At 45.9% G+C, this 140,829-nt stretch overlaps 6 protein-coding genes across 15 annotated transcripts; 1 reads left to right on the top strand and 5 right to left on the bottom strand.

The window, feature by feature from the left end:
- Positions 1-31,467: 31,467 nt before the first annotated feature.
- Mrm1 (mitochondrial rRNA methyltransferase 1) lies at positions 31,468-38,251 on the bottom strand. Its single transcript, XM_021177043.2, has 5 exons — positions 37,575-38,251; positions 37,338-37,431; positions 33,314-33,446; positions 33,085-33,204; positions 31,468-32,942 (listed from the first exon to the last, which is right to left on the bottom strand). Exons 1-5 carry the CDS (start codon positions 38,108-38,110, stop codon positions 32,863-32,865), a joined length of 963 nt encoding a protein of 320 aa, XP_021032702.1. The 5' UTR covers positions 38,111-38,251; the 3' UTR covers positions 31,468-32,862.
- Positions 38,252-39,436: 1,185 nt separating this feature from the next.
- On the bottom strand, positions 39,437-47,858 carry Dhrs11 (dehydrogenase/reductase 11). Its single transcript, XM_021176732.3, has 7 exons — positions 47,496-47,858; positions 44,044-44,253; positions 41,765-41,859; positions 41,019-41,148; positions 40,371-40,463; positions 40,110-40,175; positions 39,437-39,997 (listed from the first exon to the last, which is right to left on the bottom strand). The coding sequence occupies exons 1-7, from the start codon at positions 47,841-47,843 to the stop codon at positions 39,956-39,958; spliced, it is 984 nt and encodes a 327-aa protein (XP_021032391.1). The 5' UTR covers positions 47,844-47,858; the 3' UTR covers positions 39,437-39,955.
- A 3,731-nt stretch (positions 47,859-51,589) lies between these two features.
- On the bottom strand, positions 51,590-90,497 carry Ggnbp2 (gametogenetin binding protein 2). 6 transcript variants are annotated; one of them, XM_029483913.2, is made up of 15 exons: positions 90,392-90,497; positions 89,603-89,798; positions 81,796-81,876; positions 80,122-80,375; positions 77,949-78,047; positions 73,720-73,845; positions 73,519-73,632; positions 60,733-60,942; positions 59,585-59,759; positions 59,308-59,502; positions 56,779-56,926; positions 55,120-55,245; positions 54,883-55,031; positions 53,499-53,747; positions 51,590-52,221 (listed from the first exon to the last, which is right to left on the bottom strand). In XM_029483913.2, the coding sequence occupies exons 2-15, from the start codon at positions 89,693-89,695 to the stop codon at positions 52,018-52,020; spliced, it is 2,223 nt and encodes a 740-aa protein (XP_029339773.1). In that variant the 5' UTR covers positions 89,696-89,798; positions 90,392-90,497; the 3' UTR covers positions 51,590-52,017. The 6 variants fall into 6 exon arrangements, with proteins under 6 accessions (XP_029339773.1, XP_021031404.1, XP_021031405.1 ...); XM_021175745.3 differs by having other exon boundaries at positions 90,323-90,489; XM_021175746.3 differs by having other exon boundaries at positions 90,356-90,484.
- Positions 90,498-90,544: 47 nt separating this feature from the next.
- Pigw (phosphatidylinositol glycan anchor biosynthesis class W) lies at positions 90,545-99,891 on the bottom strand. Of its 4 annotated transcripts, XM_029483917.2 has the most exons (4): positions 99,329-99,831; positions 97,281-98,222; positions 95,871-95,973; positions 90,545-91,058 (listed from the first exon to the last, which is right to left on the bottom strand). In XM_029483917.2, the coding sequence occupies exons 2-3, from the start codon at positions 98,207-98,209 to the stop codon at positions 95,904-95,906; spliced, it is 999 nt and encodes a 332-aa protein (XP_029339777.1). In that variant the 5' UTR covers positions 98,210-98,222; positions 99,329-99,831; the 3' UTR covers positions 90,545-91,058; positions 95,871-95,903. The 4 variants fall into 4 exon arrangements, 1 of the variants encoding a protein (XP_029339777.1); XR_003838083.2 differs by lacking the exon at positions 99,329-99,831 and adding an exon at positions 99,838-99,891 and having other exon boundaries at positions 95,871-98,222; XR_003838082.2 differs by having other exon boundaries at positions 95,871-98,222.
- Positions 99,892-99,944: 53 nt separating this feature from the next.
- On the top strand, positions 99,945-129,981 carry Myo19 (myosin XIX). 2 transcript variants are annotated; one of them, XM_021176605.3, is made up of 25 exons: positions 99,945-100,119; positions 102,134-102,277; positions 104,818-104,956; positions 105,287-105,435; positions 107,657-107,770; positions 111,416-111,548; positions 112,615-112,684; positions 113,261-113,363; positions 113,957-114,053; positions 114,167-114,243; positions 115,809-115,899; positions 116,233-116,404; positions 118,246-118,319; positions 119,053-119,174; positions 119,501-119,614; positions 119,869-120,045; positions 120,373-120,525; positions 121,088-121,195; positions 122,188-122,258; positions 124,477-124,580; positions 126,361-126,527; positions 126,631-126,760; positions 127,363-127,448; positions 128,232-128,531; positions 129,414-129,981. In XM_021176605.3, exons 2-25 carry the CDS (start codon positions 102,266-102,268, stop codon positions 129,540-129,542), a joined length of 2,892 nt encoding a protein of 963 aa, XP_021032264.1. In that variant the 5' UTR covers positions 99,945-100,119; positions 102,134-102,265; the 3' UTR covers positions 129,543-129,981. The 2 variants fall into 2 exon arrangements, with proteins under 2 accessions (XP_021032264.1, XP_085685834.1); XM_085829708.1 differs by lacking the exons at positions 99,945-100,119; positions 102,134-102,277; positions 104,818-104,956; ... (1 more) ...; positions 107,657-107,770; positions 114,167-114,243 and having other exon boundaries at positions 111,488-111,548.
- A 56-nt stretch (positions 129,982-130,037) lies between these two features.
- On the bottom strand, positions 130,038-137,479 carry Znhit3 (zinc finger HIT-type containing 3). Its single transcript, XM_021176609.3, has 5 exons — positions 137,342-137,479; positions 137,185-137,216; positions 135,671-135,745; positions 134,676-134,753; positions 130,038-130,662 (listed from the first exon to the last, which is right to left on the bottom strand). Exons 1-5 carry the CDS (start codon positions 137,425-137,427, stop codon positions 130,481-130,483), a joined length of 453 nt encoding a protein of 150 aa, XP_021032268.1. The 5' UTR covers positions 137,428-137,479; the 3' UTR covers positions 130,038-130,480.
- Positions 137,480-140,829: the final 3,350 nt, after the last annotated feature.

Here is a 140,829-nt window from a genome sequence, read left to right as displayed (position 1 = left end):
GTTTGGGTTTTGTTGTTGTTGTTGTTGTTGTTCATTTGTTCGTTTGTTTGTTTGTTTGTTTGTTTTTTAAATGGTTTACCAGGCAATCAGTGCAGAGGTTTAATCCCACCACTTGGGAGGCTGAGGCAGGAGAATCATGAGATCTGGGCTCAAACAAACAACCACAGATTGATTGATGTGCCTTATCCTCAGATTTCCTGATTTTGTAGGTAGCTGGAGAATCTGAATTTTCTAACAATTCCCTTGTGGAAGCTGCTGCTGCTAGAATGGTTCTTAACCTGTGGGTCGTGACCCCTTTGGGGGAATCAAAGGATTGTCTATCAGATGTACCGCATATCGCATATTCATCTAATGGCTCATAACAGTAGCAAAATCACAGTTATAAGGTTGTAACAAAAATAAGTTTATGATTGGGGGTCGCCACAACATGAGGAACTGCACCAAAGAGCCGCAGCATTAGGAAGGCTACGGGCCACTGCTCTATAAGATAGAAGGCCAAAGTCATGAAGAAAACTGGGGCCTGAACCAGCTCTCTCTGTCCAGGCTCCACCCATTCCTCCAGGGAGACCCAGGTAGATGGCCTAGGCCATGGAGGGCAGGAACCACCTACTCTCCATTCCAAGGCTTTCCTCAGCCTCAGAGAGCAGCATAGCTAATTTCCCAGCAGCCTCTCCACCAGTGACTGAAATTGGCAGCGTAAATAGGAAACGCTGTTTATTTACCACTAACCTCTGTCTTGCTCTGCTTAAATACTGAGGGGAAACCGTAGCCATTAGGGTCAGGAGAAAATTACCAACATGCCGTGTCGCTGTGGGTGGGTGAAAATGATATTAAGAGATGGGGGGAGTGGCAAAAAAAAGCAAATAGAGGAGGGGAGGAGGGAGGGTGGGGAGGAGGAAGAATGCCTCCTACTCACAGAGCATGGAACACAATAAAATTAAATAAAGATCTAAGGGAGAGGTGGGAAACCTCAGACCCTGGAAGCAAGGGTGGAGGTGGGGAGGGGAACGTTCTATAGTGTTTTTTTCTCTTAATGTTTATTACATTATTTATTTACGTGGGCGCGGGAGTGCACACAATCCTTGATGTGTGCAGAGGCCAGAGGACAATTTATGGACGTTGGTTCTCTCCTTCCACCACGTGGGTTCTGGGTACTGAACAACTCAGGTTGTCAAGCTAGGTGGCAATCACCTTCACCCCACTGAGCCATCTTGCCAACCCCAGGGAGTCGGTTTTAATTCTGGATCACGTAGAAGTTCCATTCTTGTCCCAGCTTTCTGGGCTGCAGGACCCGTGAAACTGCTTTGCTTTCTTCCTTTTACCCGGAACCTGGTTCCGAGAAAGTCTCAAGGGTAAAAACCCACCATCACCCCCACCTTGGGGGTATCATTCACAGCTCTGTGGTCTTGGAGCCTTGGACTGCCCCTTCTCCTGGGGTTCACCCCAGAGCATCCCACTTCTCCGCCAGTACCCACCCGGGCAGGATTAATTGGAGGCAAGAGAAACACATTTACTGCCTCCCTCCTGTTCCACACTAAATCTTGCGACGGAGCTTCTAAAAGTCAATAAAATGAGAGGGGAGACGCGATAAAATTAAGGTGGAAGTGTGATGAGGAGAGGAAATGGGAATCTTCTTTTTAATTTAGCTTTAATTTTAATTTTTTTGTCACCTCTCCAAGCAGCCTGCATGCCGTAGTGGTGGAGGGGGTGACCGGAGCAAGGCTGTTAGCCTGGCTTTCTTTTTTTTTTTTTTTTGGGGTTTTTTTTTTTTTTTTTTTTTTGGTTTTTTTTTCGAGACAGGGTTTCTCTGTATAGCCCTGGCTGTCCTGGAACTCACTTTGTAGACCAGGCTGGCCTCAAACTCAGAAATCCACCTGCCTCTGCCTCCCGAGTGCTGGGATCAAAGGCGTGCGCCACCACGCCCGGCTTTAGCCTGGCTTTCTAAGGACTAAAAGAAAACTGCATGCTGGCCTGGTCTTGGGGAAGAAGACATCAGTGGGAACAGGCATGGGGTAGGGAGCACGCCTGCCAAAACGCTGCCCATCATGGGCCTGAGAGATGCGAGGGAATCTCAGTCTCTGTGCTCCCAGCCTTGTGGTCAGCCCCGAGGACTGACTGGGTCTGGTGGGACACTGGGCAGAAACTTTGTCTTAGTGTCTCTTTGTCCACAGAGCCTGGCTAGTGACTCCGTGGCAGTGGTGATAACTGAGTTTGAGGCCAACCTGGTCTACAGAGTGAGTTCCAGGACAGCCAGGGCTACACAGAGAAACCCTGTCTCGCAAAACCTAAAAACAAAAAACAAAAAAAACAAACAAACAAACAAAACAGCTAATGTTCCTGAACGCACACCGTGTACTCTCCAGCTGCTCTCACTCTGTTCCTCACATCAACGCTAGGGGTAGACACCACTGCAGAGGATAGGGGGCGGTAGACACCACTGCAGAGGGTAGGGGGCGGTAGACGCCACTGCAGTGGGTAGGGGGAGGTAGACGCCACTGCAGAGGGTAGGGGGCGGTAGACGCCATTGCAGAGGGTAGGGGGCGGTAGACGCCACTGCAGAGGGTAGGGGGAGGTAGACGCCACTGCAGAGGGTAGGGGGCGGTAGACGCCACTGCAGAGGGTAGGGGGCGGTAGACGCCACTGCAGAGGGTAGGGGGAGGTAGACGCCACTGCAGAGGGTAGGGGGAGGTAGACGCCACTGCAGAGGGTAGGGGGAGGTAGACGCCACTGCAGAGGGTAGGGGGCGGTAGACGCCACTGCAGAGGGTAGGGGGAGGTAGACGCCACTGCAGAGGGTAGGGGGAGGTAGACGCCACTGCAGAGGGTAGGGGGCGGTAGACGCCACTGCAGAGGGTAGGGGGCGGTAGACGCCACTGCAGAGGGTAGGGGGCGGTAGACGCCACTGCAGTGGGTAGGGGGAGGTAGACGCCACTGCAGAGGGTAGGGGGAGGTAGACACCACTGCAGAGGGTAGGGGGCGGTAGACACCACTGCAGAAGGTAGGGGAAATGCCAGCAGTCACTGAGCAGGTGGGTGGGTCTGCTAACCATGAAGTCGACAATGGAGGTGTAAGGTTTGGTTGCTGGGTTTGAGTTTGGGTTTGGGTTTGTTTTGTTTTGTTTTGTTTTGTTTTGTTCTAAGTCTTGGTGTCCAAGACAGAATAAATGTATATGTATATGTATATGTATATGTATATGTATATGTATATGTATATGTATATGTATATGTATATGTATATGTATATGTATATGTATATGTATATGTATATGTATATGTATATGTATATGTATATAATTTTTTAAAATAATGTGTCTTTGTCTTTCTGTGGTTATATGCATGTGAATACAGGTGTCTGAGGAGCCTGGAAGCACCACCAGATACCCCTGGATATGGGGTTCTAGGTAATTGTGAGCCACCATGTAGGTGTTAGCAACCAAACCCAGGGCCTCTGCAAGAACAGTGCTCTCAACTGCGAGCCATCTCTCCAGTCCCCAACCTCAAACTCTTGCTCCTCCTGAGTGCTGGCATTAGAGTGTGCACCATCATGCCCTGCTTTGACAATGGATAATTCTTATTTAGTGAATGGCCGAATAAATGAATGAATGAAACTTAAATACAAAATCCTAATAAAGTAAAGTGGGCATGGAGGTAGGTGCTATAGGCACTATAGGTCCCAGCCCTGAGGAAGCTGAAGCAGGAGGAATTTATGTTTGAAAACAGCCTAGACTATAAGTCAAGACTACCTCAAAAAACTCAAATAAAAACTAAATAAAATAACAAGATGACAAAGGCTGGGAGGGGAATGTAGCTCAGTAGTGGAATACACACGTGGCAAAGAGGCCCTCCAGTCTGTGTGTGTGTATGTGTGAGTGTGTGTGTGTGTATACGTATATATGTATATGTGTGTACACATACATATGCATATATTTGTATGTGTATATATGTGTATGCATTCTTATACACATATATATAATGCACACACATATATACATATATACACACATGTATATACATATAATGCACACATTTGTGTATATATACATACATATATGTGTATGTTTATATATGTGTGTACATATATATGTATATATGTACATATGTGTATATGTGTGTATACATGCATATATATATATAAAATCTATTCCAAAATCATTCACTATCAGTATATGTCCTTCTGTACATGTGTAAGAGATGACACACAGACTTTTAGATTCTGCTTTATTGGCCTGAAACTATTAGAGGAAGGAAAACAGTGAAACTTCAAGACATCTGTATAGGCAAGGGCCTTCTGAATGGGATACAAGTGGCTCAGGAAATGGAGCCAACAATCAACACATTTAAAAGGATTCTGGACAAGAAAGGAAATGGTCACTGAGAGCAGAGATCACTTATGGAATGGGAGAAAAAAAAACAGTTATATTTGACAGGAGGATTGGTATATAGAATACACAAAGAATTAAAAACACACACACACACAAATTAAACCCAATCAATAAATGAGTTAATGAAATGAACAGAAAAGAAGAAACACGAGAAGCAAGACAGTTTAACAGGTAAAGGTGTTTTTCACCAACCATGACTAGCTGAACTCAATCCCCAGGGCCCACACGATTAAAAGAGCTGTCCTTTGACCTCTACATGCAAGCTAGGACTCATGTGCATGTGTGTACATGCATGCATGCACATGTGTGCACACACACACAACCAGATCAATAAAACTAAAAGTAAATAAATAACTTACACTTAACAAGATGAAATTCAATGACCAAAAATATATGGAAAAAAAAGTTCCATTTCATCAGAGAATTTTACCCAAGTCATATGTCAGTCCAACCAGGGGCCAGGCATGGTGGCACACGCCTTTAATCCCAGCACTTGGGAGGCAGAGGCAGGCAGAATTCTGAATTTGAGGCCAGCCTGGTCTACAAAGTGAGTTCCAGGACAGCCAGGGCTACACAGAGAAACCCTGTCTTGAAAAACCAAACAAAAAACAAAACAAAACAAAAAAACCCAAACAAACAAAAAAACCAACCTGGGGAGCTGGAGGGATGGCCCAGCAGGTAGCACTGGCTTCTCTCTCTTGCAGATGACCAGGGCTCACTCACATGACAAACTGTAACCATCTATAACTCCACTTCTCCTTTTTCTCTCCTCTAAGGATATGGTATGTGCACGGCTCACAAATATTCAAGCCAGCAAAACAGCTACACACATAAAAAAAATAATAAAACAAAATTGAAAACAACAACAAAAAACTGGACAGACAGAAGGAACCCCTTCTAAACTGCAGTTGAAATGTAAGCTAGGTCAGCCACTATGGGTTCTCATAAGACCTGCAAATGGATCCTGCAGCTGACCCACTCACTCCGACCAGCACGTCACAGAGATACTTGCATATCAATGTCCACTGTCATACTGTTCACAGTAAGTTATGGAACCCACCTAAATGCCCATAAACAAAGGAATGGGAAAGAAACTGTGACACACACACACACACACACACACACACACACGCACACAATGGAATTTCTCAGGCATAGAGAAGAATGAAATTATGTCTTATGCAGGAAAATGGGAACAACAGAGATGATCATATTGTGAAGTAAGCCAGGCTCAGACAAATAGATGGGTTTTTTTCCTCATTCTTGTTTCTCAGATTTTACACAGCTACATAAAATAAGCATGTAAATATAAAACGAAATTATGAGTAGAGAGGTCTGTGGGAAATGAAGGAGACAATAAGAAGGGAAGAGAGAGGAAAGAGGAGTGGGGTGGAGGGGATATGCTCAATATATAAAATATGCTTGTGGATTTTTTTTAATTCTGCCTTTTTAAAAAGAAGGGAAAAGAAAGGAAGAGATTCTGTTTTATTAGGTTTTCATTTCTAAAATCCCAATCCTTCAGTCAGACACGCCCATAATCTCAACAGTCAAGAGGCGGATGCAGGGGCATAACCACAAGTTTGAGGTCAACCTGGTCTACATAACAAATTCCAGGCTAGCCACAGCTACATAGTAAGACATTGTCTTGAAAAGAAAACAAAAAGAGGGAAAAAATTTTTCATGGTGTGCTTGCTTTGCCAAGAACAATTCATCTGAGAGAGAGAGAGAGAGAGAGAGAGAGAGAGAGAGAGAGAGAGAGTGTGCACGTGTGTGTGAACATGTTTGTTCACATATGTGGTGTGTGTGTGTTTGGGCTTCCAGTTCCCCCACCCTCTCACAGTGACTGCTGTTCATCATAACCAGGACAATTAACCATCCCCTTATTATTCACACGTCATGATTACTAATCACCCTTATTAATATCCATGCTTTGCAGAACCAAGCAGCAGTTTGGCTCAGATGCTCTGAGCTCCACAGGAATCCAATCCCGACCTCAGGCGCGTTCTTTCCACTTTGGTGCCTCCCACTCTCCTGGATGGGGGAAATCTGCCCTTTCCTACCCCTCCACGGTGGCCCACTGGCCATGGCTGCCGGGCTTTGTTTATTCATAGTCGCCTCACAGCCCTGGAGGGCCATCTCAGATCCCAGCTCCATCGAGCACCTGAATCACAAACCTGTCTTTGCCTGAGACAAAGGCTTCTGCCTGCAACCAATTCCTTTTCTCAAACCACCCGCCGTGCTAAGTAAGCTTTCCACCAGACAGAGCCACAAACCCGGAACAACACAACATCATGGCTACGCCATTCAGCCACACTTCGTTTCCAATCATGTTATTTTAGGGTGTGGATCACACTAACAGGTCCATGTTACATCAATGAAAGACAACACTGGCTGTTTGGCTGTGTGTGATCCCCTGGCTGATGGTGCTTAGTGCAGGTGTGTATGGTGGCTCACTTTGCCCCTTGGTTTTGTGGGTGTAGCTCTAGGAAATGTTGAAAGGAGCAATGTGTCAGGCAAGCAAAACCACATTGCCAAATATGTGTACCCCAAATTTATAGTGCATCAGCATGCCAGCTAAAGGGGGCACTATAACCTCTTCTGGCTGCAGGAGAATCCAAATCTGTCACCAGAGGTGGTCCCATCCATCTCTGCTTTGCGTCTGGAGAACAGGTACAGACCATTGCCTGGCCCTCCTCAGGAGCAGAGACTCTGTCCCATCCTGGACCTGATCATGAGACACATAGGGTAAGACGCTAAAAGATATTTGAAGAAAACACACAAGGCATGTACTATAGAAAGAAAGTAGACACGTTTCATGTGCCTGACAACAAAGGAGTGACCAAACAAACACTAATCCATCACAACGATGGAATGCCTTGTGGCCATTAAAAGGACAAGAGAGTGGGCTCTACCACCTGAGGATGTCCGCATGAGTCTGAATCGGCCTAAAGTCAGACAAAGGAAGGAAGGAGGCACAGCTGGGGGTACAGCCCAGAGAAAGCTGAGTTCCTACTAAGCCCAGCCATAAACCAGCCGTGACTATCCCATTTGTAAAAGGTGACCCTGGTGTCAGAACTGACCACAGTGTGTTTAGAAATAAATTTCTTTGGATTTTTTGGGGGGTGGGGAGAATAAGTCTATATGAGAAAAAAGGCTTCCACTATGAACATTTCCATTTTAAAAAGAAAGAGAAATCCAGACATGGACCACACTCCTTCATCCCAGTGCTCAGGAGGCAGAGGCAGTGGATCTCTGTGAATATGAAAAGAGGAAAGGAGGGAGAGAGGGAGGAGGCAGTGTCACTGTGTGTGTTTTTGAGAGAGGGAGAGAAAGACTATTATTGAAATGAAAGGTCTGTCTGGCAGCAGGTAGTGCCCCCCATTCTATGTCCAGTGTCCAGAGCCTGTGATTTCATTGTGTTACATGCGGGGGAGGGGGGGAGTAAAGGCTATATCCAGAAGGCTGCTCCCAGCTGGCTGTAAAGTAGGGATGACGCAGGGCCAGGTGAGTGTCCGATGAGGGCAGAGTGGTCCCTCAAAGATGAAGAGGGAGGCAGAAGAGCCAGAGTGACTTGCTGGGATACCAGAAGGGCTGGGCTTGGTGCTGTGGCTGGCCTTGAAGCAGAGGAAGGAAGCCAGAGTCTCAGGACCACAGATGGCCTTGAAAAAGCAAGGAACCAATATGGAGTCTATGCCACATGCCTGTACCCCAGCATTTGAGAGCGGAGGCAGGAGAGTTTCCATCCAATTCAAGGGTGGCCTGATCAGGACAGCCAGGACAGTGAGACCTTGTCTCACACAGAAACAAGCAAGGTGCCCAGACCCACAATCCCAGCACTAGGGAAGGGAAGGTGGGGCGGGAAGCCAGAAGCTGCAGGACATGGGACTAGAGGGATGTCGCTGTGGTTAAGAGCAAGCATCCTGTGCTCTGACAGAGACCCCAGGGTCAGCTCGCAACATCTACGTGGTGGCTCACAACCATCTATAACTCCGGCTGCCGGGGAACTGGGGATCTGATGTGCTCTTCTGGCCTCTTCAGGCAGCAGGCATGCATGTGATGCACAGACACACATGCAGGCAAAGCTCCCACACTGAAGAGAATGATTCCTCCCTCGACTGCCAACACGGCCACTGTAACCCAGAGAGACCCACCCAGGCAAAGAAAGGCATCTCATGTAAGCCGTGGAATCGGTACTGATGTGTGGCCAAGATGTTAGGAAATGAGTTTAGCGCTACCAGAAATTGTTAGGGGGGTATTCAGTCCAGGAAGTTGGCTCAGGAGAAGTCCAGATGGGGGTCAGGGGAGGAATTCTTGGAACTCAGTAAGACTCCTGTCCTTTGGCATGGACTGATTTTTTTTCTTTTTCAAGACAATGTCTCACCATGCAGTCTGGCAGATGCCACCACACCCAGATTTTTTTTTTAACTATTTTTATGTGAATTCTTATAATAAAGGTTTAAAAATAAAACATAAGATGGACTGGAGATGTAACTGGTAGAATGTTTGCTTACCATGAGTGGAGCCCTTGGTTTGGTTCACAGCACTGCATAAACTGGGCATAGTGGCACATGGAGGCAGGACAATCAGAGTTCAAACCGTGTGCTACACAGTGAGTTTGGATCCTGGGGGGTGGGGCGAGGGAGGGAGACAGAAACAGAAACAGATGGACAGACAGACAGACAGACAGGGAATATGAATTTATCCTCCTCCTTGCTATTTAGCCTCTGTTCCCAGGAACAACCTGGAAATCTGGCTAGTGAGCCTCCTCTCCTTCAGTTTCCTTGCCCCACCCCCAAGATGGAAAACCTTCCGTTCTCCTGGGAAAGAGACACATCTAGACAGCTAATATAAACATGAGCGATACATGAGCGATGTTCTGTGTGTGTGTGTGTGTGTGTTTGTGTGGTGTGTGCTTGAGTGCACGCTCGCATGCAGGCTGGCCTCAAATTTGAGCTCCCCCTGCCTTGATATCCCCATGCCCAGCTAAAACTGTACCATTAGGAAGACTGTTCCTAGCTGCTCTTTCCATCTCTACCAAGGGTGAGGGTGAGCTATGCAGAGGCAGAGCTGCTCCTCTGTCTGCCCTGCAGAACCGCTTTCTTGATGATGTTCTAGCATCAGGTTGTACACCTAAAGGTTCCACAAAGTTTTCTGCCTCCTCATGGGACAAAACCCAGCTGCACAATTGTTCCCTAGGTTTTTCCATGGCTAACCAGCAGGGAGTAGGATTGGCAAGGAGGAGTGGGTGGGGGAAGAATGCACCCCAAAGGAGAAGAATCCCCCTAAGCCTGTTAACAGTCCCAGCCAGGTCCAGCACTGAGTCGAGTCTGGCAGGAGAGGGTGGATTCTACCTTCATCTGGAGATTTATTTCTTGACTTCCCTCATGCCTGTGGGGAACAATGATAACTCTCAGCTGAACCCAGCAGTCATCTCCAGAGCTCTACCAGCATCTCATCCCAAGGCTTTGACCTCCCAGGGCACCACATGCCACCAGATGGTTCACCAGAGCCCAGGAGGCTTGCAGGAAATACGGAGCATAAGTCTACGAGATGGCTCAGTGGGTAAAGGCACTTGCCACCAAGACTGAAGATCCGAGTTCGATCTCAGGGACCTACAGGGTGGAAGCAGAGAACCAGTTCCTGCAGGTTGTCTTCCGGCTTCCACAAGCACCTCATGTCATGAATGTGTGTCAGTAAAATGTAATTTAATAAAAAGATGGGGCACAGATGTGGAGCCTTGATGCCAACCTGCGCCAATCTAAATTGGCTCATTCCCTCTGTGTACTTTGCAAAGGCCTCTCTGTGATCTGGTAGAGAGGGCAGCACAGATGTTCTGAATCCATCTGTCAAGAGGAGAAACACTAGGTTCAAGAAAGGTGAAGGATCTGCTCCAGGTCACGCCCTCCAGAATTAGTAGCCACAAGAATGCTGACGAAGCCGGAAGCAGTTTCTGTTAACTGAATGCCTGGCCCTGAGCCTAATGCCTTCTGGGAATCTACCGTCCATGATGGTCCTATCCCAGAGACAGTATTATCCCCATTTTACAGATGAACTTGGAACCTGAAGATGGTAGAGGTTGGGCTAGTCACTTCCCCCACAGAGCCTGACGCCATGAGACGCCTGCAGCTGGTGGGGAGACCTTGTCTATCTGGGTTCTTTCATCCCCAGCTCTCATAACTACATTTGCTAAGTGTGAAGGATGCTCACTAGCTGAGTCTGCCTCCATAGAGACCTTGTGCTACCCCTCTAGACCCTTCTTGCTTGTCTCTCTCCTAACTGCTGGCACCTCTCCAGCCAGCCTACGTGAGCATCTTTCCTGGGAGTTCGGGGTAACAGTCCCTGCAGCATCTGAGAGGCTGGGGAGGTTAATCCACTACTTCATTTATTCCACGTTCCCAATCCCTAGGGTTTGTATTTTGTCCCTGTGTACGTGACCCTGTGTCACCATAAACAATACCCAGGAGAGCTGACACATAAAAAGCAAAGGTTGGCTTTGGCTTGGGGATTTAGAGGTTCCAGTGCATAAAGCCATTGTTTTAGGTCACTCCTGGAGGTGACAATGGCCAGGAGCATGTGGCAGAGTAAAACTGTTCACCTCAAGGCCAGGTAAGGAAGATGAGGGGCCAGTGTCCCTTCAAGGGAATACATCCAAAGACTGTCCCAGGCCCACCTCCCAAAGGTTTCACCACTTCCTGATAGTGCCAGTCAGAGGGCCAAGGCCTTAACACATGGGCCTCTGTAAGACATTTGAGGTCTAGACTACAGCAGTCCCCAGGGGCTCCCCTGCCTCCGTTTTCTTAATTGTACCAGACATGGTCTTCTGGAAAGAGGGCCTTGGCAGGCTTGCCTTCTGCTTCCTCTCCCAAGTTGTTGCTGGGGTTCAGGTTCTCTCTCTGGATCCACTGAGCCCTGACAGTCACAGAGAGACCTACAAGAGTGAAGGGCAGACACTGTATGGCCAGACATGGCTGCAGGCCCTTCATTTCTGTCCTCCCTTGCTGCTCGGATGAACCATTCTGACCAAAAGCCACTTGGGGAGGGAGGGGTTTATTTGGTTTACACACCAGGTCAGGAACACAGGGCAGGAACCTGAAGGCAGGAACTGAAGCAGAGGCCATGGAGGAACACTGCTTACTGGCTAGCTCATCTTGCTTTCTTCTACAACCCAGGACTATCTGCCAGGGTTGACACCACACATGGGCTGGAACCTCCCCCATCAATCATTAACCCTCCAAGAAAATGTCCCCAAAGACTTGTCTGTGGGCAATTCTTTATGTGAAGTTCCCTCTTTTCAGGTGACTATAGTTTGTGTCGAGTTGACAAAAAAAAAAAAAAAAAAAAAGCCAGCACAATTTCCAAGGCGGGAAATGCTAAATTCTAATGCAAGATACTCAGAAGGTTGGACCCCACAGTGTGAGCAGGCTTTGGAGATTGCTGAGAGCCATGGAAGCTTCCACACCCTTCCATCCCCCACTCCACCCCTCGGAGTTACAACAGTGTTTTGGGGGACCTGCAGGCAGGAAGGGATGCAAAATAGAGAACAGGGTCACAGGCTCCTGAGGGTAGCTTTGTGTGAATAATCCTATTTAAGTCTCCTCCAAACTCTGAAGCCGACTGTTAAGATCCCCAAAGACCAAAAAAAAAAAAAAAAACCACGTCTCAGTGGATCACACAAGGACACATGGCTAAGACAGCTAAATAGGACAAAACCTCCCAGACCTCTGGGGCCCATGTCTGTGTCTTGCCCCTGGAGCAAGGTTGGGCCTTCCCCCCATTCCCTCAGACTTCCTCAGGCACACACAGCCCAAGTCTCTCAGGACAAGACCAACAAGACACCCTGGGTTCACAGCGATCAGGAAGAGGATAGCGTCTCCACACCAGATGAGCTGCTTAGCCTAGCGCCCCTCTTCATTCCCCCCACCCACCCTCTTCTCCCTCCTTCCCTTTCTCCTCCATCCTTTTCCCTCTCCCCTCCCCTCCCGCTGATTTCTGTGTTCTTCCCACTGCTGCTGTTTAAGACCTAAAAACACTGGGCTTCACAAGTTGTGAATCAGTGATGCCCAGCCCCCGGTCCCCAGCTTGGCATCTATGTCCAGGTAACCTTGGCGTAGTTCTAGCCCTGGGTTTCAGGCCCAGTGAGACCCGCCTTCCTCCTAAGCCGTGCCCACTCTGCCCGCTGACCGCGGCGCAATCTGAGCATTGGCCAGTATCAGAGCGCCACCTAGTGCACCTGGCAGGCAGCTCCAGCTCAGAACCCAGCCTGCACATTGTCTCCGCGAGTGGAATGCTACTCAGGGCGGAAGGGCGGAAGAGGAAGGACTACTAGCCTGGGACACATCTTTACAAAGGACCCTAATGTAGACTTCTCGCGTGACATTAAGATGACAGTGCTCCTTCAGTCACGGAGCCCCCAAGATGCAGTGAGCAACCCTTTCCACTGAAAAGCTCTGTTCTGGAGTGGGTGAAACGGCTCAATGTGGAAAGGCACTTGTCACCAAGCCTGGTGATCTGAGTCTCGTTCCCGGAACTGAGATGGTGAAAGGAGAGAACCGACTTGCAGGAGTTGACCTCTGACCTCCACACAGAAATAAATAAATAAATAAATAAATAAAGGCAATTAGTGTGTTGTATGTATGTGTCCCACCCTCCCATATACACAAATAAATAAATGTACTTTTTTTAAATAAATAAATTTCTTTTCTCCATTTTCTCAGTCACAATGTATCCCTAACAAAAGCCCTAACTTTATCACTGACTGAGGCTTAAGATGAATTTTCTGATTTCTGATCAACAGGGTGTTGTTTTGTTTATTGGTGGGAAAATAAATTTCCAAGTGGCCCAAATTTTGACAACCCCCTTTGGCAAGCCTTTATCTTAACAAGAGACTCAAATAACGAACATGGGTGTTGTTTCTCAGTCATTCTGACAATGTCTACTGAGCGATGAGACCAGACAGTAAGGCCAAGCAGATCTGAGTTTGAAGCCTGACTCCATGTCCAGGGTGTGACTTTGACAAACTCACTCAGTGCTTCTGAGCCTCATGGTTCTCATCTGTAAAATGGGGCTGTAATGAGAGTCTTGGAAGATAAGGGATGTGATGTTGTATACTCCACCACTGAGCTGGGGAACATGTCAGCCACTGGTCAGAACACCAGTAATTGCCAGCCTGATCCTTCTTTGTCCCTAGGGGCCTCTTTGCCCAGTCTCCCGCGCCCTCCGCCCTTACATGGGTGGCCATCACTGTCTAGCTGTCAGGGTTCCTATGGCAGTATGTCCTCCATCTCTATCTTCTGCAGGTATTTCATTCCCTCACCCCACCCCTGACCTCTGTAGCTCCACTTTTCCTCTCTGGAAACCCTGACCAGCACTGAGCCCACAGCAGGATTTGTTTTTCTTAGGACAGCCGATACAAAGGGCCCAGGTTTCAAGCTCCATCAAGCTCCACCTTTTCACTTGGCTTGGAGTGCTGTGTGCCTGTAATCTCAGCATTGGGGAAGCCACGGAAAGAGAATCTCGAGTTTGAGGCCATAACCAGCCTCACAGCAAGACCCAGTCTCTAAAGGAAAAAAGCCATGGCTGGAAACATAGTTCATTTGGTAGATGGCTGGCCTAGTGCACGTAACATCCTGGGCTCTATCCCCAGCACCACATAAAACAGATGCCCTGCAGATTGGGCTTCCAGGTTCCTGGGCCTAGCACATCTTTACTAGTCATGATGGTATTTCCTGTTATCCAGCTCTCCAAAGGCAGACGTGGGAAGGTCAGAAGTTCAAGGCTATCCTCGGCTATGTGACATGTTCAAAGCTAGCCTCAGCTACATAAGACCCTGTCTCAAGGGGGAGAGATAAAGCTGTAAGGACATATAATTGCCATATTTAACTTAGTCCACACGATGTGTCCTATTTATTGTTTGGGGCTGAGGATATAGCTCAGTTAATAGAGTGTTTACTTAGCCATGGGGAAAGTTTGGGGCTATCCTGGGCTATATGAAACCCTGTCTCAAAAAAAGGGGAGGACCGGTAAGATGATTGAGCAGGTGTCAGAGTCTGCCACTAAAGCCCAGCCACCTGAGTTGCATCTCCAGGACCCACATCATGGAAGAGACAAGTGACTGCCAAAAGTTGTTCCTTCCACATGCACACCATAGCATGTTGTCATGTACATACACACAAAAACTCTGTGTGTGTGTGTGTGTGTGTGTGTAGCCTCTGCATTTTGTCTGTTGTCATCTTAGTCTTCTCATTTGGGAAACAGTATTGAAGTCCCAACTCACACAGTTGGCACAAGGAATAGAGAGACGCAGGAGCATTTGCAAAGAACATGGCAGCTTTTGAGGGAGGCCTGGCTGGTGTTGTGCAGCGCACCCGAGGCACACGGGATGGGAGGTAACATCTCACCTTGGCAACTTCCACACAGATGTTGGCTAGGAGGCAAAGGTAAGACAGGCGCTGCTGAAAATTAAAGCCCAGGCAGGATCCCGGTCCACATCCCACAAAAGGATGCAGGATGCCCTCCCCCCCCCCCGCCCCCCGCCTCCGCTGGAGGTAAGAAGGCAGAAGGAACTGCTTTTGCCCCAGGTGGGGATGGGAAGCGGGCCAAGCAGGGTAGGGGGTGGCGGTGAAGGACGAACAGCCTCTTTATTAACATAATTATTTTATTTGCAGAAAAGTAACCATCCTAAGTGAGGTCAATGTGACTGGCACAGGACCGGCCCTGCAGGCGGCCGGTCCTTGTTACCATGCCAACAGGGCCGGACCACTTCCAGCAGCTGTGAAGGTTTGAAACTCCAGAGGAAGGAAACCCCTAGATCCTTCAGATCCCAAGAGAAGGCTAGAGGAGACATTGGGAGTTCAGAACCCTCTTCTAGCCTTCAAGATGTAGAACAAGAGTCCGGGGGTGGGGGTGGGGGTGGGGGATGGTCTAACCCCAAGTCACGGGGGTTCTGCAGAAGAGGGGTCTCAGTAGCTTTCATCTCATTCCATCCCACGGAGCCCTGGGAGGAAGGGGTTACGCACCTGCTTACAGAAAGCTGCCGCTCAGAGGGGCCAGGGACCCTGCCACATAGGCAGGGTACCAGAAGGTTTGGGAAATGGAGTCTGAGGCCCGAGGCATCATTTTCAGTTGCCTTCAGTGTGGTAATGACAAGGATTAGACCAGGATCTTGAATGACTAGAAAGGTTGTGATGGAAGAATAGACACATGGAAGTCAGAAAGATCTAGATTCAAATTTCAGCTCTCTGCCTTCAGGCCACGTCTCCTTCAGCAATTTGTGCGGCGTCCTCTCTGCATATCTGACATACCGTCAGCCAGCCTCTGTGAGGTGCGGCTTTGACTAAGACATTTCCCCATCCGCAAGGTGGGCCAAATCAACCCTGTCCTGGGGACACCTCAATATGACCGAACCATCAAAAACTCCTTCTGTCATTTCCACGCACATCTCACAGAGGATATGCTCTGGGGAAATATGCCTTGTCGCCAAATCCTCTAGCTTTGAAATCCAATAGTGAGGGCCTCAGGCTGGAGGTCCAGGGTACAGCCCAGCAAAGGCAGGCTAAGGATGACTGCAGCGCATCTGGGCTCAAACTTTGTGTCTACGGAGTCTACTGCCCTCTAGCGGCGAAGTCTGACATCACACGAGGCCGCTACAAAACCCCTGAAAGGTCAGGCATCACCGGGAGTTGACAATCAGGGTCAGGAGGTGCTGAGTGGAGCTAAGACTTCCCGATGTGGATGTGGGAGTAGGCATGGGAGGGAAATGCATTGTATGGGTGGAAAACCCACGTGACTTCCCAGGAGACAGGGAGACAGGAGGATCAGGAGCTACATGAGATCTTATCTCAAGGGGGGCGGGGCGGGGGGAACCTATGCAGGGCAGAAGAGATGACTCAGCGGTTAGGAGCACAGGTTCTTAACCAGGTTTAGCTGGCTGGGGTTCAGTTCCCACGTTAAGCAGTTTAAAACCATCTGTAACCCCAACATCAGGCCCATACGCTACATACAGACATATGTTCAGGCAAGACACTTAGACATCTTTAATTTTTTTAAAAAAATTAAAGATATATAAGTCATCTTGGAAAGTGGAGGGCGGGAGGGCACCGAGGTGGAAGAAGGAGCTGAGCGCCCTACCCCCACCCCCATGACCTCTCAGCCCTTCTCCTGAGGTTCTGGTGACCCTGGATGAGATACAATGGCTTCGTTTGTTAAAAATCAAAACCAAGCCGGGCGTGGTGGCACCACGCCTTTAATCCCAGCACTTGGGAGGCAGAGGCAGGCGGATTTCTGAGTTCGAGGCCAGCCTGGTCTACAAAGTGAGTTCCAAGACAGCCAGGGCTATACAGAGAAACCCTGTCTCGAAAAAAAAAAAAAAATCAAAACCAGATCTTGACTCAATTAAGACCAGCTCCCAGAAGGCTGGAGAGGTAGCTCAGTGGTTAAGAGTGCTTGCTGTTCTTGTCCAGAGTACCGTGGTTTGATTCTCACCATCCACATGATGGCTCACAAGCCTCTGTAACTCCGGTTCTGGGGGATTCAAACCCCTCTTCTGGCATAGCCTCACATAGTGTACATTCAAAAATGGGGCAAAACACTCACACATGGAAAAATAAAGTAAGTAAAATCTTGAAAAACCTAAATAGCTCCAGGCCTGATGAGACATTTCGGGAGGCAAAGGCACATGTTGCCAGGTGTACTGGCTAGTTTTGTGTCAACTTGACACAGCTGGAGTTATCACAGAGAAAGGAGCTTCAGTTGAGGAAATGCCTCCATGAGATCCAACTGTAAGGCATTTTTCTCAATTAGTGATCAAGGGGGAAGGCCCCTTGTGGGTGGGACCATGTCTGGGCTGGTAGTCTTGGGTTCTATAAGAGAGCAGGCTGAGCAAGCCAGGGGAAGCAAGCCAGTAAGGAACATCCCTCCATGACCTCTGCACCAGCTCCTGCTTCCTGACCTGTTTGAGTTCCAGTCCTGACTTCCTTTGATGATGAACATCAATGTGGAAATATAAGCTGAATAAACCCTTTCCTCCCCAACTTGCTTCTTGGTCATGATGTTTGTGCAGGAATAGAAACCCTAAGGCAAAATTGGTACCAGGAGTGGGGTATTTATGTGACAACCTGACCGTGTTTTAGGGAGGACTGTGGAAGGACTTTGGAACTTTGGACTAGAAGATCCATTTGGTGTTAAGAGCTCTGTCAGATGTTGTGTAGGAGCTTGGAAGATAATGTTGAGAACAGTGCAGAAGATGGAGGCCTAGCTTGTGAAATTTCAGAGGGAAAATTAAAGACTAATTTCAGGGCCATTGCTATTTTGGAGTTTGATTATTCTGTGGTTCTGGTTAGCTGGGGCTGAAGAATCAGCTGTGATTAACAAGATACCAGAACTACTAAAGCAAAACCTTTGCATTACTGGGACTATTGATGCTGGTTAGCTGGAGCTAAGAAAGTAGTGGTGATTAAGAAGAGACCAACATCATTGAGGTGACATCTTCTGGGAAGTGTTTTCTGAAAGCACAAAGGCTGTGTTCCAGAGATAGCCAAGGTTGTACTCCTGCTGCAGCGGGACTTGGTAATGTGTAAGGGTCACTCAAGTGGTACTGGTTTTGAAGGCATGAAGCGGTCATGCAGAGCAGCTGAGGTTTGGCACTGTGAGAGGCCATGGAAGGCCATTGGTGAAGGTGCAGCCTCAGTTGCAATTGATGGCCCAGGACTGAAGGGGTCATGCAAAGGAGTTGAGGCTTGGCACCATGAAGAGAGCCTATGAGAGGCTATTGTTGAAGCCAAGTTACATTGGAAGACAGCAACATTTTGGAGATGCCAGTACCATGAGATGACTACCAAGAACAGCAGCAGCAATGGAGTGCAGGTGGTTGGAGCCTAAAAGACAACGTGTGTGCTACAAAGGGCATGGCTGGAGAAGTGACCCAAGCCCTTGGAGGAGCCCAGAAGATTGTGAGTTGGATCCCAGACATTGAACAGTTGGAGATTGATTTTTGCTTTTGATTGTGACTGTGCCCTGATATTTTTCCCTCTTGAAGGAAGTTTTTTAGTGAAGCCCACAGTTAAGAGACTGAATTTTAAAGTACTTTGAATTTTAAAAGATACTGGATATTTTAAAAGGATTGAACTTTTAATATGTAAAGACTGTGGGATTTTTAAATTTATTTAAGATCTTGGGGATGAATAAGAACTAAGGGTTGAGGCTTACTAGTGATGTATTTGTATGTCAAGCTGACAAGGGGTCAATTGTACTGGCTAGTTTTGTGTCAACATGACACAGCTGGAGTTATCACAGAGAAAGGAGCTTCAGTTCAGGAAATGCCTCCATGAGATCCAACTGTAAGGCATTTTCTCAATTAGTGATCAAGAGGGGAGGGCCCCTTGTGGGTGGTGCCATCTCTGGGCTGGTAGTCTTGGGTTCTATAAGAGAGCAGGCTGAGCAAGCCAGTAAGGAACATTCCTCCATGGCCGCTGCACCAGCTCCTGCTTCCTGACCTGTTTGAGTTCCAGTCCTGACTTCCTTTGGTAATGAACAGCAATGTGGAAGTGTAAGCTGAATAAACCCTTTCCTCCCCAGCTTGCTTCTTGGTCATGATGTTTGTGCAGGAATAGAATCCCTGACTAAGATACCAGGCCTAATAATCTAAGCTCAGTCTCCAGGACCCACGTGGTGGAAGGAGAGAACTCCTTCATTTGTCCTCAAACTTCCACTTGCACAGTGTGGTGCATGGGCCATCCCCCAAATAGTAGACATATAAATGTAATTAAAAAATAATCAACCTTGACCCCAAAGTTCTTCAGACCCAAAGCAGAAAGAGAAACTAAAGCTGTCAAGAAGCTGCCCTTCTCCTCTCAGGAGGCCCCTCTCCTCCTCCAACACCCCTCCTGGCAGGTACAGCAGCCTCTTGGCCTCCTGTGCTGTCCTCACACAGAAGTCCTGTTTCGAGGCATCTGGTATACAGAAAACACAAAGACCAACTTCTCCACGCTCACAAGTCTCAGCTATGCTGCCAGCTTCTCCTTGGCCTGTGCCAGGTGATATCACAGAGTCAAGAGGTAGCAGCAGGGACTGCTCAGGAGAGCACCCACTCACGGAGCTGACAGACACATCCCTCTTCCTCAGAGGATGCCTCAGGGACCCTGGCAGTCAAGAGCACACCTAAGAAAAGGGTAGGTGGTGGAAGAGAGGAGTCATGGGAATTAGTCACACAGAGACCCCTGAAAGGTGGGGAGGCTCTTGTAGGGAGACCAAAGCAGCAGGACCGAGAGAGCCACTAGGTCTGGGAAGAGATGGAGGGAGACAGAGCAAGGAAGAGGTAGTTTTGGCTCCACAGCTGGGCTCAACAGCAGCTCATCAGTTGGCAGCCATGCTTCAGCTAAGCAGGCAGCTCAGCTCCCGTCTAAACTTTAATCAACGGCTCACGGACCAGACTCCAGCCAGCCATGTCCTGAAGTGGGTAGGGAGAGAGGTTTTGGAACCAAGAAGCTGTGTGTGGATTCTATAGCAGGTCAGCTGGGAGCCATTGAGTGTCCCTTCCTGCACAGATAAGATGAGAGAACACGTGGGCTGAGCTGTGTCTGTACAAGGGGTAGACTTGACCTATCTGAACTCAGCGCACCCCTAAGACTTGGCTTTGCATCCCCTCTCCTTCAGTTCCAACAAACTGAAGTGAGACATTGAATTTGCCAACCATGCCAGGCATGGTGGTACATGCCTGAAATCCCAGCACATGAGAGGCAGAAATGGGAGGATCAGGAATTTGAGGCTAGCCTCAGCTACATGGGAGGTTTGAACTATGCGAGAGCCCATCTAAAAAAAAGGCAAAAAGAGGAGAAAGAGGAAAAAGAAAAGAGGAGGAGGAGGAGAAGAAGAAAGAGGAGGGAAAAGAGGAGGAGAAGAAAGAGGAGGAAGGAGGAGGAAGGAGAAAAGAAAAAGAAAATAATTCACTCATCGATTGAGGTGTGAGGAGAGGATAGCCCAAGGTGATCATTCACCAGATCCTTACCCGGAAAGGTGAGCCTCAGCAAAGAAACATCAGCACCCCGATTTTCCCCTTAGACCAGGCTGGCCTAAGGGATGAATGGTATGGATCACATTACCATACCGACTGGTCTAAATGAGAATGAAAGAAGTAAGCTGCAACCAGTACCATCTGCCCCATATAACTTATTAACATCCAGGCGAGATTAATCAAGCCCAGAAACCTCGAGCAGACCCCTAATTAGTTGCTGCTGATAACTATATTTGTCATGCTCTCCAATTATTCCACTGTAAATTTCAGAGTTTAATTGCACCTTCTTCTTCATTGAAGTGTCACTATTTGCACACGCTCCCCTAATTCTTTAGCAAATTTGACAAAATTCAGCATTAAATATAGATTATCTTTAGATTTCCATAATTAACACAACCAAACTGACTCAGGCCTAAATATTTCTCCCAGCACCATAAATCTGGCCTGTCCCTGGTACCCAGAGAGCCGCCTCCAGCTCCTGGGCAAAAGCTGTAGGGAGAACATACATGCACATCCATGAACTTGTATGACACCCCTGTGCAAGGATGGGACAGGAGGTGGGGCAGGCTACATTCAGAGCACACCACTGCAGACACACCCCTGAGCAGGAGGCCCTGTCAAGTTGCTAGAGTGGAGCCTGCTTACAAATGCCAAGAGATGCTGGAGCTAAGATGGGTGAGTTAAGGTGTAGTGAGCTGCCCATCACTGGGGGAGTGCAAGGACGCAGTTGAGTAAGAAGTTGCACAGGCTGCATATATGAAGGGTGGGCTTATCGCCTCTGGTCCCTTCTATCATTCTCTAAGGAAAATGGCTTTAAGAGTTCAGCCAGGCCGGGCGTGGTGGCACACGCCTTTAGTCCCAGCACTTGGGAGGCAGAGGCAGGCAGATTTCTGAGTTCAAGGCCAGCCTGGTCTACAAAGTGAGTTCCAGGACAGACAGAGATACCCTGTCTCGAAAGAAAAAAAAGAGTTCAGTGGGGTGAGTAGGATCATGGCTGCCTAGGGCAACCTGGGCTGGAAGAGGAGAGAGATGAGAATGCTGGCACCTTTAGGGCCTGCCAGGGGCAGCCTGTGGCAGAATGGAGGATGCTTGGGCATTAGAACCGGTGGACTGTAGTTCAGGGACTGCCTCCACCACTCACCCACCAGCTACATGGCTTTGGGCAAGTTTTTTAATGTCTCTGATTCTCGTTTTCTTCACTTGAACAAGGCGCTATAATGATTTAGAGGCTCAATCACTGAAGCTTGCAAAAGGCTGACCTTTCCAAGGGTTTCTGAAGAACTGTCCGGTCCTCAGTAAACTGTAGTGATCAGAATTAACCCAAGGAGCACCACCTCTCCCTCAAAGCCAGGGACCATAGTGGCTGCACACATCCTGATACTCTGTGACTGCTCCCTACGGCCCTCGTCTTTTTCTGAGGACCAGGAGTCCTCATTCTGAACCCATCTGAGCCGCTGCAGACACGCAAGCCAGCTCAGGTCTCTCCCTGGACATAGAAAGATGGCAGCTTGACACCCCGCCTGTCTGTTGGCCATCTGCCTCTCTGTCGCTATGATGTTGACTCTTAATCCCTAGGCCCTCCCAGCTCTGCCGTCAGAGATGGCCCTACCCGTCCAGGGAAAATCAGTAAGGCCACTGATTTTTTCCCCAGATTTGCTGAGTCTATTCTGAGGTCCCTTTGCCTTTGCTCCCCTTCCATCTCAGTCCTTCAACTACCAGCAGAGCATCTAAAGGGGGGCAGGTGACATGGGTGTGAGGGTGACCTAACTTGGCTCTTTAGGGCAGTAAGACTGTGGGCATGTCATGGATTTTGAGAGAGAGAGAGAGCAACTTATCTGGGGGGTCCCTGTCTTCCTACAGGGCTTAGGCAGAGAGGTTTATTCCTGTCTGCCTGCATGGCATGCCTATTTGCATGGGCCTCTGAGCATCCATATGTGCATATATGGAATATGGCTAAGTCTGCAGCAAACCCCAGTGATACATGGCCCTGGGCCCTTGGGTCCATCCCAAGTCAAGCCTGAGGGAAAAGCTTGACTTGGGATGGACCCAACCCTGTGGCTCTCTCTCAAGGCCAAGAGCTAGGTGAGGCTACCCCCATGCTCTTCTATGTCCCTATGTATCATCTTGAAATGGTACACAGGATAGACTTTGGGGGGGCGTTAGAGTTGGAATTTGGGGAGCTGAGGTGAGGAAGGCTTAAATACCTTCTCTGCTCCTATCATGCATTACATGGCCCAGGTAAGTGCGTTTAGCATTGGCCAGTGTATACTTAGCTGATAAGACTGCAGAAAATGGGATCTACGTTGGCAGTGAGCCAGCCGTCTGGCATGGGGTTTGCCTGGGTCGTGCCCAATATCAAGGTCAGTATCAATGGGACAGTGGGCCTTTGTAGGGTGGCTTATGGCTTGGCTATAAACTGAGTCTCTTGCCTCAGGCTTCCCTTCCACCCTAGACCGGTTATGGACTGGATTGGCCTTGTGAGCCCCAGAAGGATACCTGGATACCACACCCTGGTATTCCCCCCTCCTTTTCTTTTTTTGATTGGATGAAGTGAGATTGTGAAACGCAGTAGGTGCTCAGTAAGTACTTGTTAGCATGAGCTAAGCCTTGACCTTCTGTCCACAGAAGCGCTCTGCTTGCACTCTCACCTGGCAGAGCCTTTAAGAAGTCCCACTGCTAAGTCCCTGCAGGGGAGAAGGAGCCCCACTTCCATCCCCCATGGTCCCCAGCTCCTAACCACACTCTACCCCAGCCCCAATACCGATTCTTTCCATCAATACTGGCCTGGGGCAACCACACTTGGATGCCCACCCAGATCAATAACCGGCGGCTGCTATTGATCAGCCCCTGGGGTAATGAGAGCCAGGGGAGAAAATAAAAGAGACAAGGGATAGGCAGAGAGTGTAGCCATGGGCCCAGAGATAGGGCAGCCCCAGGGAGCTCTAGTAACAGGCCAGGGCAGGCAGACAGGATGAGATCACCAGAAACCAGAGGCAGGGTGAGAAGCTGGCCAATGAATAAAAGGCCTCTGGAAAAGACAAGAAGAGAAGGAGGAGGAGGAAGAGGAAGGAGGAGGAAGAAGAAAGAGAGAGGAGGAAAGAAAGAAAAAGAGGGAGGGGGAAGAGAACAGAAAAGGAAAGGAAAGGAAAGGAAAGAAAAGAAAAGAAAAGAAAAGAAAAGAAAAGAAAAGAAAAGAAAAGAAAAGAAAAGAAAGAAAAGAAAAGAAAAGAAAAGAAAAGAAAAGAAAAGAAAAGAAAAGAAAAGAAAAGAGAAAAAAGAAGCTGGGCGTGGTGGCGCACGCCTTTAATCCCAGCACTCGGGAGGCAGAGGCAGGCGGATTTCTGAGTTCAAGGCCAGCCTGGTCTACAAAGTGAGTTCCAGGACAGCCAGGGCTATACAGAGAAACCCTGTCTCGAAAAACCAAAAAAAAAAAAAGAGAGAGAGAGAGAGAGAAAAGAAGAGAAAAGGAAAGAAAAGGAAAGGAAAGGAAAGGAAAAATGGCAGTTTGGCCTTGGGAGAAAGTTCTAGTTCACAAGGAGACTCCAGGGAAGTAGAACCAGGAGTAAAGCCAGGATTCGCACACACATCTGGGTCCTCCAGGGGACTGAGACTCTTTACAATATCCCACAGTGGATCCAAGATGTCACTGCAGGCAGGTCTTATGGCCTGGTGCAATCCCATGCACAGTCCAGTGAGAAGTTTCAGGGGCGGGGAGGTGCACCACCTGGGCACTGAGATATCAGCTCGGAGCGCAGCAGGCCTCCTAAGTGGTGCTAGGCTAGAGGATTCTTTCTCTGTCCCTACCAATCTCTCGGTCCCTTCCAAACCCTTTGGATTGCATAGAATGACCATGGACAAGTGCAGTTTCCCATCTGCAAGCCAAATGGAATAACAGCCATCTTGTGAGTACTGGAGGACCTTAGTAAGGGTGTGAGCCTCATAACCACCAGCATCACAAACACCACTATCACCATAGGCTCCTGCTCTTGGTCTCAAAGCCACCAAGGTGAGAGTGCTTTGGATATAAGTAGGGCTCAGGGCTCAGATCAGACATGATGCAGCCCCTCACACACTGCCCAAGCCTGCTGGCACCTCATCTCCTGGAGGGGCTGTCTATGCCCTGGTGTGGATGATCTCAGCAGAGCCCCCAGGCCTTGGAGGTCTGTGGAGCTTTCCCTTAGCCCTTCATTGACCCCCCCTCCCAATCAAAAGCACCTGCAGCTGGGGACAACTGACCTACCTCCTCTGACTCAGTCTAAAAGTAGAAGGCCAAGGCCCACGGGAAAGGTGTGATGTCTTCCAACCTGCTACAGAGATAGGAAGAGAAGATGTTAGTGCCCAATCTCAGGACCCCTTCACTTGTTTGGTAATTTACACACCTAGGGTGTCCTGTGCTGGGGCCTGGGATACAGAATGACTAGACTGGGGTGTAGCTCTCTTGCCAAGCAGACACTAAGTCCCCAGCACTGTGTAAGCCAGGCATGATGGTGTGTTCCTGGAATCACAGCACAGTGGAGGCAGGAGGATCAGAAGTTTAAGGTCTTCCTCAGCTACATAGTGAACTTGAGGCTAGGCTAGCCCGAGCTACATTTGCTTGCAGCAAAAGCCTGACAGACCTGAGTCTAATCCTTGGGATCCACGTAAAAGTGGGAGAGAACTGACTCCACAGCATTCTCTCCTCATATGTGTTCACAGCCACCTACACACACAATCACTGTCATCGTCGTCGTCGTTGTCATCATCATCATCAAGATCAGTAATAATAAAGCCAGTAATCCCTGCCTGCCTATAGAGGCTGACAGAGGACCTAGAACCACTTGCAAGAAGAGCCCAGACCTATTGTTTCCATTTTCTCTTTTTAAGGAAAATTGCCCCATTTGTGGAATGTATCTGAGGGTGATAATAAACCAGAATCAACTGCTTTTCAAGGAATATCCCTTCTGACAGCTGCAGACCTCAGTAAACAAGGAGCCAGCAAAGAAGAAAGCAGGGCTGGCCTTTCCTGTCCCCAGCAGCCAGTGAGGGTGTCCTCCCAAGTGGGATTCTGTGGTGGAAAGAGCCAGTGTCCATGAAAATCCTTCTGGAGCTGCAGTTGAGGAGAACTTTGTTTAGAACAGACTGGTCTCCACTCAGTGATGCCCTCCGACCCTCATCCCACACCTTTCCAATCTAAAAAGAAGCTGATGGAGCTGGAAGCCCTGGGACTTCAGCCTGACCCTTCCTCCACCACCCTAGTCCACTAAACAAGCAAGAAGGTAATGCCAGGAGCTGTTCTGCCCAGAGTGAAATAATAGCCATTGCTAGTGATGACTAAGCTCATGATTTATAGAGCACTGGGCAGCCCTCTGCAACGTATGGCTTTCTCATTTTACAGAAAAAGCAAATGATAAGCAGTTTCCAGAGACTTGTCCACATAGGAGAAGGCAGGTGGGACGTGGACCTGAGGTCCAAGCCACATTCACACTGAGGATTCTGAAGGGAGGAACCAGGTTGCAGTCCTAGGTGGAGGGTGGGGGTGGGGTTAGGAGTGGTTTGACCGAAACCTTTGGATGAGAGGCTGACAGGAAGGGGAAGGAATGGGCTGCCCCAGGTGCTGTGTCTCCTGACCAGACCTCTGGGACCCTCGGGAGTGGGGGGCAGCGATAGAGTCCTGGTCAGCGGTCAGCCTGCCCTGGTGTAAGACCCTTCAGTGCACATCTGGAGCATAGGCCTTTAAGTGGGGACCACTGTGCTCAGGCTGGGTAGGAGGTGGTCAGAACTTTCTGGAGTGCTCCCCCCAGCAGGATGAGCCCAAAGACCCCCGGGAAGGTGTTAATGAAACAGGGAAGCTGTGAACAGACCCAGGAGTGATTCCAATCTGACACCTCCACCCCAGCCCCCACCAGTAATGAGCTAGGACCTGCCCTTCTCCCCAGGGAGAGGGTGAGGAGAAAGGGAGGGGTCCTTGGGTATCTTCTGGCTTCCCAAGCCCCATTTCATCATCGTTATTTTTACTGCAGGACAAAGCTCACACTTATTGGGCACCAACTATTTCCTGTGCACTGTGCTAAGTCTCTTTCTTATATCTGATTATGAATCCTCCCCCTAACCTATATAGTTTAAGCCTATATCATAAGCACTATCTTGCTTACCTAAGCTACAGACGAAGCAATGTAGCTAAAGCAAAGCCAACATGGAGACCTGGAACTGTCTAGGGTCTATGTTCACCAGGCAGTGCATGGTGGTACACTCCTACAATGCAAACACTTGAGAAGCTGTGGCAGGGAGACAGTAGCTCAAGGCTGGTGCTGAAGATACAGCTTAGATGGTAGTGTTTACCCAAGATGCACTAGGCCCTAGGCCTGAGCTCCAACATCACAGAAACCTATCATCCAAGCACTTCAAGAGATGGAGGCAGAAGAAGCCAAGGATTTAAGGCTAGCATTGCCTGCAGAGTGAACTTGAGGCTGCGTGAGATCTTGCCTACATAAAATTAGTTACATTTGAAGGTATTTGTCCTCTGTGCTTTTGGTACAGTGCGCCTGACATGTCCCCACCGAGGACTGCACACAGGGAGAAAGGCTGGGGTGGGAAGTAAAGATGATACGCCCACACGTGCCCTTGAAGTTCCAGAGGGAGGGAGAAGAACAGAAGGGTGGCAGGGTTCCAGCCCCACCATTAAGGCTTCCTGCCTGTTCTCTGTTTCCCAAGTGTGCAGTGAGCATTGAAGTAAGAGGCTTCACTGCCTGGGGAAGGAGGGAGAAGGTAAGAGGGGTCTGCAGAAGGGAGGGGGCATGCTGGGAAGACCCCCACCTCGCAGCTGGGGGAAGGAGGGGCTACGGGGCTGAGTAGAGTCCCTGTTTGTCAACATCATTAATCAGGGGTTAGCAGATGGGGATGCTAATTGCACCTGTGGAAGTGAGAGACCTTAAGGTTGATTACATTTACAAACTGTGGGGATCCCTGGTGCCTGGCCCTGCGGGGGGGGGGGGGCATCTAGTTTAGAGCCCCAGGCTTGGGGGAAGGTTTGACCAATGTAGCCTCCCGATTATATATATAAAATATTCCAGTCTGGGAGGCCAGGTGAGAGTAAAGAGGGGGTGTCAAGAGAGTGTGGGATCCAGATCCATTCAGCTACTGAGAAAATTCCAAATTAGTCCTCAAACCTCCTGAGACCTTTAACATCTTTTTTGTTGTTGTTGTTGTTGTTTTGTTTGTTTGTTTGTTTGTTTGTTTTGTTTTTTGTTTTTTTCAAGACAGGGTTTCTGTGTAGCCGTGGCTGTCCTGGAACTCACTCTGTAGACCAGGCTGGCCTCGAACTCAGAAATTTGCCTGCCTCTGCCTCCCAAGTGCTGGGATTAGACCTTCAACATCTTAACCAGGATGGAGAGGAATTGGGGAGGAAGCTAGCCGAAAGGAAATTGTGTAAATACTCTTTCAACCCTAGCCCTTGCCCAACTGCTCCCAGGATCCCACGGTAAATCATTGTTATTGCAGCTGAGTGGGGCCTTAGAGCCTCTAGGGAAACTGAGGTCAGGGTGAAAGAGAATCGTGACCCCCAGACTCGTCCTCAGGTGCACTAAGGGAACAGCAGTGTCATCCAGAGGTGGGCGTGGCCTTTCCTCGTCCACTCTGGCAATACATTCTACTGCATTCTCGGCTTACAGACCATGAAAACCAAGACCTGGGTTTTTGTTTTTTTTTTAAAGATTTATCTATTTATTTCATGTATGTGGGTATACTGTCACTGTCTTTAAACACAGCAAAACCTGGCATCAGATGCCCATTATAGATGGTTGTGAACCATCATGTAGTTGCTGGGAATTGAACTCAGGACCTCTGGAAGAGCAGTCAGTGAGCCATCTCTCGAGCCCGACCTGGATTTTAAAAAAGATTTATGTTTATTTGTATATGTATGAGTGTTTTGCCTACGTCTGTGTCTGCACAATGTGGGTGCCTGGTACCAGAAGAGGTTGTTAGATCCTCTAAGACTGGAGTTACAGATGGCTGTGAGCTGCCATTAACCTGGAAGTGCAGCCAGTGAGCTTAGCTGATGAACTATTTCTCCAGCCCAGTTTGCTGTCTTATACACCCTAGGAGCACAAGTGGGCGGGGCTCTCCCACAGCAACTATTCATCAAGAGAAGGCCCTCAGACTTGCCTCCAAGACAATCTGGTGGAGGGAGGCATTTTCTCAGTTGTGGTTCCCTCTTCCCAGAAGACTCTCGTTTGTATTGACAAAAAAAAAAAAAAACCCAAAACCCAGCCAGCACAGTTGTAGACAATCTCTTAAGGACTTTAGTTCACACCGAGGGAGTCCCTTGAAGTCTTCCTGGGAACACAGAACCTGAGGCTTGGGGTGCTTTCTCAACCTTCTTAATATAAACAACCCTAATACCAAGGGTGCAGGACAGCTTAATTTTATTACCGGCTGCACCGCAGGTAAGCCTACAATGGTATGCCCATCGCAAGACCATCCTGAGAGTCACTAAGCACCATCCAGGAAGATGGGGGTAACACACACACACCCTTTTTAAACAAAACCAAAACAGTATTGCTATAGTCTGATACTGGCTATGCAAAACATATTATCTCAAACTCATTAACACCCTGCTACCTCAGCCTCCTGAGTGTTGGGATTATAGGCATGCACCACCATGCCAAGCAAGCCAGTGATTCCTGAACTCAGAGGCACGACACCCATGAGGGACCTTTAAACAAAATACTGACCCGTTGTACATGGCACAGAGACACAAACACACACACACATAAAAAATTAAAACTGGGGCTGGAGAGATGGCTCAGCGGTTAAGAGCACTGACCACTCTTCCAGACGTCCTGAGTTCAATTCCCAGCAATTACATAGTGGTTCACAACCATCTGTAATGGGATCCAATGCCCTCTTCTGGTGTGTTTGAATAGAGGGACAATATACTTACATAGAGACAAATAAATACATCTTTTTTTTTTAAACAAATAGTCATTAACTTCATAGGTTGAAGTTTTTTTTTTTTTAATTTATTATATTTTAAGTACACTGTAGCTGTCCTCAGACACTCCAGAAGAGGGCGCCAGATCTCGTTACGGATGGTTGTGAGCCACCATGTGGTTGCTGGGATTTGAACTCTGGACCTCTGGAAGAGCAGTCGGGTGCTCTTACCCACTGAGCCATCTCACCAGCCCCACATCTTTTTTTTTTAAATTAAAACTTTGTTTATTTGTTTGTTTGAAACAAGTATAGCCCTGGCTGTCCTGGAACTTGATTTGGCCTTGAAAGAGATCCGCCCGCCTCTGCCTCTGGAGTGCTGGGATTAAAGGCAGGTGCATCATGCCTGGCAAAATTAAAACATTTACAAAAGGAAGGAAAAGGAGGGGCTTAAGAGCTGCTTCTGCATACTGTACGGTTTGCAGAGCACCTGAGTTGGTTCCTACCACCCATGGCCAGCATCTTACAACCACCTGTCGCTGGCTCACCCTCTTCTGGACTCTGAAGGCATAGACTCGCATAGCCACACAGACACACACATAATAAAAAGTAATCTTGAAAGAAAACAAGCGAGAAGAAACATGCATCGGGTCTGGTGGCTTAGGCTGGTAATCCTAGGTCTTCAGGGACCTGAGGCAGGGAGACTGCAAGTCCAAAGCCTGCTTGGGATAGAGGATAAATTCAAGACCAGCCAGGGAACCTGTTTCCAAAAAATAAAGAGGGTTGACAATATAGGTGAGTGGATGAGTTTACCTAGTAAAAGTGTGACCCTGGGTTCAATCCCCAGGACCTCCAAAAGAGAAAAAGTGGGGCAGGTCGGGTGGCTCAGTGGGTAAAAGCACTTGTCCTGAGGCCTGGTGACTTGAGTTCAGTCCCCTGAACCCACATGGTAGAAGAAAAGAACTGACCCCAGCAAGTTGTCCTTTGACCTCCACCTGTGTGGCGCATGCACACGTTCATGAACATGCACACACACTCTAGAGTGAGAAAGAACAAAGAAAGGCAAGAATCTTACCAGGCTCCTTCCCTGGAGACATCTATTTATTTTTAAAGGTTTACTTATTTGTGTGTATGGTGTTCTGCCTGCATGTACATTTGCACACCAGAAGGGGGCATCTGATCCCATTACAAGATGGTTGTGAGGCACCACGTGGGTGCTGGGAATGAACTCAGGACCTCGGGAAGAGCAGCCACTGCTCTAACCACTGAGCCATTTCTCCAGCCCCAGGAGACTTTTTTTTTTTTTTTTGGTTTTTCGAGACAGGGTTTCTCTGTGTAGCCCTGGCTGTTCTGGAACTCACTCTGTAGACCAGGCTGGCCTCGAACTCAGAAATCCGCCTGCCTCTGCCTCCCGAGTGCTGGGATTAAAGGCGTGTGCCACCACACCTGGCTCCCAGGAGACTATTTAATTGATCTGGTGACCCCGGGTATTAAGAGCCACTCTCTTCCCTACCCCATGGCTCCAAGGCCAGGCAATGTTAAAAACCTCTATATGAGTTAATAAAAATAACAATACAAAAGAAAAAAAAATCCCTGCCCTAGGCTCTTGAGTGAGGGAGCACATTGTTGGACTGGAGCTTGGTGGACCTTGGCGCATCTGTGGCAGTTGGGGACACACGGAGAAGGGCGCTGACAAAAGGGTTCCCTGTCTTTCTTGGGTTGAAAGCTTTAAGGCAATTGTGGGCCCTGTGATGGTCCATCTTTATTGTTTGCCTGGGTTTGGAATCACCTGGGAGACACACCTGGGGCCATGGCTGTGAGGGTGCTCCAGGGAGGATTCAAGGAGGACTCTCCCTGAGTGTGGGGAGCACTGTGCCACAGCTAGAGTCCCAGGCTAAATGAAAAGGGAAAAGGGAGCCGAGCACTAGCATCTTTCACCCCACTTCCTGCCGCGTGATGGGGTGCACTGCCTCACACCCATCCTGCTGCTGTGTCTTCCCTGGTATGATGAATTGACAGTATTTCCTCAAACTCAAACTCTTCCCTTAGATGTTTTTGTCAGGCATTTCCCAAACAGCAACAAGACACGGTACTACTATAGGTCCTTTGTAAACAGATTCAAATTCTGTAGTAAGTGTACATAGCTGTTAGGAACCTACAAATCAACTCCAGGGAGGTTACAGAGGAAAAGGGTGTTTGTTTGTTTATTGAGCACCTACTACATACATCTTCCAAGGATATAAAGGAGGCATGGAGGCAACTCATCCCAATTCTTACAACATCCAGGATTCCAATTCAAGGGTTGCTGTCCTCCCATCCCACCCTCAGGGCTGTCGGTCAGAGATACCCGGCCCTGTGTGGAGACAGTTTTGGTTTCATAATGAGAGATAGGGTGCAGACTTCCTGCCATCTGGAGGATACCTCTCACGATGCTCAGGACGGTTCCTACAACAGAGAATTATCCAGCCTAGGGCTCAGATGTAGCTCTGTTGGCAGAGTGAATGCCAGCTTGCACAAAGCTCTGGGATCTATCCCCAGCAACATATAAATTGGGCATAGTGGGCTAAGAGGATCAAAAGTTCAAGGTAATCCTCGGCTAAATAGCAAGTTTCAGGACACCATAGATACACAGAACATTAAACCCCTGTCTCAAAAACAAAAAGAAATGGTAATGCCCGGGGTGTTCCCGCCCTTCCCAGCAGCACACGGTAGCCGCTGTGTTGGCCTTGTTCCTTTAAAGCTTATTAGGTGTTTCAGCATGCAGCCCAGAGTGAAACCACTACTTGGCAATATCACTTCTGCTCCACTTGTGGGACTCTAGAGGACGGGGCAAGCCTAGTAGGGTTCCACAAAAGTAATCCTGATTTCACAGCCTCTCAGACTCAAAGAGGCAACAAGGGCCTGGGATCATAGGTTCCCTCCACGGGGCTGGATGGGCCAATGTCTAGAAGCTGTTGGCTATTTTCCCTATCTCTAAGCACTCCACTCCCACCTTCGCAAAGAGGGCTCTCCTTGCAAGGGGCCGCAAAACTATGGTGCAAAGAGCAAGACTGCCACCTAATGGAGAGACTGGGCATGACAGCTCGGCGGCTAAGGGCTCGATGGATGTGATCTGGTGTCCTATCCCCATCATCCCAAGAGATAGGAATATGCACCTGTCCAGTCAGCTTCCCTCTACAAACTCACCCTCACATTCCACACACCCTGTGCTGGACTGCCTTGTTCCTCCGCATGCCAAGAACAGCCCCCTGACTTCCACTGGGATCCAGGACAGATACTGTCTGTCCTAACCCGCCCTGGAAACTAGCAAACTACCATTTCCAACTGGATACAAAACTTCTTTTGGTCTCTAAAGTTCTCCTGACTGTAGCCAGTAAACAGGCTCTTACAAGTAGAGGGCCCATTACATCCAAGCCTGAGGATGGATGTGTGACTCATTGCGATTGCGATTCCTACACACGCACATCTCAGACAGTCAATGTCAGCCCACATTTGGCCGGTTTTTCTGACCACAATGGTAGTAGTCCTGGGTACTGGGCCTCTCTGAGTCCTTCAGACGTAGCTAAGGGTGCTCAGGAGTCTTGGAGAAGTTGTCCTCTCTCCTGCACAGGGAAAACCTTCTTCTGACTGCAAATGGAGTGTAGAAGAATTCCTAAAGGCAAGGAGAAGATAGGGTTACAGCACAGGCAGGGCACACTTGTTTTACACATACAAGGGAAGCACAGAGGGAGAAGCTTGTTCAGGTTAAATCAGTCAGAAAACGAGAGGGGAGGGGAGGGGAGGGGTAGACTCACCTGTGGCCACAGATACATTCAAGGACTCAAGACCAGGAGGCAGGTGGCGTCTGGGCAGAATAGTAAGGAGCAGCTGGCAGGAGGCAAAAACCTCCTGGGACAGACCAGAGCCCTCACTGCCTGCAGAACATGAGACAGTATTAGCGAGACCCAGCCAGATGTCCACATGCAAATGATGTGCACATGCAGATGACATCAGCAAATATAAAAGCAGGTGTAGCCTACCTACCCAGCACCAGGAGGGTAGGCCGGTCCCAGACGAACTCTAAGCAACTAGTGATGGGGACCTTGGAGGACTGGGAGATCTCGGGACCGGGGCAGCCCACTGTGCCCACCACGAGCCACCCCTGCTGGGCCTTGGCCTAAAAGAGGAAAGAAAATGCCATGTGCTGGTGCACCGAATCTTCATTAGAGCTACGGTCAAGGACAGGCCCAGCCTTGCACACGCACATTCACTGAGAGATGTCTTCAACTTAGGAAGTCAGCCAGGACCTCTACCTGGTCTGGATTTGCTCTGGGCTCTGGGGTCAAGAACAAACAGACAGCCGGGCGTGGTGGCGCACGCCTTTAATCCCAGCACTCGGGAGGCAGAGGCAGGCGGATTTCTGAGTTCGAGGCCAGCCTGGTCTACAAAGTGAGTTCCAGGACAGCCAGGGCTACACAGAGAAACCCTGTCTCGAAAAACCAAAAAAAAAAAAAAAAAAAAAAAGAACAAACAGACTAAAATCCCAGCTGTGCGGCACAGTGATGGTAGAAGTCCCCTTTGAAGTGATGGCAAAAAGACGGGTCTGAAGATAACTAATGAGTAAGTTCTCATAGACAGTGGAGAAGGTTCCAGACTTCCAGGAAGATCTGCAAGTATGGAGGCACGAAGGCCCCACCCACCTGTCATATCTAAAGACTTGAGTTGGCCAGTGGCAGGACAATGATCACATAGGGTTAGGTCTCAAGGGTCACTGGAAACATAGGGCTTTTATACTAATAAAAAAGCTTTGAACAGTTGTCTTGGTTTTTAAGATATGAGCTTATGAGCTGGAGAGATGGCTCAGCGGTTTAGAGCACTAACTGCTCTTTCAGAGGTCCTGAGTTCAAATCCAAGCAACCACACCGTGGCTCACAACCACCTGTAGTGGGATCTGATATTCCCTTCTGGGGTGTCTGAAGAAAGTGACAGTGTACTCATATACTATATATATATGTATATCCCAGGCTGGCCCTGAACCCATGGTGATCTTCCTGTCTTAAGTCTCTCAATCAAGGACTGGGATTAAAAGTGTGAACCACAGACCTAGTGCTTTGAAAGGTTATGAGCCAAGTGACGCAGTGTGACTCGGGCCTCAGCAGAATCAGTATGCCTGCCATGCTGAGGCCCAAGCCCCAGTCCAGGGAGCTGGGGACTCGGACAAGGGTAGCAGAAGAAACAGTGAGAAATGGGGATGGTGTGACAGTAACTCCAAGGACAAGGATCTAGGGATATAGCTGTGGGATCAAGAAGTCAGAGGTAATGTCTGGGCTGGACAACTGAGCTGGGCAGGTCCTATGGTCATGGTCAGACCTGGAAACGGGGAGTCTGAAATGCCCACTGTGGGAGCGGAGGGAGAGAGCTGTGTAGCAGAAGAGTGGAGTAATCTGGAACTGGGGAATGGAAAGTCAGGAGTACCCTTTTTCTTTTTCTCTCTGCCCCTTCTCCCCTCCCCTTTCCCCATGGCCACTTCCCTGGCCTTGGTCCTTGGGGCCAGTGAACTCAAAATAAACCTGCCTTTAGCCGGGCGTGGTGGCGCACGCCTTTAGTCCCAGCACTCGGGAGGCAGAGGCAGGCGGATTTCTGAGTTCGAGGCCAGCCTGGTCTACAAAGTGAGCTCCAGGACAGCCAGGGCTATACAGAGAAACCCTGTCTCGAAAAACCAAAAAAAAAAAAAAACAAAAAAACCTGCCTTTAATTAAAAAAGAAAGAAAGAAAGAAAGAAAGTCAGTAGTTTAAATGTGACAGTGATGGGGGAGGTGGTGGTGGTGGCACACAGCTTTAATCCTGGCACTTGGAAGGCAGGCAGATCCCTGTGAGTTCAAGGCCAGGTTGATCTACAGAGTGAGCTCCAGGACAGCCAAGGATACACAAAGAAACCCCATCTCTAAATAAATAAATAAATAAATAAAGGCAAGAAAGAACCAACTCCAGAGAATTGTTCTCTGACCTCTACATGCACACACACTGTAGCACACATATCCAACACACACACATGTGCGCGCGTGTGTGTGTGTGTGTGTGTGTATGAACTTGAGACGCTGAAACAGGAGGATAGTGAATCATGAATCTGAGGTTGGCTACATAGCCAATCCTTTTCTCAAAAAGCCAATACAAGGGAATAAATGAAGCTATGCAACTAGATTAGGGGGGGAAAAATTAAGCCAATTTACACAAAAGAGACCCAAGGCCTGAGACTTGGAACATGACAGTGTTTGGAGGTCATGGGATCAAAGAGAATTCACTGGAGACGCCTACAGGAGAGTGCAGAGGCAAAGGGACCGCCAGGGGGAGTAGGTGAGGCTATGACTCACGGACAACGTGTCTGCCTAGTGTAAGCTGAGTTTGATTGCTAGCACTGAAAAAAAAAGGTGATTAAAAACAAAACAAGACAAAATCAGAATGACCATCTGTGCTGGATGCTGTAGACCTGTCAGGTACCTGAGAACTAAGAATGGGCCTTTGAAGCAACATGAAGGATACTGTGACTGTCCGGGGCTTTGATGGGGTACGAGGGTAAGGCTCTGATTAACACGAGGTCAGATGATCACAGAAGACTGTTGGCATGCTGCAGTGGGGCTGGTATCGCTGGGGCAGGCTTTGGTAGGCAGTGGGTCGGGCACAGGGCTGGCTGCTGCCTCCATCCAGCTCTTCCCCAGTAACCGGGGGAAACAATTCTGTGGCCCAGTGCTGGCAGGGAGTGTGGGATGTGAGGGGAGAACTCCACTTCCCACCAGTCTCAGCCAGTTCCTCAGAAGGGGGGCTGCCTGAGAGACGAAGCCAGACATGCTTCTCGACATGTGCTGGTCAATATGAAAATCTCTGAGCACACCGAGCCACTTCCTACAGATTTTAACTTTGTTTTCTTGTTTGGTTTTGTTTTTTACATGAGAGTTAAACTGCATGTAAGTGTATGCACCAGATGGGATCGATGCCTAGGGAGGCCAGAAGAGGGCACCAGATCCCTTGGAACTGGAGTTATAGATGGCAGTGAGCCACCATGTGGGTGCTGGGAATAGAGTCTGGGTCTTCTGAGAGAGCAGTCAGTGCTCGTAACTGTTCTGCCATCTCTCCAGCCCTACTACACGTAACTATTAAGGATTGAAATATAGCTATTCCAAATTGAGATGTATTATGTATAAGCATTTTAAAATGGGATTTAAGCCGGGCATGATGGCACACAACTTAAGGAGGTTAACACAGGAGGATTTCTGAGGAATCTGAGGCCAGCCTGGGCCACACAATAACCTGTCTCAATTTTTTTTCACTAATATTTAAAATGTATGTTTTAATGATAATACTTCATGTTTCTTTTTAGTTTTCTAGATTTGTTGTTGTCTTGTTTTGTTTTGTTAAGACTGGGTAGCCCTGACTGGACTTGAAATAAACGATCTTCCTGTGTCCACCTCTTAAAAGCTGGAATTATAGATATGTGTCATCACGCCTGCATTGTTACTGGAAAATCTGAAATTAGACATATGGCTTGAATATAAGTTTATCAGGCAGCTTTCTTCAGCCTCTTTTCAAGGTTATTTTCTCACTGAGGGATGAGGGTGGGGACGGGAAGGATAGAAGTCTGAGGGACTGCCAAATGCGAGGCAATGCTGCCCCCTAGAGTCTAGCTAGGAAACACACAGCTAAAGAACACTAAAGCACGCCCCTTGCAAAGCCTTGTTTAAATCGCTTTGAAGTTGAGCTTCTATACCGGGTACCCACTCCAGTCCACCAGCTCCCTAGAGTACTGCTGAAGTCCCACGGGTGTCGACATTGACTTGCCGACACAGGTGGCCATGGCGTGTAGTAAATGAGACGAGGAAATCCCTAACTTCAGACGATGCTCTATTTAAAAGGCCCTGGGATCTTTCCTGGTGGGACTTAGAAGGTCGTAGGAATCAATGCCACCACGTCCCTTCTCTTCCTCCACCCCCAATCCACTGCGCTGGAGGTAGCTTTAACATCCTGAACTAGAGTCATCGCCTCCGCCTCTTCTTCCCCTCTCGCCCCATTTTACCTGCAAAAAACCGGGCAGGTCAGGAGTGGCGAACACGTCCATCACCTCCATAGCCCCAGCGCTGGCCTTGCTGACTACTGGAGTAAGCGGACAGCTGCAAAGGATCCCCACGATCCGTGTTAAAACCAGAAAATCTCAAGCCCCGCGCCCTACACACCCCGGGGCTCCCCGCCCAGTGCTTAGGAACTTGGCTCCGCCTCCAGGTTGGGCGCAAAGGGAATTAAGGGAGGTCCGTGCCTGTTTCTCCGGCTGGTGATGACTCTGTCTACTCCGAGGAAGTGAGCGGAGCGCATCACAGCCCCAAGATTGCGGGGATCCTGGAGCCCCTCAAGGACGAGCCACAGCTGCTGAGGGTCGTCGCCTGAGCTCGTGTCTGCCGCCTCATCGCAAGGCCGGGGTCGCAGCGGGCTCACCTCCATGCACACGCCCTGGTGCACCTGGTAGCCGCACAAGGCATCCAGTTTCTGACGCCTGGGCCTCAAGACAGGGATGCCCCGAGCCTCGGCCACCCGGAGCAGCTCGGCTCGCTCCCCCTGCAGCCCAGCCTTACCGGCCTGGAGCAGGAGCCGGGCCACGCGCCGACGGGCGGCCCGCAAGGCCAGGAGGCATGGGGACAGGCCAAATAGACGTTCCAGCCGCTGGGCCGGCGCCAGGTCATCCAGAAGCAAGCGACTCAGCTCCTCCCCGCCAGGCCGTTCCCCGCGCCGAGCCACCGAGGAGAAATGGCGGGCAATCAGGCGACTGAAGCACCCGATCGTCCAGAGTCGCCGCATTGCTCCAACAGCGTCCGAGACTCCACAGACAGACAGCTGGGGAGGACCCGTTGACCTCCTCCCACACTTCGTCCCCGCACAAGGACTGCCCACAACCTGACCCTCGAGCCAAGACAGTCACCTCCCAGCCTCCCACGTGGGTCCCCAGCTTCCGGGTTCTGGAGGCCCAGCCCCCTGTCCGATGACGCACACGTGTGCTTGGCGGCAACCACGTCTCCACAGCACCCCCTACAGGAGTGGGTCGCGCTGCCTCCGCTGACGCAGGCGAGCCTAGAGGCTGGGCTGGTGCTGAGCTAACCTTGGACTGCTCCGGGTGAAGGAAGAAGTTAGGAGGCGTTCACCTGCTCATCCTCAAAGACCACCGCATGTCAGTGGTTTGGCTATCTGTTCAATCCTCAGTCTTGGAGCCATCCTACATCCTGACACAACGTCATAGTTGGGACTTTCTCCCAGAAGCATATCCTGTCAGACCCTCAGAACCCCTAGAATATTTCCCATCTCCCGAAAGCCCCAACGAGCCTATCGTATTTCTGCTGACAAGCAGCCGATGCCCTTAGCCCATGGTAATTCTAGGACTCCCTTGCTCACTGCCCAGACTCCTACTGGCTCTTTTCAGCCTAGTCTTTTAAAATATCTTTTTAAACCTTTTTCCTTTTCCTAATGATTCCTTTTTATTTATTTTTTTTTATGTGCATTGCTGTTTTGCCTGTATGTATGTCTATGAAGGTGTTGGATCCCCAAGAATGTACTGGGTGCTGGGAATTGTACCAGGGTCCTCTGGAAGAGCAGCCAGTGCTCTTAACCTTTGAACTATTTCTCAAGCCCCCACGCCGTCTTTTTTTAAATCAATGTCTCACTAAGCATCCCTCATGGATGGCCTGAAACTCGTTGTGTAGCCCAAATCCATGGAGGTCTCCCTGCTTCTGCTTCTCAGATGTTGGGATTAAAGGTGTGCACCAATATACCTGGCTCCAACTTATTTTTTCAAAATTCTTTCACGTGTGGGCATATTGTCTGTCCGTGTGGCTGTGCACCACATGTGTGCCTGGTGGCCCAGCGGGAGAGAGGAGGATGTAGGACTCCCTGGGACTGGAATCAACATGGGTCCTCTAGAGCAGCAGTGGATGTACTTAATTATGTATTTTGGGAACATTTGTATCCTTGGCTCCTTTGGCTGGCCTGGAACTAACCATCTCCTGTCCCCACTCCAGAAGTGATGTTCCGAATCTACCCACCTTCCTAGCTACCTGGAAGGAATTCTGAGACACCAACCACACGGATCACCAGGAAGGGGGGAAAAACTGAAAGATACTTCTGAAGGCAGAGTAGGTTGTAATCTCTCTCTTTAATTGTTGCATTGAAATGTAGTAGGAGACAGACCCTGATACTCTGTAGCCGTGGTAAGGACCCCAGGGTGAGGGCCAAAACTTGGCTGGAGAGCTGGGTGGGGGGTGCAGGAGGGTTGGGAAGGGGAACCTGGAACCCTGGACAACCACACAGGTAAAAGATGAGGTCTCTGCTGCTCTAACCCTAAGAGGTAGGGGGTAGGGTGCAAGAGGATAGAGCAATACCCCTTCTAGGTACATCCCTTTCCTAGGTCAAAAGGAAGAGGCACAGGAGCCCCAAGAGGGGACTCAGAAGAAGTTAGATAGAACAGTGGAGATTCTGTCTTCTCTCCCCAGCCCATTTTTTCCCATTTGTAATGGGAATCGTCTGACGAACTGTCTATCCCTTAGTGGGGCGGACATAGAAAGTAAGCTGCAGAGTCCAGAAATCAACACCTAAAATCCAGAGGCAGGAGGTGAGCCATGAAGGGTGGGGAAGGTAGGAGCTCCCCACAGAACACTAGGTCACCTGCTCCGTGGGCCTCATCTGGATGTCACCAACCTGTGGAGAGTGGAGGGTTTGAGGCAGCCACCTGCTTAGAGACTCCCTGCTACCCACTTCTGGGCACGGTTAGGCTCTTGCTAGTGGGTAGGCAGCTAAAGACCACACTTACCTGAACATGCGGGGGTGTGCTAAGAACGTAGATGACAGCCTCAGCCACGTCCTCTGGTCTGAGACACTGAAAGCAGGGGTGGGGGGTGTTGAGACAAGAGTAGATCTGACCCTGACCTAAGTTCCTTCCCCGCCTCTGAGGGACTCTAACATCCATCCGCATTCCCACCCCAGCCCTCCAGGAGTGACAAGCACGGCAGAGGGTACAGTATGAGGGAACTTAAGGACTGAGTGGCTTTCCTAGGCCCAGAAGGAGACCCACCTTTATGTGTTCATAGGTGGCAGCTGCTTCCCCCGGGTCCTTGTCATGGAGTTTGAAGGCAAACTGTGTCTCCACCAAGCCTGGAGAGATACACTGGGCCAACAGAGGTCCTGCTCAGCCTGGGCTTTATAGGCCTTGAGGAGGTTGAGGGGAAAGGATCAAGGCCACAGGGCTCCTGCTTCACAGTGACATCTGCCTCATGTCCTCAACTATCCTCCTCCTTCCAAAGTCACCACTGAGAGTTCCGACTGGCAACTCTCACAAGACCCTGCACTACGCATGGAGGGAGTCCTTCCTCTATGTTTCATTAATGCTTTATAAAGTGTTCCTTAAAGCATCATTCTACTTCACAGATATGAAGACTGAGGCTTAGGGAGGTTCAGTGATTTACCCAGAGTCCTGTGGTTTTCTAGGGAAGAGCCAAGAGTGCTGGTATCACAGTCACTGTGTGTGATTTCCCTTAGTCCCTCTCCCCCTCAAATCGTAAGTCCGGCCCTTGGCTTTGAGGTGACAGTCCCTGTAAGGAGCAGCAGCGCCCAGGACTTTTTCACTGTTGAGCGCAGAGTCTCTCAGCAAGTCTCCCTGGGCACGCGCAGGCAGGAGGGCTGGGCCCACGCCATTCCCACCAGGGCTAGACCACAGCCTCACCGTGGCCCGGATGTGGGTCTGGGCCTCCAGAAGCTCTTGCCTGAGTCCCTCTGTCAGTGCAGTGACGGCATACTTAGTCGCACTATAGAAATGGATCACAGACTGGGGTGGGACTCGGTGGCCACACATGCTGGGTGGAAGAAGGGGAGGGGAGAGAGGAGAGAGTGAAGTTCCACAGGCATGGGCAGTGCTCCTATTATCCTGGTCTGCTGGAAACCTTGTCGGAGGGAACCCTGATGACTACCCCTACAGTTCACTGAATACATCTAGTCTCTGTTGTCTGCACAGCTCCTGAAACCTGCTTTGCCTGGAAGCTGTCCTTCTGCTGACTCCATACCCACTCCTGCAGTCAGCCGGCCTCACAGTGTTGTCTGTGTGCTTACTGATATGTGTCCCCTGGGAGATCCCTGGGGCTGCTGCGGGCCATGCCCCCATCAGACAGTGAGCACTCCTATGGTAGAGCCTGTGCAGTCTCTTAGTACAAGGCAGATTGATCCCAGGGCCTGAGGAAGAGGCACAGAGGCGCTCAGTCCCGGGAGAGTTCTCAGGCACTGGCTATGGATGGCAGGGGCTGAGCTGCCCGCTCTATAGACAACCAGAAGTGGGCATTCCCCTTCCTCAGAATCATGCCCTCTTTCACTGCCGAAGAGACTGCCGTCTAGAGGTCGAATGAGCTTCAGCAGAGAGATCCCTATCAGAAGGGTGTCCCAAGGCCTGAGCCTCCGCTGCTGCCCGCCAGGCCTCACCTGTTGATGTTAATGATGTGCCCGTCGTCTACGTTCCGCTCCTTCATGGACTGATAAGCCTCCCGAGTGCAGATGCTGAGGGCCAGCACATTCACCTGCGGGCCAGGGAAGGCAAGAGAGGGGCTCCAGCTTGGGCCCAGTGAGCAGGTGTTTGAGCCGTGGGGCATGGGGGTCAGGGGGTGGGGGTGCCTTCTCTGTGGATGCCCCTTGCCTCACAGCTGCCTCCTCCAGCTGACAGCAGAGGCATGAGGAATGAGCCTCCCACCCGAGCCCAGGACACTGCCAGCCATCTCTGCCACAGTCAGACCTCTCTCCCTCAGGAAACCAGTCACTCTGCTCAGGGACAATGTCCAGACCTAAACAGATTGAAATCCCTCTTGGAATGCCCTAAATCTTTCTCTTCATACAAAGAATCCAGGCCCTCTCACCCTGCCCTTCTCAGCCACCCTGCTCCGCCCATCATGTATGGAGGAAGCTCACACGCCTGCCTTTAACCTAGACCCTGGCAACAGGCCCAGGTGTGGGGAGTCTTCAGAAGGTGGGGTCACTTGCCACTCCCAGCAGGCTGGCAGGCTTCACCTCGAGTCCCCACCATTCACAGAGCAGAGGTCTAAGGAGCTATCTGCTATGAAGCGCCTGTCTTTGGTCTGCTCCACCCATCAGCCTTGCCAGAGAGGCCAGCAGAGATAAAGTTTTCATCAGCCCCTCCTGCCTCTCCCCTCTCCAGAGGAGAGGGAAAGCTGGCAGATTAGCTGGTGCACTTTATCAGGTGTCACCCAGGCATCACGACAGAACACCCTCAGTAAAGACCTGCCTCAGTAACACTTGGGTATTAGGATGGAGAAAGGACTCAGCCCTGTTTCTGGTCCTTTTAACAGGGTGGAAATGTGGAGAATATGGAAGACAAACGAATTCCTAGGAGCATGAATCTCCTAGGACAAACGAATCTCCTAGGTCTAGGGCCTACTAAGATGGGGCTAATGAACTTAGGAGATATTCAAAACAAAGGGGCTTTAGGCACTTAGGAGTCCTTCATTTTACAGGTGGGCGAGCTGAGGGTCAGGTTTAGCTATATGCCTCTACACATGAGGTTATCACTCTGATCTCTCAGAGGACAAGGCTTCCTTTTTCTTGTTCAATGTTCCACTTCTAAGTACCTGTTCATACCAACCTATTGATACCAGATGTAGAGAGGGCTATGGTATTGCTTTCAGCCTCTTAAATACTTTCACACCCTAAAGAAGTAGTTCTCAGCCTTCCTAATCCTGAGACCCTTTAATACACTTCCTCATGTTGTGCTTAGCGCCATTATTTTCGTTGCTACTTCATAACTGTAATTTGGCTACTGTTATGAATCATAATGTAAATATCTGTATTTTTTTGGAGTTCTTAGACAACCCCTGTGGAAGAGTCATTTGATGCCCTTCTAAAGGGATCATGACCCACTGCCCTAATGCCACCCTGTAATACAGCCCGGAAGTTGGAAACGCATGTCTTCCAGGCTGGGTTTGTCCTGTAGACGCTCTTACTACATTTACTAACTTTCTTAGTGTGTGTGTGTGTGTGTGTGTGTCACACTGCTAATGTGGAGGTCAAAGGACAACTTGTAGGAACTAACTCTCTTCTCCCACCATATGGTTCCTGGGTCTTAATGGTAAGCACCTTCATCCACTGAGCCATCTCACTATCCCCTGGCCTGTACATGCTCTGACATCAAAGATCTGCCCATACTGCAGTGGAACAACTAACCTGGATTTGAGCAGGGGCCACCCCTTTATAAGGCCATGTGCTCTCCCACACTCTGTAGTCCATACCTGGCGACAGCGGAGTTTGTGATATTGATGATCTCTAGGTGTCAAACTTAATTAGGAATCCAGGTAATGTAAACCAATTAAGTTGGATAGGACTGAAGCTCAGAGGTTGTCATGAACTTGCCTGAGCCGCCGCACAGTTACATCGGGGCCGGGTGCAAACATAACTTCTCTCATCCCTGTTCCCTTTCGTCCCCTAAGACCACGGTCCCAGGTATCCAGCATGGGCAGGGACATTCAAAACAACCTATAGTTTTCTCCCCTGCAATCTTTCTTCCATTCCATCCAGTCTAGAGTTTATGAACTATCAGGAGCTGGAAGGATGCTATCCACTCACTACCCTTGAGACACAAGTCCTACTGCCCCGGTGGGAGGGAAACTGTCCCCAGGGTTCCTTTGTCTTGCAGGCCCCTATTTACTTCTCTCCTCTCACCACCCAGCCTCTGGCCCCACTTCTGGAACCCTTACATTGAACATGTCCCTCCATCCGCTGGTGCTGCCCGAGAGCAGGGTGTCAGGCCGGGCCATGCCGGCATTGTTGATGCAGATATCCACGCCACTGTGCTGGGATCGGACAGCTGAGAACATGGAGAGGATGTCCTCCTCGTTTGACAGGTCACATCTGTAGGGGATCAAAGTCCCGGGGTAGCCTGCACTCTTACATTCAGCAGCCAGCTCCTATGAAACCCAACAGGAGTCTAACTGGGGTGTGCTGCTCACTTCCAAACCTCCTCACCCAGGGTCAGCCTTCCCTCCCAGGTCACTGCCCAGACAGCTCTAGTGGTAGCCACCTTTTGGCCATACAAGAGAGGCAGGGTCTGCCCATCCCCAAAGCTTGGTCTGTTTGGTCAAAGTCTAAGGGGCTGAGGACACTCCCTGAGTGAAGGAGAATAATCAAGCCGATCAAGAAGGAGTCTCACATACACATGAAAGTCTTCAGTGCTAAGGAAAAGGGGGGAGGCAGGGGTCCTGAGATGCGAGGGAGATTTCTCTTGATACCTTCTAATACCTGGAAGTAAATCTATATATATATCTCTGGCCCCATGTCATTCCTCCACCACTGACTGCCAAGAGATGCTGAGCTGGTTACCCCAGGGCCCAAATTCTCTTTACCAGTCCCTCCCAGAAGGGCTCAGCTCTGAACTGCCATTTTCTCTTCCCAGAAGGCAGACAGAACTTAAAGGTGAGTCCTATACACAGCTCTCAATGGAGGGCTCCTCTTTCTCCCTACAAGTGGCCTGAGTTTTCCCCACCTACTCTTAGACACTCCCTGTGCATATCCTCAGGACATACGGTAGAGCCCTGAGAAAGCAGAGCCACTGAGCTTGGAGGGAACTGACATTTAGAAGTTGGAAGCAAGTAGGCTGTGGGAGGCCAGTGAGTGATTGAGCCTTGTGAAGGTGACTGTGTGATTCCAGCGGGGTGCGGGGAGAAGCTGCCCTAGAGGAAGGCCAATTTGGCCAACTGCCCTGGCCTAGAGCCCTCCTCCTCCCCAGTGAAGCTAGAAATAAAAGGCTCAATCAGGTGACCAAATAAATTCTTTCCTGCTCTTTTTGTTTTTTTCTTTTTCTTTTCTTTTCTTTTCTTTCTTTTTTTTTTTTTTTTTTTTTTTTGAGATGGAGTCTCTCTATGTAGTCCTGGATGTCCTGGAACTTGATAGGTAGACCAGGGTGGCCTTGAACTCACGGAGGTCTGCCTACCTCTGCCTCCCCAGTGCTATGTCAGGTTCTTTACTGTTGTAACTTTCTGTGAGTTAAGAAATGGTATGCCCCAGGTGGTTAAGAGCACTGATTGCTGTTCCGGAGGTCCTGAGTTCAATTCCCAGCAACCACATGGTGGCTCACAACCATCTGTCATGGGATCTGATGCCCTCTTCTGGTGTGAGTCAGAAGTCAGCTACAGTGTACTCGTACAACTAATAATAAATAAATAATTTTTTAAAAAATGTTGCCCCTCTGGGATTCAGAAGCCCCCTTCCACCTGACTTTACTGTCCATGTCTACCTCACAGAATAGGATTTCTCCCAGTAGAATACCAGAACCCAAACTTAGTTTTAATATCAGCAAATTCATCAATGAATAAAAACAGATAGTAAGCAAGAAACCCAGAAAAGGAATTCATCCCCTCCAGACTAAAAGTTCTCAACAGCAACGCTATGTGTTTATGTGTATATGTGTCTATTTGTATGTGTATGTCTCTGTGTCTATGTGTTTGTATCTGTGTGTGTCTGTGTATATATGTGTGTGTCTGTGTGTATGTCTGTATGTGTGTGTCTATGTGTGTATGTATGTCTATGTGTCTGTATGTGTATATGTCTGTCTATGTGTGTATGTCTGTGTGTCTATATGTGTGTATGTCTCTGTGTGTATGTGTGCATCTGTGTGTGTTTCTATGTATATGTGTGTGTGTGTATGTTTGTCTGTCTGTGTGTGTGTCTATGTGTGTATGTCTGTGTGTGTGTGTGTAGAACATTATCCATCTCTCTGTCATTGTCTCTCCTTGCTTCACTTCTGCCATCTCCATCTCATCTCCAAAATGACCTGAAATCAGGGCTGTCCCCACACAGCAAAGAGGTTCTCTCTTAATGACATGCAGCCACCCTAGGGTTGAATGATCTGCTTGGAGATTCCCTTGGGATTCAGGGAATCCCTTTGCTGGCTAGTTTAGGGTAGAGAAGTGGAAGAGAAGGCAAGACTGGCTTCAGAATTAGGAAATCAAAACTAAAACAAACAAACAAACAAAAAACTAGGGAATCCAGTTGTCCAATCCTGGCCTTAATCCTCTCAACTCCAAAGTTGGGGCTGGGCCCTGTGCTTCTCCAGGGAAGGAGAAGGGTGAAGTGAGGCAATGGTGGAGCCAGATGACCTTGGGATTATCTGAGAGTCTATAAAGTGTACCTTTGGCCAGTAGCTGGGGAGGGGACAGTCCTCCTTCCTGCAACAACTTCTCCCTTTGCCTCCACCCAAGGCCTCCTTAGCCTTTTCTGTCTGAGGACTTTGAGCCATGGTGAAGATAGAGCCCTGCAGGTGGTCCTGCCAGGGCAAATAATGGGAATTTCTCTTGTCTTCTCCCAAATGGCCATCTCCTCCCTATCTTTTCTGATCTGATGCTGCTCATAACTCCAGGAACCCCCAAAAGAATGTTAAGAGAAAAACTAGGGAGTTCTGGATCCATAACACTTTATTTTCTCAAGACTTACAGGTTTAATGCCCTATTTCACCTACTCAGTCCCACCTAGGAAAATGAATCAGAATTGAGAGAGAGAGAGAAAGAGAGAGAGAGAGAGAGAGAGAGAGAGAGAGAGAGAGAGAGAGATCTACAAGTAAATATTCCATCCACTCTTTAGGCTCATGGCATGTGAGTTGAGCTCAGATTCGATTTAAAAGGAGAGCTAGCTTCCACCCTTAACCTCACCCTCAGTCGTGGGTCAAACACTGTAGACCTCTAGCTTCTTGTTCATTGGTTGGCCAGCACTTTACTCGGTGTGGCTTGGGTGAGGTTTGGGGACAAGATGAAACTAACCTAGCCACTTAGACTAGCCAGTTTTTTTTTTTTTTTTCCTTCTCCCTGGCTGCCTAGCTAGCCCTTGACCTCTGGCTTCCTCTTTCACCTGCCAGTATAGGGGGCACAAGATGGCAGGGGTAAGGGAAGAGAATACCAGGGGTCAGGATTTGGTACACTGCTGCGGCACGGACTACCAGGAGTGAATGGCTCTTATAAAAATAGAACTTAGAGAGAACTTAGATCCTCTCGCTACTAAACATCACTCCTGCTCTCAAGGCCGTTGCAAATGGCCCTAGGGTAGTAGGCTCGAAAAGGGCAGTCTCTGGCTCCGGCCACTGCAACTCTCCCTCCCCTCACGTGGAAACGACGTCCCCCCCTCCCCCCAAGAGCGTCCCCGCTGCCCAGCTGAGCCTTACCTCGATGTTGCCAACGGTGCGGGCACAACCCACAACCTTCAGTCCCTGCTGGACTAAAGCCCGGGCCACGGCCGCACCGATGCCCCCCGAGGCTCCCGTCACCAGTGCCAGCCGGTCGCGCCACCGCTCCATGCCAGCTCTAGTCATGGTCCCGAGCCTTCTGCCCACCTCGTTCGGCGAACCAGGCACTGAGAGCGGGAGGCTTAGTCTGGGGTTACTGAAGATCGGTGGCTCCCTGGTCACTGCAGGGGGGGACGCCGGCAATTTGGAGTTGAGCCTAGACCCACCCCCTGTCGGCCCGGCCTCCGGCCGGGGCTCCGCCCTCGAGACCTCCGCATTGGGCCACATGGCGTCCGAGTGGCCACCTTTTCCGGACACGCCCACACCCGCGCACGAGCCCGTCCTTCCCGCGACAGGCGGAAACCGCACAGCCTTGAGGGTAGGGGCCCACCGCGGAAGTGGGGCCTGACAGCCGGTGGAGTTGCTTTTACCGTGAGCGCTTCCCTTTGTGGTGGAGAGCCTCTGTCTGCGAGGAAGAGGACGCACGCACGCTCGCACGCACTCAAGGCCTGCTTTGCTCAATCAGCCCCACTTCCAGAGGCCTGAGGACAGGATGGGGGATCTAAAGGTTACTCCAGTGCCCTCCCAAACCACTGGTGACTGACAGTAAGGATTCAGTCCAAAAAGCTTAAGTGCCTCTGCCATCAAGGCCAGTTGACCTGAGGAAGGGTTATTATTCACTGTACCTGATCCTTTGGCTTCACTAGCCAAGTAAATGGTTAAAATACCCAAGTAGTATGCTCTACACCTAAATGGCACCATTCAACCATCCTTGACAGCAACCACTCCCAGTCCTACAAGGGTGCAAATGTTACACGATGTACATCAATAGTCACCCGCAAGAGCTGACAACTTGAATATCACGTGGTAGGCATTACTTTAAACAGCATGCATAATATACCCTTATAAGATTTTTGAGCCGGGATTGGTAGCGCACGCCTTTAATCCCAGCACTCGGGAGGCAGAGGCAGGTGGATTTCTCAGTTCGAGGCCAGCCTGGTCTACAGAGTGAGTTCCAGGACAGCCAGGGCTATACAGAGAAACCCTGTCTCGAAAAAAACAAAAACAAGATATTTGTTGTTTTTCTTTCGTGCAGGAGCCAACAGAGAGCTCTACCACAAGGCATGGTGGCACAAGCCGGTAAGAGACAGGTCCACAAGTTCAAGGCCATCCTTTACTACAGAGTGAATTCCAGGCCAACTGAAACATGAGCCCTTTTCTCAAACACAGTAACTATACTGGCACACTCCGGAGACAGAGGCAGGCGGATTTCTGAGTTCGAGGCCAACCTGGTCTACAGAGTGAGTTCCAGGACAGCCAGGGCTACACAGAGAAACCCTGTCTCGAAAAACCAAAAAAAAAAAAAAAAAAAAAAAAAAAAGTGTGAAAAACGGGCTGGCGAGATGGCTCAGTGGGTAAGAGCACTGACTGCTCTTCTGAAGGTCCTGAGTTCAAATCCCAGCAACCACATGGTGGCTCACAACCACCCATAATGAGATCTGATGCCCTCTTCTGGTGTGTATGAGGTCAGCTACAGTGTACTCACATATAATAATAAATAAATCTTTAAAAAAAAAGTGTGAAAAACAAAACAAAACAAAAAAACAACAACAAAAAGAGAGAAGGTGTGATGGAGGCTAGAGAGATGGCTCAGCAGCTAAGAGCTGCTCTTCCAGAGGTCCCGAGTTCAATTTCCAGCAAGCACATGGTGGTGGCTCACAACCATCGAAAGAGGTCCGATGCCCTCTTCTGGTGTGTCTGAAGACACCAACAGTGTATTCATACATGCCTGATATTGCCAGCTGGTGGTGCATGCCTTTGATTCAGCACTCAGCAGGCAGATCTCTTGAGTTTGTCGCCAGTCTGGTGTACAGTGAGTTCCAGGTCAACCCAGGCTACAGAGAAACCCTGTCTTAAAAAAACCAAACAAAATAAAAACCAAAAAACTGTCTGATGTCTACCTTCTTCAGATAGCCATCCTTTATGATTGCTGGACATGGATAAGTAGCTCAAAGACCAGGCACGTGCCTACCACAGTCACACAACCCATGCTGACGCAGTCCTAGGAGGCTGAGGCAGAATTGTAAACCTGAGGTTAGTGTGAACAAGTGAGACCCTGAGTTTAAAAGAAAAAAAAAAAAAATTCACTTGGGGCCAGAGATGGCTCAAGAGGCTAAAAACACTGCCTGCCCTTCCAGAGAACCCTGGTTCAATTCCCAGCACTCACCTAGCAGCTTACAAAGGTCTGTAGCTCCAGCTCTAGGTGATCTAATATCCTCACACAAACACACAGGCAATCAAGAATACCAATGCATTTTTAAAATAGGAATAAAAATTTTTCACTCACTAAGCACCCATCTGGCTATCCTTCATTTGGCTGCAAGGGCAATAATTAAAACTATTGCTTTTGCAGAGCTTATGTAGCCAGGAGTGTAGTTCAGCTGGCAGAGTAAATGCTAAAGAAAAAAAGAAAAAAAAAAATGCCTAGCTGAGAGTATCTTTCCAAAGTTGTTTTGCTGTTGCTCAGTGATCTACAATCCACTGTAAAGACAATTCCAAAGCTTGATTAAAGAAATGCCATCAACTACCTATGGTGCGGTGACTCACACCTATAAACACATCATACATTCATGAGGCTGAGGTAAGAGGATCGTCTTCAGTTGAAGGCCAGTCTGAGGGGCAATGAGGCCTTACCAACAAAGGATGCCAATGATGAAAACGGAACCTAAGCATCACTGCTACCCATCTGGAATCTAATGGATAGGACGCCCCTACAATTCACTCTGGCCAGGCCCACTGTCCAGACATCATGTCCTACTACTTTGTCTGGGGGGCCAAGTATTGTCACAGAGGCACAAAGCCCTAACTATGCATTTGCAGTGCTATCCAAGCTAGTCTGTGTGTTGTGTGCCAAGTGCATTTATATGCAAGTGCCCAGGCATGTGTATGTACAGGGCGGAGTAAATTGGTGTGGCTCCTCAGTAACCGTCCTTCTTTCATGACATATGTAATGGCACACATATTTAATGCCAGAACTTGAAAAACAGATCTCCATGAGCTCAAGACTTGCCTAATCTACATGGCAAGTTCCAAAAACAACAAAAACCAAAAATACATTTATACATTTATTGGTGACAGACATGTACGTCACATGCAGTCAGAGTGGACAACTTGCAGCGGGGGAATCAGTTCTCTCCATGTATATCCCAGGAACCAGACTTGGGTTTTGAGGATTGGTGGCAAACGCCTTCTCCCCATTGCATCACCTTACTGGCCCCATCTTCTTTGAGGCAGGGTCTCTCTTTGGCCTGGAGCACCAGTCCAGTAGGTCAGCAAGCCAGTACGTTTCAGGATCTGTCTCTGATGCCCAGCACTGGGGTTTTTCTTTTTTTATCCAATTTTGTTTTTATTCTTTGACAGATTCATACAATGTATGTATTTAGTCCTTTTCCTTTTAATACCTATTACCCAGTCTTATCCCTCATGCAACTCGGGTTCTTACAAGCATCTGTCATCTCTCCATCACTGACCTGACCTATCAAATGGCAACAAAATACTACTCCTGGGAATCTCTCCCCTTCAGTACTCAAGACAGCTTGGGACAAGTGGTGATTGTAAAGCCATACTGAGTTCATGTTGGAAAACAAAGTACAATGTAGTCAGCTCTCAGGAATCCTCCTCTCCCAGCCTTAAAGGCTGATTACCAACATTCTGTCTTCATTCTTTTACGTCAATATGAACCTCTTTTAATTTAAGGTGTTTCCGTTGCCTCCTTGGGAATTTCAAGTCTCATGAGGAAGGAAGAGGCTAGCCAGTGTTTAAATGCATTTATTCTTTAAGAACAAGACTAGAAACTGCTTTTCTCAGTTATCAAGTCTCATCAAAGGAAGAATTCAGTCTTGGGCAGTCTGAATCTCTACCCTCATTTGCTCTTCATGCTCTCTCCATCAACAATGGTCAGATACAAAGTTCATGAGTGGCAAATACTAAAGTACCACCACGGTGAGTAGAAACATGTACACCACATTCTACTATGCGTATTAATAAATACTCTTTATTTTAAATTTTGCACATTGCCTTTAACATTTTGTCCAGATGCTTTGCAAGTGGATGTCTACTGTAAACCATATATCCAGCTCACTGTCATTTCTGTACAGAGGTGTAAGTACAACATTACTTTTGCCACTAAGTTGCTTTAGTAAGTCTCACAGGAAGAGAAACGTTTAATGAAGAGATGGCTTAAATCATAGGCAGGCCTGCGCAGCCACGAAACTAAAGACACAAGCCTGAAGAAAGAACAAACGAATGAGGTTACCTCCACCGTCTCCCAAAACAAGGAATCACATTGATTTAAGATTTAAGGTAAAATTTTGCCAGAAGTCACTAAATTAGGAGTTTTTAAAAGAGAAGGCGCAGTAGTCATCTTGAGTGTTTCATTGAAAGACAGAGCTATTTTATTTATTTAATTTGCTCCAGCCGTTGTCAGCCAGCCACTACAAACGGGCCTCTTGTGATCATTTAAGCGGCAGTATTTATTAAATTTCTCCTTCAGATGCTGTCGGTATTGTTCTCTATTGCTGTAGAAAGACTGGTTATTAGCCATAAATGACTGTATTTCATCTTGTGAGATAAAGATTTCCTCATCTGAAGTACATTCAGACTCATCCTGCAAATTAAAGCAGTAATTAAGACCATGACAAAGAATGCAAAACACTATGCTTGGTGGGGCAACTAAAAATTAAAGCAGCCTAGCTTTTTAAGTTTTTACCCAGCCACACAATTTCTACCTGGAATGCTTACAGAATAAGCACCATGCAGCCCGAAAATAAAACCTAACTCAGCGTGGTTTCAAACACTGAATCTATAATTGCCTCCTATATACCTATGAGCCTACCTTTTACCATACTTCTCTGCTTTTAAAAATGACTAAAAAGAGATGGATACAAATAATCACCATTTTTTAAATAAGCAGACTTATCTCTAGCTGGTCTTATATTGAAAAACTTTTTATCTCTACAAATTAAGTAAAAGATAACTTTTTTTAAAATTTAAAAAGTACGTTATATATTGGACTTGCAAACTTTATATGCCCCAGTACAGGGGAACACCAGGGCCAAAAAGTGGGAGTGAGTGGGTAGGGGAGTGGGGGAGAGGGTAGGGGGGACTTTTGGGATAGCATTGGAAATGTAAATGAGGAAAATACCTAATAAAAAATATTTTAAAAAGTACGTTATATAGAATCACCACTAAACTTTACGATATACACAAAAATGAAACAAACAATAAAAATCTTAATATTCCCAAAGACAGTTCCGCCAGGTGTAAATAATGGCAAGAATAGGGGTCTCTTCCCTTTCTTGTTCATGCTCAGGCACGCACTACACGGCGGACACTGGATAGTACAGCTCAACTCATCCCTTAGGAGGTGCTATCAACTTAAAGCTCTCCCAAGGCCAGTCATACTTTCTCCTATATGCCACTTGCAGGAATTATCTTGGAATGCAAGCTTTAGTTCAAGTTATTTTTTATTGTTTTTGTTCTGGGAGGAAAGATTATGGGAGGCTTAAGACAGGGTTTCATCCTAGGATGGCTTCAAACTCTATGTGGCTGAGAATGAGTCAAACTGTTATTCTTTCTCTTCCCTTGGGGTAGTGAAATTATACATATTCAATATTTTTTCCTTATCTAGAAGGGTGACTACTATACTGCCACATGGATACATTTTGTTACAATAACTCAGACAGATTCCTAGACATGACACCACTTCTTACTCTCCCAACTGCTCTAACTTTGAGACAAACAAGAATAAGACAATGTGCTCCAGGAGTCACAAAAGCCATCAGTGAAAGAATAGAAATAAAGTCATCTTTCATTTAACCTCTTCCTACCCTAAATCTTCAAATATATCCCCCAATACATAGTAAGATATCATGAACTACTTACAAGAAGTTCAACTAAGCTCTTGGCACCTTTTCCAGAGTCAGGACCAAATGACATTTCTGTAGGTTCTGTGAACTGTGGTACGCTTTTCCTATGCTCAAACCAAGGCAATGGCTGCCCACCCTTCTCAGTGCTGCAACAACTCTCAGGATGTGCATCTTTGGTCTTGTCACGGTGAAACACTGTGTGCATAGTGTTTCCTGAGGTCTCTCGATTACCTGGATCTGTAATACAGCTTCCAAGTTTTTGGATCTGAAATCAGGGCAAGAGATTTCCCAAGAGAAAAATGGAAAAAACAGCAGCTTATTATCCAAAAAAAAACCAACAAACATCCCAGGTGCTCAGTGCGCTCCAGCTTAGCCCAGACAATGCAGAAAAGACAGTCAAAAACAAAACAAATGCATAGTGCAGGGCTTGACAAGTCACAGCAAGTTAACAGCAGCCGCAGATGTTTACAGTCACTCACACCATTACACAGTATGCTAACCTGCTAGCTATATAATCTTACTTCATGTTCAGGGAACCTAAAACACTTTATTATCCTAATCTGTGTAAACAGGAAAACTAACACATTTCTCAAAATTATATAGCTAATTAAAATAACCAAGTATATTTGGTCTAGAGAGATGGCTCAGCAGGTTAGAGCACCTGCAGAGGACCCAGGGTCAATTCCCAGCACCCACATGGTGGCACAAAAGTCATCCTAACTCCATCCCAAGAAACCCTGTACTCTCTTCTATCCTCTGCAGGTACCAAGCAGGCATGGTGGTGCACAGACATACATGAAAGCAAAATATTCATACACATAAAATAAATAAACCTAAAGAAAAATAATTATAAAGTATTATAAAAGATTAGTAGCCTGAATTACGATTCACCAGGACTTCTGGACAAATAAACACTCCCTCCCCATAGTCATACCTACAAAATGAACAAGCAATGACACCACACAAAACACTCACTCTTGTTTGCTTTCTCAAGAGACGCTTCTCTGTGTAACCCTGGTTGTTCCGGAACTCACTCTGTAGCCAGGTTAGCCTTGAATTCAGAGATCCACCTGCCTCTGCCTCCCAGTGGAAGGATTAAGGCATGTGTCACTACTGTCCAGCTTAAAATACTCATTTTTTTTTTGTTTGTTTGGGTTTTTTTGTTGGTTTTTTTTTTTTTCTGAGACAGGGTTTCTCTGTGTAGCCCTGGCTGTCCTTGAACTCAGAAATTCGCCTGCCTCTGCCTCCCAAGTGCTGGGATTATAAAGGTGTGTGCCACCACTGCCCAGCTAAAATACTCATTTTTAAAAAGCCCTTATCATTAACCTATGCATGCCAACTCAAGTGAAATAGGTTGTTTTCACCTGCAAAGATTTGTAATTGTAAATCACCACACTTACATGTTCATCGCATTTCAACATCTTGCTTTTCTTTTTCTTCTTTTTATTTTTTCCTTTTGTGTTATTTTCTTCAGAATTTGCCCAACATTCAACACAACTATCACCATCATCTTCTTTGTCTTCACAGTGATGAACACAGGAATCTTCCCCTGTAAAGATTAATTAATAACCTTCCTATTTATGGTGTTGTATCAGCCATGCTATAGATACTAATTAGGAAGTTTAACCCAAGCATACCATGTTCATCATGGTTACAAATTCCCTCGGTGCAGGCAACATCTGAACCTTCTCGAGAACCTGTTTCACTTCCTTCCATGCTAGATGAATATCCACAGTCACTACCATTACAGTGTGGAGACATACCTGAAAATACAGCAGGTGAAAATAAAAATTAACTCAGTATCCAGAGAAAAATATCAAATTTTATTGCTTATAGAATGTAATGAGCCAGGCAGTAAATCCCAGCACTTGGGAGGCAGAGGCAGGTGGATTTCTGAGTTTGAGGGCAGCCTGGTCTACAAAGTGAGTTCCAGGACAGCCAGGGCTACACAGAGAAACCCTGTCTAAAAAAACCAAAAAAAAAAAAAAAAAAAAAAAAAGAATGTAATAAAAGTATGATTACCATTTACATGTTTTGTGTCTTATAATAAATATTAAGTATCTGATGATCACATGATATTGAGGTGATAAAGCAACTTTAAAATTCTAATTCCAGCATAGCAGTGGTGGTACATGCTTTTAATCCCAGAACTTAATAAACAGAGACAGACAGATTTTTTTTTTTTTAAAGATTTCTTTCTTTATTATATGTAAGTACACTGTAGCTGTCTTCAGACACTCCAGAAGAGGATGCCAGATCTCATTACGGATGGTTGTGAGCCACCATGTGGTTGCTGGGATTTGAACTCTGGACCTTCGGAAGAGCAGTCGGGTACTCTTATCCACTGAGCCATCTCACCAGCTCCTTTTTTTTTTCTTTCTTTTTTTTAAAGATTTATTTATTTATTAATGTGAGTACATGAGTACACTATAGCTGTCTTCCAGACGAAGAAGTCCAGGCGAGGGCATCAGGGTGGTTGTGAGCCACCATATAGTTGGTGGGATTTGAACTCAGGACCTTCAGAAGAGCAGTCAGTGCTCTTAACTGCTGAGCCATCTCTCCAGCCCTAAGAACAAGTGTTCTTAACCACTGAGCTACCTCCCAACCCCACGACAGATTTTTTGAGATCAGCCCAGATTGCATAGTGAGTTCCAGGACAGTCAGGTCTAAAAAAAGGAACTTTGTCTTAAAAAGCAAAAAATACTAATCCCAGGGTTGGAGAGATAGCTTAGTGGTCAGGAGCACTGGCTGCTCTTCCAGAGTTCCTGAGTTCAATTCCCAGCAACCACATGGTGGCTCACGATCATCTGTAATGGGATCCGATGCCCTCTTCTGGGGGGGCCTGAAGACATCAACAGTATATTCAAATACATAAAATAGGTAAAAATTATAAAGAAACAAACAAAAGAGCCTAACTCCAAAAATCTCTAAAAACCACTTATATTTAAAAGAATATATCTGAATGTTGTTTTGGGGGAGGGAGGCTGGAGAGCTGGACCAGTGGTTAAGAGCACTGCTGTTCTTCCAGAGGACCCAGGTTCAGTTCCCAGCATCCACATGGTGGTACCCAAGTATCTGTAACTCCAGTTCCAGCAGATCCAACACCCTCACACAGACATCCATGCAGGCAAAACACCAATGCACATAAAATAGAAATGAATGGATAATTAAAAAAAAAAAAAAAGATTTTTTTTCTTTTTTGAGACAGGGTCCCTCTGCCTCCTGAGTGTTGGAATTAAAGGTGTGTGCCACCATGCCCAGCAAGAGTTAATTTGTAAAGATAATTCTTAACTCACCTTTCTTTATTTTAGGGGACCCCAAAAGATTGCCACTGCTCGGACAGGTACATGATGTGTTTTCATTGGTAACCATTACTTCTACACAAGTCTCACCATCTTCAGCACTGCCACAGGCGTTGCAGCTGTTTTCAATGAAGTCTGTTTCCTTTGAGGATGGACATTAAGAAATAATAAAAAAAAAAAAAAAATTACTTGCATAATGGCTATATTTTAACTTCTAATTACTAGTTACTGTCAGTTTTAGGTTAAAAATTTTAGAGTATCCATATGAAAAATCACTGAGCCTATCCAGAGGCTCATGTCAGTAATCCCAGCATTTGAGACAGGAGGATTGCTTCAATTTTCTGAGAAAGGGTTTTTCTACGTGCCCCCTAGATGCTCTAGAATTGGGTGTATGAGGAGGCTGACCTCAAACTCATAGAGTTCTGCTTGCCTCTGACAACCAAGTTCTGGGATCAAAGGCGTGCACCACCATGCTTGGCTCCTGCTCTAAATCTGAGGCCTCTCTAAGCTGCATAGTAAGTTCTATGCTAGCCAGGGCTACAGAAGAGCCTACCTCAAAATAAATACATTAATAACAATAAACAAAAAATTAGGCCGGGCAGTGGTGGCATATGCCTTTAATTCCAACACTGGGAAGACAAAGGCAGGTGGATCTCTATGAGTTTGAGGCTAGCCTGGTGTACAGAGTGAATTCCAGGATAGCCAGGGCTAAGCAGACAAATGCTGTCTCGAAAAACAAAACAACAAAACAAACAAAAAATACAAACTAAAAACCAGAAAAAGAGCCGGGCGTGGTGGCGCACGCCTTTAATCCCAGCACTTGGGAGGCAGAGGCAGGCAGATTTCTGAGTTCGAGGCCAGCCTGGTCTACAGAGTGAGTTCCAGGACAGCCAGGGCTATACAGAGAAACCCTGTCTCGAAAAACCAAAAAAAAAAAAAAAAAAAAAAAAAAAACCCAGAAAAAGTATTAAATAATTTCCCTATGAAAAACCAGAAAACAGAGTGCCAAAGGAGGACTAGGGGGAGAAAGGAAGAAAAACAAACAATTAAATAAATAATACTTAAAAAAAAAAAAAGCGGGGCTGGTGAGATGGCTCAGTGGGTAAGAGCACCCGACTGCTCTTCCGAAGGTCGGGAGTTCAAATCCCAGCAACCACATGGTGGCTCACAACCATCCGTAAGGAGATCTGACTCCCTCTTCTGGAGTGTCTAAAGACAGCTACAGTGTACTTACATATAATCAATAAATAAATCTTTAAAAAAAAAAAAAAAAGCTTAAAAAATATCAAGTACATCAGGCTATCAATGCTCTGTGTCTGCTTACCCCATAGAAGTTCCCTAGAGGCAAAATGTCTTTCATCCTAATCCTTAGATGTTACTATGTTCCTTCTCACTACATTAAAACACTGCTAGTCCAGCCTTAGTAAGTCAAGACTGGGGCAACCAAAATGTATTGAAGTCATTGTATCCCCTTAGTTGTTAAATACTAAGTAAAAATCTTTTGTGCCATACCTTACCATTGGCAACTAGTTAAGTTGCAAGCTGAATCAAGAACAATTTTACTTCAAAGAATGATTGGGACAAACTATGCTTTTTCAAACTCCTGTATTTAACAGGTACTTCCCCCAAAATGAAAAGTCAATTGTCACTTAAAAAAACAAAAAAACAAAAACCAAAAAAAACAAAAAAACGGGCGTGGTGGCGTACACCTTTAATCCCAGCACTCGGGAGGCAGAGGCAGGTGGATTTCTGAGTTCGAGGCCACCCTGGTCTACAAAGTGAGTTCCAGGACAGCCAGGGCTATACAGAGAAACTCTGTCTCGAAAAAACAAAACAAAACAAAAAACAAAAACAAAAAACAAAAAAAACCCACAGTATTTTCCATCATTTAAAAAAAATAGCAAAATCCTTTACATCTTGAAACAATGGCCAGAATATTGAAAACTTACTCTTTGCTGATATGAGGTTTCACAATGTTTTTAAAATCTTTAAGAAGGATTTATTTTATGAATATGAGTACACTGTAGCAGCCTTCAGACACACCAGAAGAAGGCATCAGATCCCACTGCAGATGGTTGTGAGCCACCATGTGGTTGCTGGGATTTGAACTCAGGACCTTTGGAAAAGCAGTCAGTGCTCTTAACCTCTGAGCCAGGTCTCTTGCTCTTAAAATTTTCTAAATGGTCTATGATATCCCTAGTTTAATATTTATTACAGTAAATACTGCTTAAGTATAACCCACAAAAAGTTTGGGTACTTTAAGAGATAGGGGTTCTACGATTAAGTGGTCTAGGTCAGTCACAAAGAAAATAATCCATATTTTGACTTTGCTATATAGAAACAACTATCCAGCAGACTGACTTTATACAACAAATCCACACATTAAACACGGCTTACCCAGGATTTTGGAGGAAAAACCATACAAACTACAAGACTTTATATCTTTAAAAAAAAAAAAAAAAAAGAGTAAATAATGCCCAAATCTACAGTCTTACTTCCACCCAAAGCAAGAACAGCACACACCTTCTCTCGGCTCACTGCTTTCTCGTCTGCGGTGTGTAAGGAAGCAGGAGTGTCACACACACACTTATTTTTTCGTCTGTTCTTCCGCTTTTGGCGTTTCTTTTCTTGCTTGAGTTCTCTAACTCGTTCTTCCTCTGAAAATTCCTCGCAAAGTTGTTCCAAGCGGCTAATACCCTGCACTTTTTCCACAGTCATCTATAAAAATAAAGTTGAATGTAAAAAATCCAAAAGATTAGGCCCATGATTAATAAACCGCAGCCAGAAGTGATCCACTTACCTCAAAGCTCTTACGTAAAGCATCAACACCAAGATAAAAGAGCATCTGCCATGTCTGCTCTTCGGCCCGTAGTTTTTGCCAGATCCGATGCAGTCGTTCATAAAGATGAATCCCCAAGCAGGTCAGAACTTCTTCTTGAGCTATATCTATTGTCTTAGCATGTCTTTCTCTTCGCCTATTCAGGACAACCAAACATTAATACTTAATGCTTTAACTGAAATAGTAAAACCTGAAATTTCAGATTTTAAACAGTCTATCTGACAATCACACATTTACACACACACGATTTTCATCAATGAGAAATATACATGCAAGTAAAACTGAATTCTAGTACTGGTAAAAGTTCAGAAACTGGCTCTAAGGAAACGGGTCTTAGGGCCCAGAGGTGCCAAGGAACCGTTTCCCTCATAGTAAATATGGTAGGCTCCTTTCAACTTCCAGCAAACTGCCAACTATTTTTTAGTTGATTGGTAAGCTGGTTTGAGGAAGATTGGGAAAAAAAGGCAATTCCAAAGTGATTCAATCATAGGCAAAGGCCTTCTAGGGCCAGTCTAGTAGACGTAATATTCATATCACTACAGTGAGTTTCTGAATTTAAAAACTGCTAGATGAAACTAGGACTCAAGAGAGAGTTGGCACCCATAAAAAACCCAAAGGAAAAATGAGTTTGAGGTAGTCTATGAAAAACCTAATTCTAATTTCATTTTCATCACAAAGCCAGAGATATTAATTTAGGCTATTCTATAATTTAAATATTACATAATCACAAATCATAATTTAAAAATACACAGTCAATGAATTATACTCAATAAAGCATTTCTTAACCCCCGTGCTGCAAAAACCTAACCTCTATTCAAAAATCACCATTGTGAATAAAATCTAAACATGATAAAGCAGGATGCATGAAGAAATATTTCAATTATTTTCAAGTAAAAATGATAATCTAAAATGACAGTTTACCTCTTTTTCAAACTAAGGACCAGAGGACTAAACCAAACACCAGAACACTTTTCCTATATTTCCATTCAATTAAGAAAGCATAATCTCAGCATACCTGAATTTGTACACTTATGTAGTAAGGCATAGGTGACAGAAGAGTAATAAAATGAAGCAAAGCGCTAGATAGCCCATTCTAGCAAACTACATACTCATACCCTCCTGCGAACTCTGGCTCAGCACGACCCAAGAGATGTGCAATGAAGTCTGTTTCACAGCAAACATGTATGTGTCGCTCATGTGGACAACACCGCAACCCTTCATACAGGGCAGCACAGTAGCCCTTCTCTTTGCTGCAGTCAAGTTCACCAATGAGGATATTGTATGCTCGGAGGACTTTATTTTTGCAATCAGTGCAAAACCTGTTTTAAAACAACAAACAAACAAACAGAAACCTTCAAAATTAAGGATGTGGTTGGTATGACTACAGAAACAGAGGCAGATGGATTTCTGAGAGTTCAAGGCCAGCCAGAGTTATAAAGTCTAAAAAATAATAAAAATAAAACTAAAAATATCAACATTAAATACAAATTTAAAGATCACATGAATGCAGCTTTGTCAACTGGAAATGATTTTTTTTTTTTTTTTTTTTTTTTTTTTTTGGTTTTTTGAGACAGGGTTTCTCTGTATAGCCCTGGCTGTCCTGGAACTCACTTTGTAGACCAGGCTGGCCTCGAACTCAGAAATCCCCCTGCCTCTGCCTCCCAAGTGCTGGGATCAAAGGCGTGCGCCACCACCGCCCGGCTGGAAATGATTTTAAACTAGAACATGGGCTTAAGTTTAAAGATTTTAAACTTTAAACATAGGCAGGTATATTCTTGTTTCATAAAACACATATGATTCTCCCCCCTCAAGATTCCTGGAGTGTTCACACGTAAGTATATACCACAAAGATCAACAGAACCTAGCTTCTTTATTTTTGAATCCCAAAACAAGAAAGACCCTGGATAGATAAAAACACTAGGCTTATAATATTACCAACTGGCTGTCAGAGGCGAGCTGCTGTGATGGAACACACACACACACACACAAACAAACAAAAAAACAAAACACAAAAACAAAAAAACCCCCAAACACGACTCTCCCTCACTTAAATTCATTTCTCAAGGAACACTGTGGTCAGCTGCACTCATAGGCACACATCTATGGCTTCAGTCATGTTTATAAAGATGATTCATGACCAAGACCTATTCTTCTTGCCTGAGGGCTAGAACTATAATGTAAAAGACACTAGAGACACCTAGTCTACTGCTACACAGAAAAGGGAAGAAACAGTTTAACAACATAAAAGATGGCTTGCAGGGTGGTGGTGGCTGCATGCCTTTAATCCCATCGCTCAGGAGGCAAAGGCAGGCAGATCCAGAGGCAGTGAGTTCCAGGCCAGCCTGGTCTATAGAGTGAGTTCTAGGCCAGCCATCACTACAAAGAGAAACCCTGTGGGGAGTGGAGAGATGGCTCTAGGGTTCAGTGCTTCCCTATCTTTCAGGAGGACCTGAATTCAGACCCAGCTTTAAAATGCCTGTAACTCAGCCAGGCGTGGTGGCGCACGCCTTTAATCCCAGCACTCGGGAGGCAGAGGCAGGCGGATTTCTGAGTTCAAGGCCAGCCTGGTCTACAAAGTGAGTTCCAGGACAGCCAGGGCTACACAGAGAAACCCTGTCTCGGGAAAAAAAAAAAGGCCTGTAACTCTAGCTATAGGAGATCCAATGTTCTCTCCTGACCTCATTGGTACTTATGCTCATGTGCACAAACCTACACATATAAACACAACTAAAAACAATAAATCTTTAAAAAAAAGAGCAAGGGAGACCTAGGAAATGAATCAGTGTAAAGAGCTTACTTTGTAACCATGAGGACCTGAGACCTAGTACCCACATAAAAAAGATGCATTTGGCATTTGTACATGTAGTTGTACATGTAGTTGAACTACATGTTGAAGGCCAAAAGAAAGGTGAATCTCAGGGGCTTACCCACTAGTCAGTCTAACAAAATATCAAGCTCCAGGTTCAGCGAGTAACCTTGCTTAGAGAGAAGGAGAGGTGGGGTGGGGGTGGGAGGGAATATGAATGAGAATTGATAGAGGAAGAAACTAGCCTCTAGCCTCGACAAGTATCCTTATGAGAATGTGTAACTGTACACACATGCACATAGCATGCACACACAGGAAAAGGCTTAGGCTGCTCTTGAATTCTTGGACTTGTATAATCTCCCTGCCTCTGCATCCCCAGAAGGTAGAAATACCAGTGAGTATAGGTGACACCAACCAATCTCCTATTATTTCTGTCTTACACTTCTTATTACTTTATCTTTACAACTATCATGTGTTATTTTTACTATATCCAGGTCTTTCTGGCCCATCAGAAGATAATATTTTCTTTAAGGACGCACATGTTAGAGGCTTTCTAAGCCTACAAGATTAGAAGGCAGTAAGATTGGCTGACAAGTCATATTAAATCACTAATGCTTTGAAAAATGTATGTATGGAAACACAATATTTAACTCAAAATGGATTGAAGATACACATATTAAAATTTTAAACTACAAATCTCTTAGAATATAGGAGGAAAATATCCCAACACTGAACTAAAAAACAATTTCTTGGATATGGCATCATAATACAACACAAGCAAATATAAAGAGAAAGAAAGAGAGAAAGGAAGGAAGGAAGGAAGGAAGGGACTTCATTAAACTTAAAAATTTCTAAGCTAGAGCTGGAGCAATGGGTCAGCAGCTCAGAGTACTTGTTGCACCCATAGAAGACTGGGTTCAGTTCCCAACACACACACACACACACACACACACACACACACACACACACTAGCTCATAACTGTCTCTGCCTCTAATTCCAAGGTAATCCCCATGAGACGCGTATATACACATAACGCACACACACTACTACAATAAATAGCAAGGGAAAAAGAGGAAGCCAGGTGGTGGCAGCACATGTCTTTATTCCCAGCTTTGGAAAGGCAGAGGCAGGAGGATCTCTGATATCTGAGTTTGAGGCCAGCCTGGTTTAGAGGGTGAGTTCTGAGACAGCCAAGAACATAAAGAGAAACCCGTATCAAAAAAACAACCAAAAAGAAAAAAAGAAACAGAGAGAGAAAGACAGAAAAGGTAGATGGAAAGAAAAAAGAAAAAGAAAAGGAGTTACTACTGAATAGGAAACCACAGAAATCTGGGAAAGTATCTGGGTAGCGATTACTATCCAGATATAAAGGGTCCCTATAAACTAGGCGTGGTGTTTTACACCTGTAATCCCAACACAGAGGAAGTCAAGGCAAAGGATCAAGCCAGCCTAGCCTACATAGAAATGTTATATTAATAATGTACACACATATTTATAGAGAGAGATATAGAGACAAACAAACATGTTTTTCTTAAACCAGGCATAATGGTGCATGCCTAAAATCCTAGCAGAGGAGTCAGAGGCAGAAGGACTGTTCCAAGATCAAGGTCAGCCGGGTATACAACTCAATTTCTAGGCCAAGCAGGTTATACTTTATCTTTTTTAATTCTCAAAAACCAAAACAGAACAAACAAACAAACAAAACGCCCCTTTAGCCAGGCAGATAGTGAGTTCCAGCACAGCAGATCTACACAGTGAGACCCTATCTACAAAAACAAAACAAAACAAAACAGAGCATCCACACCCCACCTATGTAGCCCTGGCTAACTTGAAACTCTATTTAGGGAGCAAGAGCAAGATGAGCTCAAACATGCAGAACAAAGATTTCTCAGATTCTGGTATGCAGTACCATGCCTAGGCCAAAAGAAACGCAATTTTAAAAAATGGGCAGGTCTGTGGACACTCATATGGCCTCTGGTTTACATTCCTCCAGATATGATATAAATATGACCAATAAACAAGTGAGAAGACCTTCAGCATCACCAATGCAAAGTCAAACCCACAACTGTCCTCATTCCTACTAAAACAGTTACCATTACTAGACAAAAAGTGAAACAAATATCTAGATGAAAAGCCAGTGGTCATAGGAATGCAGAGAAATTACTGCTGCATGCTGTCATAGAATCAGAACCTGTCAACACATGAGTGAGTGGTGGTGCACACCTGTCATCCCAACACTCAGGAGGCAGAGGCAGGTGGATCTCTGTGATTTCAAAGCCAGCCTACTCTATGGAGAGAGTTCCAGGGCAGCCAAGGCTACACAGTGAGAGCCTGTGAAAGAAAAGAAAAGAAAAGAAAAGAAAAGAAAAGAAAAGAAAAGAAAAGAAAAGAAAAGAAAAGAAAAGAGAAAAAGAAGAGAAAGAAAGAGAGAGAAGCCGGGCGTGGTGGCGCACGCCTTTAATCCCAGCACTCGGGAGGCAGAGGCAGGTGGATTTCTGAGTTCGAGGCCAGCCTGGTCTACAAAGTGAGTTCCAGGACAGCCGGGGCTACACAGAGAAACCCTGTCTCGAAAAACCAAAAAAAAAAAAAAAAAAAAAAAAAGAAAGAGAGAGAGAGAGAAAGAAAAAGAGAAAGGGAAAGAAAGAAAAAAGAAAGGAAGAGGAAGAGAGAGAGGAAGAGAGAGAAAAAAGAAAAAGAGAAAGAAAGGAAGAAAGAAAAAAGAGAGAGAGGGAGAAAGAAAGAAAGAAAGAGAGAAAGAGAAAGGAAGAAAGAAAGAAAGAGAAAAAGAAAGAGAGAAGGAAAAAGGAAGAGAAAGAAGAGGAAGAGAAAGAGAAAGAGAAAGAAAGGAGAAAGAGAAAGAGGAAGAGAGAAAGAGGGAAAGAAAGAAAGAGAAAAAGAAAAGGGAAAGAGAAAGGAAGAAGAGAGAAAGAAAAAGAGAGAAAGAGAGAGAAAAAGAAAGAGAAGGAAAGAGAGAAGAAAAAGGAAAAAGAAAGAAAAAGGAAGAATGAGAGAAAGGAGGGGAAAGGAAGAAAGAAAGAAAGGAAGAAAGGAAGGAAGAAAGAAAGGGAAAAAGGAAGAAAGAAAAAGAAAGAGAAAGAAAGAAAGGAAGAGAAACAAAGAAAGAAAAAGAGAGAAAGGAAAAAAGGAAGAAAGGGAGAAAGCAAGAAAGAGAAAGAAAGAGAAAAGAAAGAGAAAGAGAGAGAGGAAGGAAGGAAGGAAGGAAGGAAGGAAGGAAGGAAGCTCAAAAAACCAACCAAACAAACAAACCAAAAAAAAGTTAAGGCCTTCAATCCCAGCATTGGGAGGCAGAGGCAGGTGATTTCTGATTTCTGAGTTCGAGACCAGCCTGGTCTACAGAATGAGTTCCAGGAAGATTGACAGATTAGATAAGATAGATAAGACAGAACACCATAAACCGGGCGTGGTGGCCCATGCCTTTGATCTCGGGAGGCAGAGGCAGGCAGATCTCTTGAGTTTGAGGCCAGCCTGGTCTATAGAGTGAGTTCCAGGACAGCCAGGGCTCTACAGAGAAACCCTGTCTCGGAAAAAACAAAACAAAAAAACCAAACAGAACACCATGAAAATATGAAGGTTCCCCAAAATAAAAACTAGAGGCAAGTGAGATGGCTTGGTGAGTAAATGGCACTTGCTGCCAAGACTAGAGTCCCGAGTTTAACTTTTAGGACTTACATGATAGAAGGGAACCAACGAATGTAACTAATGTAAGTTTTCCAATGACCTCTGTATGCACTCTTTAGTATGTGCACACCCACACTACACTGATACAAATAAATAAAATGTTATTAAAAAAAATAAAAAACTACCATATGATTGAGGAATCCCACTTTTTTGTTGTTGTTTTTTTGATTTTTCGAGACAGGGTTTCTCTGTGTATCCCTGGTTGTCCCGGAACTCACGCTGTAGACCAGGCTGGCCTCGAACTCAGAAATCCGCCTGCCTCTGCCTCCCGAGTGCTGGGATTAAAGGTGTGCGCCACCACGCCCAGCTATGGAATCCCACTTCAAAGAATTAATTATGTGTTTTTATGTTAATTCTGTTCTCCCAGGAGAGGTTATCTGAAATGAGAGGCTGTCTGGAATGAGTAATGAGTCACACACCTCAGGTGGCTTCTTGTGAACCAATTCCCTAATGAATAAAGGAGTCAATCACCGGGCAAGTAAGCAGGCCTTCCAGGTTGGAGGAAGAAAGGAAAAAGGAGTTGGGCCCTTTTGGAATAGGGACGGCATTAAGGGTAAGATGTAGCTGCTAGAGTTTCCCAATATCATGGCGGATCCAGGAATCAGATTTTAATATGGCTTACAAGACTAGGTTTAGTTGTTGCACCCAGTGACTGAGTTATCATTGTTTCTGAACTAAGTCTGTGTGGCATTTACCTTCGCGCCGCGGCTCAACTGGGTTCAAGAGAGAAAGGTATGTACACCACAGAGGCCGTGGGGGTTTTTGAAGCACGGTTTTGGCATGGTAATGGCTCGCCAGTGGAAACTAAGCAAGCTGGGTGGAGACATCGGGCTGGGGCCTGAGAGTTGCGCCGGAATGTGCTGGTTGTCTTTTAATTCCCGCAACAGATAGCGCCCAACATGAGGCAAGAATCCATTAAAAATGTAAGATTAGCCTGAGAGAGTTTTATTTATTTGTTTATTTTTAAGTGAGTAGCTAGGTGGCGTTGAGATGAGAGTCACGTGGACTCAAGCCGGGGAATTGAAACAGTGAAAGCAGGCTCCGAGGTCCCCTGCTGTGGGGTATTCAGGTTGCTCTGAGTTAAGAGAGCTGCAGAATAGAAGTTGCCTACTTCTTGGAGCAAAGATTGAAATGTAAATTTATAAAATTGGCATTATTTGCTTTTAGGATATTTATATACAGATTTTGTCCGAATCACATGGGGAATTTTGCCTGCGGTTTGGGACTAGGATAGGGAAAATTAGTCACTGACTTCAAATAGAGAGGGCAGTGAACAGGCATTAATAAATGTCTGTGGCTTTAGGCAAAGCGCCAAGCAGATCGATGGTATAACAAGGTGGCTGTTCTAGACAAGAGAGCTTAACAAGTAAAAATTACCTGTTTCTGATAGGCAGATATTAGTGAAAGTTTGAATTGCTTTAAAGATGGTATCAAGATATATTCCTCTAATACACCTTATAGGATACTCAAATTCTATCTAACGTGGGCTCCTTGGGAATTCTGGGTTATTATCCTGCACGGCAAAATAGAGAAGGCCTAATAATAGGCACATACAGTATTTTAGTTTACTTCACGTGTTTTGGATTATTTTAACTTTTAAAACAGGTGTGATTTTGAGCTCTGTGGTTATATTAATCCTCTGGGAGAGGTCAAAATAAAGGTGTTTCTGGTTGCTAGCTCAAGGATCTGCTGATCTGGGAGAAGGTTTTGTCTTTGTTTTTAGAGAAGGTGGTTAGTGCCTACCCACCTTCCAGAGTAAAATGGAACAGAGCTGATAGAGGGAGACCCCCTAAAGAACTACATTCCAGAGAATCAAACAAAAGGTTATCTTGATATTAAAATTTTGATTTTGAGATTTGTATAGTACAGAATATATAGTCTTGAGTCTCCGCTTGAACTCTGGATGTCTTGGACTTTCAGCCGGATCCAGTCACAACACAGACATCAGAGACTAACTAAACCAATCATTGGTGTGGCCTTAAGGCCAACCAATTCCAATTTCCCACCTCGACCCTCCTCCTTTAAAATATCTCAACGTCCATATTCATTCAGCTCGAAGAATTTATGAAGAGTTATCAACCCAGTTCCCTGGGCTTTGGGGCTGGAGGTGCTTATTATGAGTTGTCTTTCTAGGGAAATGTAGAAATGGGTCAAAATTGAAATTGGGAGTAGCAGCTAGGATTGACTGCACAGCCATAATCTGATTTGGTAGAAATTTTTTAATTGTTACTAAGTTGAAGTCATAACTTACTTTGGTATAGAATTGATTTTGCTGCAAAATCAAGTTTTTCATTGGTATAAATTTCTTCTATTGATACAGAAAATTTAAAAGTACAGGGCTTAGACCCAATCCTTCCACAACTGTTTTTATAAACTGATCTGAGATGATTAAGCCCGTGAGTTAATCATAGCTCTGAGTTTGTTAGGGTGTTTTCAGATATTTTAATTAGCAATAGCTGAGAGTAGCTAACAGAGAATAGTCCAGATTACTTTACATAGTTGGTTTTCACAAACATCAGCAATCCACAGAATGTGATAGTTAATGTTTATTTATTTGTTGAGACAAGTCTGCTCTTGACATCATACCCTTTCTTGGATCATCAGTGGAGTTGCTCCAGTTGTGGCGAGACACCCACTAGGCAAAATTTGCCTCATTTCATCTACAGACAAAATACTGTCCAGAAATATAGTATCAAGTATGCAGAGTAGTGGATTGATAATCTCTGTCAAGACAGGGTAATCAGCCCTTCAAAATTCTGCATTACAAAGGCCAGGTGATCCTGTGACAGAAGGCTGAAGACTGATGCTCCAACGTTTTGAAGTATAACGGACTGTCCAGGTGATCAGCGCTCTCTATAAATTGGCTAAATTTTAGAAGCTATATTTTATGCTTCTCATATTTTCAGGTAATATTAGTTTTTCTTAGATTTGTGATAGGGTTGAAGACTGGTAGTCTCATAGCCAACCCATGCTGTTTACATTGAGAAAGATATAGATTTGAGAGGATGTTCAAATGACTTATAATCTAAAGCCAGGACATGAGTCAGGTGTAGAATGATAAGTCTTTTTATTTAGGATAGATGACAATGTTCTATCTTAATGACAGAACTGATGGACTGGGTGTTAGGTCTATCTATACCTTATAAATTACAAAATGGTAATAGTTGTGCTCTGTATTGAGAGAAAGGTTGTTTTTTATTAGAACAGAAAGGGAGAAGTGTTGTAGATGGTTCTGTGCTACTTGTACTTTTATGTTAATTCTGCTCTCCCTGGAGATGCTGTTTGGAAGGAGGAATGAGTCACATACTCAGATGGCTTCTTGTGAACCAATTCCCTAATGAATAAAGGAACCAATCATTGGGCAAGTAGGTGGGACTTCCAGGTTGGATGGAGGAAAAAAGGAAGCAGGGGAGAGTTGGGCCCTTTTGGAAAGGGGACAGCGTATGGGTAAGATGTAGCTGCTAGAGTTTCCTAGTATCATGGCAGATCCAGGAATCAGATTTTAATATGGCTTACAAGATTAGGTTTAGTTGTTACACCTAGTGACTGAGTTACCATTGTTTCTGAACTAAGTCTGTGTGGCATTTACCTTCACGTGGTGGTTCAACTGGGTTCAAGAGAGAAAGGTATGGTGGCAAAGGGTAGGTTTACCAGATGTACACCGCAAATGCCGTGGGGGATTTTGAAGTACATGTTTCGTGTAGTGGCGACTCACCAGTGGAGACTAAGCAAGCTGGGTGGATGCTTTCTGGGAGCTCCAGGCCAAAGAGTCTCCAGAGATAAGAACAGGTCAGCAACTGCCGGCCAGCGCATGGCCTGCCAGACCGCTAAGACTTGAGAGTTGCTAGCACAGGGTGGGAAGGTGCTGGTTCTCTTTTTTTTTTTTAATAATCCCTGCAACAATTATATGTACATTTTGCAGGCCCACATTCACCATAGCAATATTGATGATAGCCAAGATATGGAAATAATCTACATGTTCATAGATGAATAAAGGAAATGTACTTGATACACACAGACACAACTTTTAAAAAGGAAGACAGCTGAGTATATGGTGGTATGTGATTACAGCCCTCACTGCTTGAGAGACTGAAACAGAGGAACACTTGAGCCTTGGAATTTCATGTCAACCTGTGTGAAAGTTAATAGCAAAACTTTTTAAGAGTCATGGCTCTCCTTCCACTATAAAGGGTGGATTGTCAGACTTGGTGACTAAAAAGATAGGAAAGGAGGAAGGGAGATGTTATATAATAAGGCCATTTAGAAAGCAAGTGAGGGCTGGAGAGATGGCTCAGTGGTTAAGAGCAGCGACTGCTCTTCCAGAAGTCCTGAGTTCAATTCCCAGTAATCACATGGTTGCTCACAGCCATTTGTAATGAGATTTGATGCCATCTTCTAGTGTGTCTGAAGACAGCTACAATGTACTCATATATACATAAAATAAGTAAGTGAATATGTAGAAAGCAAGTGAAACAGATTACAGTTCAAAAACTAAAAGGAAAACTCAAAAGTCCAGAGATAATGCTCTGCAAACATTCTGACATTACTATACTGTCAAATATAATCCTAAGAAAACAGTACTGTGTTGTCAACCTTCACAATTTAATCTAATCTCATAGTAAACCCTGCACTAATATTGTAATCATTTTTAGCTGGGTAAAGTGGTATACCTTTTTAATGTCAGTACTTTGGAAGCAGAGGCAGGTAGATCTCTGAGTTTAAGGCCAGTCTGGTCTACAGAGTGAGTTCCTGGACAACCCAGGGCTACACAAAGAAACCCTGTTTCAAAAAACCTAACCAAACCAAACCAACAACAACCAACTATATTTTGTCTTAAAAACTGAGGTGTGGCTCAGAAGTTCACACTTTCTGCTCTTACAGGATACAGATTCATTTTTCACCACCCACATCCAGGGAACCCAACACCCTCCTCTGGCTTCTGTAAGCATATGCACACACATGGTGCACAGATATACATTCAAACCTACATACATACATATAAAATAAAGTAATATAATGTGAGATGGCTCAGTGGTAAAGGTGCTTGACTGGCAGGTCTAGTAACCTGAGTTCAAACCCAGAATTCATGTAAAGATGAAAGGAAAGAAGTGAGTCCGTTGTTCTCTTACCACCACACTGGAGCTGTGGCATATGCATCCATGCACAAATATTAGTATATACAAACAACACAGAAAAAGAAATGTCATAAAGTCTTAATGGGTAGAACAAATTCTATGCAATCTCAATTTCTTTTCTACATAAAAATGACTATTCTAATCAAATTTTCTTCTCATTCTTAGGATATTTATAAAATATTCTATATTACCTTATTTAAAATAAAGCCAAAATATAGGAAACTTTAAAACATTAGTTTATTATATGACCCCTAGAAGGACAAACATTTTATATCATCTAGTCTCTTCTCTCAAATCCAAATCATCAATATATTGTCTACTTTTTGAAAAACAATCAAAAAGACAAAAATAAGGAAGTTTATAACTAAAAAAAAAAAAAAAGAACTGAGTATTCAGTCAATTAGTTCATGACCATTTTAAAAACATGGATTTCTTTAACACATATGTTTCTAATTCTTTTTGTTTATTTTCTGTTTTTCAAGACAGGGTTTCTCTGTGTAGCCTTACCTCTCCTGGAACTGGCTAGCCTCAAACTCAAGAGATCTGCCTGCCCCTGTCTCCCAAGAGCTGAGATTAAAAGCATAGCCACCAGGCTATAACTCTTGTTTTTTAAAGTGAACCCAAAGCCAAATGTAACAAATCTGTACTAACAGCCCCATCCCAACAAGAACACCAATAAAAAGAGTTAGATAGTTCCTTGGTCAGTTTCTCTCCTTCCTAAGGGATTCCAAATGCTGAGCGCACTTAAAAGAATTCCTTTGTCATAGTCTTCTACAAAGAAAAATACAAGGTTACAAGAAACAAATATATTCTAACTCTATTTAAAGATTCTGACTAAACCAGGCGTGGTGGCGCATGCCTTTAATCCCAGCACTCAGGAGGCAGAGGCAGGCGGATTTCTGAGTTCTAGGACAGCCTGGTCTACAAAGTGAGTTCCAGGACAGCCAGGGCTATACAGAGAAACCCTGTCTCGAAAAACAAAACCAAAACCAAAAGATTCTGACAAATAATTGCAGAATATTTCAAATTAGGAAATAAAAAGCTTTGTGTGTGGGGAGGGTGTTGAAGCATGGTCTCTTGCTGCCTTGAATTCATTATAATCTTGCCTCTACCTGCTGGGATTACAATCTAGTTTAACCATGCCTAATTTATGCTGGGGCTGAGGATCAAACCCACTCTGATGCATGTTAGGCAAACACTTTACCAAATGAGCCACAACTCCAGGCCAAAAGCCTGCTAATTTAATTTTGAAACTTTAGCAAGCATGATTCTATTACAAAAAAAAAAAAAAACGAATATTATACTTTTCTAAAGTGATATATATATATATATATATATACATATATATATATATATATATATATATATATATATATATTTTGGTTTTTCGAGACAGGGTTTCTCTGTGTAGCCTTGGCTGTCCTGGAACTCACTCTGTAGACCAGGCTGGCCTTAAACTCAGAAATCCACCTGCCTCTGTCTCCTGAGTTCTGGGATTAAAGGCATGTGCCACCACGCCTGGCTTGATTAATTATATTTCAATAGATTCAGTCAACCTTTGTCTCATGAAAGAACAAACTTGGAATAGTAAATTAAAAAAAAAAAAAAAAAAAAGGCAAAAACAACAGCAATCGTTTCCATGGTTGAGAGTAAGTACAAACTACTCCTGCAAAAGATTGGAGTTTGATTCCCAGCCTCCATGTCAGGCAGCTCACAACCACCTGTAACTCCAGCTATAGGAGTCCCAACATCTCTGGTTACAAGCGCCCCCCCCCCCCCCACACACACACACACATACTACACAAAATTTAAAAATAAAATCACTGGCTGTGGTGGTACATGCCTTTAATCCCAGCACTCTAAGAGACAAAGGCAGGCATGATCTACATAATAAATTCCATGACAGCCAGGGCTCATAGATCCTGTCTCGAAAGAAAGAAAGAAAGAAAGAAAGAAAGAAAGAAAGAAAGAAAGAAAGAAAGAAAGAGAAAGAAAGAAAAGTAAGGAAAGAAGAGGAAAGGAAAGGAGAAAGAGAACCAAGCAAATAATTATAATAAATCTTTAAAAGGAAGAAACAAGAAGACTAACACTCAAAGCACCTCATTAAAAACTGACTATCATGACCCCCCCCCCCCCCCCCCCGTGCAGATATTAACAGGACAACTGGAATACTTTTACACTAAAGAAGCCAGTGACAGGCTACTCTGCATCTAAGATCCCTTGCCTGCCATATCATAATGACCTTTGCACTTACCTGTGCTTTCGAAGATATGTTTCTAGTGTTTCTAAAAGACAACTAGAGTCAATTAAAACTACTTCATCCCTGCATTCCTGGGACATGAGTTCCCAAACATCCATCCAACATCCTCTGTAAAAAGAATAAATATTAGTGAAAAGGAGGCATACATGAGGTGAAAGGTTTAAAAAGGCAGAATAAAGGATTGCTTGGTTTTACCTGGCTGTTCCCTGGAAAGGTCCATAATGGAAAATGATCCTACACTTGCTGTCCTTCCTGTGGTCTTCACTACTTCTCTTATCTGTACTTAACTTCTCTGAACTGACACTGCTACTGCTCCCTTCACTGCAGTACAGTATGGTACAAAGCTTAGTGACACTGAGATAACCTGAAGAAATAATCTCTAAGGTCTATATTACAATCATGAATTCTTTAACATATTAAGATATTAGTATATAAATCTGCAATTTTGAATAATGAATTATATATTTAACCATAATACATTATTATTTAATGTGTTTCACACATTTACATCAAACACTTGACTATCAAGTTTACTTGATACAATTTAACATTATTTACAGTTATAAATATAAAAACTTGTTTATATATTAAGCATTTTACAAGCAAATGTACTTCAAATGTTCTAAAGCCAAAAGGCATTTAAAAAGCTATTATTTTCACCTATTAAACAAGGATCAATCTTTAACCAGTTGAAAATTCTTTATTTAATGTGATCATAAATGATTAAGTCACTCTTATTTACAGCTAGCTCTGGCAACAAACTTATCTAGTTTTAATTTCCAAGTAGCCATGAAAGTCACACATTAATATAATAAAGTACCTAAGTTTATACATAATAAAATAGCATACTAAGATGCATATTCTAAGTAGTCTAAGTAAGTAGCAAGTGCTACACACATAATTCTTTAACTTACTGAGACCTTCCCAGACCCTCCTCCCAGACTAGTTCCAGTGTGACCATGGTCCTGCATTTTGCTGTGTGGCAGATGTGCTTTCCTACAAAAATGTCTGTCTGTCTGTATTCCATTCAAGGATAGGCTTCTAGACTTTTCACTAATTCTGAACTGGCTCCTGCCTGATCATCTGCAGGTCGATTTACACTCCTAGAAACTCCATGTCATGCCTGCTTAAGGTAGTAAACCCCAAGTCTTTCCATAGCTAAATAAGTATTTCTCAAATCTCAGCTTAACATGTCATTACAGCACTTTAATCCCACTAAGGGGAAAAGGTCAAAATGAGGTTGAGTTCTACCTACTGACAATGAAATGTCAACTTCTGCTCTATCTTACATGTTAAATCCTGTCTCGTCTCATATTCCTCTTTTGATAGTTAAGTTAAATAACCTACCACTCAAATCAGAATCTAGGCCTTATGACTTGGATGACTCCTTTAAGACATGTTTTCTGAAGAATTTCAAAGTGACTTCCTCCGCCTACTTTTTTTTTTTTTTTTTTCCCTGAGACAGGGTTTCTCTGTGCAGTCCTGGCTGTCCTGGAACTCACTCTGTAGACCAGGCTGGCCTTGAACTCAGAAATCTGTCTGCCTCTGCCTCCCAAGTGCTGGCATTAAAGGCGTGCACCACCATACCCGGCTCCTCCTTCTACTCTTATACTTTCCATTTAGGGCTTGAACACTATAACTTTGTATTCATTTTCTATCCACTCAACCGCCAGCTCTGATCATCAATACTGCTGTTAAACCAGTGTCTGATCAGTGTCCTCAGTGACTAAGGAACACTGAGTACGCGGACCAGACCGGTCTCAAACACCAAACACCATTTCTCAGTCTCCTCCTACCCAGCTATCCATACTCTTCTCATTAACTGAAACCTCCCACCATTCTCTGCTCTTCCTCTACTTTCTTTCTACATGGCTTTACATTCTGTTTTCTCAAAGTATCCTTAATCACTAACTTCTGGCCTACAAGTCTGGCCTGGATCTGTCTTTCAGATACCAAACTTCCAGACCAAACAAAAACAAAAAAAACCCTGAGATTTACTTGCATAGCTAAAAGAACACTGTCAGTAAAGGTGATTCAACCACTGTTCTTTATAAAGCTGGAACCCAGTGAGTATACTTTCCTTGGAAAAACATTTGATTAAAAACCTGAGGCTAGGGGACCAGGAAGAAACATAAAATGAAGACTTAATAGCAAACAATTGTAGAAGCTTTTCAAAGTACTCTACCTGCTCAGGTATTCTGACTAGACAAGACTATAATCACTGACTACCATCTACACACACTAGGGAATAGCTAAAGCTACCTCAAGTCACACTACCTAAGATCAATTAGCTCCATTTATATTAACTTCTCATTAAATAAAAAAAAACTTCAAAAAACGATTGACTTTCCATGTAGAGAAGCTGTACTCTAAAGAAAACATGAAATTTATAGAAACTTACTTTTGTAAGCTACAAGATATGAAGATACAGCCTCATACACAACTAACAAAAAAGCAAGTCACTGCAGAACCAGAGTAGCAGTTGGAGCAAAACAGGAAGAACTGGTCTTCACAGGAAAACAGCAGTGAGAACAGGTATATAAGGTACTGGACTATCTACTGCTTTTTATTAGTCTTCAATAAAGAACCACAAAAGAAGAAAACAAAACCAGAAAGCAGAACTTTTTACCATGTCATATTGCTCAGCTCATTTTCTAATGGGAAAATTATGACTGAAATGAACATTTCAAGAGGAATCCTCTAACAATAGAGAAAAATAAATACTAAAGAAAGATACAGTAGTCAGTCCATGCCTGCTATCTCAGTACTAGAGAGGTATAGACAGGATTAGGAGCTCAAGGTAATCTTCCACTAAACAAACTATACAAAAAATTCAAGGCCAGCCAGGGCTACATGAGACCCTGTCTCCACAACCAAAGCACAGTAACAAGTGTATGAAATAGCTTGAGACCCACTATGAACTGTGAGATGTTCATTGGTTTCAGAGTGTTTAGATAGTATGGGATATATGGGCCTTGTTCAGATTCTACCTCAATAAACAAATGCAAAAAGGTATTTTTAAGCACTGCAAGGGAATCTAAGTATCAACTGGGTATAAGATTACTATAATTGAGCTGGGCATGGTGGCCCACACCTTTAATCCCAGCACTCGGGAGGCAGAGGCAGGTGGATTTCTGAATTCGAGGCCAGCCTGGTCTACAAAGTGAGTTCCAGGACAGCCAGGGCTATACAGAGAAACCTTGTCTTGAAAAACCAAAAAAAAAAAAAAAAAAATTACTATAATTAACTTCAATAGGTGCTATACCATTGTGGGTATGAAAGAAAATATTCATCATTCTAGAGATGCATGTAAATGGAGAATAACAGGATGCCTTGAACTTTCTTTAAAATATTTCAGAAAAGAAAAAGGCAAACAGATGAATGAAAGAAATGTTTCATTGAAAGTTTGATAATTGGTGAATCTGAGTAAGATACACAGAAGGGCAGGAGTCTCTGTAGAGTCCACTTGTATTCAGGAAGTTGAAGTTGGAGGATCACTAAGGAGTTCCTGCCTAGCTAGGGCAACATAATGAGATGCTGTCTCAAATAAGTCTTTCTACTTTTCTGTATTTTATAGCTTACATGATTTTTTGTTTATTTTTGAGACAGGGTATCACTATATAGTCCTGACTGGCCAGAACTTATTACGTAGACCAGATTAGCCTCAACTCACAGGGATTCGCCTGTTTCTGTTTCCATGTGCTGTGCTACACACCAAGTCTTGATGTAAAAATTTTTTAAAAAACTTTTTTTTTTCCTGGCCATAAGAAAACCTGGATATGTGGATCTTTATTGTTAGAGAAAAAAAACGTCTACAAAATGTTCCCAATGACACTGAGATATTTAACTCAGAACAGTTTTATATCACTTTATTTTTCCCCAAACAAAATTTTATTTCAATTCCCTGTAAATCATGCTGATGCTATCCTCTCCAAGAACACCTGGGGCAAAGCAGTAAACAACTGTGGCACTGTGCCAGGAAACGGGGCAAAGCCGTATTGTGTACCCATCCAAGAAAACTGAAAATTAGTTACACAAATACACATCACCATAACTGAGTAAGGCCTTTTTTTTTTTTTTAATCCTTAATAAATTAGGGAGACCTAAAAATAAGAAAGACAAAAACAATTTAAACATGATGGTTAACAAATCAAATACTACTACTTTGAAAACTTTAAAATTAGTGGCATAGATTTCTCAAAATTCTTAAACCCTACAACATAAAGGAAAAAAACTTAAAACGTAGTGACCTTATATATAGCTCAATGCATAAAAACCCACAGAACCTAAGAACATGCTTATTTTGACATCAGTCAGAATGTAATCCAATTAACAAAACTAGTAATGTTATCCTTTTCACTAAATATGACTAACATTAATATGCTTAACATTGATGAAACCTTTTAACATTTATTTCTACTTACCCCAGAGGTTTAGGTTTGTGTGTATCTAAAGAGTGTAACTGACATCTCTTGTTCTTCTTACTTTTTGGAATAGCATCTATCATATCATTTAGTTTGGACCTAGTAAAAAATAAACCATTAAGGGTTTGTCATTTTGCTTTCAAATTTTAGAAATTTGTATCAGCTGCCTTTTTTTTTTGAAAAGGAGTATTTAACAGTATCACAGAGACATCACCTATCCTGACTGTCTCTACAGTAAATACCCAGAGCGGTCTACATTATTTCCCCTCTCCATACCTAGCCAGTCCAGCTGGAACAAACCCACTTTTACTCAATGCCCTCTGTCTCTAGATACAACTCTTATCTGTTGGCTGCCAGTGTGTCCGACACTCTGGTATTTTAGACATTGTTTACATGACTTTCACCCATCTTTCTTTCCTCAAATGTTATATAAATACATACTACCCTTGAGAGGTAAACCACAGAAATTTTATATGAATATACAATGTTGGACTGGCAAGATGGCTAAATGGATAAAGAAAGACATCCTACATCCAATCAACTAGCAAAGCACATCAACTTATATAACCTTTATATAGAGCTACAATCCTATCACTTATATCCCTTGTCCAACCCACCAACTTCTAGTTTAGTCAACTACAATTTCCCATTGCCTTTTACATTCTAGGCTTCACTTGGCAAGAGTAATCCTTTTAAATCAGAATATCAGATTATGTTATTATGTTAAAAAGCTCTAAAGCTTCCTTCTTTCTTTCCTTCTTTCCCTCCTCTTCTTCCTCCTCCCCTTCCTCTTCCTCCCCATCCTCTTCCTCCTTGTTCAAGCTGGAGCTATAGTTCAGAGGTATCACACTTGCCCAATATTTATGAAGTCTTAAGATCAGTTCCCTAAACTTCAAAATGAATTTAAAAAAGGAAGAAAGAAAGAAAGAAAGAAAGAAAGAAAGAAAGAAAGAAAGAAAGAAAGGAAGGAAGGAAGGAAGGAAGAAAGAAAGAAAGAAAGAAAGAAAGAAAGAAAGAAAGAAAGAAAGAAAGAAAGAAAGAAAGTAAGTAAGTCAAATTGAAAGTCTCTACCACCTCCAAACAGAAGAACCTCTGGGTTTGGTCTTTCAATCCCTTTTCCTACCTCAGTAAATGACACAAGCAAATACTGTGGATATCCAGTTGACATCTTAAACTTCATACAAAAGAACTTTGAAAAACTACTACCTAGTTGTGCCCATCTCAGTAAAATGAAATCATGCTATATTTAAAAAACTGTTTTAATTACATTTACATAAGTATGTATGAATGCATGTATGTGAGTGAGTTCAAGCACATGTGGAGGTCAGAGAAGAGGGTCTGGGAGCTGGTTCTTTCCTTAAACCACGTGGGTCGAGGGGATCTATTAGTACCTTGGTCTGCCTATACTGCTTTATAACACAAATCCATCACTAAAGCTATCCCTCCCTTATCTATCTATACAAAAATCCTATTTACAGAGTCCTCAAAATATTTCAGGATCCTATCATTTCTTGGTATCTTTATCACCTGTAGTTGACGTCACTTTTTCCACTTAACATTGAACAACCTATTTGTTGATTTCTGTAGCTACCCTTGTACTTTCTTCATGGTATTCTCAATACAAAGGTCACTGTAGGCCAAATTTCAAGTGAGACTGTGTTGCTCATCTCTCAAAACTCTCCAAAGCTTCCTGTGTACTCAAGAGTACAAACCTCAGCATAACTTATAAGGCACAAACTACCACAACTGAATATTTATTACTCTTCTGACCTCATCTTTTATTACTCTTCTCTTTACTCAGCTGGCTCTAGCCAACATGCTCTTGTTATTCCCCAGACACGTCAAGAAAACTCTAGCCTATTGCCCATTATGCTTGCTATCCCTTTTGTTCCTTCATCCAAACAGATGTAGGATCCCTCCCTTTATTCATTTATCATGAGGGCATTGTCAGATCACACCCTTCGTATTAATTTAATCCACTCATCTTACTGTTTTTGTTGTAACTTGTACTTAATACACTATTTTTGCTTACTTTATACCTTTCTCCATAGAAAAGCAGAAAGAAGAAGCTTCTATCTCTGCTCTAATCAAATAGAGGTTTCCCCTCATTGCAAGGCCTATTGTTACCAAGTTGTTTAAAATTAAAGCATTTTTCTTAATTAGCTATACTTACCCATGTACATAAAATAATGTATAAAGCTTTTTTGCATCAGTCATGCAGCTCCGAGTCAGAGATAGTACTCCCTTGGGCCCTACTGTCAGGGGTTCAAGGGCAGGATTTCCAGACTCTACAAGTTGAGAAAAGAGGCGTTCCACACTTCGACGACAACCAACACATGGGACAAGCTGAGAAAGTGCACTCAAGACTTCGCGTGATGTTACCACCATGGCAATACTTAAATCTTGTTGCTTAAGCATACTGTGTCGCTGAAAGAGAGAAAGAAAAATGAAGATTCCTAAAGACATAAAACTACTCTTTTATTACTGTTGGCTTCTATCTTTGGGAAAGAACCAGGCCTGCAATGAATAACTAATAAGTTAGCATACATGAAAGTAACCTACTGGTTATGATAAGGAAGAAAAGTGAATGGAAACCACAGCAACAGAGAAACGGGCAAAACCCTGATAAGTAATCTCTTCTACTTAAGGAAGGGAACTGTTATGTTACAACTAACACTTCCAGAAAAACAGATAAGAAGGTAATATTCAAGAATTTCTTCATTTTTACCATTAGCTTTTCAAAATGATCTTTAAAAGCAAAAAGAATTCTTAATCTAACAATTCATTTCCTATTATTTTAATCATGTATTTTTGAGTATTTAAAAAGTATCTTATGTCTAGCCAGGCAGTGGTGGCAAATGCCTTTAATCCCAGCACTTGGGAGGCAGAGGCAGGCAGATTTCTGAGTTTGAGGCCAGTCTGATCTACAGAGTGAGTTCCAGGATAGCCAGGGCTACAGAGAGATCCTGCCTTGAAAAACAAAACCAAAACCAAAAAAATATACACACACACACACACACACACACACACACACACACACATATATATATATTTTATTATTTATTGGTGGTCCAGGGGATCAAACTCAGGACCTAACACTGCTGAGAAAATACTCTGGCACCAAGTGACATCCCTGGCCCCAACAAGTTCTTTTTTTTTTTTTTTTAAGGTTTATTTATTTTATTATATGTAAGTACACTGTAACTGTCTTTAGACACATCAGAAGAGGGCATCAGATCTTATTATAGATGGTTGTGAGGCACCATGTAGTTGCTGGGATTTGATTTGAACTCAGGGCCTCCTGAAGAGCAAAGAGATGCTCTTAACTGCTGAGCCATCTCTCCAGCCCCCCACCCCTAACAAGTTCTTAATAAAATGTTGTACACCCTATCTTATAAAACTAGAAGAGATGACCTGATCAAAGACTTTTAGACCTGTAAAACGTGAACACAACTCAATTCTTTCACATGAGTAATCTGTAAATCAGGTACATAAATATATTTACTACAACAGTAAAAATGAAATCAACTTCAGTACACTATTAATACCTAGGCAAAAGCCTAGGTAAGAAGAAGGAGGAGGAGAAGGGAGAAGGGAGAAGAGGAAGAGCAGCAGCAGAGGCAGAAGCAGGAGCAGGAACAGCTAATGTGTGGTGGAACAAATCTTGAATTCCAGAACATTTGGGACAGAATCTCTGTGAGTGCAAAGCCAGTCTACATAGAGTTCTAGGCCAGCCAGAACTACAGTGAGATTTGTTCTCAAACAAACAACAAAAAGAAATTAGAAGTTATGGTTTAAAAACATACATATACTTGACATATAAAAACAATGATTTAAAAACCATTACCTGAATAAACTGCTTTAGTTGTGCACCATTATTCTGATGCCCATCAAGATTTAAAACATTGTCAGGAAATTCCATCACCATCTTGAAAGGCAAACAGAACAGAAATTACTCATTGGGTTCTTTGTACACACTCTACAGCATAAACTATCAGGACAGAAACATGTATAAAGCTAGATTGTCTCCTTCAAAAAGGGGTCTTGATATTCAGTGTACAAATTTTTCTATTTTAAAATTTCACACACAAACATATGCGCGCGCACTGAGGTTAGAGGACAACTTGCAGGAGTCAGCATTTTCATTATACAACATGGACCTTGGGAATCAAATACAGTTTTCCAGTCTTGGTGGACACAGTACCTTTACCTGCTGAGCTACCTTACTGGCCAAAAGTATATAAATTTCTAAAGACAGACATAGTGTGGTCATTAGGACCAAAGGCACTAAAGTTAAACACATAGTAGAAATCCAGGCTATGTCAAGACTGGGCAAGTTTTTTAGCCAGTTTATTACCTTATTTGTAAAATAAGATTAAGTAATAATTTCTAGTATCTACTTCATAGAGCAGTTGTAAGAATAAGTTGTATTTTCTTTTTTTTTTTTTTTTTTTTTTTTTTTTTTTTGGTTTTTCGAGACAGGGTTTCTCTGTATAGCCCTGGCTGTCCTGGAACTCACTTTGTAGACCAGGCTGGCCTCGAACTCAGAAATCCGCCTGCCTCTGCCTCCCGAGTGCTGGGATTAAAGGCGTGCGCCACCACGCCCGGCTAAGTTGTATTTTCTAAAGTGGTAGTGAACAATAATATTTAGTTAGATACGTCAATTTGAGTTAGTTCCCCGCAACTGTGGAATGTAAGACTTCTTTTGTTAAAAAGTATATTTGGTGCCTAGTGAGCTGGCTCAAGTAGCCATCAAGATGTTTGCTCTCAAGCCTGATAATTTGAGTTTGAGCCCTGGAACCCAAATGGTGAAAGGAAGAGAATAAACTTCTACAAATTGCCTTTTAACCTCTAATGTTCACTGTGGGATATCTGGCCCATTCCATACCCCAACAAAAAATTTTTTTTGAAAACTAATACATATCTTGAGCTGGGATATAGCTTGGCACTAGAATACTAACTAGCCTAGCTAGTACTAATGAATCTACTAAAGGTTCTAGGTTCAATTCCCAACTCCCCAAAAATATCTATTCATGTAACTTAGAACTAGCATTTATGTAATGTAGTATCTAGCATTCAGTAAAGGTTTGTGCTACATATGATGGAAAATGAAGTACTGAGGTATTTATTCAGTTATTAAAAACCACTACCAGAGGAATTTAGGAGGCTTCAGTGTGTGATAATGTAAATTAGTAGGTTCACTGATCTGTGACATTACAGATTTTAAAATCCATGAAGTGGAGGGAGGGCAAGTCCAGCTCCAAGGTGATCCAGTGCCTGATTCTGCTGGTAGTACACTCATGTGTACATATGCACCTACAGGCACACGAGCACATACACCCATGTGAGTAAATAGATGGTTTTTCTTTTTCAATCCATAAAGTTATATATTGACCAAAAAAAAGCTTAACTGTAAGATATAGGATGCATCACAATTCAGAGACGGGTGAAAATGTATGCCTCCAGTAATATATACACAGGACTAGAGAGATGGCTCAGCACTTAAGAGAACTAGTTCTCAGAGGATCTGGATTCTGTTCCAGCATCCATATGGCAGCTCACAACTGTCTGCAACTCCAATTTCAGGGGATCCAACACCCTCTTCTGACCTCCGAGGGGACCAGACGCACAAGTTGTGCACAGATACATGTGTACACCTGTCTTAACTAAAACAATGTAAAAAATACCAATCATACTATACAAGGACAAACTATTTCCAGATAACAAGGGCTTCAAATTCCTATAAACTCAGTAAAGAGAGAGCCATTTGAGGCAAAAACAAAAATAGTAAACTCCATTTCATTGAATATTGCCTTTAAAAGATCCTTTACAGGCTGGGGGTGTAAAGTAGATATGTGCTTGCCTAGCATGTACAGAGCTGTGGGTTCAATCCCCAACACTGCATAAATCTTCATGTGCATATAGGCACAAACCTATAATCTCAGCATTTAAAACAAGAAGATATGAAGTTCAAGGTCATCCAGAGGACTCCAGTTTCAGACTGAAAACTGCACAGACAATTTTACATGTATATAGCTTATCTTATAGAAAAAAAAAAAAAAGAGTTGCCTCAAACTCCTGATCTTCCCAAGTGCTGCAATTACAGTCATGAGCTACTGTGTGAGGTTTTCTTTTTCTAGTGTATTACAATGCACACATACTACTTATTATCAAGGAGCTGGTACTCCCTGCTTCCAATTCTTTATCACCTTGTAAAACATGCTTCCACTTCAGTAGTTTCTATTGTTTATAGTTTCTCCTTCAACATGCACATGCAAAATGCCCCAATCTTACTGCTTAAAAGCTTTCAATTTTCAAGTTTATCAATCATAGTATCTTGTTTCTACTTTATCTTCCCCCTTCCCCTCATTTTTTGTTTTTGAAGACGGGGTTTCTGTGTAGCCTTGGCTGTCCTGGAACTTATTATGCAGACCAGGCTGGCCTTGAAATCAAAAATGCACCTGACTCTGCCTCCTGAGTGCTGGTTCTAAAAGGCCACACTGCTGCCCAGCCAATCTTCTCTTTACTACCTCGAACAGGTGGTGGTAACAACATTTACTGTAGCTTCAATACTAAGTATGCTCTAAGCACTCTAATATCATCTTTACTAACACTACTAAATAAAACTGAAGTCATTCATATAATGCTATAGCTATAAATAATTTGAGAATCACTTTAATGTACAGGCAAAATATCTAATAATAAATATTGTCCATTATATTTATTATAGTCAAACTTAAAAAATTTAAAAGTAATAATCCTGATATTAGAAGCCTTGGTCCAAGCTAGACATGATAGTACATGTTCATAATCCCAGCACACGGGAGGTTGAGGCAGGAAAATCATAGGTTTGAGGCTAGCCTGGGCTACATATAAAAAACTACCTATGTGTCTACCTCATAAACATCCTCATTCCAAATTTTGGTCCTGAAATCTAAAACTAAGAATAGTTCATTTTTAATCCCAAAGGCTAGAGATGTGGCTCTTGTCTACTACAAACAAAGCATTAGGATTGACCTTCCAGTTTTCTGGGGGAAACAAAACAAAACAAAACAACAACAAATGTTCCATTAATTCACATGTTTTTCAGTATCACCTCACAGGATTTAAGAGACTAAGGAATTTAGCTGTCAAGCTGGGCTTATAGTGGGGAGTACAGCACTTGTCTAATATGAGCGGATCTTGTGTTCAGGCTCCAGAGCACAACGAAGGAAAATAATTTTAGATAGCAATCAGTGACCTGAGAGGCTGAAGAAAGGGGATCAAAAGTTCAGGCCAGAGCCAGCAAGGTCAGAAGGTTAAAGTGCTTGCTGCCAAACCTGATGACCAAAGTTCAATCCCGGGGACCCACATGTTAAAAGAAAAGGAACAACTCCCTCAAGTTGTCCTCTGACCTCTACACATATGTGAATAGGGGTGGGGTATACATGTTCATACACATAAACATGCATACAAATAAATAAATGCACTTTTTAAAAGGTTTGGGACCAGCCTAACTACCTTATTGAAACCACATCTGAAAATTTAAAGGGGAGGGAGGTGCACAGGAAAGATGGTTCAGCAGTTAAGAGCTGCTCTTTCCAGAGGACCCAGGTTTCATTCCCAGCATCCACATGGTGGCTCACAAACATCTGAACTCCAGTTCCAGGGGCTCAGTCTCCCTTTACTGGACCAAGAGCACCAGACACACACATGGTGCACAGATACACATCATGCAGGGGAAACAACCACACACATAAAAATAAAAACTTTTTTTTTTGAAGGTATGAGGACGTTCACTCAGAAGTAGATAATTTGCATAGCGTGTGGGAAAGACAAGGTTCAAACACTAGTAAAACATAGACACATATGATATGCATACAAATGAAAGAAAAAAGAACAAATACACAGGTGTCAATCCTCTTAGCAACTAGCATAACTATCAAAATCAAATCCTTCCTGAATTGGCCTCTTTATATTTTCTCTTGAACCACATACTCTGCCTTAAATAACTGCCTCATCCTTGCCTTTCAAACATTTAGGGTAACAGCTTTTTATTGTATTGTTTTCTAGTCAACTAGTGTATGTCATTTAATGTTTTAAGAGGACAGTAAGGAAAGGGAAAGGAAAAGGGACCGCTAGCACTATTTCCTCCATTCTTCCAGAGCACTTCCCTGAGTTAACCTTAGAGTCCACGTTACCTAGAGGAAGGCAGCCCTGTAAAGCACATGAGGTGTGGTTTCACAGGGGAGTCATTAGCGTTCAGCTGCATGATGGGGATGCCTGTCCAGAGCCATCCAAAAATACAAGTCATTGCGCAGCAATTACTGCTTTGTAAAGTTTATTGCATCCATTACTGACTTTCACTCTTAAGCATCTGCCCCAGTTTTACCAGACCACAAAAAAAAAAAAAGTTTCAGAACATTTCTATGAGCTCTAATCAATAAGATTAAGTTTGTACTTATCAAAATGTCACTTTAGTATTACTCTTTTATATCACTATTCACAAAACTACTTCTAACATGCACCAGGAAAATTTAACATGCATCAGGAAAGTTTAACATACAATTGGAAAGTTAAATATTAAAGAGCTTAAAGGAAACACTAAATACTAAACTTGTAGCAAATGCTAAACTCCTAATCCCCTAGGATTACCATTTCCTGCTTCTTAGGGCTCAGACACTTCAGAACTCCTATCAATTTCTAATCTACTCATTAATCTTATTGGAGCAGAGCACATCCATGCCAGATGTTCTTGTGTAGAAGTCAGAGGGCAACTTGCAGGAACCATTTCTTCCTTTCTACCATTTATACCCCAAGGAATGAATGATACCATCACACTTGGCAGCAACCACCTTTACCCACTAAGCCATTTTGTCACCCCAGTTTACAGTTCATTTGGATCGATTTGAATTAAAAGGGTTATCTTCTAGAAATGTAATAATTTAACAACATAAACCAAGAAACTTGTAAAATGTTCTTATCCTTCAGTAATTCTACTTCCAAAAGCCCAAGGGGAAAAGTAATAACTCAATGCATTATCCATATTCTTATGGTGTTATTCAAAAATGAGAAGTCAGAATCTCATGGAAGGGTGATACTATGGAATATCATACAACTTGTACAACCATTAAAAACATTAAAAGATGACAAAAAGTAGTGGTATACCTCTTTAATCCTAACATTTTAGAGGCTAAAATAGGAAGATCATTTTAGCCCAGGAATTTGAGACCCCAAAGAGAGGGTCAGAGAGATGATTTAGTGGGTAAAGGTGCTTGTTGTAAAGCCTGACAACCTGTCTTCATCCCAAAACTTACAGTGGAAAGAACCAACTCCCCATCAACAGCCCTCTATCTTCCACACATATACTATGGCACATACACCTACATGTACACACACACATATATGCACACACACAAGTATAAAATGTTTCAGTGTATCCCAACCTAGCCTATGTGCAGTGATAACTAGAATGAACTAGACTAACATTTTTCTGCAAACAAGATTGCTAAAGCCATTTACTCAAAGATCACAAGGTTCCCCTTTGGGTTCCTAGGAACAAAGATCAAACCGAGTTAACTTCAGGCAAACACTGCCATCAAATATCAATGGACCACTACACACACACACCTCTGCTTCCTCTTCCCGCCTCCCTCCCAACAGGTGCTTTGTTCTATATCCTCCCTTTAACTGGGATTGACAAATCTTGAAAGGAGCTTGTGTCCCTACATACAGCATAGCTTTATGTGAATTTTTGATAATACTCATTCATTAATAGCATTCAATGACAGTTCACAAGTTTCCAAGACAAACTAACAAAATTAATTCCTTAGTGACCAAAACTCATTCCTAAGCAAGGAAAAATGATACCTATTATTTGAAGTTGTTTAAATAAGCTTAAATTGTCTTTGTAATGAGTCTGTAATAAAAGAAAAATTCAGACACCCAATACAAGGCAAAAGCAGGTGACACTAAACCATAATGTAAGTTTATCTATGAAAAGAACTGCAAACTCACGTCATCAAGAATGTAACATACTGTTCACTTTAAAGTGCTTTGTGAAGCATTGACTAATGTGCTACATTCACATTAAAGGTGGTTATGTGAAAGAGTATAAGTTCTCTTAAAATTTGTAAATAGACAAAATTTAAAATGGCTTTGTTTTCATATTATATACTAATAAAAAAATTAACCCAAACCTCAGGATTAAGGGGGGAAAATGCACTTGTACAAAAAAGGTTGTTATCAAACTGTGTTTTTTTAAGGTTCTATGGTGAAGGGTACAGAAGGTAATAATAACAAATGAACTATGACCAAGCACTATCATACTGAGAAAGAAATCATTTAACTGGTTTCTAGCTTGTTTTTTTTTAAACTATTTTAAATACAAGCCCATTAAAATTAAAATTCAAGAAAATAAGAAACCATAACCAATACATACAAGTAATTTCTAACATAAATTCTACTTTATGTCAAATCATTAGACTATTTTTTTAAAGCATGCTTTCCATTGCAAAGTTCCATCGAAGTGAACCAGTCAATAGCTCCCCTAATTTTTTAAAAGTACTGAAGCTCTTGAGACTGGCAAAAAGGCTCAGATTGGCATCTCCACAATGACTTGCATTTTACATAAAATGTTAAAACCTTCAGTACATAACTACACTTTTTTTTTTCTTCAGGAATCTGCCTTTGAGTGGGAAAAAAAGTCAAAGGCTGGAAGACTTATCTACATCAGATCACAATGGGCGAATGTAAAATCCAGGAGCGTCAGCATCAAAATGAAGATTTCAAAACTTGTTCGGAGAAGGTTCATTTAACTGTGGTAAGCAACTGCGTTCACTTCCTGCTCAGAATCAACTCAAATTTCTGCCATTTCCTTTTAAAGGAAACAGTACTACAACACCGGGCAGAGAGAGGGTCGGCAAAGGTATACCAACACCAAGTCTTAAAACAACTATCTTCCCACGTTTGTGTTTTTCTATCCACAATGAGCAGTCAGCTCTTCATACTACTTTACACAGTCAATAATTTGGTCTTGGGCTACTTGTAAAACAAAAAAATGCCACGAAGGCCCATTTTGAAGAGTCATGGCTTAACCCAACCATTTCAAGAATTATAATGTACTAGGCAATGTGAGACGTATTAGGAAATCAAATCATTTAGGTGGAATCTTCGCTGTGCAAGAGAATGTCACTCTGCCCTTAGTAATTACGCTTATGTAGAGATAGCTACAGTGTTCAAACGGGAAACACACAGGTAACAATGCAGCTGCGACATTTTCAGCTAATTGTGCCTCCCGGAGGGTAAGTGCTTTCTGGAGAGGACAGGCCCTAAATGCCCCAGCTCCTTCAACCCTTCTCCCCGGCGCGTGCTTAGGCAAACAGCGTCTCAAAGGCAGGCCTAAAGGCTAAGGGTTCGGAGAGGGAGGAAGACCCGAGCAGGGGACCTCCAAGTGCCTTCCGGGGCGCTGGATCTGGGGCCTGCCAAGAGTACCGAGGGGCCCCGCTGCAAAGGCGAGTTCGTGGGGCCCATCGGAGAGGCGGCCTCGCCTAGGAGTTGCAACACACTCTTTCTCCAGTGCGCAGCGCTCGGCCTGGGGGAGGGGAAACAGCTGCCAGGCCGGGAAGCAGCGGGCCCAGCCCGGCCCGGCCCGCTCAGCCCGCTCGCTCGCTCACCGTCAGGGTGTCGTCTATGTAGAGGGGGATCTGCCTCCTCTCGAAGGGGAACTCCTCCTCCCCATCCCTGCACACTGCCACCAGTCGCGCCATCGTCCCCGACGCTGCCGTTGCCACCGTCACCACCTCCTCCCAGCTGCCGCCGCCGCTGCTCCTGCCGCCGCCGCCGCTGCTGCTGCCTCCTCCCAGCTCCTGCCTGCAACAGCCAAACCCCGCGAGCGTAAGCACCCGCCACCTCGCAGCACATTCGCCACGGGTGAAAGGGGGGGGGGGGCGCGGAGCGAGAGAGGACGGGAGAGCCGCGCTGCGTTTCCCATCACCCGATTCCACACGCGCTCAGCCAATCAGCGCCCCGCAGCGCCGGGACCCGCCCCCTGGCGCCGCCTGCCCTCCCCCACCTACACTCCCCCCCCCCCCCCCGACCGCCCGCCCGCTGGCCTCCAGTCAGGGTCCAAAGGAGAGGCGGAAAAGGACCTGCTGGCCCCGGGACATCCCCTCCCGGCTCGGGAGTCCGGGCTCCAGGAGCCCATCCCCGCCTCGGCTCCACAGCCCATGCCCGCACCCCCTGCCACTGACCCCCTTCTCCCCTGGCGGAGCGCCCCGCCCAGGGTGGCCCCCTAGGCTGCAGTTGCCCGGCGCCACCCCGCCCCTGGGAGGGGTCGACCCCGCCTCGGCTCTGCAGAGTTCGGGGTGGGGGCGAGCTCAGACCCCAGTCCTCACCCGGGTCGGAGAGAGAGAGCTCTCGGTTCTGACCTTCACTGACTTCGCGGACGCCTCCCTGACCCCCACCTCTGCTCCCCGTTACCGGCTGACGAGGCCCGCGTCAGGGCCGGCCTGGGCGGGAGCGCGGCTGCGATTGCCGTTTCCTCTCCAGGCTCAGTCAGCCGCTCGCGCCACGGGGAGTGTGGGAGGGAGGGCGGGGGACGTGGGGAGGGTGGGGCCGGGGAGGGGGGGCCGCGAACTCCAGGCGGGGCCTGCCTCTTCTCGCGAGACCGCGGCCGCCTCGCTCGTGTCCCGACTTTCGAAATCGGCGTGTAGGGGTGGGGGGAACCCCCTGTGCTGTCGCGCTCGGCTGGCTGACCTGCGTGGTGCCCCGGATTTACCAAAACGAGCGTGAAAATAGGGCCAGTGGGGAGGCCGAGCAGGAGCAGCCCGGGTCCCTGCCCGTGACGACCCGGGATCTGCTCTCTGGAGACCGGTGGGGTGGAAAGCCCACTCCGGGGGGACCCAGATAAGACTTAGGTGAACGATGAAGAGCTGGAAGAGCTGGCGCGGTCGAGGTCTAGGAGAACGGACACTGCAGAGACCTTTGACCTTGTTTTCCAGGCTGCACACATGCGGACTTCCACCCCTGGAAGACTGGAGGAAAGGGCTCTGCTACCTGACTCACCCAGAGCCAGCCGCCTTATGGGGACTGCAGCAAGATCTCGACAGGATGGAAAAATATGTGCAGGATCTGTTGTTACAATAGACAGAAAACTGAACTGTAGTCTATGTGTAGCTTCCGACCAAAGGAACTTCTTGAGTTAATATTAACTTAAGGGACTCCCTTGGGCAAAGTACTGATAGTGGCCAAAGGCCCTTCGGTCTGACCATCTTCCGAGAACCAGAGCTGCTGTAAAGAGAGTTTCCTCTGCACTCTGACTACTGCCACTTTCTCAGGTACTAGTCTAAGGAGGTCCATTGTAAAGCCAAAAAGATGGGAAATGTTTCGTCTTGATGGTTTTAATAATAAATCCATTCGCTGCTTGTACAACTACCGGATCTTAAGGACAGATCGAATATTTTCGGGTAAAATAGGCTAAAGCTGTTGTTACTGACCTTTAAAAGTATTTTGATCACATGAAGTCTTTCAAGTCACAACCAAAAAAAAAAAAAAAAATTCCACAGTGCATCCTTAGCCTTGTTGACTTATGACATTGTGTGGTCATTGTTAGAGTAGGTGACATAATAAACTGGAAGAACCATTGTGTGTTCCCAAAGGTGTGATTATCCAGTAAATATGTCTTTGGGCCATACTAAAAGCAGAACAGTGCAATCCTTAGTTGAAATCCAGTTTTTCACGCACCTTCTGACAGGTTAGAATACATAGTAAAACTACAGACATTTTTAGAGAATCTTGTGTTTTATGTCTACAATCTATGTACCTACTTTGATTATTTGAATTTTAGGTTATGCTTGGTAACAAATATTGAGCCAATATGTATATAGCTACTAACTTTAATTTTCACTATTAAATACACACCAGGTACTAGGAAAGAACCAAGCTATGAAAAAAAAAAAATGGCAATTGACAAGCTAAAATACCTCTGTTTTCACTATAATGGCTGTATTTGATATGGTAGTAAAATCACTGGCATAATGTTATTTAAATTAGTACATCTGAAAATCTGTAAGCTGGATTTTCCTTTTCTTGATCTGACAGTATGAGTATATTCTATCAATTAAAAATAGAAACATAGGCTGGAAAGATGGCTCAGTGGTTAAGAGCACTCACTGACTGCTCTTCCAGAGGTCCTGAATTCAATTCCCAGCAACCACATGGTGGCTCACAACCATCTGTAATGGGATCTGATGCTCTCTTCTGGTGTGTCTGAAGACAGCTACAATGTACTCATATAAATAAAACAGATCTTTAAAAAACAAAAAACAAAAAACACAAGCCCAGTATAGTAGCACACACCTGTAACCCCAGCACTTGGAGAGGCCAAGGCAGAGTGTTTACCATAAATTCAAGACCAGATTAGACTGCACAGACCCTTTCTCAAAATAGGAATTAAGTAGACATATTGCATATTTTTAATAAACATGAATGAAAATGTAAGCTCCTTAAAGGCAGGGATTTTGTCTCATCTGTTTATATTCCTGGCACCTATAACCTGACACATTAGAGCTCAGTAAATCAACTGTGACCTTCCTCTTCTGAAAAGCAATCTAATCAGGAGTTCTGCCTATTAATTCTGATTTTATGAATTCATTAGCTTTTCTTTAGGACATTAGGAATTGGAAGAGGGGAAAAACAGTGTACATTTTGTCCTTTTCAGTTAACACCTGTAATTATCAAAGATATAAACTTAGTGAGACTAGAAAAGTATGGAGGGCTGAGGATATAGTGGTAGAACACTTGGTCTAGCAGGCTCTTTAAGCCCAAGGTTCAGTATCCAGTATCACAAAAATAAGTACTTAAATACCATAATATTAAATAAGAAAAGTGCCAGATATGGTGCACACCAGAGGCAGAGGCAGGTAGATCTCAGTGAGTTCCAAGCCAGCCTGTCCTATATAGTGACAGCCCATTTCAAAAGAAAAAAAAAAAAAAAAGAAAAAAGGCAGTTATTAACAAAATGCAACACAGCAAATGAGGCCTGCATTAAGTCATAAGATGACTGCTTTTCCTAAAGAAAGTACTAGTGAAGCTACTCTGCCTCTGGCTGCTCCAACAGATAAGCTGTGAGGTACTCGTACAGTGTGTGACACAGCAGAAAAGTCAATCACCTTTCCTAGTCATGACAAATTTACACACTATGATCTTATTGATTAAATTTCAAGTCTTTTTAATTGAAAATAAAATCTGTTGTAATTGTAGTCAGCAAATACAAAGTCATAGTAACACTAAATCAGCCATCAAGTTTAAGGTTAAATTAGCCACCAAGTTAAGAAATTGAAGTAAACAAGACACATTTAATAATTAGTATATTTACATTAAATATATATTTTTTGAGAGCTGAAGAGACGGCTCAGCAGTTAAAGAATACTGACTGCTCTTCCAGAGGTCCAGAATTCTATTCCCAGCAACCACATGGTAGCGCACAGCTATCTGTAATGGTATATGATGCCCTTTTCTGGTGTATCTGAAGACAGCTACCGTGTACTTACTCACATACATGAAATAAATAAATCTTTAAATAAAAAATACATTTTGAGAGCTACGGGTATGGCTCAGTACAATGCTTACCCAGCACACTTGAAGTTCTGATTCACAGGACCACAAAACATAATCTATAATATGAAGACAACTAGTTTAAAATAGCAAACCTGTATCAGGAGGCTCCACCTACTCTAAACTACACAATAATTTAGATTGCTAATAAACGCCACATTAGACACCCTGATTAGCAGCTATTTCTGATGTGTCCTTGGAGTCAGGGAAGCAAATGTTCATGGATTCTTATCCACAGCCCCACCCCAGCCCCACACATCCAGCCTGGCCTCAAACTCACTATGGAGATGAGACTGGCCTTTAACTCCAAATCCTCCCTCCTCCATCTTCTAAATCCTAGGATTATAGGTTTGTGTCAGGGCAGTTGGCTAGTATCAGCCTGCTTTAAAAGATAAACATTGGCCAAGCATGGTGGCATCCACCATTAGTTCCAGCACTTGGGAGCAAATGGATGTCTGTGAGTTTAAGGCCGACCTAGACTGCATCGTTCCAGACCAGCCTAGGCTATACAGATGTGAAACTAAAGATCATGTGATTTTTAAATCTTTAGACTTAACAGCTGGTTCAAAGATCTGCTTAAAGTTTTTAAATTATTCCAGTTCTCAACAGCCTATTAAGCCTTAATGTAACCAGTTCTATTAGACTTAGTGCTTTCATCTTTCTCATTGATTTTCTTGATTCTCTTTCCCATGGTTGAGGCCACCTAACCTAGTCCCTTCCTATTTCTCCAGCTTTATAGCCCACACTTCTTTGAGTTACCTAAATTTCCTCCCAACTTACTTTTGCTGACAAGATTCATTACACATTGACTATTCTCTGCCATCTACCTTCTACCTTCATTCCCCAGATATATGTATCATCCATCAGCCTCAAAATGCCTTAAAAATGCCCATCTCTGGAGAAAACTTTTGTTTCTTCCTGGGTTGGTTCTCAGTTTCTCATCTGTAACAATACTATGACTTAATTGTTACATTAGTTTAATATGTTTCCCCTCACTAGACTGCAAACTCCAATGTACTAAAAATGTGTTTTATCTTTTTGAGACAGGCTCTATGTAGCCCAGGCTAGCCTTGAGCTCTAGCAGAAGCTAGACAGGCTGCAAACCTAGGTGTGCTTTATTCCTAGCACAGAGTAAGCAACAAGGAATCCGTCTTAAAACTTGTACAGCTGGGCTGAGGGGACACACTTAAAATCCCAGCACTTGAGAAACTGAGCTGGACATCATAAATTCCAGACTGGTTTTGGCTGCAGGGATAGTTTAAAGTCAGTATGGACCACATAATAAGATCACGTATCAAAAGTTTGTTTTGGAGAAAAAAAGTAAAATGTGTCAGGTACCTGAAAAATCTTGTTTTAATTATTATATATATAAACTACATCACCCAACTCAATCATTGATTGCATTTAACTGTTTGGTGGCTTGAAATGCATCTGATTTTAAACACTTGCTTCTTTTTTTTTTTTTTTGGTTTTTCGAGACAGGGTTTCTCTGTATAGCCCTGGCTGTCCTGGAGCTCACTTTGTAGACCAGGCTGGCCTCGAACTCAGAAATCCGCCTGCCTCTGCCTCCCGAGTGCTGGGATTAAAGGCGTGCGCCACCACGCCCGGCTAAACACTTGCTTCTTATTCCTATACTTTATTAAAAGACAGAAGTTCAGTATGAAAGAGGTATTGAAGGAACAGGAGAGACGACTCAATCAGTTAAGAGTACTTGTTGCTCTTGGAGGGGACTTAGGACCAGTACGTACAGGGTTGCTTATACCATCCATGACTCCATCAGAACAAATGCTAACCTTTTCAGACGCCAAGCATGCCTCTGATGCCTATACATATACATACGATACATATATATATGTATATATATATATATATATATATATATACACACACATATAAATAAAAATGAATAAATCTAATACAAAAAAATGCTTTTAAAGATGAATTGAAAAAGCCACAATTTGCTTAGCATGGTAGTATATGCTTTTGATCCCAGCGTTCAGGAAACAAAGGATGGCAGGTCTCTTGAGTCTGAGGCCAACCTCAAGTTCCAGGTAAGCCAGGAATATATAGTGAGATTCCCAACTAAAAGAAAAGAAAAAAAGGAACTGAAAAAAAAATGCGCAATTAAGCCAGGCATGGTGGCGCACGCCTTTAATCTCAGCACTCAGAAGGCAGAGGCAGGTGGATTTCTGAGTTCGAGGCCAAGCCTGGTCTACAGAGTGAGTTCCAGGACAGCCAGGGCTATACAGAGAAACCCTGTCTCGAAAACAAAACAAAACAAAACAAAACAAAAAACCCAAAACAACAACAACAAAAAAACGCACTTACTTGCCGATATTCCAGAGGATCCAGGTTCAATTCTTAGCACCAACATGGCAGCTCACAATCATTTGTAATCCTAGTCTCAGGGTATTCAACCCCCCTCTTCTGACTTCCGTAGGCATTGCACACATATGATGCACAGACATACATGCAGACAAAATATGCATACACATAAAAATTTTTAAAAATTCATCTTAATGTAAACATATAAACATAATCACATAATTACATATTCATATAAAAACCACAAATACAGTGCCATAATGATATATAGAAAGTAAAAATTACCACCATTCACCTTCCAGTGTTAAAACTATCAACAAGTGGGTGTGGTGGCTCATGCCTGAAATCCCAGCATTGAGCCTGAGGTAAGAGTACAACTGTGAGCTCCAGGCAAAGCAAAATCTATGAACAAGTTCTTTAAAATACTGGTGTTTTCTAAGTTCCAATAAGTAACAAGATTTTTACTTCTATTTTTTCGCCGCCGCCCCCCCTCCCCCGCCCCTAGGGTCTCTGTACATAGCCTTGGGTGTCCTGAAACTCAACATGCAGACCAGGCTGGCTTCCAACTCAGAGATCCGCCTGCCTCTGCCTCCCATGTTCTGGGATTAAGGCTTTGTGCCACTTCTGTTGGCTTATTTTACATAATGTTGATATGTATTAAACATCCATGAATCTTCCTTTAAAAAAGGTAAAGTTTAATTTCTATCGTAGAAAACTAAAACTTCATAATAAAGTATGGTTAAGACTAGATTGCTAAGAACACATTTCCTCCCTTCTTATTCTTCTCCACTAAAATAATGCTATTCAAATACATATTTCTTACCCACTCATCACCAAAACTTTATGGTTTTACCTTGTAAATCAAGTACATATATAACTAAACAGTTGGTAAACATATAAGTACTGAGCACAACTAAGGTCAATAGGGCACCAGTGTGTAATGTATCCATCGTCAGGTTAATCAGACCAGTTGTTATATTTGACAGTAAGAAAAAAAACAGCTGGTTTCTGTTCAGAGCTGTGATCAAACAAAGACTGGGTTGGTTTTTTTCAGCTTCTAAGATTAGAGATTCAGAATGGTTTTTATGTGTAGTAGGAGACTGTATAAGTTTCCAAGAACATGGAACTAGAGACCCTTTAATTAGAAATTGGGCAAAACTCAAAATTATACCACTCAGTAACAGACAACTGAGAAGCGTCAGACTGGAAGCCACCACCCACAGACAAAAGGCTAAATTGGCCATTCTTCGAGACACTGCTTCTACGTTTACTTGTACTATATGAAGAGAAATGAAGAAGCCAACAGCTACTGAGAAAACCCAACAAGTAGCTTTTATCCAGTCTCTGACTTGTGCTCTTCTCTTAAGCACATACAATCCCGTTTGTACACCAGCCATGTGTATTGTCACATACCCCAAAGTGGAAATGATTCCCTCTCGGTTAGCATTTAAGAAGCCAACCCTTGTGCCACTGCCATCAGTGCCATACAAAAGTATCCTCTTGAGTGGAGTATAATCCAGGGCTAGCTGGTATACCACAGTAATGCTGACAGCCACAATCCATGACTTATTTAAAGGAAAAATAATCAAAAGCAGTGACGTTATTAATTTCACAACTATGATGGTAAAGAAAAAGTTCCAGTGAATGCCGTACTCGGTAGAATGTTCCTGGTAGCCTATGGACTTTATAATGACCAACCGTCCCATTCCTAAGAAGACTAATGGCCAGACAGAATACAGCGATTTTCTAAGATAATTAAATCTAGACTCTTCTATAGATTTCCTTCTAACCTCTGGACAAACCATTGCCGCCCCAAAAATAAAGCCACCTACTCCAAAATCCATTGCTCCTGTCCCATAAAGTTCAGTTTTGGCAAATCTTCTAGGGAAAAGTGGGAAATCCACGGCCAAAATGGCAATAGCAGTAAATACGCTGTTAATGACCCGATAACAGGTGATGGCGGGGTTGTACTCTGACTCTAGGCTGATTTTCAAGAAGTTTGCAAAGACTTTCCGGACAGGCACTTTGGCATAGCACGTCCTCCTGTGGTATATCTGATACAACAGCCATGCCCCCCAGACAATCACAGTGAGGTTCTCGAGAAGGATAAAGGAAGACAATACAGTCAGAGTGATCACTAGGGGGACTATCAAGACAACAAAGTCCATGAGGAATCCTGTGCTCCAGGTGTTTGAGAAAGAGCATACGTGCTGTGAGAAGATGATCCAAAGGCCTCTACACAGGATACAGAAGGCAGGAAAGCACAGGCCCTGGGTCACTTCCAGCACACTGGTCCCACTGAGGTTACTGACAAAGGCTTCCTTCAACTGCTTTTGAGACATTTTTTTTCCCTTCCTGTGGAAACAAGAACAGAAGAATGGATTTGAAGAACACAACATTGTGGTGAGGTCAGTAAATACCTAGGTACCGGAGGAATTCCCAGCACCCATACGGAAGCTCACACCTGTCTGTAACTATAGTTTCAAGGTATCAGACACCTTCATACAGACACACATGTGGGCAGAACAGAACTTTAAGCCCTACTGGTTTCAATTCATGGACAGAACTGTCCTGACTCTCCTAGAACCTAAGATTATAGGAAGAAGTCAACATTGACACATTAAGAGAAAAGTATAAAAGTTCTAGTACACAGTTTTATCTTCAATATAAGGCAAATTCAAAACAAAAGTTGCTTAGCTCCCAAACAACTGTCTTGTTTTTGTTTGTTTGTTTGTTTCCTTGAGACAGTTTCTCTGTGTAGCCCTGGCTGTCCTGGAACTTGTTTTGCATACCAGGCTGGTCTCAAATTCAGGCCTCTGCCATGAGAGTGCTGGGATTAAAAGCATCACTGTCCAGCTCATTTTGTTTGTTTGTTGGGTTTTGACAGTGTCTCGCTATGTATCCTGAAACTTAACATGTAGATCAGTCTGGCCTTGAACTCACAGAAATCCAGCTACCCTCCCCGATCCCCTGCAATACCTAAAGACATGAGCTACCAGAAGTCCTGAGTTCTGTTCCCAGCAACCACGTGGTGGCTCATAACCATCTATAACGAGATCTGGTGCCTTCTGGCATGCAGGCAGAACACTGTATACATAGTAAATAAGTCTAAAAACCAACAACAACAACAACAAACCATGTGGGGGGGGTAACTTCAGGGAGAGAGAGAAGTTGTAAATGTATTTTAGAGTTAGGGCCCTTGATTTCCAACACTGGGTACATAAAGAATGCATGAGCCTCGGGTTGCTCTTTCCCTATTTTACACACAGCCATGTTTTCAGATTAAGGAGCAGGTGGACAGAATGGATGCACTGTGCATACCAGCGCCAGTGGCTTCTTTTTAATGCAACCTAAAACCTGTCACATTTTAATGTCTGAAAAGTTGCACCCTGAGAGAACACATCCGACGGTCAGATGTGAATTGATGTCCCTGAAGGCGAGACCCTACATCAGCACCTCACCGTAAGTGGCCCTGCTCTTTTGGCCTTTTAAGTCTTTTTCCTGGCAGACCTTGCCACAACCACGCCCTGCCCACGACTGAGGGTCTCCGGCGTGGACAGAACAGGCTCCCACCGCAACCTGCGGGCACCCTCCGCTTCCGCCTCGCGAGCCGCGCTTCCGGCCGTCGCGGCGCAGCCTGTTCTTCCGGGACCGCAGATTCCGCGCGCCCCCGCCGGGGATGGTGACAGTCCGCACCCCGCCGAACTCCCCACGCCCTTCAGGGTCTTGAGCTGGGTTGGGCCCGGTGCTCTCCAGACATAGCCGTGCCGCGGGTCCGTGGGAGGGGGGTTTCCCCTCCGCCCCAGGGCGAGGCGGGTTAGGTAGAGGGTCCAGGGAGCCCGCGTCAGCCTCGGGCACCGCGACCTGCAGCAGAGCAGCGCAAGGGCTCTCGGGAACCGCACTTTCCCACTCAGAACTCGGGAGGCCAAGGAAACGCCACACCTCACACCCCAGACTCAATAGACCTCACCTCGCGAGTAGCCCGCTAGCCGGAGCCGGCGGCTTGGTACGGGCCACGTGCGTCCCGCGCCGCGTGTGCGCGCCCCGCCCCTGGGGAGGAGCCGGCTCCCGGCCATCGAGCCGCGGCTGCAGTGCTCCGCCAGGCGGCCTGGAGCTCCCGGCTTTCTCTCCCGGACGCTCCCGCGCTCGCTCTCCTCCACAGGCTCTTCCCGCTGCCTCACCCTGCCCACCCGCCCTTCCAATCGACCTGGGCTGGGGGACTACCACGCTGGGCGCCCGGGCCGTGGGACCGGTGAGTGCCACTCTCCGCCTAAATCCAAAATCCCTCAGCGCCTGAGGAGGTAGGGAGGTCAGTGAGTCGCTCAGCTAAAACAGAAGGAGGCGTCTCACTTTCTAATTCAGCATTTCTCTTTTTACCCTCTTTTGACCAAGGAGGAGGTAACACACAGCTCGTGGCTTTTGCCCAGGGCAAGGACCTTCACGGTCACTTTTCAGCTTGCCAGCAGGGGGCCGGAAAGGGGGTGTTTCTGGCTGACCGAGGCTGGACGTCTCTTTCCTTGTTCTACCCGGGGACGGCGGGAGAGACCTAAGGAAACTGCGCCCTTGACTAGGGTCATAGCCACCTTCCCAGAAAGGACACATTCTCTCAGTACCAGGTGCTTCCGGAGTGGTATCCCGGCCCTGGGCACCTTGGGCACGCTGCCAGTGCTGGAAGTGCTGGAGCCCTCCAGGAATCTGGAGCAAAGCAGGCTGAGCCCCCATCCCCACCCCCCAGGACCCACCTCTTTTCCTTATAGCCCTCTTCTGTACTTCTTACAAAAAGAAATCCGAAGCAGAGGCGGAGGGGGTGGCAATCTGGTTACCACTTGCCTTGACTTGGTCGTTCCTTCACGTACTCATTACTGTCCTCTGCCTACTGTGGTCACACCCTTTCCCGAAATTCTTGGTGGTAACCACGAAGAGGAGGGAGCAGGAGAACTGGAGAAAACTGCTCTGATCTGATTTGACTTCAACCAGGAGCTGACGCTGCGAAGTAATAACCGGCATTTACTAAGCTCTCTCGCAGGTCTCGCCTGTACGAGCCATAATTTTGATCTTTGTGGTATGGTATTATACCATTGGCAATTGTATAAAAATGAGGCGTATCTCCTGTAATATATTCTAAGAGGGTTGTGAGCTTTGGATTCTAACTTAAATGCGCTGAGATCAGCGTCCAGTTGAGTCTCCAGAGACCCTTGGGTGATGGGGTACAGTGTACACAATGATATTGCCTAGCCCAGCCCTGATTCCCTTTTCTTCTTGAATTTTACCTCTTCCTGTTTCATGGACTTCCCTGGTCCCGCTTCTTTGAAGACTAGGTGTGTTCAAAGCTTCAAAAAGTCTGTATCAGGATTGACTCATCAATCCATTATAGATGTCCCTCATCCTCACGCTTCATTGCTAGGCAAGGATGGGAGTCTGGGACACTCCCAAGTCTGACTGAAGCTCACCACTTTTCAGATACTGTCCTCATACAGGTACTCTCAAATAGATTCTTTCCTGGTCTCACACTTGTCTTACAGTATAGCCCAGACAAGACTCAAACTCTGAAATCCTCCTGCCTCAGCCTCTTGTATGTTGAGATTACAGGCACATGCCAGCAGTCTCAATCTCCTCTGTTGGGCAGTGGGCGTTCCCTATCTGTTTAATGTCTCCAAATGGACCATCAGCTCCATGCATAACACTAATGTTCCTGCACAATGATATGATACTCAGACTTGTACTGTGCTTTCAAACCTTGACCTCATTGGCCCTCATAACCTCGCTATGTAAGGTACATTTAACTACCCCTATTTTCAAGGCAGTAGGGTTGCCTTGGGCTCACATACCAATTCCCTTCTCATATGGCAGCTTCCAAGGGACATCAGTAGTTGACACCAAGCCTATTCTTTCTCAGCTGCTGGCTACATTTATGTTGGGTATTTCTGTCTAATGCTGATGATAGGGCCAAGGCTATCTCTTCATTCTCCATGACATACTGACCCAGAAGATTCTGCAACCCCCGCCCATCACTTACTTCCCTTAAAACTGCCCCTGGCCTTTTGCTGTAAGAGAAACATCAGAAAGTATCCCAGGTACTCTCTGGAGGCTCTCAGCAAAGGAGCCTTACTTCCTAATTGGCAAGGGGATGCACAGTCTCTCCCTCTCTGCCCAGGCCTGCCTGGTTCTCATTTGGGATGCTCCCGCTTGGTGGGAGGAGCAGGACTGAGTCATCCCAGAGAGGCCCTAACCTGTGTGTGGCCCTTGTCTTCTGTCTCACGCTACAGGTTTCAAGATGACTCGGCTGCGATTCCCACACTCCTGAGTCTTCTGCTGGAGTGATGACCTCATGACCAGGTTGACAGACAGCACTGCCTGTGTCGGTGACACAGAACTCTGGCCGACCACACTGAAGCACGATGCTCCAGCAGGTAATCCCTCAAGCCGAGTGTCACCAGGCACTTTCCCACTTGCCTGTCTGAAGAAAGACTGCAGTGCTTCTAGTGAAGAACTCTTGAGAGTATCCCAGGACTCTTCCTGATACCCACCTTGAATGACTCCCTTTTTGTGATTTGGTGGCTCTTTTCCTTGCAAAGGTTATGGGTAGATAAATAAAGAAATCAATCCAAGCCATGCTGATAACCTAAAACGGGGGCGTATCCTGACAGAAGTCCCTGACAGGCTGTTTTGTTGCATCCCTTTGGAAGTTTGGGACTTCGAAGGTTGTACACTGAATCTGATCCTTTAAGAATAATCAAGAGGCCCAGCAGCGATGGTGGTGCATGCCTTAAGTCCCAGCACTTTGGGAAGCAGAGACAGACAGATACCTGAGTTTGAGGCCAGCCTGGTCCACAAAATGAGTCCCAGGACAGCCAGAGCTACACAGAGAAACCCTTAGAAGGGGGGGTTGGGGGGGATGAATTAGCCAAGCAAGCTAGGCTTGGTAACACACATCTTTACTGCCAGCACTTGGCATAGGCAGGGAGATCTCTGTGAGTTCAATGTCTAAAAGAGAGAGAGAGAAAGCCTGTCTTAAAAAAAAAAAAAAGAAAAGAAAAAGAATTATCCAAGTGGAGAAGGAACATGGACGGTTCAGACAAGAGGTGAGCCTGTGCAAAAATGTAGGAGAAGGTAAGTAGCTTAGGTGGAGTCTGGCATTCTGCCTGTGAAAAGGCTAGTATCCCTGGCCTGCAAGGTGAGAACCACCCTTCACTGTAGAGTTCTGTCTCATACACATAGCACCCTTTCTTTGTAAGTAGCTCAGATCCAGACAGCACAGTGGTATGTATTTGCTGAAATTTTATTTTACTAAATTTTGCCCCATACCAAGGGCTCAGGGAGTTTGTGCTCTAGTGAGCCCCAGCAGAATAACCAAGGTAGAGCTTGTCAGGCTCAAGAAAGCCATGGTAGATGCTGCTGGACCATTGAGCCATTTGCCTGGAAATAGACTTGAAGGCTAAGAACAGTAGGCAAGGCATTTATCTGCTCTGGGCTGTTGTATTTTCTTTTTTCCTTATTCCAAAAGTAATCATCTTAACCACAGCCGCACTAGTGACTGTACTATGCTTGGCCCTTGTTAATAGGAGGCGCTCTGCTGGAGAGTGTGGTTTCAGTGAAAATATATAGTATTGTGTACTACACAGTGCTCTTATGTCCCCATCTTGGAGAGACAGCTCAGACAGGTGAAATGACTGCCTCAAGGCCACATTCATCATCAGGAATTTGGAAGAACAAAGGAAGGCAACTGAAAAGGACACTAAAGTTACCTCACAACAGTGTCCAAACACAACATTGTGACGAACATTTAGACTTTCTGTTTGGCTTTTGAGACAGGGTTTCTCTGTGTAGCCCTGGCTGTCCTGGAACTCACTCTATAGACCAGGCTGGCCTGAACTCAGAAATTCTCCTGCCTCTGCCTCCCAAGCGCTGGGACCAAAGGCATGCGCCATTACCCAGCACAATCTAGCTTTCTAATCCAAGCTCTTGATCACCATACTCAACTCCCAGGTGAATCAAAACTGTTCCTAACCAGGCATGGTGGCACACACCTTTAATCCCAGCACTCGGCAGGCAGAGGCAGGCGGATTTCTGAGTTCGAGGCCAGCCTGGTCTACAGAGTGAGTTCCAGGACAGCCAGGGCTACACAGAGAAACCCTGTCTCGAAAAACCAAAAAAAAAAAAAAAAAAAAAACCAACCAAACAAAAAAAAATGTTCCTAAATTGTAGCTGGGTTTTTTGTTTGTTTGTTTGTTTGTTTGTTTGTTTTTTAAGTAGGCTCCTCCTTTCCTTTCTCTTCCTTCCTCTCCCCCTCCCTTCTCTTTCTTGTCTTTCTTCTGTCCTTGCCCTTCCAAAGATTTAGCTTTGCTGGCTGCAGCAATTACCCTAGCTAGCAAGAGCCTGCTTTGTACATTATGATGTGTCTAGGCCTCACAGTCTAAAAGAAACTCATTACAGTGCTACTTAAATGAAACAAGCTACCTTGGCATGTTCCTGAAGCATTGAGAGTTTTTATCAGTTTTGTTGGAAGCACACATCATACCAAGACTTTAACCTCCCTAAGCTGATTCCAGCCAGGCTTCTCTTCCCACTCCATCCTCTCTGGAGGACAGACAGCAGCTCTGTAAGGCTGGTAGACTGTAGCCTAAAAGCTGCCTTAGCTGGAGCTCATAGCAGAGGAGACAGGACGGCATTGATTATAATACGTACTATCAAGGCCTTGATTAAATGTTGTGTGTCTCTTCCCCCCATAACCTGGTAGTTGAGTTTATCTTTCTTTATTGATGGTGGAGGTGGGGAACATGGCTCTTAGAGGTGAATTATCCAGGCTTTCATGCTAATAAGTAGCAGAGCTGAAACTTGAGCCACCTGGATCTTGTAGAAACCTGTTCTTTCTCCTCTGCAGGCTCCACCCGTATTACCTGCCAACTGGTTTGAGACCCAGGTTTCATGGCTCTTGTGTTGTTCCCTCCAGGTGAATGGCCACAGTTTAGGCTCTGATGCCGAAGGTAGGGCCTCCCTCAAGGGAGACCTAAGGGAGTTCCTGGGTGGGGAGATCCCACTGCACCAGCTGGATGACCTCACCAAGGTGAATCCCGTGACACTGGAAACAGGTATGGGCCTTCCTCTTCTCCAGAATGTTGCTCCAAAAGAATAAGGGTACAGCAAAAGTCTTCAACACTGTTTCCTCAGTTGAGACCACGAATTGAGACTCCTGGCCTGGCCTGTGCCCCAGGGAGCCTGGCACTGCACCTGGGCTCCCCAGGGCAGGCTTTGCTCTAGGTTTGGGACTCGTCTTAATTAGATCTTATGTCTATTCAGTGGGGAGCTACAGGGTTCTAATGGCATTTAGCTAATTATAGAGGGAAGGCTGCTTAACAGATGTGTGTCTGGGGTTCTGTCTGTATTTGAGCCAGACTTTGCTAACAGCATCTTTGCCTCAGTCCTGAGGTGCCTGCAGGCCCGATACACAGAAGACATATTTTATACCAATGCTGGCTGTACCTTGGTAGCTCTGAACCCCTTTAAGCACGTCCCTCAACTCTATGCACCAGAGCTGATGCAAGAGTACCATGCTGCACCTCAGCCTCAGGTAAGGCTCCCAGGCTTCCGTCTAAGCCTCCCTGCAGACTCTCCATCCCCATTGGTGCCATGTCCTAGCTCAACAAGAACTCTCAGAAATTTGGACACATAACTAAGGTACAACGTGGAAGACAAATAGTAAATCAGGACTGAAACCTATAATAGAAACATAAAACAAAGGATTTATTATTATTATTATTACTACTTCTTCGACTACTATTACGAAGGACCTTCAGGTATAATTGTGTCCTTAGCTATCTTTTTAGAAAAGAATAAAAGTACATATAAAAAGGGTTGTCTTTGAACAGTCAGCACATGTTCTTCTATACTGAGAATAAATTATTTGAGGGATGGGAGGCAGTGGTGTAGGCTGCGAATGGACATGTGTTCAGGAGGAGGCAAGAACCAGCTGGCTGGCTGGAGAAAGCCTGGGGTGAGGTAATTGGTAAAGGGTTGAAGATGACTACACTGGGCAGAACTCCCACAGCGAGCAGAATTTACTCCGTGTGGAGGTGGGCCTTGGGACAGAATCTGCCAGGGGAATGATAAAAGTGAAAGAAACAGAGAGCACTTGAGGCATCTTAACAGTCCAGTTACTAGGCAGCTGCAGCAAGGTCAGTTAAAGACAGACAGACAGCTCTCAGCTGGCTAGGCTGGTGAGGCATGGGGCAGAGGGCACTGCCCTGCAGTTTATGTAAGAATCCAAGTGCAGTGCAAAGAAGTCGATCCTGAGAGCCCACCTGGTCTGACACACTATCTACCCACTCCTCAAAGGCAAATCATGGTTCCGCTTTTCCACACTGCCCGCTGGATGTCAGCCAGCACGTTAAGGGCAGTATTTGTTGAAAGAAGAAATCCCACAGACGTCCTTACGTGCTGAGGTCTGTGGCAGGTTATATTATTAATGCCTCTGAGCCTCACATAGCTCATCTTTAGGTTAGCCTGCTAATTCTTGGGCAGTCTGCTGTCTAACTTATGTCAGCCTGGCACAAGCAGCTGGGGTCGCCTCAGAGGTGGGAACCTCCACAGAGAAAATGCCTCCATAAGACTGTACTGTGGGCAAACCTGTATGGCGTTTTCTTAATTAGTGATTGATGTGGGAGAGCCCAGCCAATTGTGGTCCTGGATGGTCCTGGATGCTATAAAAAGCAGTATGAGCAAGCACTCCTTTATGGCCTCTGCAAGAACCCTGAGGTTTTTTCCCCTCCTTGAGTTCCTGCTCTGACTGCCTTCAAAGTTGAACTCTGATCTAGAAGTGTGAGCACAATAAACCCTTTCACCCCAAGTTGCTTTGGTCACAGTGTTTCCTTACAGCCATAGAAATCCTAATACAGACAGTAAGTTAAAAGAATTTTTTCAAAATTATAAAATAAATAGGCAGCAGAGCCAGACTATTCAAGGAAAATGTAGAGGTAGCTCTGCTGCTCAGGTGCTCCCCCAGCATACAGAGCTCTGAGTTCCATCGCCAGGACTGTCAAACCAGGTAGAGCAGCTCTCGGGAGGGAGAAGCAGCAGGACCAGAGGCTCATTCCTTGCTCTCAGCTACAGAGCAAGACCCAGGTCACCCGGACTACAGGGAAGCCTGTCCATCCTTAGTGGGATGTGGGGGGAGAGGGCTCAGTGGTTAGGAACATTGGCTGTTCTTCTAGAGATCCTGAGTTCAAATCCCAGCAACCACATGGTGGCTCACAACCATCTGTAATGGGATCTGATGCCCCTTCTGGTGTGTATGAAGTGTGTCTACAGTGTACTCACATACATAAATAAATAAATCTTAAAAAAAAAAAATCTTAAAAAAAAAGCACTTTCTGCTCTCTCTGAGAATTAGGGTTCAATTCCTAACACAAGTGTGATGGTTCACAGCTATCTTTAACTCCAGTCCCAAGGAATCTGACATCAAATTCTGGCCTCGAAGGGCCAGATATGTGGTACAGACATACATGCAACAAAACACCCATACACATAAGATAATTTTTTTTTTTAATTTAAGAAATAAAATCAGACGAGAGCATAAGGTCACAGAGTGCTGGAAGCTAGCTACATCCATGCTGAGAGAAGCTTAGTGGATGAATCAGCCATAGGTGTTTTGCAATTGGGCCTAACTTCATGGCGTCTGGGCAGGTATTTTTGAAGGAAGGATGCTAGCACCACTCCTGGTAGCCTTCCAGTCTAGGCTGTCATTGAATCGCTCACTCTTGAAAACCAGTACTCATGTGACTTTGATATTCCAGAAATTGAAACCCCACATCTTCACAGTGGGTGAACAGACCTATAGGAATGTCAAGAGCCTGATTGAGCCGGTCAACCAGTCCATCGTGGTCAGTGGAGAGAGTGGAGCCGGGAAGGTAAGAGTGCCAGCTTTTGATCCAGCCCCTCAACCTAGCTCGGTAAGCAGGAAGGCAAGGGCCACTGCCTGTGTCGTCGTCATTGGCCGCCAAGTCACTCACAGATAGGGAGTCTGTGTGCGGGGGTCAGAAAGCACCATACCAGAAGTCAGAAGATAGGGCTCCAGGGCAGCCTCCACTGCTAGCTCTGCTGCCACCCTGGTGAGGTACTTTCCCCTCACAACTTCACCCTCTCGCTAGAATCTCTCTAGAATCTTTAGAAACAGCGGTCAGGGAGTCCCGCGTAGTGGCTCAACACTTAGAGTACCTCAGAAAGGCTCCTAACATCAAAGGCCTCAGTCAGTTCACTTGTGACATGGAAGAGCACCAACATGGGACTTCTGTGTGAGCGTGAAGGAACCTCTGCCTTGTGACATGGCGACACACACCTGTAATGGCAGGATTTCCGAAGTGATGTGGGAAGATCACACAGCAGCCTGGAGCAGGTAGTGAGACGCTTTATCTTGTTACTCTTAGAGGATCAGGTTCAATTCCCAGCAACTATGTGGTGGTTAATAAGCATCCGAAACTAGTTCTAGAAGATCTGATGCTCCCTTCTGACCTCTGTGGGCCCTGCACAGAGGTGTTGCAGACATACATTCAGGCAAACAACCATACACATAAAATAAAAAATAATTATGCTATTTATAAAAAAAAAAAAAACTTTTTACGAACCCTGCTGGGGTTGTCGGTGACATTGGTAACGTCAAGGGCCGTGTATGAGAAGCAGCTCCTGGCATGGCCAGAGGGCCTTATAGATGGGACCTCAGCAGGAGAGATAGGGGTTGCATAAACAAGGATTTCTACAGCTAGTGAGAGGAAACGGTCAACTCAGGCCTCGCCCAGCTGCCTCTCCCTTCCCATGGCACTTTATGAGGGATTCTTTGGACTATAAGCCCCTTTAGCCTACACTGATGTCAGAGTACTCTAGGACTGGGGAGAACCTGGCCAACAACCAACACAAGCAGAACTCAGTTACCCTTCACTGAGTAGCCATTATGGCCATGGGCTGGGCCTGCTTTCTGTTTTTATTTTTTAACATTTAATTAGTTGTGGGTGGGGTGGTCCTTGTGCACAGCACATGTGTAGAGGTCAGAGGAAAGTTCTTGGGAGTCAGTTCTCTCTTCCGCATGTGTATCTGAGACATAGAACTCGGGTCATCAGGCGCGGCATTGAGAACCTTGACCTGTTGAGCAATCTTATTGGCCCTTTGTTTGTATGTTTGCTGTACAGGAGATTAAATCTGGGACCCTGAATGTGCTATGCAGGCATGCTACCAACGAACTATGATACATCCCCAGACCTTACTTTATGTTTTATTTTTGAGGCAAGGTCTCAGTAAGTTGACCAGATGGCCTTGAACTCACTTGCATAGTCTAGCCCTCTTCTGGCCTCTATGGGCACCAGACATACCTGCAACCAAAACACCTGTAAACACAATGCAATAAAATTAAAACCTAAAATATAACCTTAAAAAAGACCTACTTCCAGGTAGTCAGAATGGGGGATAGGGTCCCCCTATTATTACCTATTAATTGGAGACAATATTTCAGTCCACATAATACCTTAAACAAAAGGGAAAAATCAGTTACCTGCCTTCAGCCCCAAGTACAGAAGCAATGCAGAACTAAGCTTGCTTGCATAGTGTTCTAGGGCATAGCTGAGGGTAGACTACCTGTCTGGCATTCACAAGGCCTTGAATTCATTCCTTAGTTCCATCAAAGTTAAATACTAATCAAATCCAAAGTCAGCAGAAGAAAGACGGTGAAAATAATACGCTAGGAAACAAAAACAGTATAAAAACCAAATGGATTCCAAGGATTTTGTTTTGCAGTGTGAGTTTTGAGTTACAGACCAGGTATATGAAAGGCAAATGTTCTACCACTGAGCCACATACTCAGCAAACACAGCCTTTAAAAAAGGTGGATAAAGTCTGCACCTTCATGATGCACATACATACACATAGACACATAAAATTAGATAAACTAAGTCTTTCTTTCTTTCTTTTTTTTAGTTTTTCGAGACAGGGTTTCTCTGTGTAGCCCTGGCTGTCCTGGAACTCACTCTGTAGACCAGGCTGGCCTCGAACTCAGAAATCCACCTGCCTCTGCCTCCCAAGCGCTGGGATTAAAGGTGTGTGCCACCACCACCGGGCAAGTCTTTCTTTTTAGAAAAAAAAAAAAAAAAAAAAAGTTAAAATTGATATTATTCTTGCAAAGAAAGTGCCAGCCCCAGATAGCGTCACTTATGAATTCTGCCAAGCATTAAAAGAAGAAATGCTACAAACCCTCAAAGTCTGACAGAAAATAGAAGAAAGTGAACACCTCCACCCTAAAGAATTTGATAAGAGAAGAGGTGGGATGGGTTGTTAGGAGCTCAAGTCCAGCCTGAACCATAAGAGCTTGTCTCAAAAAAAAATCAGGGAAAGCTGTAGAGTAATTTATCAAAGTTATTTATAGGACAGAAAGTCAACGTGGAAAGATCCAACTCTATTCTTCTAATATAGTGTACATTTATAACCTCTAAAGAGACTAAAGGACAAAGTATTAGAAGTTTAAGTAGCTATATCTCATTTTGGCTGATCAAAACCAAGGAGTATAAATTTTATTAGATTGACTTTAAAATAGAGCATGGTCATTTAGTAGGTTGTTTTTGTTTATTTTTTGTTGTTGTTTTGAATCAGAGTCTCTGGATAGCCCTGGCTGACCTGGAATTCACTGTGTAGACCAGGCTGGCCCTCACAGAGGTCCTCCTGACTTTGCTTCTGGAGGACTGGGATTAGATTCACATGCCACATGCTCAGCCAATAGTAGGTTTTGTGAGAATAAAGTTTAAAATGTCTAGGTTTGGCTTTTTTGTATCATTTTTCTGTTTGTTTCATCAGTTAAAAAAATAGATGTAGCCCCTGGGCAGTGGTAGCATACACCTTTAATCCCAGCACTCAGGAGGCAGAGGCACTCAATCTCCCGAGTCCCAGGCCAGCCTGGTCTACAAAGGGAGTTCTTGGACATCCAAGGCTACACAGAGAAACCTGGTATTGGGAGTAGGGAAATAGATGTAGCTTGGCATGGAGTTGTAAGCCTTTGAGCGGGAAGATTTCTGTGATCTCAAGACCAGCCTGATCTACAAAGAATGTTCCAGGCTAGAAAGGACTACATAGTGAAATCCTGTCCCAAACATAAATAAATAGGACAAAAGTAGATACATAAACTAGATATGAGAAATAAATAAAGATAGATATAAGCCCAGCATCTCCAGGGTCCATAAGCAAATGCACACAAGCCTCCTATGAAAGAATCAGTGACAGCTCTGAGGCCTCAGAGATGGCGGGTAGCCTACCAGGTCTCGGCTGGCGGAGTGGGGAGGGTGTCGCCCATGCACTCCAGCCTCTTTCCTTAGAGCATCTTCTGAGCTGAGAGAAGCAGAGGTGTGCACCCCCTCTTCACAGGCAGGAAGTGCCTTGCCCAAGGCACAGCTGAACTCAGCATCCATGCATTTGTGCAGGCAGCATTTGATGGATGAACGCTGTGGTGGGCATCTCTCTCGGGCCCTGTCGTGGGAGGGAATAAGAACCAGGACTCTACCCGCATGGCTGCTTTTCTACAGACATGGACATCCCGATGCCTGATGAAGTTCTATGCGGTGGTGGCTGCCTCACCTACTTCCTGTGAGAACCATAAGATTGCAGAGAGGATTGAACAGCGGATTCTGAACTCCAACCCTGTCATGGAAGCTTTTGGTGAGCTCAGGGTCCTTGCACTGCCCTCTGGTGCCATCTCCTCTGAGACTCTTTAACTACCTAGGTGCTAACCTCTTCCCAGATTCCCTCAGCTTCTGTGTTAAAGGTGCTACCGTATGGGGAGAAGCTTGGTGCTAGAGCCTGGCATCTGCGAGACCCCTTTTCTAGATAGACCAGGCACCATCTGGCGCATCTAAAACAGCTGCACAGAAAGTGCCTTTGCTCATCTAGTCAAAGGCTTGTCTTTCCGCTGAGTTTCCTCACGGGCCAAAAGAAGGGAGTTTGTCAAAGGTGGCATAGCTTTTGTGGGGGTGTTGTTTGGGAGGTATTTTCCTTTTTTGTTTTTGTTGTTTTTAGGGAAGGGGGTTGTTTTGGTTTGTTTGGGATTTTGTGAGTTTTTGGTTTGTTGTCTCCCCCCACCCCCCAGACAGTTCCCCCTATCTAGCTCTGGCTGTCCTGGAACTCATGAAGACCAGGCTGTCCTCACACTCACGGATCTGTCAGCCTCCAGCTCTGATTAAAGGATTATGCAGTGACACCTGGCTTACGGTGGCGTACCTTTTAGTGTCCACATGCTGTGTCTGTCTAAAACCTGTAGGAAGCGCTTGCTTTCACCTCTTCCTTGACTGGGGCTGAAGAGAGAACTCAGTGGTTCAAAGCATTTATTGCTCTCGTAGAAGATCTGAGTTCAGTTCCCAGAATCCACATGATGGCTCACACCTCCCATAACCCCATCCCATAATTCCAGTTCCAAGGGATTGTCCACCTCTTCTGACCTCTTGCGGGTACTAGGCACGGATGTGGCACACATACATGAATGCAGACAAAACACTCACACATAGAAGAAGAAAGCAGCCCTGATTAGCTAGGCTTGTTTCCTGGTCCTGGTCCAGAACCCAGTTGCCAAAGCCCACGTGCCCATTCCATAATCTTGACCCCCACGACAGAAAAATCAGCAAAGGGGCCTTTAGGTGACAGGGCCTGTAGAGACAGGGGCACACCCACAGCAGCTTATGAAAGTTGTGCAAGCCAGGAGAGTGGGTGTAAACCCGGGTGTGGTCTCTAGGGAATGCGTGCACACTGAGGAACAGCAACAGCAGCCGCTTCGGGAAGTTCATTCAGCTCCAACTCAACAGGTAAGGGCGACCGCCGCTCAGCAAACGGGGCAGCAGAGGCTGGGGCAGCAAACGGGGCAGCAGAGGCGGGGATTGGACGGAGCCGGGCAGTCACCAGCCTGGGTCACCCCCGTAGGCAAAGCTGTCCTTAGCTTATACGCTGTATCTATGGGCTTCTCAAGCTCAGTAAACTCTGGAGGTGGCCTGGTTTTAACCTAGAAAGTCATAGCTGCTGTGACCTGGAACTATAGTGTTCTCATGGGCTCTGTGCTCACAAACTTCTTTGTTAAATGCCTCTTTAGGATAGAAGCTAGGGCATCAGCTCACAGAGGTGACCACCATGCAAGAGAATGTCCCAGAACACTCAAAGACATTCTGAGTCTTGTTTGAGACAAGAGTTTCGTATAGCCCAGGTTAACCTTGAACTCCTGCTTTTCCTGGCCACTACACCTGGCTTTCCAAGGACATTCTGAATGTTCCCTACCCAAGAAAAGCTTGGAAGGGATTTGCCTGGTGGCAGTCTGGTGTACAGCTATTGCTAATGGCTGTGGAATGAGGGATAATGATACCAGGCTCTGCTTCTGTGTGTTGTGCCAGAGCCCAGCAGATGACAGGAGCTGCAGTCCAGACCTACCTCCTAGAGAAAACCCGTGTGGCCTGTCAGGCCTCCAGTGAGAGGAACTTTCACATCTTCTACCAGGTCTGTGTCAGATGAAATGCACTGTGCTTCAGGCAAGGCTGGGTGGCTTGTCCCTCTACCCTAGCACGCTCTATCCCTGGCCCCTTGGCCTGCTCTCAAGCAGAGCTGCTCACCAGGCACAGTTTGGGCACAGAGGTTTCCTGCCTCCATCAGACCAGAAGGTCCTTGAGCAGGGCTCTGTCTTCTAAATAGAAGTTACATTACCCACAGTAGACTGAGGGCACTTTAGAGTGGACACTTTCCCTCAACAGCGTGAGGGCTGCTCTGGAATTGTCCCTTCCCAGGACTGGGCTTTTCCGGGGCGTTGGTAGAGCTCCTCGCACCCAGAGGCAGCTTCTTTTGGCAAGGAGAGATACCTCTCTAATCGAGATAAGGACTCCCCTGCAAGAGTCAGGTATTCTGCATCAGACCACCAGTTTTCCGGGAAGATGGTTGTTTCAGTGAGGCTGGAGACATCCCAGACAGAGACGTTCCTTTTCCCCATGCTCTGCACTCAGCCTTTCAGTTGCTGACATTTCTTGCTCCTCATTCTAACCCCAGGCTTGCAGGGCCTCCCACCCCCAACTCAGCCTCCTGTCCACCCCTTCCCACAGATTTGCAAAGGAGCCACCGAGGATGAAAGGCTCCAATGGCACCTCCCTGAGGGAACTGCCTTCTCCTGGCTACCCAATCCAGAAAGCAGTTTGGAAGGTAGGAGGAGCCTCCCCAGACTGCCCCAAAGCCCTACCCATTCTGCCCAGGGCCTGTCTCCTGTCCCCCACTCACCCTGCTGACCACTGGGCTGTGACATGGATTCTTTTCAGAGGATTGTTTCGAGGTGACCAGAGAGGCCATGCTCCATCTGGGCATCGACACCCCCACCCAGAACAACATCTTTAAGGTCAGAAGAAAAGCCATGCTACTTACACTTAGAGGTGATGGTAGCCCTTCTCATGGATTGTCCCTGGACTTGGAACCCTCTTTCCATGAGTGCCTAGGACTTCAGGCCCTATTGGACCATATCCAAGGAGCTGGCTGCCACTCTGTGGGGAGCCTGGAGACGTGTGCTGGACTGGACTGGGCCATAGGGTCAGTGACACGTCATGTAGTCCTTGAGTAATGAACATGGTGCAGTGACTCGCAAGCCCAGAACACAAGCACTTTGGGGCAGGTTTTATTACCATGACGAGAATAGAGAAATCACCTTTTTCTGTTTAACACTTGAAAGCTTAGAAATTATATTCACATCTCTTAGCTCACTTGGTTTTATCAAGTCTCTTGTGCATAAAGATTTTTTTCCATTTTATACTTGAGAAAATCTGAAGTAGAGAAACCGAAGACACCACAAAGAGACAAAGTTGGTTTCAGGAGTTGTTATTCCGAATGCCCACCTCTTCCTGTTCCCCAACCCATCCTCTGCCTCCCTCTTCCTCTGGGAACCCAGAGAGCTAGCCTCATCTGCCTTTGCTGAAGGCCAACTGCTTCCCCCTCTTCCTCATGCCCTAGAGCAACAAGATGGGAACAGGGACAAGGAAGCCACTGCAGGAAAATGGGGATATTGATGGCCTCCACATGGTGTTTAGGAAGCTAAGGTGCCTCACCCAATATGGACACTGAGATAAGTGTTTGTGCAGAAGGGCAGTACATGGAGACCAGCCAGAGGAAGTGGACACTAGGAGTCTACGCATTAGTGCTGGTTTGAAGATGTTATGACGTATTTACGTGGCAGGGAAGACACCATGATCAGCAGGACTCATCCATTCCACTGAAGATGTTATGACATTATGCCACAGCCATGCTGCCCTGGTAGTTTGGGACCAAAAGGCCAGTAGCACATAGAGATGATCTGTCTTGGGGCCAGACAGTAATGGCAGGAGAGGCTCTGTTCTCTTACTATGAGGTCCAGGGGCTCCAAGGTTACTGGTCCTTCCAAGGCTTGAAGTTACCCATATAGGTCATTGAAGGCACGGGCAGAAGGGTGGCACCTACTGCAGAGACCAGGATCACAGCCCCCTAGGCTGAATTATCACAGCCCAGTAATGCTGAGAAAGGGCCCAGGAAACCATGGCTAAGCCTCACCCGGCAGAAATGCCCTGGCCCGTAACAGGAGCGGTACTCCCAGGCAGACCATTGTGAAGTGAGCAGTGGGACAGACGATGGATGGAGGCAGGCCTTGCTGGTTGCTCTGGAAGGTATCTGAAGTCCTGCTGCCTAGTCGCTAATCTCACCTCTCTCCTAGGCTGGACATTAACCTCCTATCTCTGCTATGGGCATCCTCATGGCATGTGCCCACAGAATGTTGTAGAGATTGTGTTGGGATCTCTACCATACGAAATCTTGTCTGACAGAGACAGCCAAAGGGGCAGTCATCAGGAGCTCCCTTCTGTTGTTGTGACATCAGCATGAGGACTCATCTTCTTGGTCAGGCCAAGCTCCTGCCTCCTGACCATCCCTTCTGCCCTTCAGGTCCTAGCTGGACTGCTGCACCTTGGCAATGTCCATTTTGTTGACTCAGAGGATGAAGCCCTGCCCTGCCAAGTGATGGATGATACCAAGGGTGAGAGAAGAGGATGGGGGAATAATGCGCCTGGCAGGAATGGCTAGCTGTTGTGGAATGTGGTGGGAAATTGAAGGGTGAACTTTTCAGTGTAGCGCCCTTGACTAAACCATCTGCTGTAAGGCCCACCATGGATAATTTACTCCACAGCCTCTGATGAAGCCAGCAATGTTGTCTTCAACAATCAGAGTCAGGTGGCTTGGAAAGTGATTTGTCCAATTCTAACACTGTGACTTCAAGTCCTGCCTCTGCCACGTAAGGAGGCCTTGGGCAAGCCTCTTCACCCACTCAGTTCCAGTGTTTGCCTAAGGAGGGCCCTCCTTTCTCCCCCAGTCTCTGTGAGGACCTCAGCCTTGCTGCTGCAGCTCCCAGAAAAAATGCTGCTGGAGAGTATGCAGATTCGAACCATCAAGGCAGGCAGGCAGCAGCAGGTGTTCCAGAAGCCCTGCTCCCGAGCCGAGTGTGACACACGCAGAGACTGTCTGGCCAAACTGATCTATGCACGGTGAGTGACTCACTCTGGGCCTTCACTTCCCCGTAGCCTGTGTAGGGTTGGACCAAACATTGTGAGACAATAGATACAGGTCCAAGATAGTGGAAGCTGGAGAACGCAGACCAGTTGCTGGGCTCCCAGGAGATTCAGGGCATAACTCCCAGGTTTGCCCTAAACCCTGCCTTTGGCCTCTGTGCCTCTATTGAATGGAGAAGTTGCTCCAAAGGTGCTCTCCACCTTTACAGCTGGAGGTTGAGACTGTTGAGTAGTATATAGGCTTCTCTGTCACCTGTACCCTGGGACCTTAGGTCATTCATCTGGGGAATTAGAGAGGGGTCCTAGCCAGAAGCTCAGCTCAACAGTCCCGTCACCAGAATACACAACAGGCAGGAAGGAGCCCAGCATGGCAGGGAAGGTGGGTCCTCACCTTTCTTGGAACATGACATCCTCTGGCTATGTGGTCAAACACTGTCTTATGTTGAGTTTTGAGAACCTTCAGAGTACCTTGTAAAGGCTATGAGAGGCTCAGACTCCCCTGAGATTACTGTGGCCGGTGTTTAGATAGGAGTATGTGAAATCTTGGACAACCCCGTTCAGAGCCAAGAATCTGAGGTCTTCCTAAGCCCTTGTCAACTAGAGACAGATACTTCTGCCTCAAAGCAGGTTTTAGGTCAGAAGTTGTGGAATTTTTGTAGTTCGAGTTATTTTAAGACAGGGTCTTACTGTATGACTCTGGCTGGCCTGGAACTTAATGTCAGTGCTGTAATTAAAGGTGTGTACATTACACCCAACAGCCAAAAGATTTTTAAGATTTTTTAAGTAACTCTACAAGTTACTGCACAATGGAAAGTTACAGATAGAGAGCTCTTCTAGCTAAAGAGCATTTACACATGGCAGCTGTCATGTTACAATAGTCCACATGGAAGCCGCCATGTTACAATAGTCTACTTACTTTAAGTATCTTTTTTTTTTTTTTTTTTTTTTTTTTTTGGTTTTTTGAGACAGGGTTTCTCTATACAGCCCTGGCTGTCCTGGAACTCACTTTGTAGACCAGGCTGACCTCGAACTCAGAAATCCGCCTGCCTCTGCCTCCCGAGTGCTGGGATTAAAGGCGTGCGCCACCACGCCCGGCTTTTACTTTAAGTATCTTGCATGAAAGTTTGAACCCCTGTTGAAAAAAAAAAAGTCTACTGAATTAAACCAGTTGGAGAATAATTACTTAAAGAGAAATTAGGCGTAGTGGCCACCTCTAAGCCCAGCATATTTTAGGCTGAAGTAGGGGCTGTTCGTTCCATACCAGAGTCTCTATGTAGGCCCTGTTTCCACAATGGGGCAGGGGAAGGCAGTGTGCAGGGAAGACGTCCTTTGAACAGTTTTGTGCTCAGTGCCACCTTGTATAGAAGTGTCATTTTCTCGGGACTAGCGACAGCTGCAATAGGGAATGCCATTGCCTTGTGATTTACTCACACACACATGTTAGGGCTGGGGAGGAGGTGGCAGCTCCTGAAGTCTTCCTGGGGAACTCAGTGTACTCAGCTTACACAAATGCAACTGGGGCCTGCCAGTATCTTCTAGTCATGGAGTTAGCTGGCGATGGGTCGTGTGACTAATGCAGACCCATACCCTGCCTGACCTGGGAGCCTAGCTGTCCTGTCCTGCTAGAACAGGTTAGATCTGTGTATACCTAGAAATATATGCCCAGACCCTGCCTCTGCTGTAGGTCAAGATTGCATAAGCCAGGAACAAGAGGATTTAGCCTTTGGCCTGGTAGGTTCAGAACTCAGGACCTTTTAGCACGTGGCATCCTTCCTGGGAGGGCAGTTTTAACACATCTTACTCTTTCTCACCAACAGGCTGTTCGACTGGCTGGTGTCTGTGATCAACAGCAGCATCTGTGCAGACTCCAAATCATGGACTGCCTTCATAGGTAGCAGGGAACCCTCCAGAAAATAAGCCGTTGGACCCAGGGTGGAGGAAGGGTCCCTGGATCACGTGGGTGCCTGGGAGCAGCTCCTTCCCTCTCTCTGCTAGTGTCCCCATCCATTCATCCAAGAGTTTGGTGATATTTCTACGTTTGATTGCTCACAGATATGTCCATCCATGGCTCTCTAGACAGACCAGTTTACGCCTTATCCCTGATGGTCCTTTTTCTCCTAGTCCCAGGAAGGTAGTCAGGGGCACAGTTGAGGGCAGCATTGTTGTACGTTGGGTTGGGTGAATCAAATAGGGAATTAATTAAAATTAAAAGCCTAGAGATGCCAACACAGTTCGCTTAAAAAGGGGCATCAGCTGGGCTGGTGAAATAAGGTCCTCTGAACAAGGTCGATACAGAGGACATTCGCTGTATCACACAAAAAAACAGGACCCAGTAGCCTCAAGGGGGAACCTGTTGGGACCAGAGGATTCAGACTTGAAGGTGGGCTGATGCCTGAGCCGCCCTTCATTCAGATGTGTGACTTTCTGCTTGCTCTGATGTAGTATGAAGCAAGGGAAGAGGTCCTGGGGCCTACATAGGTGGGTTATGGGAGCAGGAGACTGTCATCACTCAACCTCATCCCAAGGCTGATTGAGGCCTCCACAAGGGTGCAGCCACTTGGGCTCCTGTCCTTGTCATCTCTACCACTGTGTAGTAGCCCCATGGTTCTCTCCTCTCTTCCCAGGTCTGCTAGATGTGTATGGGTTTGAGTCATTTCCTAAAAACAGTTTGGAACAGCTGTGCATCAACTATGCCAATGAGAAGCTACAGCAGCACTTCGTGGCTCACTACCTCAGGGCCCAGCAGGTGAGGGATAGGGCAAGGCAAGGCAGCCTTCCGGAGGCACCTTTGTTCCTTGTTTTATGAATTGAGAAATAATAACTATGTCAGAAACTGTTTTTTTTTTTTTTTGGTTTTCCGAGACAGGGTTTCTCTGTATAGCCCTGGCTGTCCTGGAACTCACTCTGTAGACCAGGCTGGCCTCGAACTCAGAAATCCGCCTGCCTCTGCCTCCCGAGTGCTGGGATTAAAGGCATGCGTCACCACTGCCCGGCTCAGAAACTGTTTTAATATTCTCTGTTCCTTAATGCTCCTCTGGAACTTGCTTTCTCCCATCCCTGCTCCATCTCTAGGAGGAGTACGAAGTTGAGGGCCTGGAGTGGTCATTTGTCAACTACCAGGACAACCAGACCTGCTTAGATCTCCTTGAAGGGAGCCCCATCAGCATCTGTTCCCTCATAAATGAGGTAAGGTGCTTAGGCCAGTGAGCCGGCCAACAGAGCCGGTCTCTGGGCTTTTCTGGTGCCTTGGTGATTATTTTGTGTGCTCTTTTGTCCGCCTCTCTCCCCCATCTACAAATAAGTGTGCTAATCCCCGGACTCTCCCTGGAGTTGCTATAATGCTTATGTTACAACTCTGCTACCGTGGGTCCAGACACTGAGGATGCTGCATGTGTGTGAAGACCTCAACACTGTGATGACTGCCTACTCCCATCCCACAGGAATGCCGCCTTAACCGGCCAAGCAGTGCAGCACAACTACAGACGCGCATCGAGAGCACGCTGGCAGGACGGCCCTGCCTGGGCCATAACAAGCTCAGCCGGGAGCCCAGCTTCGTGGTTGTGCATTTCGCGGGACCTGTACGGTACCACACAGCTGGCCTGGTGGAAAAGAACAAGGTGAGCCTGGGCCACAGCATAGAGCTACCGGATAAGGAAGCTGAGTCACTGCTGCATGTACAAAGTAGTTCCTGTAGGGCATCTACTTTCTCCTCAGTTTCCTTCCCTCAAAATCCAGGCTCACTCTCTTGAGCCCTGCCTAGGATCTTTGCTAATCCATCCTGAGCTGCCTGGAAGTGGTCCATGTTACACATGGCTCCTCTTGGCACGCAGACCCAGTCTTCTTGGGATTCCAGCCTGCCCTCCCCAGGAGCCCTGTACTTGAGGAGAGGGGGTGGCCAGCACTAGGAAGCAGCTCACCTCTCTGTCTGCCGCCCTTTCCGATAGGACCCTGTTCCCCCTGAGCTGACTGAGCTCCTGCAGCAATCCCAAGACCCCCTGCTCACGATGCTGTTTCCTGCCAACCCTGAAGAGAAGACCCAGGAAGAGCTGTCTGGCCAGAGCCGGGCTCCTGCATTGACTGTGGTGTCCAAGTTCAAGGTGGGTCTAGTTGTGCTGACATGAAGTGCTCAATACAACTGTCTACTGAGAGCCCCTCAAAACTGGGGCTGTTTACTGGGGAGCAGTGATGTGCCGTGCAGAAATCGTCCCTGTCTCATCAAGCTTATGCTTCAGTGTAAAAGACAGGAGGGGACAGACAAGACATCACTGGGTATGAGGATGGTAGGGACTCCCAGCCTCTGCTGACGAGCTGTGACATAAGCAACGTCTGAGTCTCATCCCTCTGGCACAGAGGGAAGGCTTAATAATGGAACCGCAGGGGTGGCGTGAAGCTGATCTGTAGGAAAATAATCCCGAGGAAGAGAGGAAAGGGAAAAGCCCCAGACCAGAGGCTCAGTCAGTAAGAGAAAGGTGAGAAGTAAGGGGTGGTTACCAAGTGCTTTGCGCATGCTCTTTAAAAACTTGGAGTAATCCCAGGGTATATGTGAGCCTGATCTCAAGGCTGGGAGGTCCTCCAAAGACACAACACACTCACAGCCAGCATCCAGCTTAGGCCCCTGAGCTGCCCCAATCCTGCCTAACCCGATTTCTGTGTCTTCAGGCCTCACTGGAACAGCTCCTGCAGGTCCTACATAATACAACACCCCACTACATTCGCTGCATCAAGCCCAACAGCCAGAGTCAGCCACAGAGTTTCCTCCAAGAAGAGGTAACTGACCCTGAGCTACAGCTACCTAGCACCAAGAATACGGAGGAGAGCATCTCCAGATGGGATGGTCACTGGCAGTCTCTTGGGCTGGGCCTGATGTTAAGAAGAGCTTATTTTGGCCGGGCAGTGGTGGCGCACGCCTTTAATCCCAGCACTCGGGAGGCAGAGGCAGGCAGATTTCTGAGTTCGAGGCCAGCCAAGGACACACAGAGAAACCCTGTCTTGAAAAAACAAATAAAAAGGGGGTGGCTTATTTCCCTGCTCTGGCAGGGCAATCATGAGTGGCTGTATGCTCTGTACACTCCACCAAAGCCTGACCAAGGTGCCACATGGGGACACTAGAGCATCTTGCTCCCTGCTCACCTAGCCAACCCTGACAGGAGACTTGAAACTGCTCAGGGCAATGGGTGTTTTGTGATTTGTTCAACATCTATACAGTCTATGAAGTATGGCTATCTCTGGACTGTCAATCTCATTTTCCAGTCTACATAAAATCATTCCTCAGGGTTTCAGGCTCTGAGGGAATACAGATGATATGTGAGTTCTGGACAGCACTGAAGAATGTCCCACAGTCACCTGCTAAGTGTGGCTGTGTAGCCAAAGATAACTGGGCTGTGTGCACAGTTTGGGTTCAAATCACGTAAGAATCTTCACAAAACGGCCTTCTTTGCTTGAGCAACTCTGATGCAGGAAGAGAATAGGCAGTTCTGTATTGTGAATCAGTGTCAGCCCTGGAGAGGTGAGAGACAGAGCCAAGCCTGTATGTTTTTGCAGGCCTTAGCTATATGAGGAGCCAGGTACTGGGCAGGACCTTTGCAGCTCCACCAGGACTTCTAGCAGGAGATTGTCAGGACCCCTCGGTTTCTCATGATCCCACAGAGACAGACATCTCCATCAGCCAATTCTGCTTGTCATTAAATAAAGGTCAGGACCAGAGATACAAACGACATTTCTGGCCTGTAGGTACTTACTTTCTCTCCCCACCCTTATAGGTCCTGAACCAGTTAGAGGCCTGTGGCCTTGTGGAAACCATTCACATCAGTGCTGCTGGCTTTCCCATCCGGTAAGTAAGCCACATTGCTGTAGGGCCAAAGCCTGGTGGCACTCAGAACTTGGGCCAGACAGAGGGAGGTGGGCACCGGGAAGGCAAGGGATAGCACCTTTACATTTATTCTGTCACTCAGTGTGGAGTCTCTGCCCCGGTAGGGCCTACATTCCTATGGAAACAAGAAAATCAAGTATGAGCCTGACACAGTAGCACACACCTATGAGCCCAGCACTAGAGACAATGAGACAGGGAGATCAACATTAAGGCAAGCCTGGGCTATGTAGTGAGTTTGAGGCTGAGCTAGAGTGAGACCTTAGAGAATCACCTAAGAATGATTCAAAAATCAACAAAATGGCTGGGTGGGTGCTAGAGAGGTTGATGACTCTGAGGTTCGGAGTACACAGTACATAGTACTCTTGCAGAGGACCTGGTTCCCAGCAGCCACACAGGGCACATTACAGCTGCCTGTCAGTCCAGCTCCAGGGTGATCCAATCCCTCAGGCCTTCATGGGTGTCTGCACTTACAGGCACATACCCACCCGCCCACACCCTCCCACTCACTACACACACACACACACTTAAATAGAATAAAAATAAATCTTTTTGTTTTTAAGGGTCTGGGGCTAGAGAGAGATGGTACAGGGTTAAGCACACTGGCTGCTCTCAGAAAGATTAGAGTTCAATTCCCAGCAAGCACATAGCAGCTAAAAAAATGTTTATTAATTCCAGTTCCAGGGCATCTGAAGCCTTCCTCTGGCCTCCAGAGTCACCAGGCATGCACATGGTGGTATACAGACATATATGCAAGCAAAACTCTTATATACATAGTTTTCAATTTACAAAGTAAAATTTTTTTAAAAAATAAGTTTTAAAAGGGTCTGAGGAAATGGCTCCGTGGGTAAAGAGCTTGCTGGGACCTAAGTCTGAATCTCCAGCATCCATGTTAGTTAAAAGCTAGGCGTGGCAACAAGCATTGTAATGTCAGCGCTAGAGGTAGACACAGAATGCCATGGGTCTGCTGGCCAGCTGTCTAAGCAGTGAGCTCCAGGTTCGATAAGAAACTAGATAGATGAATGGATAGATAGATAGATAGATAGATAGATAGAGGCTTTCCATTGTCAAAGCCTCCACATGTGCAAGCACACACTCACACACACACACACAAGTGTAAAATACAACTGGTGCTCAGAAAGAAACACAATTTGTTGCTGGCATGCAGGGAAAATCCATGGGCTGGTTCAGTGCAGGCCCAGAGAACAGGAAAGGGCCAGCTGGGGGCACTCAGGACAGAGAACAGCCATAATACTATCAGGAAGTGAGCCACCAAGGGATAGACCACAGAGAAGCAGCAACAGGGAGTGTAAGAGAACAGGAGCTGACACAGCAGGCCATCTATGCAAGGCCGTGACAGCTGCCTGCGTGCACTGGAAGCTGCCGGCGTGAGAAGGGACCGGCAGTATCTGTATTCTCAGAGAATCCGTGTCTGCTCACTGGAGGTTGGTGCAGGGTTAGGATGGACAGGGATGAATGAGGAGGCTGTTGCTGGCATCTAGGAGGCAAGAATAGCTGCGAAAACAGGAGCAATGGGGCAGACTGGGATATAGTTGGCAGTAGAGAGAACTGGATGCTTCCTCAGACTCGTGTGAGGGCTCAGGGAATAGTCAGCTTCCAGCCTGTAGAAAGAACTTGTTGCTTTCTGGGGCAGACGGTTGAATCAGGACAGTTTACCAAAATGGGTTTAGTCTGGAGGAAGCCCGAGGTGGAGTGTGAAGGAAAAAGGAAGTGAGAATCAGGAATTCTCCTGGGGCTTTGTCAGATTTGAAAAGTTTCAGAGCCAAGCCTCAGTAGAGTTTTAAGAACTGTGCAGGTACATGCTATCTGTCCTCAGTGGGTGTGAGCACCCCACTGTCAGCAGGGAGACACGCCACACCACATGGAAGTCAGAGGACAACTTAGCACAGTTCTCTTCCACTGTATGGGTCTTCAGGATGGAACTCGGGTTGCAAGGCTTGGCAACAGGCATTTTTATCTGCCGAGTCCAGCTGTCTTGCCAGCCACAAACTCAATTTTAAATGGTCTCTGCAGGCTTCCCACTGAGTGACCTCGGGCATCTCTAGAACATGCCCTCCTCATTCATCCAGGGGCGATAGTCAGGGCAGCGCTGGCTTTGAGTCAGTCCCAGCTAGGACCTGGCTGACAAAGTCATTCTCTTTTTGCTTGCTTTGGTTTCTAGGGTCTCTCACCAGAACTTCATGGAAAGATATAAACTACTGAGAAGGCTCCGACCTCGCACATCCTCTGGCCTTGGGGGCCTGGAGCCTGCCAAAGAGTCCTCTGGTGAGCGGGGCCCGTTTTTTGTCATTTGTTCACCCCTAGGTTACTGAGGACTTACTTGTGCGTCCTTGGGGATGAGGGTTCAGAGACTTACGGTTGCTGGAATAATGTGGGTAATAAACCCCAGCTGATAACAGTGTAGACAGGCAGAGAGCTTCCTCGGGTGCCAGAGAGAGGTGGGCATGGGAGAGCCACGTGACAACACTGCATGTGACAAAGGTAATCTGAACAAAAGCCTAAGGCCTAAGACAGAGCAGAAGATCTGAACAAGTCCACACAGTAGTGGTAAGGAAGGCTGGGGTGCCAGCTGGGCCCTAGTCAAGAAACATGGACTTGGAAGCCGGGCAGTGGTGGCACACACCATTAATCCCAGCACTTGGGAGGCAGGGGCAGGCTGATATCTAAGAGTTGAAGGTCAGAATGATCTACAGAGGGAGTTCCAGGACAGCCAGGACCACGCAGAGAAAACAAAACCAACATGGACTTTATTTCTGGGTAGATGGGGTACCACCCTTCAGGGGAGAGAGCCAGTGTTCTATCCACCTCATGCTCTCATCTGCTCTAGGGGCCCTGTGGGAGGTCCTGGGAGTGAGGCTGTGGAGCTATCCCAGTGGAGAGGCCAGAGCTGTGGGCAGCTGAGTAATAAGGGGACAAAACTGATCAGTGTTGGTAGCATGACTCCATACAGACACAGAGGTAGACAAAATGGAGGTGAGCCGGCCTTGGCAGTGGGAAGAAAGAATAGGAGAAGGGAATCTTAGGGGTCTGGACTGGCCCTACAGGGCCTGAGCTCCAGTCCCAGGAAGCAGCAAGGAAAGTTATGTCCAAAGCACTTGGGCAAGTCTAGCCTGTGACTATGACTAAGAAGTCGTCTGGCGGGCTGGCGAGATGGCTCAGTGGGTAAGAGCACCCGACTGCTCTTCCAGAGGTCCAGAGTTCAAATCCCAGCAACCACATGGTGGCTCACAACCATCCGTAAGGAGATCTGGCGCCCTCTTCTGGAGTATCTGAGGACAGCTACAGTGTACTTACATATAATAAATAAATAAATCTTTAAAAAAAAAAAAAAAAGAAGTCGTCTGGCACGGTGTAGCTGTCCATAACTAGGAATGTGGAAATGCTAGGGACAGGTGGAAGGACAGACACAGGACAAATCTCAGCCAACCACGGTGCCCCTACTACCCATGCTCTTCTGGGCCCCATCAGCCAGGTCTCCTCCTCTTGGGAGTTGTGTCACCTTCCCTCCCTCCCTTTCTCTCTCCTCTCTCCATGGTTTGCTCTCCTGTCTCTTCCAAGCCCCTCTGGGCACTGGTCCATTTTGTGGATGTCTCTCATCTCTCGTCTCCAGCATCTGCTTTGGTGGCCTCTGTCTCCAGAGAGGCACTAGGCAGCTAACTGTGGTCTGAGCCCTCAGGTAAATCCTCCCACACAGGAGGGAGCCCTGGGAGCCCAGTCTGGGAGGGCTGTCGAACAGCTGGGTGTGTTCTCCCTTTTCTACACAGGACTGACTGGAAGTGGGAAGTGGTGGGGCTGAGGGAGTGGCCAAGCACCCTGGGAGTCCCTTTTCCAGGCTCCCAGCTCCCCTTGCCAGCCTGTCCAAGGAAGCTTCAGGACACTCCCAAACAGCCAAGATTTCGGGGAACACAAAGGAGGGGGAAAGGAAGAAATGAGTAGGTCTAGAACTACAAGAACAAGGCTTAAAGAGCTCTAGGGAGTCCAGTGTCTTCAGACTACAGAGTCTATGGGAAAGCAGGGACTGATTAAGCTTTTCTCCTACCCCCAGAGCAGCCTCTGTGTGCCAAGGAGGCCACACTGCAACCTCTACTACAGGACATTCTCCATGCTCTGCCAGCTTTAATTCAGACAGCAGCCACTCCCAGTGACCCGACTAAGAACACACAAATCCCACTGTACTGTGGCAGGACAAAGATCTTCATGACTGACTCCATGGTAAACTGGCTGGGGATGAATTACAGGTGCCAGCTGCAAGTATAGCCCTCCTGGGGGTCCTGGGGGGTGCACCAAGCACCTCATCGGATTCCCCTTCTCTCAGCTAGAGCTTCTGGAATGTGGGCGTGCCCAGATGCTGGAGCAGTGTGCCCGTTGCATCCAGTGTGGCTGGAGGCGACACCGGCTCCAAAAGCAGGAGAAACAGAGGCGAGCTGCCGTGCTCATCCAGGCAGGTAGGTGGGGCTGATCCCGTATGTCGGGTGTGACCAACACAAAGGCCAAGTGTAGTGTCCACACCTGTGAGCCCAGCTTTGGGAGACTGAGATGGGAGGATCTCAAGTTTGATGCCAGCCTGGGTATGTAGAGTCCTTGTCTCCAAGTAAAAAAAAATATGTAACTTGTCTTTTTGTAAGTACTATACCACAGAGCTACAAATCCACACAAACAAACAAACAAACAAACAAACTGTTTTAAAGGAACAGATAACCCAGATCCCACGTCTTCCTTGGGCACTGCTGAGGACTGAGTCTGAGACGGGCCCTTGGCAATTAGAGCTCCCAGTCTAAGACTGTATGAGTTACCATATGCATGCAGGTGCCCTTGGAAGCCAAAAGAGGGAATCAGATCTCTTGGAGTCAAAAGAGATTATGAACCACCGTGTGGGTGCTGGGAACCAAATCTGGGTGTCCTGCAAGAGCAGTAAGTGCTCTTAACCACCGAGCCATCTTTCCCTCAGGAATGACTTTTGTACTGACAAAGTGTATCACTGGAAGAACAGATTTCATACTTTTACTCTGGTTCTAACGATGGTTTTGACGTCTGTGCTGTTCCTTAGCTTTTAGGTCCTGGTTAACTCGGAAACACATCAGAAGGTTACACATAGCTGCCACAATCATCAAGCACGCATGGCATAAGTGGAGAGTGAGTATGACTGGGGCCAGGATGGGCAGTACTTGAAGACTGGGCTTCTGACAGACCTGAGACAGAATGTCTCTGCTGCTGTGGTGTGGGCATACTGGCAAGCCACAGAGCCTCTCACCCTGTGTCAGTCCTCTTGTATGATGAGATGGGCTGAGTGCAGATGCAACTCCAGGAACAAACTGCCAACTGTGATATGTTCTGCCACACAGAGCCTGTCTGTCTAGTTCAGGGCACCACAGCCAAAGGTCTTCAGTTTACCTCATCAAGCTGATTATTTTCTATCTGCTAGAAAGATCTAGTAAGATGGCTCAGCCGGTAAAGGTGCTTTCTGCCAAACCCACCCACCTGAGTTTAATCCCCAGGCCCTCGTGGTGGGCAGCAAGCTCCCAGAAGCTGTCTTCGGACCTTCACAAGCATCCCGCGGCATGCTCACACCCATACACATACATACATTCCAAAACGAATGTCATCTTTTATTTTGTTTTGCTTTTGAGACAGTTTCTCTGTATAGATCTGGCTGTCCTGGAATGTAGAACAGGCTGGGCTCAAACTCTGATCTGCCTGTTGCTGTCTCCTGGGTGCTCCATACCCAGCTTTTTTTTTTTTTTTAAAGAGAGCTAAATCCTACCCACCCAAGTTTAATCCCCAGGACACACACGTTGTCCTCTAATTTCTACATGTCCACTGTAGCATGCCTCTATGTCAAATAAATGGCTGCAAAACTAAATTCTCTTAGGAAGAGGGCTGGACAACCTAAAGCTATAAAGGACTGTTTCTCTTTAGATCAGAATGGCCTGTCTTGCCTCCAAAGAACTGGATGGTATGGAGGAGAAACCCATGCCTCAGGCTCCCAGTACCCTGCGTTCCTCGATGTCCCCAGCACACACTAGGTTCCTGGGAGCAATAATCCACCTCTGGCCCCTGGGACTGGTGCTAGCCAACTCAGCTGATGGTGTACGTGGCTTTCAGAGGAAACTGGTAGCCCGTGCCTGCCTTCGGCTTCCCTCAGACAGACCCAGCAACAAAGTCCAGACACCACAACAGGATCAGGCTGGTATTACATCTATCAGAGCACTGCCCCAGGTATGTTCTCGTTCTGTGATATCATGGCAGTCACAGCTCCGAACTGTTTACTGAGAAAGGCAGGGAAAAAGGCTTGGAGCAGCACAAGACTCCCTAACCCTGCTGGGTAAGCCAAAAACTCCAGGGGTGGATTACTGCCGTTTTTTCAACTAATGACTGGGACTCTTCAGAGCCCTTCAGTTTTAAAACCACTTCCAAACAGTTTGCCTTTGAAGGTTTGGCTCTACCCCACAATATGAGCTCCTCAGTTAGACATGTAGCTGAGCCCTGTGTTCTCTACCAGATGGACACAAGCAGCATCCTACAGGGTAGGTGTAAGAATTAGAGTGCATGATTAACCCAGGAAGGACATAGTGAGTCCCACTTCGAAGAAATGAGTGTGGCTGTTACCTCAAATGACACTGCATTTGGCAGTTTCTCAGACTGTCTCTCTTGGTTCCTGGTTGTCACTCTCTCAATGAAAACTAGCAAAGGCACGGCCGTCCTGTGTACCGTGGAGCTCGTTCCACTTGAAAGCAGAGCCTCAAGCCTGGCCTCAGCTTAGCCCCCTCCCTGGATAACCTGTGATTGATGGCACGTTGTCTCAGAACTTCCATTTTCTCCTGTGAGCCTGGGTTAATACTTAGCCTGTACAAGGGACCAGAGGAAAGAAACGCAATCAACAAGATGCTATATAATATGTATAGACTCTCCCTGAAATCGACAAGGGGTAAACAGAAGTGTTCTGATCTTCCAGCTCTAACTAGTTGCAGGACAACAGCCAATACCCTTAGAATAATAGACTCCTTCCTAGTATTTCCAGTCTCATGGAATGGATGTGAGATTCTATTCCTTTATTTATCTATGCCCTGCCACTCATAGGATGCATCTCTTTCTCCCTAGGGCTCGATAAAGTTTCACTGCAGGAAGTCTCCACTTCAGTATGCTGACATCTGCCCTGACCCTTCAGTCTCCAGTGTTACTGGCTTTAATCAGATTCTGCTAGAAAGCCACAGGCCAGTCCAAGTGTGACTCTTCTTCCCCCACCTGCCTGAGTGATCTTTAGTGCCTTTGTTTCCACAAGGCCTTTTCCTGCCAGCTGTCTTGCCAAAGACATTAGATCCCACACGCAAGTGCCAAGCTATTCCCACGGCGACTCCAACTGCACGTGTAAGCGAATTCCAGCCTGAGCCAGGGCTTCATGGCCAGAGTGCCAGCCTTCCAGGGCTGTGGCTTCAGCACTGGCAGGATCTGGGGGTGCTGGGTACCAAGCCAGGATTAGGGCCACAACATCCCAGCTTACTATCTTTGTGCTCAGGCTCCATCCAGAATGTTGTCACTACAGCAAGATGGATACTGGGCCATCCACAAGCACTTTAAAAGGGCCAAGTCTCCCTAAAATTGCCTCTAGAATTTTGGCTGGGGGAGAACTTGCATATAGTTCACTAAGGGAACAATAATATTTAATAAACTGATTTATTTAATGTTACCAAGAACAATGCAGCATCAAGAGAACCACGCCTTAAATTTAGTTACACTATGTTTTTAATTCAAATGGATATACTTGGTATTTATGATGTAACTCTGAACTGTACAAGAAATAAAATTTAGAACCATCTAAATATAAATAGCCAACTTTTTGTTTCTAAGTATTTTATGTATGTAGGAGTTTTCCCTGTACATATGGCTATGCACCACATGCATACAGTAAAGACTGTCAGATCCTCTGCAACTAATTACAGTTGTAAGTAGTCAAATAGGTGCTGAAAACTGGGGTCCTCTGGAAAAGCAGTCAATGCTCCTAACTGCTGAGCCATCACTCCAGGGCTACAAGTTTCCTCTTCATGAAGTCGCTGCAGCAAGCCATGTGGTAGAGGAAGACCCACGTGTGTGTGCTACATATGGCGGCCTTGAAAACAGCCACCTCTTGGAGCAGCAGCAGGCAACTTGAGCAGAGAACACATCCAGTCTTAGGAATCCCTCTTCTGGGATGGTTCCACGATTCCTAAACAGCAGTCTGCAAACTCCACGAACAGGGGCTCCTGCATGCAGGCTCGCATCAGCTTTGCTTTGTTGTCACCCTGATCGAGGCTCATCATCAGCTGCCTCAGGTGTGGGTTCAGCAGTAAGCTTCTTAAAGTTTCCGATTCACCTTAAAGATCAATACCAGCTTTAAGTTCAAGGGGGAACTGTGGCAGTAGCTGAAAGCTAGGTGTTTCCAGTGTAGTCAACTAGGAAGGACTTAGATCTCCACCATTATGCTGTCACTCCCATATGCGAAGACTGTACAACCAGCGGGGCGTGGTGTCGCACACCTTTAATCCCAGCACTCGGGAGGCAGAGGCAGGCGGATTTCTGAGTTTGAGGCCAGCCTGGTCTACAAAGTGAGTTCCAGGACAGCCAGGGCTACACAGAGAATCCCTGTCTGGGGGGGGGAGACTGTACAACCAACCATCAGAACCTAATGCACACCTTTAATCTCAGCACTCGGGAGGCAGAAACAGTTATATGTATTATGCCATTTGAGAAACAGGTCCTGGAATCAAGCTGCCTTGGACATCAGAAAGATTACTGTATTCACAAATTAAACTTCAATATACAGGTAAACAAAGGAAATATGAGCTGCAGAGAAGATACAGTGATTGCTGTGCAAAGCATATCTCAGCACCCACTTAAAGCTAAGTGTGGTCCTATATATACCTAAAACTCTAGCACAGAACAAGGCAGAGAGACTGGTGGGTGGGTCACACAGGGTTTTACACTCTGGCCTGTGCATACACACACAGTGAGATTAGCAACAGTAACAGAGGAGGAGCCAGCTAGGAAAGGTGAGCTAGCAGGTGACCTTCCTAGAGGTGGCCCACCTTCTTTGCATGGACTTTGATGGGTGAGCTGAGAGAATCAAGACCCCAAGAGACTTCACCCCAGGATTGCTTCTTGTAGCTGATATGCCTTTCCTGCCACTATTACATAGCCTAGGAATTCCTGGGCAATAGCACACCCTATTGAGTACACTTCCTGCAGATCAACGGAAAGATGACCTTTCATGAACTATGCTATTTAGATGAATTAATGATTTTATAGAATTTTTTATTTGATTCAAATAATTTTAGGAAGAAAGTTTTAGTTGTTTTTCTAGAAAGATTTACATTTAAAGTCAGAATCAAGAATAAAATGTGCCCACTCCTCATAACAGTAAGTAAATGCTGAATAATAAGAAATGCAACAAGCCTTCACAATTACACTGAAAAGAGATGGAGCCTTGGGACAGACTCGTTCTCCAGGAAAACATTCAGGTCCACGGTGAAGCCACGGGTGTGCGCACCTAGGCAAGCCCATGGGAAAACTTGCTCTGGACTTACAACTTTATAGTACGAAACACTGAACTATTAATATTGATAATCTTGTTACTCCCCTTTTAGCATTTTATCTATGAGATAATTCTTTCTTACACAGAGAACTTTTTAAGCTATACAAAGGCTGAAAGCAATAAAGGAAGGAGGTGGTGCAGCCATTTTCCACTTGTCCCAGTGTGTGTGGTTGTGTGAGTGACTCCTTTCCTCTTTTCTCTCTGGGTCAGAGATGAAATCTGAGCCTCTCCCCTGGCCAGAGAGGGGCTCCTCACCAGAGAAAGGAGCTCTAGCAATAAATCCTTTTACTTAATTATCAGATGCAAAACAGCATGTGTTAATTCACCAGAATTTAGCACTTAAGTCCAGACAGTAATAAAGAGCTAAGTTCTTAGCACAGTTAAGTTTTTAGCAAAAAACAGTAAGAAAGAGTTAAGTCTCCAGGGTTCAATAAAGCACAGAGATTTATAAAGTACAGGGAGATAAAGAGAACAGTTGCCAGCAATTTTCAGCCATAGAATAAACAAGAGAGTGTAGTCTCCAGAAGCCATCAGCAACTAGCATCCAGTACAGTTAGTTACAAAGCCAGAGACCATCAGTCTTTTGGCTTTCTGTCCAACACCGTGTCCCAACTCACTTCTGAACCCCAAAAGGCCAGGGCAACCCCCCAGCATTCTTAAAAGAACCAAAGCAGCTGGGCGTGGTGGCGCACGCCTTTGTTCCCAGCACTCCCAGAGGCAGAGGCAGGCGGATTTCTGAGTTCCAGGCCAGCCTGGTCTACAAAGTGAGTTCCAGGACAGCCAGGACTACACAGAGAAACCCTGTCTCGAAAAAAAAAAAAAAAAAAAAAACCAAAGCAGCAGTGCTACAAGTGCTACAAAAATGTGCATGACTGGGCTAGCGAGCGCTCCACAGTCAAGATCTCACGCTGGCCCACAGCCACCTGTTCTCCAGCTCCAGGAGAGCCGACGCACCAGCACTCATGCACACATACCTACACTTACACAAACACCCATGCACATAATTAAAATGTGGGGGAACACCATACCCCCTCTGGTGATTACCCAGTCTTCTTTATGACTGGACTGTAAACTGAACCTTGAAGACAGGTAATACAGGTCTCTGTCCCACAGACTACTGTAAGGCCAGAAAATTATTCTCAAATGTGACTATAGTACTAAAATATCAGTAAATCTAAGGTACTAGGGGAAGCTAGAAAAATGCCTCATCTGAGGCTGAAGGAGAAAGGTAAGCAAAGAAAATGAACTGTATTTTTAAGAGCAGAATTATGCCAACCTGCAAAATCAGTAGGATTCCAACCTAACATCTGCCACGTACAAGTTGGGAGACTTGAAACCAGTATGCTGACAGACAGAATCCTGTGGCTAGACAAGACTGCGTGCTACACTGCATAGTAACTTTTAAAAAGCCCCCAACCCCAGCACTCGAGAGGCAGAGGAGGCAGATCCCTCTTGAGTGTGAAGCCAGCTTGGTCTACACAGCACATTCCCAGCCAGCCAGAACTACATGATGAGGCTGTCATCAATCAATCAATCAATCAATCAATCAATCCCATTTGTGTAACACATGGAAGCCAGAGGTCCACACTGGGTTTCCTCCTCAATTGCAACTGCTTTTTTTTTTTTTTTTTTTTTTTTGGGAGACATATGTAGCCCTGACTGTGAGTGCTGGGAGAAAGTTTCATGCCATCACACTCCGCTCGTTCCCCCCACCTTTTTTTTGGAGGGGGGGTGCGACAGTCTCTTACCAATTCAGACAGACTGACTGCCAACAAGGTACTGGGATCCTCCTGTAGCTACCTCCCTAATGCTAGGATTACAGCACCTAGCTCTTTTTCTTGGGTTTTTGTTTTTTGGGGGTTTTTTTGGTTTGGTTTTTTGTTTGGTTTTTTCGAGACAGGGTTTCTCTGTGTAGTCCTGGCTGTCCTGGAACTCACTTTGTAGACCAGGCTGGCCTTGAACTCAGAGATCCGCCTGCCTCTGCCTCCCGAGTGCTGGGATTAACGGCGTGAGCCACCACACCTGGCTTTTTCTTGTTTTTAAATAAACAGAGATGCTAGAGATTAAAGGCAGGTCATAAAGTTTGCACTGTAAGCGCTGTCAATTAAGTGATCTTGCAAGCTCCTCAAAAAGAAAAAAAAAAAAATCCCTTTTTAAAAGGAAAAAAAGGAGAGCTGGCAAAATGGCTCAGCAGGGAAAGGTACTTACGGCCAAGCTTTGATGACCAGAGTTCAATACCTGAGACAAGAGTTCTTCTCTGCCTTCTATGTGTGCCCACCAATGTGGGATGCACTGATGGAGAGATGCCTCAGTGGTTGGTCACATGCTCTCACTGCTCTTGTGGAGGACCTGTGTTCAGGTCCCACATCCATGCTGAGTGGCTCACACCCACCTGTAACTACAGCTCCAGGAACCCAATGCCCTCTTCTGGCCTCTAGCAGCCCCTGTACTCAGGTGCACAGAACTTAAAAGTAAATCTTTTATTTTCTTCTCCTTTTTTTATTAAAATGATTTATTTATTTTTATTTTATGTACATTGGTGTTTTGCCCTGGAGCTGGAGTTACAGACAGTTGTGAGCTGCCATGTGGGTGCTGGGAATTGAACCCAGGTTCTCTGGAAGAGCAGCCAGTGCTCTTTAACCACTGAGCCATCTTTCCAGCCCCAAAAGAAAATCTTTGAAGATAAAAAAGGGTAGACTGCTGCACGACTTAGTCCGTGCTCCACTCTCCCATGCCCCACGGCCTTAGAGCACAAACAAAATGGCTAACAGTTAACAAGTCCAGCGCAGACTTACCTAGATTCTTTAAATTCTGCAGAGACACTCTGTCTTCTTCCTCATCACTGTTGAGGAAATCAGCTACGGAGTCGTCATCTGAGGAGTGTAGAGCACAGCTGGTCAGGCCTCAGGAAGCCAGGGCAGCCATGTCGACCATGTGTGTACTGGGGTGCCACAGCGAGGGCACACTAACAGTCGTGTTCAAATAAAATGACAGCTTGCTTCTCTGGCTTCACAATTAAACCAAGAGTAGGTGGCAGAATGGTGACTGCGCTTCACAAGAGCATGACATGCTGTGGTCTGCAGACAGCACCCTTCCTAGCCTCCTCGTTACCCAGGGCTATGGCTGTGAACGAGGCCCTATAAAGCCCTGACAAGCATAGCACCCCCCACTTTCACCAAAGACAGATACGCCCAAGCCCATACTAGACGTTTCTCAAAGGACACGCAGCCCAGCTCTTTCTGTGACTCTTAAGAACCTCTTTGAGGCACAGAAGGGGTTGTGTGCAGATCGACAGCACCCAGGAAGCATTAAGGACGGATGTGTGAGGAGCCGCATGGATGCATGAAATGTGTGAGTGGAGGACAGCACATTACTGCTGGAAATCTAAGACGATTTCAGCAGCAAGGAGGTGACCCAATTCAAAGGAAGCCTCCCACATGGGCCTAACCCCAGCCTCCCCAGAGCCATGCTTCAGGATGCTAGTTTGTACTCCTGTGACTAGTCTGTACTCCACCCTGCTGAGGCTGCTGCTTCCCCAAAAAGGCATCCTCCTGTATCCTGTCCATTTACCCCCTCTTTTCCTTCCCATTTAGTATCTCTGAAATCAATTGAAGGGTGTTGTTTAAACTCAACCACCATGCTAGGTAGTGGTGGTGCACGCCTTTAATCTCGGCACTCTGGAGGCAGAGGCAAGGAAGGCCAGTCTGGCCTACAGAATGATTTCCAGGACTATACAGAGAAGCCCCTTCTTGAAAAACAAACACAACAACAAAAGCCCCAATCACCTCACCTTTGCTCTCCTCAGACCTCACAGGAGGCCCTGCTCTTCTCTTCTCAACAGGTCGGGCTTCAGAGCTGCACTGCTCTGAGAGAGACACAAATTTCAGGCATAGCCAAACACAACCCTCCATGCCAGCCAACAAGGCTGCAAGTCTCCATCACGCCCAGTGTACTGAATGTGTACTGGGTAGAGAGAGACAGGTCAAACCAAGTGATCAGTCAGAGAGAACCGTGAGTCCGGCAGAAGGGGCAAGGAAGCCGACTAAGCTCTGACCTGGCCAAGGTGGTTGTGTGCCCCACCCTAGCTTCACAGGACTTCCCCCAGAATTAATGGCAGCTACTTCTATAAACATAACACAATTCATCAACAGTTACCGCATGTGTGCACCCATGAGCCGCTAGGAATACAGATGTGAAGGTCATAACTCCCTCCCAGATCAGAGGGGTTTAGTAGTCATGGAAGACATGGATAAGGTAAGAAAAGTCTGCTCTAAGTCTACCTGAGGAAGCCCAGAGACTTAACGGAGCGAGCTTTCACAAGCAGAAAGCAAGCATTTCGGCAGGGATAGATCTGAGCCTGGGGTGGGAGAAAACAGCAGAGAGACAGAGGGAAAATGTGCTACATGTATGCAGTGTTTACGGAGGCCAGAAGAGGGAGTCAGAGCCCCTGAAGGGGAATCAGAGCCCCTGGGAATGGACCTACAAGTTGCCTTCAGTAGGCAGGTGCTGAAAACCGAACTCAGAACCTTGGGAAAGCAACAAGAAGCTCTTAACAGCCGAGCCATCGCTCCAGCTCCATTCTCAATAGGTCAGAAACTTATTTTAGCCAGTTCTGGTGGCTCCTATAATCCTAGCATTTGGGGATGACAAAACATGATCTTGATAGATAGGCCAGCCTGAACTACATGAAAAAAGAGCCAGTCTCAGCTGGGCCATGGTGGCTTGTGCCTTTAATCCCAGCATTAGGAAACTAAGGCATGGGGATTGTAAGTCTGGGAGGAGTATAGAATATATAGTGAAGTCAGGCGTGGTGGCGCACGTCCCAGCACTAGGGAGGCAGAGGCAGGCGGATTTCTGAGTTCGAGGCCAGCCTGGTCTACAGAGTGAGTCCCAGGACAGCCTGAGCTACATAGAGAAACCCTGCCTCGAAAAACAAAAAACAAAAAAAAAAAAAAGAGGAGGAGGAGGAGAACCTGTCTCAAAATACCACACAGAAAAAGAAAATTTCTATTGTAAACAATAAACAACCATATTTTAAAGACAACCATTGCTGGCTAATTGACCTCAGCCAAGGCAATTTCTGCGATAGTGAGGGGCTGCACTAGAATGTCAAGACGAATAAATAGCTAAGACTTTTCCCAAGAAAGCAGCTGACTTGCTTTGGATTATTTGAGACAGGGTCTCAGTCTGTAGTCAGGCTGGCTTTGAACTGGCGGGAATCCTCCCGCTTCGGGATCCTGGGGGCATGGGGCCTGTACGGTACAAAGAAGGAGCAAGGGCTGCGACGCTAGCCCGGGGTCTTACCTTTGTGCTTCTGAAAACAGGTGACCGAACAGCTGTAATGAGACAGACAGGCTCAGGTCAGCACGATCAGCACGAGCGGCCGCAGCACGTACCCCTTGCCCGCAGCCGCCGCCCGCAGCCCGGCCTCCCTCCGAACCCACTACCCGCTCTGGCTCACTAGGGCACGCGGCAAGTCGGGCAACGGTATTTCGGCTTCTCCAAACAGACCACACAGACCGCAGTCCTACAATTCAGCGACGCCATGACTTCCCAGAAGACCCCCGCGCTCACTCTTTTACCTAAACAACGGCCAATCACAGCGCTCCTCACTCATTGGCAGTCAGAAGCAATGGATTGATCCTGTTCTCTATTCTAGGCCTCACCTGTAGAGTGTCGATACAGTCGATGTGCATTTAGAGCTGCTGCGTCGAGGATTTTTTTTTTTTTCCTCTGATTAGATCAGGCCACGGAACTCAGGATTTTTCTGCCTCTGCATCCCTGACACCGACATCACAAGTGTGCACCACCATGCCTAGTCAAAGACATTAAAAAAATTTATTTGTATATGTGTGCGCCTGTGCCGGGGTAAATGATGTCCCTGCCCCAAGAGAGGCCAGAAAATGATGTCAGATCCGATGGAGTCAGAGATAGGCGGGTTTGAGCTTCCTACTGTGAATGTTAAGACACAAACTCTGTAACAGCATCTAGCGCTCCTTACTGCTAAGCCATTTCTCCCAGCCCAAAAGACATTTGAGGCTGAGCTGCTGACAAATGCTTGTTGAACTCCGACTGTGAGTTCTACAATGTCCAGACACTGGGGGTGGTTGGAAGACGGTCTCTTCCCTAGGAGCACAAGGCTTGAAGTGAAAACAGAATGGGGAAAGGACGAAGGAAGAGACTGGAATTTTAGTGTCAAGCCGTGCATTTGCACATCTCTGAAAATGAGCCTAGGGGCTGGTGAGATGGCTCAGTGGGTAAGAGCACCCGACTGCTCTTCTGAAGGTCAGGAGTTCAAATCCCAGCAACCACATGGTGGCTCACAACCATCCGTAACAAGATCTGACTCCCTCTTCTGGAGTGTCTGAAGACAGCTACAGTGTACTTACATATAATAAATAAATAAACCTTTAAAAAAAGAAAAAGAAAATGAGCCTGTAGGTTTTCTTGTGCTTCATGCCACTACAAGCCATGGTGGAGTTGACTGACTGCAGAGCAGATCAGTGGCTAGGCTAAAGGAATCCAGGCTAATGAGTCAGAATAGATGGGCTATGACTAGCCTTGAAGGCTATTATAGACTTTAGTTATAGACAGAGTCCTGGAGTCAGTTATGTTAGGTCTGAGACCCTGTTGCAGGGTGTGTCACCACGCCCTACTTGGAATCCTGTTTTCTTTAAGAAACTTGCTCCTCTCTGAAGCTCTGAATTTGGTCCAACCCAAACTTCAGCTTCCAGGACCTTAAATCATGTTCCTCCCCGAAATGCTTCCTCATCTGTGTGGCCCATTCAGGCTCTAGGGTCCTTTGTTTGATTGTTTGTTTTTGTTTTTGAGACAGGGTTTCTTTGTGTAACCCTGGCTGTCCTGGAACTCACGCTGTAGACCAGGCTGGCCTTGAACTCACAGAGCTGGCCTGCCTCTGTTTCCACCAGCCCTGCTCAGGGTCCCTATTAATAAGTGTGCGCATGAGCATCTGTGCCTGCTGACATGGAGCTGCTGCAAACTAGGCAGTGCCTGGAGCCCTGACTCCCACTCTTTGAGTGTCTTAGAGGGCTTGGTTGCTACCTAAGCCCTTTTATCAATTAAAGTGGATGTCCAGACCTAAATTCTTGAGCTATTGAAAGACAAATGGAAATCATACATTTTTTTTAACCTGTAGCTGGCAAAAGGGTTATTTCCATGATACTCGGAAGGACTCTAGTCTCCTGGATCTCTGCTACTCGGTAGAAAGGATGGGAAATGAGTAAGAGTCCTTCTTTAGTATCATGGGACCGCTGGAAGGCTCTCCAGGCCCTAAACGCTGTCCTTCCGCTAAAGCAGACGGCCCCTTTGGCTCTCTCTTTGCTCCCGTCAGCCGGTCAAGAGCTTGCTTAGAATCCAATACAAATCCACACTGACCCAATAACCCTTTCCGTTCCTAGTCTTCAACAGAAATGTCACCTTTGGTTTCCAGAAGGTCCAAATTAAAGTAGGACAACCAGAGAAGGCCAACAACTCATGCATGATCACATTTGAATCTGTGTCCTGTGTGGCAAGGGTATAAACTGTCACAGACCACTCCGGATTTGTATTGTGTGTTTGTATGTAATGGCTGAAACCGGGAATCTCTCCTACACACACTTCCCGTGGTGGAGATGCTGCTCCCTCTATTCTGGAGGTCCCTAGCTTCAGGGATCATTGTCAGACTTTCTTCAATGTCCAGGACAGGAAAGGAAGTGTGAGGGGGACCAGGTGGGGGAATACCGAGGACGCTGTGATCCAGACTCGTTATTCAGTTGTCCACACTTGAGGTTCCAATGGGAACACCCTGGCTTTCTATGAATTCCAATTAAACCCACCTTAGATGCCGCGTACTCCTCCGCAAGAGCCTGAAGAGCAGTGAAAACCCTTGGAAAGAAGCGAGACAGCAAAGAAAGGTTTCAGAACTCAGATACCTAGCCACTGGCAGTCAGGCGCCTGTGAGCCTCCGGAGACTCTCGCAGTGTTGCACGCCAGCAACAGACACCGCCAGAGGGCGCTGCAGGCCGCCTTTGGCTCGGTGTAGGGACGACCCTTAGAGTCCAGCAACACACACCCCACTTTATGCTGTAGATTAAGCTGGCAGTTTAGAAAAAAAGCAAGAGCAGTAACTAAACCGTGAGGCGATGAAAAGAGTGTCTCCTGGGGGAAAGAAGGACAGTCGCCAATCTCGGGCTCTAAACGCTAAAGGCTCTCCAGGGCCAGTTCTCAGTGCCTCTTAGCTACGAACTCATGTAAACTCCAGGATAGTGGCAGTCCATCTGAAAGCGGACCACCTATGTTAGCCTAATGAGAATCTAGCTGTGCTCTGGGAACTTTGGGGTTACTAGCTTAGAGCAGGGTTTCTCAACCTGTGGGGTCGTGACCCTTTCACAGGAGTTTCCTAAGACCATCAGAAAACAGAGATTGACCTTACAATTCATAACAAAATTACAGTTATGAAGTAGCAACTGAAATAATTTTATGGTTGGGGGTCAGCACAACATGAAGAATGGTGTTAAAGGGTCCCAGACTTAGAAAGGTTGAGAACCACTGAATCAGAATATTTATCTGTTCTTGGGGTGGGAGGGACGGAGGAAAGGAGTGTAGCTTCGTTGGCTAAACATGCAGGAATTCTGGGTTCAAGCCTCGGCAATGCAGAAGTCTAACATGGTGATGCATGCCTGTAATCCCAGAATGGGAGGTGGTGGGGGGAGGATGGGGAATTCAAGGCTGCATGGAAAGTTTGCCCGGGATACTGAAGACTCTATCTCAGGGTACCCTCCTCCTCACATGTAGCACCTATGCTCTTACTAGAGGCCTGGGGTTAATAAGGCTTGGAGACCTGTGGGATGGCTCGGCGGTTAAGAGCACTGGCAACCACATGGTGGCTCGTGACCATCTATAAAGAGACCTGGCGCCCTCTTCTGGCCTGCAGGTGTATATGCAGACAGT

The sequence above is a fragment of the Mus caroli genome, unplaced genomic scaffold, assembly GCF_978045245.1.
Source record: "Mus caroli unplaced genomic scaffold, Mus_caroli_1 scaffold_13, whole genome shotgun sequence".
Lineage (NCBI taxonomy): Eukaryota > Metazoa > Chordata > Mammalia > Rodentia > Muridae > Mus > Mus caroli.
The sequence above is the reverse complement of the archived record's forward strand: the minus strand, read 5'-3'. Positions and strand labels throughout refer to the sequence as shown.

What these genes read in the sequence shown, in the direction of transcription:
- Mrm1 (XM_021177043.2), bottom strand. Translation starts at nt 38,110, where the DNA reads ATGCGGCGACTCTGGACGATCGGGTGCTTCAGTCGCCTGATTGCCCGC. An exon ending in ACCTGCCCGGTTTTTTGCAG is followed by an intron (nt 33,447 to 37,337) that starts GTAAAATGGGGC and finishes TTCCTCTTTTAG; the next exon opens with GCCAAGGCCCAGCAGGGGTG. An exon ending in GCCTACCCTCCTGGTGCTGG is followed by an intron (nt 33,205 to 33,313) that starts GTAGGTAGGCTA and finishes CATGTTCTGCAG; the next exon opens with GCAGTGAGGGCTCTGGTCTG.
- Dhrs11 (XM_021176732.3), bottom strand. Translation starts at nt 47,843, where the DNA reads ATGTGGCCCAATGCGGAGGTCTCGAGGGCGGAGCCCCGGCCGGAGGCC. An exon ending in CACATCATTAACATCAACAG is followed by an intron (nt 41,149 to 41,764) that starts GTGAGGCCTGGC and finishes TCTTCCACCCAG; the next exon opens with CATGTGTGGCCACCGAGTCC. An exon ending in AGACCCACATCCGGGCCACG is followed by an intron (nt 40,464 to 41,018) that starts GTGAGGCTGTGG and finishes CTGTTGGCCCAG; the next exon opens with TGTATCTCTCCAGGCTTGGT.
- Ggnbp2 (XM_029483913.2), bottom strand. Translation starts at nt 89,695, where the DNA reads ATGGCGCGACTGGTGGCAGTGTGCAGGGATGGGGAGGAGGAGTTCCCC. An exon ending in CACAAACCTAAACCTCTGGG is followed by an intron (nt 73,846 to 77,948) that starts GTAAGTAGAAAT and finishes ACTGTACTGCAG; the next exon opens with TGAAGGGAGCAGTAGCAGTG. An exon ending in AGAGCTTAGTTGAACTTCTT is followed by an intron (nt 52,222 to 53,498) that starts GTAAGTAGTTCA and finishes TTTAATTTGCAG; the next exon opens with GATGAGTCTGAATGTACTTC.
- Pigw (XM_029483917.2), bottom strand. Translation starts at nt 98,209, where the DNA reads ATGTCTCAAAAGCAGTTGAAGGAAGCCTTTGTCAGTAACCTCAGTGGG. An exon ending in GGAATCATTTCCACTTTGGG is followed by an intron (nt 95,974 to 97,280) that starts GTATGTGACAAT and finishes TGCCTACGGAAG; the next exon opens with TCAGAAGAGGGGGGTTGAAT.
- Myo19 (XM_021176605.3), top strand. An exon ending in TCCAGAAAGCAGTTTGGAAG is followed by an intron (nt 114,054 to 114,166) that starts GTAGGAGGAGCC and finishes GATTCTTTTCAG; the next exon opens with AGGATTGTTTCGAGGTGACC. An exon ending in GCCTGGTGGAAAAGAACAAG is followed by an intron (nt 120,046 to 120,372) that starts GTGAGCCTGGGC and finishes CCTTTCCGATAG; the next exon opens with GACCCTGTTCCCCCTGAGCT.
- Znhit3 (XM_021176609.3), bottom strand. Translation starts at nt 137,427, where the DNA reads ATGGCGTCGCTGAATTGTAGGACTGCGGTCTGTGTGGTCTGTTTGGAG. An exon ending in GAGGTCTGAGGAGAGCAAAG is followed by an intron (nt 134,754 to 135,670) that starts GTGAGGTGATTG and finishes TACACTCCTCAG; the next exon opens with ATGACGACTCCGTAGCTGAT. An exon ending in GCAGAATTTAAAGAATCTAG is followed by an intron (nt 130,663 to 134,675) that starts GTAAGTCTGCGC and finishes TTGATCTTTAAG; the next exon opens with GTGAATCGGAAACTTTAAGA.